General features: G+C 40.0%; 1 protein-coding gene across 2 annotated transcripts; it reads left to right on the top strand.

Annotated features, from left to right (window-relative positions):
- The first annotated feature begins 37,855 nt into the window (after nucleotides 1-37,855).
- olfm1b (olfactomedin 1b) lies at nucleotides 37,856-133,473 on the top strand. 2 transcript variants are annotated; one of them, XM_061908009.1, is made up of 7 exons: nucleotides 37,856-38,020; nucleotides 38,095-38,278; nucleotides 66,103-66,252; nucleotides 66,338-66,493; nucleotides 71,848-72,067; nucleotides 100,160-100,266; nucleotides 126,496-133,473. In XM_061908009.1, exons 2-7 carry the CDS (start codon nucleotides 38,213-38,215, stop codon nucleotides 127,168-127,170), a joined length of 1,374 nt encoding a protein of 457 aa, XP_061763993.1. In that variant the 5' UTR covers nucleotides 37,856-38,020; nucleotides 38,095-38,212; the 3' UTR covers nucleotides 127,171-133,473. The 2 variants fall into 2 exon arrangements, with proteins under 2 accessions (XP_061763993.1, XP_061763992.1); XM_061908008.1 differs by lacking the exons at nucleotides 37,856-38,020; nucleotides 38,095-38,278 and adding an exon at nucleotides 55,220-55,687.
- The last annotated feature ends 10,706 nt before the right edge of the window (nucleotides 133,474-144,179 follow it).

The raw sequence follows: 144,179 nt of genomic DNA, 5'->3' as shown, positions 1-144,179 counted from the left end.
ATTGTGATTAAAAGGTGCTTTCATGTTTAAATATGATTAAAAAAAAAGATTGCGAACTTAGTGTTAATATTTGTGTGTGCCCCAGACCACTCGGTAGTGACAATTAATATTTGTTTACATTTTATAGTATTGTTTACCAAACATAGGGCAATACATTTTTACACCACTTGTGGCAGTAATGAAAATATCTAACAAACAGAAGAAGTCTGGAGCTAAAGTCATGGAAAAGTACATTTTTTACAGTTTACTATTTAAAAAACATAAATAAACAATAATTTTTAACATTAATTTGGTTCAAATGTATTGACTTTAGCACAAATTTTATGTTAAATGTATTTTTTAACATTTTTTTGTAGTGCCTTCTTTGAAAGTATATTTGATTTGTCTTTATTTTTCAAATCAGCCTGACCCAAGCCTAAGGTTTATGTGTTAAATAAATATTTTTTTTAATAACAGGTGCTTTCAGGATTAAATATGATTAAAACAAAGATTGCAAACTTAGTGTTAATATTTGAGTGTGACCCAGACCACTCTGTAGTGACAATTAATATGTGTTTACCTTTTATAGTATTGTTTACCAAACATAGAGCCACAAAAAAAAATCAGTTTCTCAGTACTCTGGTGCAATACATTTTTACACCACTTGTGGCAGTAATGACAATATCCAGAAGAAGTCTGGAGCTAAAGTCATGGAAAAGTAAATTTTTTACAGTTTATTATTTAAAAAACATACATAAACAATTATTTTCAATATTAGTTTGGTTCAAATGTATTGACTTTAGCACAAATTTTATGTTAAATGTATTTTTTAACATTTTTTTTTGTAGTGCCTTATTTGACAGTATATTTGATTTGTCTTTATTTTTCTAATCAGCCTGACCTAAGCCTAAGGTTTATGTGTTAAATAAATAAAACATGTTGTGATTAATAGGTGCTTTCATGATTAAATATTATTTTAAAAAAGATTGCAAACTTAGTGTTAATATTTGAGTATGCCCCAGACCACTCTGTAGTGACAATTAATATCTGTTTACATTTTATAGTATTGTTTACCAAACATAGGGCAATACATTTTTACACCACTTGTGGCAGTAATGACAATATCCAACAAACAGAAGAAGTCTGGAGCCAAAGTCATGGAAAAGTAAATTTTTTTACAGTTTATTCTTTAAAAAACATACATAAACAATTATTTTTAATATCAATTTGGTTCAAATGTATTGACGTTAGCACAAATTTTATGTTAAATGTATTTTTTAACAGTTTTTTTTTGAGTGCCTTCTTTGACAGTATATTTGATTTTTCTTTATTTTTCTAATCAGCCTGACCTAAGCCTAAGGTTTATGTGTTAAATAAATAAAACATGTTGTGATTAATAGGTGCTTTCATGATTAAATATTATTTTAAAAAAGATTGCGAACTTAGTGTTAATATTTGAGTGTGCCCCAGACGACTCTGTAGTGACAATTAATATTTGTTTACATTTTATAGTATTGTTTACTAAACATAGGGCAATACATTTTTACACCACTTGTGGCAGTAATGACAATATCCAACAAACAGAAGAAGTCTGGAACTAAAGTCATGGAAAAGTAAATTTTTTACAGTTTATTCTTTAAAAAAGATACATAAACAATTATTTTTAATATTAATTTGGTTCAAACGTATTGACTTTAGCACAAATGTTATGATAAATGTGTTTTTTTACAGTTTTTTTTGTAGTGCCTTCTTTGACAGTATATTTGATTTGTCTTTATTTTTCTAATCAGCCTGACCAAAGCCTAAGGTTAATGTGTTAAATAAATAAAACATATTGTGATTAAAAGGTGCTTTCATGTTTAAATATGATAAAAAAAAAAGATTGCGAACTTAGTGTTAATATTTGTGTGTGCCCCAGACCACTCGGTAGTGACAATTAATATTTGTTTACATTTTATAGTATTGTTTACCAAACATAGGGCAATACATTTTTACACCACTTGTGGCAGTAATGAAAATATCTAACAAACAGAAGAAGTCTGGAGCTAAAGTCATGGAAAAGTACATTTTTTACAGTTTACTATTTAAAAAACATAAATAAACAATAATTTTTAACATTAATTTGGTTCAAATGTATTGACTTTAGCACAAATTTTATGTTAAATGTATTTTTTAAAATTTTTTTGTAGTGCCTTCTTTGAAAGTATATTTGATTTGTCTTTATTTTTCTAATCAGCCTGACCAAAGCCTAAGGTTAATGTGTTAAATAAATAAAACATGTTGTGATTAAAAGGTGCTTTCATGATTAAATATGATTAAAAAAAGATTGCGAACTTAGTGTTAACATTTGTGTGTGCCCCAGACCACTCTGTGGTGACAATTATTATTAGTTTACCTTTGATAGTAATGTTTCTCAAACAAAATCAGTTTCTCAGCATTTAGGTATAATACAATTTTACACAACTTGTGGCAGTAATGACAACATCCAACAAACAGAAGAAGTCTGGAGCTAAAGTCATGGAAAAGTACTTTTTTTACAGTTTATTATTTAAAAAAACATACATAAACAATTATTTTTAATATTAATTTGGTTCAAATGTATTGACTTTAGCACAAATCTTATGATAAATGTATTTTTTTACAGTTTTTTTTTGTAGTGCCTTCTTTGAAAGTATATTTGATTTGTCTTTATTTTTCTAATCAGCCTGACCAAAGCCAAAGGTTAATGTGTTAAATAAATAAAACATGTTGTGATTAAAAGGTGCTTACATGTTTAAATATGATTAAAAAAAAGATTGCGAACTTAGTGTTAACATTTGTGTGTGCCCCAGACCACTCTGTAGTGACAATTATTATTAGTTTACCTTTGATAGTAATGTTTCTCAAACAAAATCAGTTTCTCAGTATTTAGGTGTAATACAATTTTACACCACTTGTGGCAGTAATGACAACATCCAACAAACAGAAGAAGTCTGGAGCTAAAGTCATGGAAAAGTAAATTTTTTAGTTTATTATTTAAAAAAACATACATAAACAATTATTTTTATTATTAATTTGGTTCAAATGTATTGACTTTAGCACACATTTTATGTTAAATGTATTTTTTAACAGTTTTTTTTTTAAATTGCCTTCTTTGACCGTGTATTTGATTTGTCTTTTTTTTTCTAATCGGCCTGACCTAAGCCTAAGGTTTATGTGTTAAATAAATAAAACATGTTGTGATTAACAGGTGGTTTCATGATTAGATATGATTAAAAAAAAGATTCCGAACTTAGTGTTAATATTTGAGTGTGCCCCAGACCGCCTTGTCGTGACAATTATTATTTGTTTACCTTTTATAGTATTGTTTACCAAACATAGGGCCGCCCAAAAAAAAATCAGTTTCTCAGTACTCTGGTGCAATACATTTTTACACCACTTGTGGCAGTAGTGTCAATATCAAACAAACCGAAGAAGTCTGAACTAAAGCCATGGAGTTGTAAATTTTTTGACAGTTTATTTAAAAACATACATAAACAATTATTTTTAATATTAATTTAGTTCAAATTTTTACCTTTAGCACTAATTTTATGTTAAAATAATTTTTTAACAGTTTTTTCAAGTGCCTTCTTTGACAGTATATTTGATTTTTCTGTATTTTTCCAATCAGCTTGACCTAACTCTAAGGTTTATGTTAAATATTTTTTTGTGATTAACAGGTGCTTTTATGATTAAATATGATTAAAATAAAGATAACAAACTCAGTGTTAATATTTGAATGTGCCCCAGACCGCTCTGTAGTGACAATTGGCATGAACAGAAGTCCTGACAATATTTCCCGCCCTGACCACAAAGAAGTCTGATTGGCAATCACAAAACAGGTGTGCTCTGGTTGCCAATCAGGGACACCAGACAGGAAGTGAACGAAAACAGGAGCGCCGGACAGGAAACAATACAGGAAACACAAGACCAAGTCAGACCTGCACAACAGGTCCTGACAGTACCATTGTTTATTATCTGTTTACCTTTTATAGTATTGTTTACCAAACATAGGGCCACCCCAAGAAATGTTTGGTCCATATCAACCGCAGTGGTACTCAGTTGTAATACACTTTTCCACCACTTGTGGCAGTAATGACAACATTAAACAAACAGAAGAAGTCTAGAGCTAAAGTCTAGAAGTCTAGAGCTAAAGCCATGGAGAAGTTTCTTAAAGAAGCTTGTGGAAGTTGCTTCCTAGCAGTTCCACTGTAGACATGGCACCGGAGCCAAGAGTGCGATTTTTAACAAAGTTTTCAATGTACATAGGGTTTTTATCAAAATCTTTCTACCGCAGAACGTGACTTTGCAGTCACGTCCGTATCCTCTCTCTCCCCCAGCTCCCGGCCGACTCACGGTCAGCTGTGTCTCGCCGTCAGCACATGCCCCGCCCCCATCCAATGGTGCTCGTCCTCAGCGCCATGGACGGAGGCGGTGACCTTTGCTCCTGCTGGCGCGCTAGCAACAGACTTTCCTCCACAGCAGTGTTTTAAAGAATGTTGCCAGTTTATTCCAGAAACAATAAACAAATGTATTTACTTTAGCACTGCGTCATTTTATGTTAAATTTATTTTTTAACAGTTTTTTTTGAGTGCAGTATATTTGCTTCGTCTTTATTTTTCTAATCAGCCTGACCTAAGCCTTTATGTGTGAAATATAGTTGTCTGACAACCAATATTTTGGTACCAGTACCAATGTTTTTTTTCGATTACTTTTCGATTACTTTTCTAAACAACGGGGACCACAACAAATGGCATTATCTGCGTTATTTTAACAACAACAAAATCTTACAGTACATTAAGAATATGATTCTTATTGCAAGTTTGTCCTTCAATAAAATAGTGAACATACAAGACAACTTGTTTTTTAGTAGAAAGTAAAAAAAAGGCTCCTAATTTAGTCTAATGCAGCAACATATTGTGTCATTTTCCACTCGAATTTTGTCAAAATTATTAAGGACAAGCTGTAAAAATTTACTATTAATCTACTTGTTCATTTACTGTTAATATCTGCTTATTTTCCGTATCGACAGGTTCTATATACACTTCTGTTAAAATGTAATAATCACTTATTTTTCTTTTGTTTGGATGCTTTACATTAGTTTTGGATGATACCACGAATGTAGGTATCGATCCGATACCAAGCCGTTACAGGATCACACATTGGTCTTATTCAAAGACCTCATATGTCCAGGGACATATTTCCTGAGTTTATGAATATTGTATGAATTAAAACAAAATAGTATCAACTAGATACACTCTTGTACTTGGTATCATTACAGCGGATGTCAGGTGTAGATCCACCCATGGCGTTTGTTTACATTGTGACGCCGGTGAGCTACGGTGTGTGGTGAACATGTTTAGCTAATCCTCGTCCTCCAGTGATAATGCTACATGTAAGAAACAGATAACTTAGATGCAATTATTCTGACACTAAACAAATCTCTTATGTGCGACTGCCATCTACTGGTCACACTATCATTACACCATGTGCCTAATAAAATAGCTTCGAGGTCGATAAGCAAAACCTGAATTATTTTGTGCATTAGGCGCAGAGGGTTATTAGGCGCACTGTTGAGTTTTGAGGGGAAAAAGAAGGATTTTAGGTGCGCCTTATAGTCCGGAAAATACGGTACAAAAACAACAGAATCAACACACTTTTTAGACTTTTTCTCCCCTAAAAAAAAGTACCATATGCGTTCTTTAATTAAGAATCAACATATTGCATATTTCACGCCGAGACGTTTGTCGGCAGACTGTCGGCTCAAATCTGACGTTTCTGCGTCCGTTCGAGCGTGTCGATTCAACGGCAAGGACACAGGTGTGCTGTCGGCAAACCGGGAAACGGCTGACGTGATGCCTGCTGGATTGTCAGCTGGAAAAAGAGCAACAACGCCCCCATGAGAGGGACCTCAGTCCTCATTTGTCACCCACATCTGCGGTCCTCTCCAAGGTTTCTCATAGACATTCACATTGACATCCCACTAGAACAATCTGGATGGTTATTTTCCCCTTTGTTCCAGAAGACACGACGTCCACAGTTTCCAAAAACAACTTGAAATGTGGACTGGTCGGACCACGGAACACTTTTCCACGTTGCATCAGTCCATCTTAGATGAGCTCGGGCGCAGCGAATCTTGCGGCATTTCTGGGTGTTGTTGATAAATGGCTTCGGCTTTGCATGGTAGAGTTTTAACTTTCACTTACAGATGTAGCGACCAACTGTAGTTACTGACAGTGGTTTTCTGAAGTGTTCCTGAGCCCGTGTGGTGATATCCTTGACACACTGATGTCGGTTGTTGATGCAGTACTGCCTGAGGGATCCAAGGTCCATAGTATCATCGATTCTCTGAACCTTTTGATGATATTACTGACCGTAGATGGTGAAATGCCTAAATTCCTTGCAATAGATCGTTGAGAAATGTTGTTCTTAAACAATTTGCTCACACATTTGTTCACAAGGTGGTGACCCTCGCCCCCGTCCTTGTTTGTGAATGACCGAGCATCTCATGGAAGCTTTACACCCAATCATGTCACCCACCTGTACCCAATTATCCTGTTCACCTGTAGGATGTTCCAAATAAGTACACTCCTCGACTTTCTCAGTATTTTTTGCCACTCGTGCCAGCTTTTTTGAAACATGTTGCAGGCATCAAATTCCAATACTTGCAAAAAATAACCAAGTTTATCAGTTAGAACGTTAAATATGTGGTCTTTGCAGTCTATTTAATTGAATATAAGTTGAAAAGGATTTGCAAATCATTGTATTCTGTTTTTATTTACCATTTACACTCCGTGACAACTTCACTGGTTTTGGGGTTTTGTACTAAGAAGTTTTTACTATAGTAGAGCAGCTCTTTATTTCCCTCACCTGATTTCATCCGGAATGGCGAACGTGGGCGGCATGACGTGCACGCAGTTCACACACTCCGGGAGGGGAGGGAAATGGAGAGTAAATTGGGTTCTGGAGTGGAAGGAGGGGGTGTGTTGCTCATCATCATCCTCATCATCATCATGGCAGCAGATGATTAAGCGAGGGAGAGATGAAGGATGTGTCATCAGCGTTGCAATCGGAGGTGTCAGAGACCGATCACTGAGTAATTCCACTTCAGGCTCGGAAGGATGAGCATCACTTTCTTCGGCCTTCATAAGTTTAGGGAATTATGAACCTGACGTAGCTTATTGGTGGCAGGACTGTAAACAGGAAGTAGGTATGGTCCTGAACGCAACACGGTTGACAGTCTGTCAGAATAAAGGATGGGTTGACCAGATCACGCGCTTTTTTTGACGTAAAAAATCCGACACGGCCATGTTACGATACCTGGGTGGCGCGTGACGTCACGCCTAGTTGCCGATCAGCCGGCTCTTCGCACTCCGGGGGAGGACTTGGCCAAACAACCTCGAGCTCATGTCGGCATTTTATTTATTTATTTATTTACATTTTATTTTATCATCCATCCATCCATCTTCTTCCGTTTATCCGAGGTCAGGTCGCGGGGGCAACAGCCTAAGCAGGGAAACCCAGACTTCCCTCTCCCCAGCCACTTCGTCTAGCTCTTCCCGGGGGATCTGTTGTGGTGAAGAAAGAGCTGAGCCGGAAGGCAAAGCTCTCAATTTACCGGTCGATCTACGTTCCCATCCTCACCTATGGTCATGAGCTTTGGGTCATGACCGAAAGGATAATTATTTATTTTTATTTTTATTTATTTTTTTTGTTTTTGTTTTTATTTTTGTTTTTAATTTTACTTTAGTTTTTAGTTTTTATTTTATTTAAAAAAACATTTAAAACACTGTAGCACTTTGAAGTTGTTTTGCTCCATGTAAAGTGCTTTTTACAAATAAAATATATTGTTATTATTATTATTATTATTATTACTATTAACAAAGCAAGTGACTCAAAAAAGTAAGCCTCCGCTTTTCCAAAATGTCCCTTTTTATTTATTATTTATTATTTTTATTTCAATTTTAATTTTAACAAAAAAAAAGGTTTTTATTTGTATTTATTTTATTATTATTATTATTATTATTATTATTATTATTATTATTATTTAATACACTGTAGCTCTTTGAGGTTGTTTTGCTCCATGTAAAGTGCTTTTATCAAATAAAAATAAATCATTATCATTATTATTATTATTATTATTAACAAAGCAAGTGACTCAAAAAAGTAAGGCTCCACTTTTCCAAAATGTCCCATTTTATTTATTCATTTATTATTTTTATTGTATTATTATTAATATTATAATTATTATTATTATTATTATCATTATTATTATTACTTTTAATACACTGTAGCACTTCGAGGTTGTTTTGCTCCATGTAAAATGCTTTTTACAAATAAAATATATCATTGTTTTTATTTTTATTATTATTATTATTATTATTGTTATTATTATTATTAACAAATCAACTGACTCAGAAAAGTAAAGCTCCACTTTTCCAAAATGTCCCATTTTATTTATTTATTTATTATTTTCATTTTAGTTTTTATTTTATTATTATTATTATCATTATTATTATCATTATTATTATTATCATTATTATTATTATAATTATCATTATTATCATTATTATTATTAATAATACATGTAAAGTGTTTTTTACAAATAAAATATATAATTATTCCATCCATCCATCCATCCATCCATTTTCTACCGCTTATTCCCTTTCGGGGTCGCGGGGGGCGCTGGCGCCTATCTCAGCTACAATTATTATTAATATTATTATTAACAAAGCAAGTGACTCAAAAAAGTAAGGTTCCACTTTTCCAAAATGTCCCATTTTATTTATGTATTTATTATGTCTTATTTAGTATGTATTGTTTATTATTTTTTATTTTTATGTTTATTTTTATTTTTATTTTTTAATACAGCGTAGCACTTTGAGGTTGTTTTGCTCAATGTAAAGTGCTTTTTAAAAATAAAATAAGATGTATTATAATTATTATTATTATTATTATTATTATTATTATTATTATTATTAACAAAGCAAGTGACTCAAAAAAGTAAGGCTCCACTTTTCCAAAATGTCCCATTTTATTTATTTATTTATTATTTTCATTTTATTTGTATTTATATTTATTTCATTATTATTATTATCATTATTATTATTAATACACTGTAGCACTTCGAGGTTGTTTTGCTCCATGAAAAGTGCTTTTTGCAAATAAAATATATCATTGTTATTATTATTATTATTAACAAAGCAAGTGACTCAAAAAAGTAAGGCTCCACTTTTCCAAAATGTCCCATTTTATTTATTAATTTATTATTTATTATTTTATATATATATATATATATATATATATATATATATATATATATATATATATATATATATATATATATATGTATGATATATATTTTATTTGTATTTGATTTTTTTTAGATTTTTTTTTTAATACAGTGTAGCACTTTAAGGTTTTTTTGCTTAATGTAAAGTGCTTTTTTACAAAAAAATATATATTCTTCTTCTTCTTATTATTAATATTAACAAAGCAAGTGACTCAAAAGAGTGAGGCTCCACTTTTCCAAAATGTCCGAGCTTGATGCTAATATTCTCGAATTAAAACAAAACAAAAAGTCTAATTGTCTCTCATAATAATTGTGAACGATAGGCTACATTCCGAAAAAAGTGCAGTTCCCCTTTAAAACTTGTTGAACCCTGTTAGCTCACGATCCAGAGACAGTGTTGCAGCCCACACACACACACACACACACACACACACACACACACACACACACACACACAGTGCATTATTAATGATGTTGATGCGCTGCGATGATGAAAGCTAGATGCAAATGAGCAACGTAGAAACGTGTCGGGCTCGGATCAACTCCTGCAGGAGACTCTGGTCCTCACTAGACCGCCTGCTAAAACGGGGAGCGCCTTCTTCCTCAAGTGGCTAACGGCACTCAAAATAAATCTGGGTTTTTGTTTTTTGTGCCGACGCGGCCAAAAAGTTGCACGAGTGTCGTTATAAAAAGGTTGCAAGGCACAAATAGTTTGGCCATTTATTCAGTCATTTTACGTAAGCCAAAGTTGTGTAAATGGTAAATAAAAACAGAATACAATGATTTGCAAACCATTTTTAACTTATATTCAATTGAAAAGACTGCAAAGACAAGATATTTAACAATAGAACTGAGCAACTTTTGTTATTTTTTACAAGTATTAGCTCGTTTGGAATTGGATGCCTGCAGCAAGTTTCAAAAAAGCTGGCACGAGTGGCAAAAACGACTGAGAAAGTCGAGGAATGCTCGTCCAACACTTATTTGGAACATCCCACAGGTGAACGGGCTAATTGGGAACAGGTGGGTGCCATGATTGGGTGTAAAAAAGCAGCTTCACAAACAAGAACGGGGCGGGGGTCACCATTTTGTCAACGAATGCGTGAGCAAATTGTCCAACAGTTTAAGAACAACATTTCTCAATCAGCTATTGCAAAGAATTTAGGGATTTTATCATCTACGGTCCGTAAAATCATCAAAAAGTTCAGAGAATCTGGAGAAATCACTGCACGTAAGCGATGATATTAAGGACCTTGGATCCCTCAGGTGATACTGCATCATAAAGAGACACCAGTGTGTAAAGGATATCACCACATGGGCTCAGGAACACTTCAGAAAACCACTGTCAGTAACTAAAGTTCGCCGCTACATATGTAAATGCAAGTTAAAACTCTACCATGCCAAGAAAAAGCCATTTATCAACAACACCCGGAAACGCCGCCGGCTTCGCTGGGCCCATCCTCATCTAGGATGGACTGATGCAAAGTGGAAAAGTGTTCTGTGGTCTGACGAGTCCACGTTTTTGGAAACTGTGGATGTCATGTCGTCCGGAACATAGAGGAAAAGAACCATCTGGATTGTTCCAGGCGCAAAGTTGAAAAGTCAGCATCTGTGATGGTATGGGGGTGTATTAGTGCCCAACGCATGGGTATCATACACTTCTGTGAAGGCACCTGTGGAAGTCACTTCCTAGCAATTCCGCTGATCACAGGAAACCGGCGTCCAGAGTTGAACAAAGTTTTAACATACATCAATATTTTCGCGCTATTTGACTTTTCAGTCTTTCAAAAGTCTCTCAAACTCTCTACCCCTCACTGTTAAAGACAACAGATGACCAACTGTGAAATCTAATCACCCGCCAGCTGTGTCTCGCCGTCAGCACATGCCCCGCCCCTACCCGATGGTGCTCGTCCTCGGCACCATGGACAGCGGCGGTGACCTTTGCTCCTGCAAGCGCGCTGGCCACATCTCCCTCCACGGCACCATTAATGCTGAAAGGGTACATACAGGTTTTGGAGCAACATGTGTTGCCATCCAAGCAACGTTATCATGGACGCCCCTGCTTATTTCAGCCATGTGTCACAACAGCGTGGCTTCGTAGCAAACAATTACTATTAAACATTGAACATTATCACATAATTTATTCAGAAAGTATAAATAACGACAAAAAAAGACAGAATACTATTAACCGCAACATGTAAGTGTAAAAAAACCAACAACAACGTTATGATTTGTACATTTTCAGAATGTGCTTCTTCTATTTTTAAGCAAAGAAAACAATCTGAAGTTATATATATATATATATATATATATATATATATATATATATATATATATATATCTGCAACATTTAACCAATTAATTTGATTAGAAATAACTTCTGTGGGTTCGATTGATCCTTTATTGTGTGTCGCTAGGAAAAAAACAATTGGAATGAAGGTAAGCAGAAACAGTTTTGTTTATTTCCCCTAAAACAAAAATTGGAGACCACGAAGTGCGTTTTATCCGACTGAAGAACCGAACCCGCTGATGTGGAATTAGTCCGAGTGTCTTCTGGATGGACGCTGGCCTCGGAGGGAACGTGGAATTAGCTGCGAGCCAACACCGCAAAGCACTCGGCAATTCCCAGCGAGGACAGATGGCGAGATGGCGGCTCGATGTGCAGAACGATGGAAAGGAGGAGGCGGCAGCGCAAACACAGTCACAGCTTGACAGGGTTCCCTCCAGGCCGATCCAGTCAATGTTTCTCCAGGATTAAAGTTCCTGCGCCGACTCGATGCCTATTTTGCCCAATCGCCCACCCGGAGTCACGTCCGACTGTGCGCGCCAGTATAAGTCGTCCCCTCGCTTCTCCGGAGCAGCGCTAATCCGTCCGTAATAAAACAAAATCTGTCTAATAAAAGCGGGACAGACGGCGAATCGGATCTAATCTCTCCTCTCGTTGAAGCAAACATGTAAACAAGCAGGACGAGGCGCGTGTTTGTAGAGCATGGAAGGGGACCTACGGTCAGGACTTTTCGGATTTTGCAGTAAATTGCTATATTGACAACATCTTGGAGATGCCGTCTGCTCTGCATAGCGAGGCGCAGTGAGATTAATGACAACAAACGGATAAGCCTGCCAGGCTTGCCCCTGGCCGTTTGTTTGTGTTTTGGTTTTTCCTGTGTGTGTGTGTGTGTGGGGCGGTATAGCTCGGTTGGTAGAGTGGCCGTGCCAGCAACTCCAGGGTTGCAGGTTTGATTCCCGCTTCTGCCATCCTAGTCACTGCCGTTGTGTCCTTGGGCAAGCCACTTTACCCACCTGCTCCCAGTGCCACCCACACTGGTTTAAATGTAACTTAGATATTGGGTTTCACTATGTAAAGCGCTTTGAGTCACTAGAGAAAAGCGCTATATAAATATAATTCACTTCACTTCTTATTTTGTCTGTTTCCTGTCTTTCTACCTGAGTGCTGTGTCCTCTCAGCTGATTGGCACCTGGCCACACCTGGTGTCAATCAGCCCACTCTTATTTAGACCTGTTTTCCCATCCAGTCAGTGCTGGATTATTGTCGATGTCACTTCCGTATTGTGGCTCCTGTCGTGTCGTGTCATTACAGAGTAGCGGTAAACTATATTTCAATATCTGTTTGTAGCTTACTGTCTTTTGTTCCCGGCTTCCGTTTTGTTTTCATTCTACAAGTAACGACTTCTGTTTTCCTGCTCGCTACCCGCTAGCTTCCACGCTAGGTCCTTTTGTTTTCTAGCTCTCATGCTATCTCTTTTAGTTTTGTTATCCGCCTCGTGCGCGCTTTTTGTTGTACCCCTTCTGTTCTTCTTCTAGTATTTTAATTAAATCATGTTTCCTTACTCAATGCCTGCCTCCTTCTCTGCATCTTGGGGTTCGTCACAAACTAACTCTGACAAAGCCAAGTGGAAAGTTCAGATTTATTTTCACTCGCTCAAACGCAGACTTTTTTAATCCGGATTATTTCGCTGGCTGCAAACGACCCAGAAAAGTTGACATTCCCCTGAAGGCCAGTGCAGCGAAAGCGCAAAAAACTGCTTCCCGGTCTCTCGTGTTGTTTGTTGACTTTTGTTGGACTGAGTTGTTTATCTCCCTGCTTGGCACTCAGCATCAAGGTTTGGAATTGGGGGTTAAACCACCAAAAAATTATTCCCGGGCGCGGCTACCGCTGCTGCCCACTGCTCCCCTCGCCTCCCAGGGGGTAAACAATGGGATGGGTCAAATGCAGAGGACAAATTTCACCACAACTTGTGTGTGTGTGACAATCATTGGTACTTTAACTTTTTAACTTTAAGCAGAAATATTTTGTAAGTGTATATATATTTACATACTTAAATGGTTTCCAAACAGTTCCTGTAACAGGGCAGTAAAACGGCAGATCAGACAAAACAGAAGTCATCGTCATGGACCCGCTGCTAGTGTGTGTGTGTGTGTGTGTGTGTGACAATCATTTGTACTTTAACTTTTTAACTTTAAGCAGAAATATTTAGTAAGTGTATATATTTAGATACTTTAATGTTTTCCAAACAGTTCCTGTAACAGGGTAGTAAAACGGCGGATCAAACAAAACAGGAGTCATCGTCATGGACCCGCCGCTAGTGTGTGTGTGACAATCATTGGTACTTTAACTTTTTAACTTAAAGCAGAAATATTTTGTAAGTGTATATTTACATACCCTAATGGTTTCCAAACGGTTCCTGTAACAGGGCAGTAAAAAGGCGGATCAAACAAAACAGAAGTCATCATCCTGGACCTGCGAATTGTGGAAGCTAGCTCCCCGATCGGTGAAATAGCCTCGATAACTCCAAGAGGACGTTTTGGCGGATTTACAAACCTGAAACAATACGAAAATAATGCCATTGTGAGTTGAAGTGAGTTATATTTACATAGCATTTTTCTCTAGTGACTCAAATTGCTTTTACATAGTGAAACCCAATATCTAAGTTACATTTAAACCAATGTGGGTGGCACTGGGAGAATGTGGGTAAAGTGTCTTGCCCAAGGACACAACGGCAGAAGCTGGGATCGAACCTTCCATCCATCCATTTTTTACCGCTTATTCCCTTTTGGGGTTGTGGGAGGCGCTGGTGCCTACCTTAGCTACAATCAGCTACACCCTGGACAAGTCGCCTGGAACCCTCAAGTTGCTGGCACGGCCATTCTACCAACCGAGCTATACCGCCCCCATTATACTAATACTAACACTGAGACTTGTAAACCTGTTAGCATATTAGCTAATGCGGCTAGCTTCATTACGTTACGATAGCATGTAAAAATATGCATGAAAACACTCCGACAGACATCACACACGGGATGGTTCAGTAAGTAAGAATTGTTTTAGTTATATTGTAAAACTTAAAATTGTTGTTTGGAGCGATGAATGAGGTATCCTTTCGAGCAGGAACGCTATGGATGGCGGGAAGACGAACACTCGGGATGAAAAAGAACACCAAAAAAAAGCGCTACACACAAATACTGAAGGAGCCAGTGAGCGAAGTCGTCCACACGATGGCACCAGAGCACAAAAAATACACACTTTCTCGATAAATTAGAAGCACTGTCTTATAAGCCGCAGGGTTCAAAGCGTAGGAAAAAGTAGCGGCTACATTTATTTATTATCTAAGGCAAAATGCAAGATGTTTTTTAGAGGGAAGACTCCACCCAGATGATTTTATTTTAATTAAAGCTGGCAGTTGATCAATTTATTCCACAAAAAGGTGTAAGTACAAACAATAACAATAACAGATACCGAAAGTTAACTTGCCGTGTGAGTTGAGCACACCCACGCTCTTGTCCACTCTCACCATTAAACAGGAGGGAATGATTCGTGTGTGTGTGTGTGTGTGTGTGTGTGTGTGTGTGTGTGTGTGTGTGTGTGTGTGTGTGTGTGTGTGTGTGTGTGTGTGTGTGTGTGTGTGTGTGTGTGTGTGTGTAGAGACAGGAAACAAAGGGGAGATCGTTGTTTTTATCGACTTGGAGCAAAAACAAGGAAAAGCCAGTAAAATCTAAGGCGATCCATAAAACTCCTCCAACAACTTTCGTGCGTGGCAACCGTCCGACTTCGGCGTTTTGATGCGCTTTTAAACGATTTCATTTGGAGCCGTTTGCAAATTGCGAGGCTCCGCTGCGTCGTGAGGATGTCGATGTTAAGTTTTGGTTTTTCGTTTATTTCGACCATGCGTACGATACGATATAGCACGTCCGAAAAGAAGTAGGAAGAAGCAGAGCTTATTTGATCCTAACCCCTTTTCATACCCTAGCCTGTAACAAAATAGTGAATAAATAAATAAATAATATATAATGAATATAAAGCCTCTTAAATTGGTGCTTTGTTTGATTTCTTTGGTTAATTCGAGGGTCCATAAACTTTCTGACTCAGGGGCCGCATTGGGTTAAAAGATTTTGGCCAGGGGCCGGGCTGTGTGTATATATATATGTATATATATGTATATATATATATATATATATATATATATATATATATATATATATATATATATATATATATATATATATATATATATATATATATATATACATACATATATATATATACATATATGTATATATACATATATGTATACATACACATATATATATATACATATATATATACACAGTACATACATATATATATATATATATATATATATATATACTATATATATATATATATATATATATATATATATACTATATATATACATACATGTGCACATACATATAAATACATATTTATAAATATATATACATGCATATATATAAATAATATACTGTATATATATATATATACACACACGCATATGTGTATTTATGTATATACACATATATATGTATATAGATACATACAGACGCATATATATACACACAAATATACATAGAAATATATATTCATATATGTGTATATACGTATATATACATATATATACACATATATATGTATTTGCATATATATATATATATATATATATATATATATAAATATATATATATATATATTTATATATATATATATATATATATATATATATATATATATATATATACACACATTTATATATATGTATTTGCATACATATACACACATATGCATATATGTATGTATCCATCAATCCATTTTCTACCGCTTATTCCCTTTGAGGTCGCGGGGGGCACTGGTGCCTATCTCAGCTACAATCGGGAGGAAGGCGGGGTATACCCAGGACAAGTCGCCACCTCATCGCGCGGTATATATATGTATGCAAATACATATGTGTGTATATATTATATGCATATATACATATATACATATACATATATATACACACACATACACAAATATATATATATATATATATATATATATATATATATATATATATATATATATATATATATATATATATATATATATATATACATATATATGTATATATTTACACATGTACACACGTACATATATATGTACTATATATGTACTTATACATATATACATATACATACACCTATACATATATACATACACACACACACACACACACACACACACACACACACACACACATATATATATATATATATATATATTCCTCGCGCACTAATTGACTGAAAGAGTAACAAGCCGTAGAGAACGGATTAGAAAGACAGATTTAAAAAAATTATGATTTAAAAACAAAAAACTAAATAAAACAAAAACGTGGGCCGTAATTTGGGAATCTCCTGGGTTATCCATTCCATGCTAAAGCTTCTAAGTGCTGTACACGCATACAAATGTTTTAAATGAGATTGCTGAAAAAAAAAATCGTGTTACACTCTCTAGGATGGCAGGGAAAAGACAAGGGCGGGATTTAAAGCCGCCATTGTTTTGTGACTCGACTGCTGTACTTAAGACGTCGTTACAAACTAAGAGCTGGGGAAGAACTACAAGCGGCTGTTTAAAAAGCCGTGACATTCATTTGGCGCCGATGTAATAAGAACCCGTCCGACCGCAAAGGCCGGGAGCGACCGGCTTTGACGACCTCATTACCTTCCGCGTTGTCTCCTTTCATTTGCTATGCACGCCTGCTTGCCGCTGCGCCGCTGGGTCGCCCAGACCATCAACAACCCGGGGCCATTTTCTGAGTTCCGCTCGGACACACGGGATGAAGCGCCAACATTCACGCTAAAACACATACTTAAAAGCGCGCGTGCCATACATAACGTGCATACATCTACGGTAGGGGCTCGTTAGAGACGGGCGAGCGCAGCTCATCACTGCAGTAATAACCATCGCTCTTCATTCTGGAGACTCCTCCCGTTGTCTCGGGAAGAACTTTTTAATAATCCACCCTGACCTGACTCGTAGAAGCTGCCCGGAGGAGACTTGGCACAACCATGAATATGGAAATTTGAAGAAGGAATTTGCCTTTTTAAGAAAATGGCCTCCGACGACTATATGGCCTCCAGTCACACACACATTTGTGTATTTCAAACCTTCTGGGGACCTCTGAAAAATGCCTACCTCTTTAGAACTACCCTTTTTATATATATAAAAATATTTGTATTTACAACATTGATAATATATGCATACTATGCAAGTACAAACCCTGTTTCCATATGAGTTGGGAAATTGTGTTAGATGTAAATATAAACGGAATACAATGATTTGCAAATTTTCAACCCATATTCAGTTGAATATGCTACAAAGACAACATATTTGATGTTCAAACTGAAAACATTTTTTTGTTGTTGCAAATAATCATTAACTTTAGAATTTGATGCCAGCAACACGTGACAAAGAAGTTGGGAAAGGTGGCAATAAATACTGATAAAGTTGAGGAATGCTTATCAAACACTTATTTGGAACATCCCACAGGTGTGCAGGTTAATTGGGAACAGGTGGGTGCCATGATTGGGTATAAAAACAGCTTCCCAAAAAAGGCTCAGTCTTTCACAAGAAAGGATGGGGCGAGGTACACCCCTTTGTCCACAACTGCGTGAGCAAATAGTCAAACAGTTTAAGAACAACGTTTCTCAAAGTGCAATTGCAAGAAATTTAGGGATTTCAACATCTACGGTCCACAATGTCATCAAAAGGTTGAGAGAATCTGGAGAAATCACTCCACGTAAGCGGCATGGCCGGAAACCAACATTGAATGACCGTGACTTTCGATCCCTCAGACGGCACTGTATCAAAAACCGACATCAATCTCTAAAGGATATCACCACATGGGCTCAGGAACACTTCGGAAAACCATTGTCACTAAATAGAGTTTGTCGCTACATCTGTAAGTGCAAGTTAAAGCTCTACAATGCAAAACAAAAGCCATTTATCAACAACATCCAGAAACGCCGCAGGCTTCTCTTGGCCTGAGATCATCTGAAATGGACTGATGCAAAGTGGAAAAGTGTTCTGTGGTCTGACGAGTCCACATTTCAAACTGTTTTTGGAAATATTCGAAATCGCGTCATCCGGACCAAAGAGGAAGCGAACCATCCAGACTGTCGTCGACGCAAAGTTCAAAAGCCAGCATCTGTGACGTTACAGGGGTGCATTATTGCCCAAGGCATGGGTAACTTACACATCTGTGAAGGCACCATTAATGCTGAAATGTACATACAGGTTTTGGAACAACATATGCTGCCATATAAGCAATGTCTTTGTCATGGACGCCCCTGCTTATTTCAGCAAGACAATGTCAAGCCACATTCAGCACGTGTTACAACAGCGTGGCTTTGTAAAAAAAGAGTGCGGGTACTTTCCTGGCCCGCCTGCAGTCCAGACCTGTCTCCCATCGAAAATGTGTGGGGCATTGCTTTCGGTCTCCCCTAGAGGGCGGGAATTGGCCACATATGCAGTCCTTCCCCAGGTTTCTCATAGTCATTGTCACCGACGACCCACTGGGGTGAATTTTTCCTTGCCTTTATGTGGGCTCTGTACCGCGGATGTCGTTGTGGCTTGTGCAGCCCTTGGAGACACTTGTGATTTAGGGCTATATGAATAAACATTGATTGATTGATTGATTGATTGATTGATAGATAGAAAAAAACCCAATGAAAGTGTCAACTGTACGTGGCTTGTGTATATGCATTTTCATGAAAGGAATAAAAATAAATGATGAATGATAAATGTCATGTACTGGTGATCATGTTTAGTTCAGCTATGTTCTGTTTGTTTTTTGAATTTTGTCAGTTCCTGTTTTTTTCACTCCCTGCTTTGTTTCCATGACAACCCATTAGTTTTCACCCGTCCTCATGTCACGCACCTGATTCATTTGGACTCATGCACCAGTTGTCAATCACCACATCACTGCTTAAGCCTGCAGTTGCCAGGCAGTCAGCTGGCGACATCACCGTCTATACACCATGCTGCTCTTTTTCATGCTCTTTTCTTTTGCCACACTAAATTGGCCCTAGTGTGTGAATGTGAGTGTGAATGTTGTCTGTCTATCTGTGTTGGCCTTGCGATGAGGTGGCGACTGTCCAGGGTGTACTCCACCTTCCACCCGATTGTAGTTGAGATAGGCGCCAGCGCTCCCCGCAACCCCAAAAGGGAATAAGCGGTAGAAATGGATGGATGGATGCCCCCAAATAAAACCCAACTAGAGCCGCAAACTCTGTTCGATTCCTAAATTGACGATAACACCACTTATAGTTTAGTTACACGTATGCTATAGGATTTATGAAATCAAACACTTGACAATGATCGTGGGTATAAGCAAATCACCATTTTTTTTTTAACATTTAAAAAAAAAATACACCGGTCCTTCCCTTATTAATGAATTTGGAAACAACCAAGTCGCGCCAATATTCTGAAGGCATACAACTGCGGCATAATTAATTTTACTAAAAAAGGGAAAGGAACTACCTCGTCATCAACTAAAGCAAATTAATCCATCCATTAAGCATTGAAGCATTAAATGTTGTATTTTCATCAGAAATATTTCTGATGAAATATGGGGGGGGGGGGTGTTGATCACTAAAAATAATACAATTACTTGGCAGCAAGAGATGACGCACAGGGGCGGTGACATACGCGAATCCCTTAGCACCAGAGGAGCTGCAGCCAGCCACCGTAGCCCCGCACTCCCTTCCCTCTGTCGGAAGTCTTGAGATGTATGTTGCAATATGTACATGTGCTTTGCTATGGAGGTTTTGTCCCACTCCAGACTGGGCCCCTCTTGGGAGCCCAGTCTGGATTGTATTTTTTTACTCATCTCCACCCCAGCGCTTACCTTTTCCCCATCTTTTACGGGGGCGCCTTGTGGCGACCCATCAGCGTTCCTGTTCGGTCACTCTGTACGCTGTTTGTCTAATATTTGTTGACATTTTGTTTCAAAGCCAAAGTTAGCCACGGCAGTGGCATGAAAGAGCCGCATGTTGCAGACCCCTGATCTACGTCATGTGACGTCGATGCAAACAATGACGTAATTGGTCAGTAGGAAGGACTTAAAGGCCTACTGAAATGAGATGTTCTTATTTAAACGGGGATAACAGGTCCATTCTATGTGTCATGCTTGATCATTTCGCGATATTGCCATATTTTTGCTGAAAGGATTTAGTAGAGAACATCCACGATAAAGTTCTCAACTTTTGGTCGCTAATAAAAAAGCCTTGCCTGTACCGGAAGTAGCAGACGATGTGCGCGTGACGTCACGGGTTGTGGAGCTCCTCACATCTAAACATTGTTTACAATCATGGCCACCAGCAGCGAGAGCGATTCGATAAGAGAAAGTGACGATTTCCCCATTTATTTGAGCGAGGATGAAAGATTCCTGGATGAGGATAGTAACAGTGAAGGACTAGAAAAAAAAAGAGAGGGTAGTGGGAGTGATTCAGATGTTATTAGACACATTTACTAGGATAATTCTGGAAAATCCCTTATCTGCTTATTGTGTTACTACTGTTTTAGTGAGATTATATAGTCTAACCTGAAAGTCGGAGGGGTTTGGCCACGGGTGTGGTGACCGCCAGTGTCTCTGAGGGAAGCCACGTTTCGCGACGAGGCGAAACTAAGGTAGCCGTTGGGGCCAGGCTGTGCTTCTTTTCCCCCTCCTCGACGGTGGAAACATCCCATGTTGGCAGGTCGGATGAGGCAAGAGAGTCGCAGCTGCCCCTTTGATAGGTGCACGAGGAACGACGCAAGCTCCGCTCATGTCTACGGTAAGAGCCGACTTATTGCCACAATTTTCTCACCCAAACCTGCCGGTTGACATGTGGTAGGGAACCTTGTTCGCTTGACCGCTCTGTTCCATAGTAAAGCTTCACCGTCATCTTTAGGGAATGTAAACAAAGAAACACCGGCTGTGTTTGTGTTGCAACACACTGCTTTCCACTAACAGCTTTCTTCTTTGACGTCTCCATTATTAATTGAAGAAATTGCAAAAGATTCAGCAACACAGATGTCCAGAATACAATTTAGTAAACTAAACCGGCTGTGTTGGCATGTGTTGCAATGTTGATATTTCATCATTGATATATAAACTGCGTGGTGGGTAGTAGTGATTTTCAGTAGGCCTTTAAAGAAAATGAGAGGCTTTTTGGACACAGAACGACTTCTTGTCAACAAAGGTTTCTATTTGGCAGCTCAGTCCATCGCTGTAACCCGAGTACTTCCTGTCGGAAGCCTTGAAACACTACGGGGGCTGCGCTTACGGAAAAAAAAAAGAGAACCCGGTGTGCCATCCTTTGAACCAAAAGAATCGATGACACAACCTTGACGATAATCAAATAAGCTCGGCCACGGAGAGAGCGAGGCACCACCAACGCCTTTTTTGGACGGGTAATTAAGACATCCGCAGATCCGCACGGCGGGGATGCAGCTGTGACCTCCAACGAGCGATCTGGCGACTCCACGTGAATACGAGAACGGGGTCGGTCAAACAAATGATGACAGCGGGTGACAGAAGGGGACCAGCGCCGTCAATCCGTCTGTCAGCGCGGGGATGAATATTTCTTCTTTTTTCTCTTTAGCCTGCTAATTATAGTTCTTTCCGCGGCCTGGGAGCCTGAAGCACTCACAAGCTCATTAAAGGTTGGGGTTTTTTTTCAAAATAAAACATCTGGGTTGGTGTTTGCCTCATCTCTTACTTAGAGCGTGAGCAAAGAATGCTCTACCGGCCTGATACGGTGTTACCTGCTCACAGGTGCGACCTGGTGGTTGTTTGAGCACACTGCAGTTAGTCCTGGATAGTCCTACTCCTTAATGCTTCGGTTACACGCAGGATTCTCACAGGAATGAGGCAAAAAATACAAAGTTAGTGGTACCTCGATTTAAAAACTTCATGATTCTTAAACAGGGTTCGCAAACAGGGTTCACGGTTAGCATCAGGCTGCCTAGATGGGCTACTGTCACAACTCGTGATCTGATTGGCTATTGCAACTGTCTATCCGGCAAAATTCACACAGCGCTGGCAACAAGCTTGCTGGATTCTTATTGGCTAAAAGCTCTAACGTAAAAAATCTAATCCCAGTCACGTTTAGCGTTAGGCTACCTAGTTGGGCTACTGTCCACAACTCGTGATCTGATTGGCTATCGCAACTGTCTATCCGGCAGAATTCACACAGCGCTGGCAACAAGCTAGCTGAATTCTGATTGGATAAAAGCTCTAAGGTAAAATCCAATCCCAGTCGCGTTTAGCGTCAGGTTACCTAAATGAGCTACTGTCAACAACTCGTGATCTGATGGGCTATCGCAACCGTCTATCCGGCAGAATTCACACATCACTGGCAAAAAATTTGCTGAATTGTGATTGGACAATATCTCTAACGTAAAATCTAATCCCAGACACGTTTTGCGTCAGGTTACCTAGATGGGCTACTGTCACAAATCGTGATCTGATTGGCTATCGCAACTGTCTATCCGGCAGAATTCACACATCACTGGCAAAAAGCTTGCTGAATTCTGATTGGATAAAAATCTCAAACGTAAAATCCAATATCAGTCAGGTTTCGCGTCAAGCTGCCTAGATGGGCTACTGTCAACAACTCGTGATCTGATTGGCTATCGCAACTGTCTATCTGGCAGAATTCACACATCACTGGCAAAAAGCTTGCTGAATTCTGATTGGATAAAAATCTCGAACGTAAAATCCAATATCAGTCAGGTTTCGCGTCAAGCTGCCTAGTTGGGCTACTTTCAACAACTCGTGATCTGATTGGCTATCGCAACTGTCTATCCAGCATAATTTAAACAGCGCTGGCAACAATCTAGCTGAATTCTGATTGGATAAATGCTCTAACGTAAAATCCAATCCCAGTCACGTTTAGCGCCAGGCTACCTAGATGGGCTACTGTCACAACTCGTGATCTGATTGGCTATCGCAACTGTCTATTCGGCAAAATTCACACAGCGCTGGCAACAAGCTTGCTGGATTCTGATTGGCTAAAAGCTCTAACGTAAAAAATCCAATCCCAGTCACGTTTAGCGTTAGGCTACCTAGTTGGGCTACTGTCCACAATTTATGATCGGATTGGCTATCGCAACTGTCTATTCGGCAGAATTCACACAGCGCTGGCAACAAGTTAGCTGAATTCTGATTGGATAAAAGCTCTAAGGTAAAATCCAATCCCAGTCGCGTTTAGCGTCAGGTTACCTAAATGAGCTACTGTCAACAACTCGTGATCTGATGGGCTATCGCAACCGTCTATCCGGCAGAATTCACACATCGCTGGCAACAAACTTGCTGAATTGTGATTGGACAATATCTCTAACGTAAAATCTAATCCCAGACACGTTTTGCGTCAGGTTACCTAGAATGGCTACTGTCACAAATCGTGATCTGATTAGCTATCACAACTGTCTATCCGGCAGAATTCACACAACGCTGGCAACAAGTTAGCTGAATTCTGATTGGATAAAAGCTCTAACGTAAAATCTAATCCCAGACACGTTTTGCGTCAGGTTACCTAGATGGGCTACTGTCACAAATTGTGATCTGATTGGCTATCGCAACTGTCTATCCCGCAGAACTCATACAACGCTGGCAACAAGCTTGCTGAATTCTGATTGGATGAAAATCTCGAACGTAATATCCAATATCAGTCACGTTTAGCGTCAAGCTGCCTAGATGGGCTACTGTCAACAACTCGTGATCTGGTTGGCTATCGCAACTGTCTATCCGGCAAAATTCACACAGCGCTGGCAACAAGCTTGCTGGATTCTGATTGGATAAAAGCTCTAAGGTAAAATCCAATCCCAGTCGCATTTAGCGTCAAGTTACCTAGATGGGCTACAGTCAACAACTCGTGATCTGATTGGCTATCGCAACTGTCTATCCGGCAGAATTCACACAGCACTGGCAAAAAGCTTGCTGAATTCTGATTGGATAAAAATCTCGAACGTAAAATCCAAAATCAGTCACGTTTGGCGTCAAGCTGCCTAGATGTGCTACTGTCAACAACTCGTGATCTGATTGGCTATCGCAACTGTCTATCCGGCAGGATTGACACAACGCTGGCAACAAGCTAGCTGAATTCGGATTGGACAAAAGTTCTTAACATAAAATCCAATTCCAGTCATGTTTAGCATCAGGCTACCTAGTTGGGCTACTGTCAACAACTTGTGATCTGATTGGCTATCGCAACTGTCTATCCGGCAGAATTCACACAGCGTTGGCAACAAGCTTGCTGAATCATGATTGGCTAAAAGCTCTAACAAAAAATCCAATCCCAGTCAGGTTTTACGTCAGGCTACCTTGATGGGCTACTGTACACAACTCGTGATCCGATTGGCTATTACAAGTGTCTATCCGGCAGAATTCACACAGCGCTGGCAACAAGCCTGCTGAATTCTGATTGGATAAAAGCTCTAAGGTAGAATCCAATACCAGTCATGTTTAGCGTTAGGCTACCTAGATGGGCTACTGTCAACAACTCGTGATCTGAATGGCTATCGCCACTGTCTATCCAGCAGAATTCACACAGCACTGGCAAAAAGCTTGCTGAATTCTGATTGGATAAAAATCTCGAACGTGAAATCCAATATCAGTCACGTTTAGCGTCAAGCTGCCTAGTTGGGCTACTGTCAACAATTTGTGATCTGATTGGCTATCGCCACTGTCTATCCGGCAGAATTCACACAACGCTGCCAACAAACTTGCTGAATTCTGATTGGATAAAAGTTCTAACGAAAAATCCAAATTCCAGTCACGTTTAGCGTCAGGCTACCTAGTTGGGCTACTCTCCACAACTTGTGATCTGATTGGCTATCACAACTGTCTATCCGGCAGAATTCACACAGCGCTGGCAACATGCTTGCTGAATTCTGATTGGATAAAAGCTCTGACGAAAAATCTAATCCCAGTCACGTTTAGCGTCAGGCTACCTAGATGGGCTACTGTCAACAACTCGTGATCTGAATGGCTATCGCCACTGTCTATCCAGCAGAATTCACACAGCACTGGCAAAAAGCTTGCTGAATTCTGATTGGATAAAAATCTCGAACGTAAAATCCAATATCAGTCACGTTTAGCGTCAAGCTGCCTAGTTGGGCTACTGTCAACAATTTGTGATCTGATTGGCTATCGCCACTGTCTATCCGGCAGAATTCACACAACGCTGCCAACAAACTTGCTGAATTCTGATTGGATAAAAGTTCTAACGAAAAATCCAAATTCCAGTCACGTTTAGCATCAGGCTACCTAGTTGGGCTACTGTCCACAACTTGTGATCTGATTGGCTATCACAACTGTCTATCCGGCAGAATTCACACAGCGCTGGCAACATGCTTGCTGAATTCTGATTGGATAAAAGCTCTAACGAAAAATCTAATCCCAGTCACGTTTAGCGTCAGGCTACCTAGTTGGGCTACTGTCAACAACTCGTGATCTGATTGGCTATCACAACTGTCTATCAGGCAAAATTTACACAACGCTGGCAACAAGCTCGCTGAGTTCTGATTGGATAAAAGCTCTAAGGTAAAATCCAATACCAGTAATATTTAGCGTTAGGCTACCTAGTTGGGCTACTGTCAACAACATGTGATCTGATTGGCCATCGCAACTGTCTATCCGGCAGATTTCACACAGGGCTGGCAACATGCTTGCTGAATTCTGATTGGATAAAAGCTCTAACGGAAAATCTAATCCCAGTCACGTTTAGCGTCAGGCTACCTAGTTGGGCTACTGTCAACAACTCGTCATCTGATTGGCTATCGAAACTGTCTATCCGGCAGAATTCATACACCGCTGGCAACAAGCTTGCTGAATTCTGATTGAATAAAAGTTCTAACGTAAAATCTAATCCCAGACACGTTTTGCGTCAGGTTACCTAGATGGGCTACCGTCACAAATCGTGATCTGATTGGCTATCGCAACTGTCTATCCCGCAGAATTCATACAACGCTGGCAACAAGCTTGCTGAATTCTGATTGGATGAAAATCTCGAACGTAATATCCAATATCAGTCACATTTAGCGTCAAGCTGCCTAGATGGGCTACTGTCAACAACTCGTGAACTGATTGGCTATCACAACTGTCTATCCGGCAAAATTCACACAGCGCTGGCAACAAGCTTGCTGGATTCTGATTGGATAAAAGCTCTAAGGTAAAATCCAATCCCAGTCGCATTTAGCGTCAGGTTACCTAGATGTGCTACTGTCAACAACTCGTGATCTGATTGGCTATCGCAACTGTCCATCCGGCAGGATTCACACAACGCTGGCAACAAGCTAGCTGAATTCGGATTGGACAAAAGCTCTTAACATAAAATCCAATTCCAGTCATGTTTAGCATCAGGCTACCTAGTTGGGCTACTGTCAACAACTTGTGATCTGATTGGCTATCGCAACTGTGTATCCGGCAGAATTCACACAGCGTTGGCAACAAGCTTGCTGAATCATGATTGGCTAAAAGCTCTAACGAAAAATCCAATCCCAGTCAGGTTTTACGTCAGGCTACCTAGATGGGCTACTGTACACAACTCGTGATCCGATTGGCTATTACAAGTGTCTATCCGGCAGAATTCACACAGCGCTGGCAACAAGCCTGCTGAATTCTGATTGGATAAAAGCTCTAAGGTAAAATCCAATACCAGTCATGTTTAGCGTTAGGCTACCTAGATGGGCTACTGTAAACAACTCGTGATCTGATTGGCTATCGCCACTGTCTATCCAGCAGAATTCACACAGCACTGGCAAAAAGCTTGCTGAATTCTGATTGGATAAAAATCTCGAACGTAAAATCCAATATCAGTCACGTTTAGCGTCAAGCTGCCTAGTTGGGCTACTGTCAACAATTTGTGATCTGATTGGCTATCGCAACTGTCTATCCGGCAGAATTCACACAACGCTGCCAACAAACTTGCTGAATTCTGATTGGATAAAAGTTCTAACGAAAAATCCAAATTCCAGTCACGTTTAGCGTCAGGCTACCTAGTTGGGCTACTGTCAACAACTTGTGATCTGATTGGCTATCACAACTGTCTATCCCGCAGAATTCACACAGCGCTGGCAACATGCTTGCTGAATTCTGATTGGATAAAAGCTCTAACGAAAAATCTAATCCCAGTCACGTTTAGCGTCAGTCTACCTAGTTGGGCTACTGTCAACAACTCGTGATCTGATTGGCTATCACAACTGTCTATCAGGCAGAATTCACACAGCGCTGGCAATATGCTTGCTGAATTCTGATTGGATAAAAGCTCTAACGAAAAATCCAATACCAGTAATATTTAGCGTCAGGCTGCCTAGTTGGGCTACTGTCAACAACTCGTGATCTGATTGGCTATCACAACTGTCTATCAGGCAAAATTTACACAACGCTGGCAACAAGCTCGCTGAGTTCTGATTGGATAAAAGCTCTAAGGTAAAATCCAATACCAGTAATATTTAGCGTTAGGCTACCTAGTTGGGCTACTGTCAACAACTTGTGATCTGATTGGCTATCGCAACTGTCTATCCGGCAGAGTTCATACACCACTGGCAACAAGCTTGCTGAATTCTGATTGGATGAAAGCTGTAACGTAAAAAAATACTATCCCAGTCACGTTTTGCGTCAAGCTACCAAGATGAGCTACTGTCAACCACTTTTGATGTGTTCTGATTGGCTATCGCAACCGTCTATCCGGCAAAATTCATACAGCGCTGGCAACAAGCTAGCTGAATTCTGATTGGATAAAAGCTCTAATGTAAAATCCAATACTAGTCACTTTTAAAATCAGGCTACCTAGATGTTCCCGTTGCGATAGCCAATCAGATCACAATTCGTGATCTGATTGGCTATCGCAACTGTCCATCCGGCAGAATTCACACAGCGCTGGCAAAAAGCTTGCTGAATATTGATTGGATAAAAATCTCGTACGTAAAATCCAATATCAGTCACATTTAGCGTCAAGCTGCCTAGTTGGGCTACTGTCAACAACTCGTGATCTGATTGGCTATCGCAACTGTCTATCCGGCAGAATTCACACAGCACTGGCAACAAGCTAGCTGAATTCTGATTGGATAAAAGCTCTAAGTTAAAATCCAATCCCAGTCGCGTTTAGCGTCAGGTTACCTAGATGAGCTACTGTCAACAACTCGTGATCTGATTGGCTATCGCAACGGGAACGGCACACTCACTGATCAGTGATCACTTCCTGCGAGTGCCTCAGTAGTTGCCGGCGTGACCTCGACTCATTTCGGGCGAGCTGGCACAAGATGGCGGGTGGGAGGGGCCGCAGTCCAACTCTCGATGAATTCATCATATACTTCGAGGGACATGTTTGTTCCGTGACATTTGGAAGGTGATCGAGAGTAAACAAGCAGTCGTGTTCGCAGGATGGATGGACGAATGTGACAATAATCGCCGCCGCCCTTAGAGTCCTAATAAATCATTTGATGGCGCGCCGCCCGTTAACGCCGTATTAATCAAGGCCGCTCCGGTCTGCGGCGCCGTAAAGGAACACGGCACTGCGGCGGCGGCGGCGGGCCGAAGGGGGGCGAGGGGCGGCAGGGAAGTGATGAAAGGGGTAAGTAATGGCAGCACGCCTGAGCGGCGAGGAGAGAAATCTGTCAAGGACCTAAATTTAAACCAGAGCTCGATTTCTGTCCGCCGCTTTTCTTCGCTCCCCGCCGTTCGCCAGAAATACTATTTTTGTGCCAGGAGAGAAAGTGAAAGTGCAAGCTTTGTGATTGCCTGCAGAAAAATGAGGCGTCTTCAGAAGACTTTTTTAAAATAGTGTCCGTTTTTTTTGGGTTTTTTTTGGTGAACTGCAGAATATCAGGTTCTTTTGGGTGGAAAAACACTTCTTGGGGGTAAGGATTCGATTCTCGGTCTAAAATTAATACTTTTTTTTAATAACGTTGGGTGCAGGTTCTATTATTATTATTATTAAAAACCCTTTCCCCGCCCCCATGCAATTTTACCCAGACTAATTACTAAGGATGCTGGACATGAAATATGTTTTTCAAAGAAAAAAATAAAATAAATAAATAAATATATAAATAGATAAATATATTATACATATATATATATATATATATATATATATATATATATATATATATATACAAATACATATATACATATGTACATGCATGTACACATATATATAAATATATACATATTTATATATAAATATATACATATTTATATATATACATATATACAGAATATATACAGTATAAATACATATATACGGTATATATACACACACACACATATATATATATATACACACACACACACACATATATATATTCATATATATACACACATATATATATATATATATACATATATATATATATATATACATATACATATATATACATATACATATATACACACACATATATATATATAAATACACACATAATATATATACACATATATATATGTATATATATACAAACAGACATATATACACATATACACATATATATGCACACATAATATATATACACATATATATATATGTATATATATATACAAACAGACATATATACACATATACACATATATATGCACAGTATATATACATATGTATATACAGTATATATACATGTATGTATACATATACATGTATGTGTATATATACATATATACATACATGTATATATGTACGTGTCTATGTATATATATGTATTTATGTATACATATATACATACATGTATATATATACGTGTCTATGTATATATGTATATATATGTATATATATATATATACATACATGTATATATGTACGTGTCTATGTATATATATGTATTTATGCATACATATATACATACATGTATATATACGTGTCTATTTATATATATATATATATATATATATTCGGATCTTCTTTTAAATATTTTCTGTTACAGACTAAAAATAATGTTAAAGAACTTTATCTTTGTTGTAGGTTATAAGAAGCTAACCGCAAGCATGGTAACATGAGCATATGCAAATTTTTTCAGCAAGTGTTTGTTTTCTTCGTTAAATTCACCGTTAAAATGACTCCCTGTCTTCGTAATTTAGCCATAAAACTCGTCTTTCCCCACATCACCATTTTTTTATTTTTTTTATTTTTTTTATTTTGTGGCTTAATAAAGAATTTTTAAGCATAACCAAAATGTCTAAATGAACTAAAAAACAACAACTATTAAAAGCACAGTAAATGTAATGTGGGTGTACGGCTCTCACAGGGTAAAAAAAAAGCCTATTTAGACGGTCATAAACAGGTTTAATATGTTGCAGCTATTAAAATATTCATTTTTTTTAATTAAAGGAAAGTTGCAACCCTCAGCAACTTCAGCGCAAATTACTTCTTCAAGCGGTCGAGTGAAGTCTCCCAAATGATCTGCTCGTGTGCAGCCAGGAACCCCAGCTCATGCAGGTAACCATCCCTGTGAAGTCCAACACCCGTCACATATTTCATCCTCTAACCCGGGTGCCTCTCAAAGAGAGCTATCACTATCAGTCATTTAACCGGATACGTTAAACATTGTCATGGACGCCCCTGCTTATTTCTGCAAGACGATGCCGAGCCAAGTGTTACAACAGCGTGGCTTCGTAGTAAAAAAATGCGGGTACTAGACTGGCCTGCCTGTAGTCCATACGACAGGTTAACGTTGGCAATTTCAGGCAAATCTTTTCTGTTACAGACTAAAAACAATGTCGATAAAGTCATTATTTGTTGGTAAGTTGGAAAAAGCTAACCACAAGCATGCAAATGTAAGCATGCAAAAATTATCCGTCTAATTTTTTCTGGCCAGTTTTACATCTGTACTACTCAGTCATATAATTTGGTACTTGAGGCATTTTAATTGCTAACTGGTAACTTTTTGCAGCCTGTTCACTTTAGAGTCATATGACTTGGTACTGGGCACATGCTCGCTGTTAGCGTGCTAATATTAGCAATTTCAGGGAAATGTATGTTTTTTTAAATATTTTCTGTTACAGACTAACGTTAAAGATGATAACATATTATTTGTTGTAGGTTGGAAAAAGCTAACCCAAACCATGCTAATGTAAGCATGCTAGCATGCTAAAATTACCTTGCCATTTTTTTAAGTCAACTTCACAGCCGTACAACGCAGAGTCATATAATTTGGTACTTGACACATGTTAACTGCTAACGTTAACATGCAAAATGTTTTGCAGCTGGTTCACTTTGGACTCATATGACTTAGTACTTGGCACATGGTAGCGTGGTCAGCGTGCTAACATTAGCATTTTCAGGTAAATTGATGCATTTTAAATATTTTCTGTTACATACTAAAAACAATGTTCATTAAGTTTTCTTTGTTGTAAATTGGAAAAATTAACTGTAAGCATGCTAAAATGATCATGCTAATTTATTTATCCAACTTCACCGTCGTATAACTTGGAGTCATATAATTTGGTACTTGGCTAATGTTAGCATGCTAAATTTTTGCAGCCTGTACCTTTTAGAGTCACATGACTCGGTACTTGGCACATGCTAGCGGTTAGCGTGCTAACATTAGCATTTTCAAGCAAATTGATGCATATAAAAAAAAATATGTTACAGAAAATGATGAAGTTATTCTTTGTTGTAAGTTGGTCCTGTTGCGTTTTGGTCCAGATGTTCTGCTGGTCGCCCCCAAGTTCTTTCGATGACACATAAGCTGATTTTAAATGAATCCCAGACAGAATAGTTATTTTGACATTTTATTCCAAAGCTTTAGGAGACCAATCTATGAACAACATTTTCAAATCACATCGCCCAAGTTGATCTGACAATACTACGGAAGTCTTGCCTTTTTCCCCACGCCACTAGCCCTCCTCTCTCCCCTACAGAGCGAATACACATATCTATTGTCTTACTCAGCTGGAACCAACCTGCATTCCGAGCACAAGGTCGTCTACAGTGTACCATCGGTCAGGAATTAGGGAAAAGATCAACAGAGTACAAGATAGACCACTAACTATTTAAAATATCACTATGGAACAAAAGAAATAACTTTTAAATATGGATATATGTAGATATCTATCTCCGTCAGTCCGTATTTCTTTTTTGTTTTCCATCCATCCATCCATTTTCTACCGCTTGTCCCTTTTCATTAATATTAAAGCTGGGGTACCCAAGTGATATTCTTGAAAATAAATAAATAAATAAATAAAAATCATACAGTATATTGCAACAGTAATAATTTCTGAAAAGAATCCGATTTCTTTGTGCTGTCTGTGCTTTATAATTAAGCATTTTAGTAAATGAAACCCCTGAAGACAACATCATTTGTCTTCATCCGACCACGGGATTTAGAGAAGGGGAGGGAGGGGGGGGGGGGGGGGGGTGAGCAGAGCCCAAGAAGTGACACACATGCCGATATATAAAAATACATTTTTCAAAAATGTAATATTATGTACCCTAGAGCAGTGGTTCTCAACCTTTTTTCAGTGATGTACCCCCTGTGAACATTTTTTTGATTCAAGTACCCTCTAATCAGAGCAAAGCATTTTTGGTTGAAAAAAGGAGATAAAGAAGTAAAATACAGCACTAGGTCATCAATTTGTAATTTATTAAATTGTATAACAAAAATATTGCTCATTTGTAGTGGTCTTTCTTGAATTATTTGGAAAAAAAGATATACACCCATCCATCCATCCATCCATCCATCATCTTCCGCCTATCCGAGGTCGGGTCGCGGGGGCAGCAGCCTAAGCAGGGAAGCCCAGACTTCCCTATCCCCAGCCACTTCGTCTAGCTCTTCCCGGGGGATCCCGAGGCGTTCCCAGGCCAGCCGGGAGACATAGTCTTTCCAACGTGTCCTGGGTCTTCCCCGTGGCCTCCTACCGGTTGGACGTGCCCTAAACACCTCCCTAGGGAGGCGTTCGGGTGGCATCCTGACCAGATGCCCGAACCACCTCATCTGGCTCCTCTCGATGTGGAGGAGCAGCGGCTTTACGTTGAGCTCCTCCCGGATGGCAGAGCTTCTCACCCTATCTCTAAGGGAGAGCCCCGCCACCCGGCGTAGGAAACTCATTTCGGCCGCTTGTACCCGTGATCTTATCCTTTCGGTCATGACCCAAAGCTCATGACCATAGGTGAGGATGGGAACGTAGATCGACCGGTAAATTGAGAGCTTTGCCTTCCGGCTCAGCTCCTTCTTCACCACAACGGATCGATACAACGTCCGCATTACTGAAGACGCCGCACCGATCCGCCTGTCGATCTCACGATCCACTCTTCCCCCACTCGTGAACAAGACTCCTAGGTACTTGAACTCCTCCACTTGGGGCAGGGTCTCCTCCCCAACCCGGAGATGGCACTCCACCCTTTTCCGGGCGAGAACCATGGACTCGGACTTGGAGGTGCTGATTCTCATTCCGGTCGCTTCACACTCGGCTGCGAACCGATCCAGTGAGAGCTGAAGATCCCGGCCAGATGAAGCCATCAGGACTACATCATCTGCAAAAAGCAGAGACCTAATCCCGTGGCCACCAAACCGGAACCCCTCAACGCCTTGACTGCGCCTAGAAATTCTGTCCATAAAAGTTATGAACAGAATCGGTGACAAAGGACAGCCTTGGCGGAGTCCAACCTTCACTGGAAAAGTGTGCGACTTACTGCCAGCAATGCGGACCAAGCTCTGACACTGATCATACAGGGAGCGGACCGCCACAATCAGACAGTCCGATACCCCATACTCTCTGAGCACTCCCCACAGGACTTCCCGAGGGACACGGTCGAATGCCTTCTCCAAGTCCACAAAGCACATGTAGACTGGTTGGGCAAACTCCCATGCACCCTCAAGAACCCTGCCGAGAGTATAGAGCTGGTCCACAGTTCCACGACCAGGACGAAAACCACACTGTTCCTCCTGAATCCGAGGTTCGACTATCCGGCGAAGCCTCCTCTCCAGTACACCTGAATAAACCTTACCGGGAAGGCTGAGGAGTGTGATCCCACGATAGTTGGAACACACCCTCCGGTCCCCCTTCTTAAAGAGAGGGACCACCACCCCGGTCTGCCAATCCAGAGGTACCGCCCCCGATGTCCACGCGATGCTGCAGAGTCTTGTCAACCAAGACAGCCCCACAGCATCCAGAGCCTTAAGGAACTCCGGGCGGATCTCATCCACCCCCGGGGCCTTGCCGCCGAGGAGCTTTTTAACTACCTCAGCGACCTCAGCCCCAGAAATAGGAGAGTCCACTACAGATTCCCCAGGCACCGCTTCCTCAAAGAAAGACGTGTTGGTGGGATTGAGGAGGTCTTCGAAGTATTCCCTCCACTGATCCACAACATCCGCAGTCGAAGTCAGCAGAACACCATCCGCACCATACACGGTGTTGATAGTGCACTGCTTCCCCTTCCTGAGGCGCCGTATGGTGGTCCAGAATCGCTTCGAAGCCGTCCGGAAGTCGTTTTCCATGGCTTCCCCGAACTCTTCCCATGTCCGAGTTTTTGCCTCCGCGACCGCTAAAGCTGCACACCGCTTGGCCCGTCGGTACCCGTCCACTGCCTCCGGAGTCCTATGAGCCAAAAGAACCCGATAGGACTCCTTCTTCAGCTTGACGGCATCCCTCACTGCTGGTGTCCACCAACGGGTTCTGGGATTACCGCCACGACAGGCACCAACAACCTTGCGGCCACAGCTCCAATCAGCCGCCTCGACAATAGAGGTGCGGAACATGGTCCACTCGGACTCAATGTCCCGCACCTCCCTCGTGACATGTTCAAAGTTCTCCCGGAGGTGTGAATTGAAACTCTCTCTGACAGGAGACTCTGCCAAACGTTCCCAGCAGACCCTCACAATGCGCTTGGGCCTGCCAGGTCTGTCCGGCATCCTCCCCCACCATCGCAGCCAACTCACCACCAGGTGGTGATCGGTAGAAAGCTCCGCCCCTCTCTTCACCCGAGTGTCCAAAACATAAGGCCGCAAATCCGATGACACAACTACAAAGTCGATCATGGAACTGCGGCCTAGGGTGTCCTGGTGCCAAGTGCACATATGGACACCCTTATGTTTGAACATGGTGTTTGCTATCGACAAACTGTGACGAGCACAAAAGTCCAATAACAAAACACCACTCGGGTTTAGATCCGGGCGACCATTCTTCCCAATCACGCCTCTCCAGGTTTCACTGTCGTTGCCAACATGAGCGTTGAAGTCTCCCAGTAGGACAAGGGAATCACCCGGAGGAGCACTTTCCAGTACTCCCTCGAGTGTACCCAAAAAGGGTGGGTATTCTGAACTGCTGTTTGGTGCGTAAGCACAAACAACAGTCAGGACCCGTCCCCCCACCCGAAGGCGAAGGGAAGCTACCCTCTCGTCCACTGGGTTGAACTCAAACGTACAGGCTTTGAGCCGGGGGGCAACCAGAATTGCCACCCCAGCCCGTCGCCTCTCACTGCCGGCAACGCCAGAGTGGAAGAGGGTCCAGTCCCTCTCGAGAGAACTGGTTCCAGAGCCCTTGCTGTGCGTCGAGGTGAGTCCGACTATATCCAGCCGGAACTTCTCTACCTCGCGCACTAGCTCAGGCTCCTTCCCCCCCAGTGAGGTGACGTTCCACGTCCCAAGAGCTAGCTTCTGTAGCCGAGGATCGGACCGCCAAGTGCCCTGCCTTCGGCTGCCGCCCAGCTCACAATGCACCCGACCTCTATGGCCCCTCCTATGAGTGGTGAGCCCATTGGAGGGATGACCCACGTTGCCTCTTCGGGCTGTGCCCGGCCGGGCCCCATGGGAACTGGCCCGACCACCAGGCGCTCGCCATCGTGCCCCAACTCCGGGCCTGGCTCCAGAGCGGGGCCCCGGTGACCCACGTCCGGGCGAGGGAAATCTGGGTTCATTTCGTTGTAATTCCATAGAAGTCTTTGAGCTGCTCTTTGTCTGATCACTCACCTAGGACCTGTTTGTCTTGGGAGACCCTACCAGGGGGCATGAAAACCCCCAGACAACATAGCTCCTAGGATCATTGGGACACGCAAACTCCTCTACCACGGTAAGGTAGCAGCTCAGAGAGGAGAAAAAAAAAAAAAAAAAAAAAAAAGATATACAAATAACTAAAAACTTGTTGTAAAATAAACAAGTGATTAAATTATAAATAAAGATTTCCACACATAGAAGTAATCATCAACTTAAAGCAGTGGTCCCCAACCATTAGAATAATTTTTTATTAATTTTGAATTTTTTTAATTTACATTTTTGTTTTGTTTTGTATTTGTATTAAATCAACATAAAAAACACAACACTTACAATTAGTGCACCAACCCCCTCAAAAATTCTCTTTCATGACAAAAACCTCCCTTTTTCATGACAAAGAAAAAAAATAAAGAATAAAAAAAATACATAAAAAAAGTATCGCCCATAATATTGCTCATTTGTTGTGGTCTTTCTTGAATTATTTGGAAAAAAATATATAAAAATAACTAAAAACTTGTTGTAAAATAAATAACAATAAAGATTTCAACACATAGAAGTAATCATCCACGTCTTAAAGTGCCCTCTTTGGGGATTGTAATAGAGATCCATCTGGATTCATCAACTTAATTCTAATCTTTTCTTCACAAAAAAAAATGACATCTTCAACATCAATATTTATGGAACATGTCCACAAACAAATCCAACTGTCAACACTGAATATTGCACTGTTGCAATATTCAATACTCAAATTTTTACTGCATACCTTTGGTGAGTGCCGGAGTGAGAAGAGGTTTTAGAATAATTAGCGCATGCTTACTTTTACCGCATGCCTTTGGTAAGCGCAGGAGTGAGAAGAGGTTTTAAATCAATTAGCGCCCCGGCGGCAATTCAAGGAAATACGTTTTTTTTTTTTGTTTGTTAAATCAACATAAAAACAATTAGTGCACCCACCTTCAAAAAAACTCTTTTTCATGACAAAGAAAAAATATTTAAAAAAAAAAAGTATTTCTTGAACTATTTGAAAAAAAAGATATAAAAATAACAAAAAAACTTGTTCAAAAATGAACAAGTGAGTCAATTATAAATAAAGATTTCAATAAATACATTTATAAAGGATTTTTGAATTGTTGCTATTTTTCGAATATTTTCAAAAAAATCTCACTTTACCCTTGGCATACCTTCAAGTACCCCCAGGGGTACGCGTACCCCCATTTGAGACCCCCTGCCCTAGAGGGGGCGTGACCGAAAAAAAATGAAGGGAGAAGCACCGTTTTGGCCCCTCCCACCCTGACGTCAGGATGCGACTTCCGCTTTCAGAACCGCGGCCAGCGCCTGACGCGCAGTCTCTCCCCCGGCGGCGGCATCGGCAGCTCGGCGTGGGAATGTGAACTTTCTCGGGCCTACACCGGAGAGAGAAGGTTCCACCTGCCTGTGTGTGTGTGTGTCGGGAGACTGACGAGCGCGGGAAAAGCGACAAGGAGGTGGGGTGGGGGGTTGCTTTTAGAAAAAAAAAGGGGTTGAGGCGCCCACGGACTATTCAATGTTTCTCTTTTAGTGCTGCCTGGCCGACATTGACACGACAACAACAACAACACGTCAAGACCCGCAAAAAAAAAAAACACGAGTGGGGGGGGGGGAGACTCGACCTCGACACTCCGGAAGAAGGCAGAGACATGCAGCCCACCAGCAGGCTCCTCACACTGGTCCTCCTCGTCTTCGTGGGCACGGAACTCACCCAAGTAGGTCCCTTTCACGCCATTTTTCACTCCAAAAATTATTTAATTATCTAAAAAAAAACAAAAATAAAAAGCCACGCTATGGTTAGGATATGCTCTTAATGTTGCACCATTGACTGTACCTGAACGTTACACGTATATCGTTTGGCGCAAAAAAAAAAAAAAAAAAAAAACACGAGGCAGGCGTGGACCGTGGGGTCCATTAACGCCGGGTTGGTAAACCCCATTAGTGCGCGGCAAAGTGGCGGCATTAAACTCCCCCACTTCCTGTCCACGCAAAGGTAAACACTTCACATCGTGGGGGTGTCAGTGAACGCACCGTTTGCCTCCATTGATGCCCTGCATTAGTCCGTAGGCCGGTCCAGGATCGGTTTCGTAACCCGGGTGACTGCGTGTTGAAACGGTTCTTAAAAGGGAGAAGCTGACGCGGCGCTGATGGGAGGAAGCCATCAGTCACGGGGGTGTGGGTGGAGGTGGGGGGGTCCGCAGGTTCCACTCGTGGGGTTTGTGACGTGACGGCACGTATACAGGATGTCGATACGTGGGAAGAGTTACTGTTGCGTCAGCACTTTTTACCCACGGTGTCAATTGGTGTCCCCATCTGAAGCTTTTAAGGCTGGGGTCCACAAACTAGGGACCGCGGGCCAGATACGGACCGCCAGCGTCCAAAATCCGGCCCGCGGGTAGTCCTGAGTAAAATATATATATATTTTTTGTACTGTTTTATTTATTTAATTTTAGTTATATTTTTTAATTTTTGATTTCTTATTTGATTTTTTTTTTAAATTACAAAACAAAAATTTTTTTTGGGTGGGCAAAAAAAAATAATTTTCTCAGTACCTGTATTATAATTTCCCTATCAAATGAATACATAAATATCATATATATGTATATATATATATATATATATATATATATATATATATATATATATATATATATGTATATATGTATGTATATATATATATATTTAAAATAAAACATAATATATATATATATATATATATATATTTATGTTTTATAAAATATATATATATAATATTTATGTATTCATTTGATAGGGAAATCATAATACAGATAATGAGAAAACTCCCTTTTTTGACCCCCCCCCAAAAAAATGTTTTTCAAAAAAAAAAAAAAAAAACGAATTAAAAAAAAAAAATTAAAACAAAAGAATAAATAAAAACATTAACAACTCTTATGGAATGAAGAACTAATTCTAGATAAAGCACCTTAAAATGGGAAATTTATTTTCCTACATTGTGTGTCCAATGTAGATTATGTCAACATTATATCTTTTTTTTAATGATTAAAAATAAATCATAAATACAAAAATTGGGAACATTTCAACCAGTAACTGTAAAAATGGGTTTTGAGTGTAAAAAATTGCCCAGAAAATTCAAAAATTGTTTGAAAAACAAACTTTCTCCAGAAATACACACTTATTAATGTCAGGCTGGCCCCTGACAGTTTGTTTGTGTCCTAGTTTTTTCCTGTGTGTGTAGTATTTCCTGTCAGGGCTCTTATTTGGTTAGTTTCCAGTCTTTTTCCCTGAGCACTGTTTCCTATCAGCTGCAACTGATTGGCACCTGGCCACACCTGGTGTCAATCAGCCAGCTCCTATTTGAACCTGTTTTGTCCTCCAGTCGAGTGCTGGATTATTGTCATGTATTGTCGCTTCTGTATTGTCGCTCCTGTCTTATCGTGCCGTGTCGTGTCTTTGCAGCGCAGCGGTAAGCTATGTTCGTTAGATGTTTGTAGCTTACTGTTTTTTGTTCCCTGCTTCCAGTTTGTTTTCATATTACAAGTACAACTTCTGTTTTCCTGCTCGCTACCCGCTAGCTTCCACGCCAGGCCCTTTTTGTTTTTGCTTGCTTCCATGCTAAGTTCCTTTTGTTTTCTAGCTCCCATGCTAGCTCTCTTAATTTGTTATCCGACACGTGTGCGCTTTTGGTTGTACCCCTTTGGTTTATTCTTGTTTTAGTATTTTTATTAAATCATGTTTTCCTATACAATGCCTGCCTCCATCTCCGCATCTTGGGGTTCGTCACAAAATAACTTTGGCAAATAAAGCTGATTCTGATTTGTAAAAGAAAAAAATCGATTCACAATAAAGAATAAAATAGTTTTAGTCTGTAACAAAAAAAATGTGCAACATTTTGCTCAAAATAATTTTTTTTTTTTAAAATACACATTTTTGGACCGATTTGAGCCCTGTGATGAGATGGCGACTTGTCCAAGGTGTATGCCGCCTTCCGCCCAAATGCAGCTGAGATGGGCTGCATTTGTTAGAAAATGAATGGATGGATTACAAAAAAATATGTATGGAAATGTGTAAATAAAGTTGTACTTTATATAAGAAAAAAAATGGGCATACAAAACGGTACAAAACGATCCTTTTATCTTGTCATCTGTCGTTCCTTCATTGACCCGCAGGCTCGTGATGCTCAATCCCAACAACCACAGTGCACCTGCGCCACAATGAATTGTGGAACATGCAGCATTTTAGTTAACCCTTTGTTAGGCTATGAAGTAGCAAACAACTCCATTCAGAATCAGTGTTTCTCAAGTAATCAATAGCAAATACATTTATAAATCAAATGTATCCCTTTTGGACACTTTAACTGTAAATAATGCTAGATTAAATTATCAGCAATTAAATCAAGTATGCAAATTATGAATGATCATCACACATGAACTATATAACCCATAAATTACAAGACCCCTCCTACATTTCAGTCACAGTGGGTAGCAATGTACTGCCTTCCTCTTCACCACAAGCAGATAGAGAATCACACGAACAGACTAAAAAAAAAATAGTTACAAAAAAGAAGTGTCGCTGAATAAAAACTAATAAAACGCATTGTTGAGGTAAGTGTTATTTTTTTTTTTTAAACTGTCCTTTCTAGCCCATGCATCGATCCATTTTGTCTACCGCTTGTTACTCGCCTAGTTGCTCTGGCAGATCACACGGTCTAAAAAAATGCCATTTTCCTGTCGATAACGTGGCGCAAGTGCGCGCTCTTTCAGTCAATTAGTGCACGAGGGGGGAAAAAAATGGCAAAATTGTTGGGAAAACGTAAAATAGATTCCGAGTGTTTTTAGACATCAGTGGACATAAGACTTTTTTTGGTCAGTGTAAGGTAAGGAAAAGGCAGTTTGTCTAATCTGCAATGAGACAGATTTTTATATATATATATATATATATATATATATATATATATATATATATATATATATATATATATGTATATATGTATGTATGTATGTGTGTATATATATATATATATATATATATATATATATATATATATATATATATATATATATATATATATATATATATACTTATATTTGTGGCCCACAGCTGTTTTAAAGGCCCACGGCACATTCTAAAAATACTATTAAAATAAACAAAAACATAAACAAAAGTGAAATAAAAAAGCTTAAAGGCTAAATGTAATTTAGAAAAAGTTGCAACGTTGACTAATAAAACAAAGCTGTTTTTTTTTCTTTCAACTGTCATTGCTCAAAACATAATATTGAATCAAAATCAATGTTATTATGAATTATTGACCTATCCAAGTTTCCGATTACTTCACACCAAATATTCCACTAAGAAAACTATTTTTGGTGGAAGATTTAGCAAATTTCTTAAATAAATAATCAAAAAAGGTATATTCTGTTGTTTTCTTACTGTACCGAAAATTAACCGAACCGAACCAAAATTTGGTGTACTGTTGCACCCTTAATACATATATATATATATATATATATATATATATATATATATATATATATATACATATATATACATATATATATATATATATATATATACACACACATGTATATGTGTGTATATGTATAAGTTTATAGATTATATCAATGTTTCCCCCAGAAAATTGGTTAGTTAGGTGGTGGCTCTCCAGGGGAAAGGCGGGACAGGCGGGACAGGCGGGACAGGCGGACGGACGTGGAAGGGGCTGGGTGGGTGTAAGGAACAGTGTAATTTGGCCTGTCGTCTCCAGCCACCATCACGTCTCCATCTCGCCACAGCCTGGGGGGGGGGCAATAGACTAACTACAGACTGTGGTGAAGTAGGCAGGCTTCGTCGCGTGAAGAAGCCTACAATTTTTGATTTTTTTTCGGCCCTGTATGGTGAATGGCAATATACAATATATATCTTGATATTTTTTCCGTAAACGAATAAGAAAACACTCCTTGACTGCACTTAAATGTAGAATAAATAATAAATGATAAATGGGTTGTACTTGTATAGCGCTTTTCTACCTTCAAGGTACTCAAAGCGCTTTGACACAACTTCCACATTCACCCATTCACACACACATTCACACACTGATGGAGGGAGCTGCCATGCAAGGCCCTAACCAGCACCCATCAGGAGCAAGGATGAAGTGTCTTGCTCAGGACACAACGGACGTGACGAGGTTGGTACTAGGTGGGGATTGAACCCTGAACAAGTCGCCACCTCATCGCAGGGCCAAAAATATATATTATTTATTAATATTTACTATGCTAACATTAAAATGCTAACTTTTTTATTTTTTCTTAAATTGGACTTTTTTATTTTTTACCCATATTCCCTAGCCATACACCTTATATATGCTGAATATATTTATATTATTAATATATCATACATATAATATATGTCATATATTATTTATTATTATTATTGTTTATTGTGAGCGAACTGTGGTGCTGAATTTCCCCCAGGGATCAATAAAGTACTTTCTATTCTATTCTATTCTATTCTAAAACAGTCCCAGTTACCTGAGATACTAAGTATGTCATTATTTTGACTTAGTAAATATTGACTAACTCAGAAAAAATAATGACTAAGTCAAATTAATGACTTACTGTAAATAATCGTTTGCAATAAGCGTTTGAAAAAAATAGTTAAATGTGGGGCCACATGCTGACATATGCTAAAACTCATCTTGCTTAATTTACAGGAACAAAAAAAAAAAAGTTTTTTAAGACTTTAGTTTAGGCGGTGAATGACTGAGCTACGTCATTTCCTGTGACATGGGATTCGTTCCCAGGGATATCGATTGAAGAACCAAATATTTTTCTTTACCATAGTGGCTTCGATAACGGGAACCGAATGAGTTTCGAATCCATGGAAGCGGTTCTTTTCTGATCGAACAATCGGGAGAACTGGTTTCGAACATCATCCCTCCTGGAAAGTCAATATTGTCTCCAAAATAACGTTCTTTGCTTAATGTAAAACAAGATTATCTTTAATATTTACAAAAATAAAATTGTTAGGTCAGTCATGTGATTGGTATATGGCTGAAAATTGTAGTATAATATAATATATATAGAAGAAAAATATATGAAACATTTTCATTTCAAATTTAATCTTTTTTCTGATTATAATCCCCTCAGATATCAAGGCAGAAAGGAAAGGAAATGTCAATACAATGTAAACAAAATAGTAAAATTACCTTGAACACTTAGCAATACGCTCTTAAAACAAAGGTGCAAAGATCAGGAATATGTAAGAAATGCTTAATGAAGTGTAAGAAAATTGTACAAAGTGGGAAAATGTAAACACAGAGAAACTTGAGAGCAACAATTTTCTGCAGCTTTACTGCGGTGCTCTGAAGGGTGAGGTGGTGTGGTTTTAATGATTACAAATGCCTTGGTTCAAAAAAATTCAAAGGACTGCCATACTCTCCTGACTTTTCCTGTTTATTCCACAATTTCTTCATTTTTACTTTCTCTTCTCAATCAACCGCCAGAGAACTAGATGGCACAACCAAATGTTCGTTACTTTTGTGTGTGTTAATAAATATTAATTGCTTTTAATAATAACATCTTTTTTTTTTGCAAAATTTAAAAGAGAGCTGATTATGGTAACTGCTGTCCGGTTGTTATAACTTAATTTATTTTCACATTTTTGAATCTCATTTAGAGTTACAAGTCCAAAACGTTAGAGGGCAGTAGTGTATAGTATATGGTGTGTTGTTTTGTCTTTTGGTGCGCCATAAAAAAATGTTTGTACAATAAGTATTGTAAGCTGTTTGATTGTGGAGTGTATCTTAGTTATAGTTTTCATGAACAAATTTGGAGGTGTTGAAATCGCCATGTAAAAAGTGATAATGATAATCAGTATCATGTCAATCGCAAAGCCATTGTATATAAGCGTCGAGCTAGCACATTTTGGAAAAAGCGGAGCCTCACTTTTTTGCAACATTTAAACGAGCTGATTATGATAACTGCTCCCCAGTTGTTTTATTATCACATTTCTGAGTCTCATTTACAGTTTCAAGTCCAAAACGTTAGAGGGCAGTAGTGTATAGTTTATGGTTTGTTCTTTTAGTTTGTGTTGCGCCCTAAAAAATGTTAATACTGTAAGTTTTGTACCTGTTACTAAGCAGCTGTTTGATTCTAACGTGCATTTTAGTTGTAGGTTTCAAGAACAAATTTGGAGGTGTTGAAATCAGTAGCATTTCAATAGCAAAGCCAATGTACAATAGCATCAAGCTAGCGCATTTTGGAAAAAGTGGAGCCTCACTTTACTTATATTGGAGTGTTTTTTGATAATAAAATCTCTTTTACATTTATTTTTGCAACATTTAAACGAGCTGATTACGATAAGTGCTGTCCAGTTTTATTATCACATTTCTGAGTCTCATTTACAGTTGCTAGCCCAAAAAGTTAGAGGGCAGCAGTGTATAGTTTATGGTGTGTTGTTTTAGTTTTTGTTGCGCCCTAAAAAATGTTAATACTGTAAGTGTTGTACCTGTTACTAAGCAGCTGTTTGATTCTAACGTGCATTTTAGTTGTAGGTTTCAAGAACAAATTTGGAGGTGTTGAAATTGCCATGTAAAATTACTAATGCAAATCAGTAGCATTTCAATAGCAAAGCCAATGTATATTAGCATCAAGCTAGCGCATTTTGGAAAAAGTGGAGCCTCACCTTACTTATATTGGAGTGTTTTTTGATAATAAAATCTCTTTTACATTTATTTTTGCAACATTTAAACGAGCTGATTACAATAACTGCTGTCCAGTTTTCTTATCACATTTCTGAATCTCATTTACAGTTGCTAGCCCAAAAAGTTAGAGGGCAGCAGTGTATAGTTTATGGTGTGTTGTTTTGGTTTTTGTTGCGCCCTAAAAAATGTTAATACTGTAAGTATTGCAAGCTGTTTGATAGTAGAGTGTATTGTAGTTGTAGTTTTCATTAACAAATTTGGAGGTGTTGAAATCGCCATGTAAAATTACTAATGCTAATCAGTAGCATGTCAATGGCAAAGCCAATGTACAATAGCATCAAGCTAGCACATTTTTGAAAAAGTGGAGCCTCACTTTACTAACGTTGGAGCGTTTTTTAATAATAAAATCTCTTTTTAATTTTTTTTTTTTGCAACATTTTAACAAGCTGATTACGATAACTGCTGTTCAGTTTTATTATCACATTTCTGAGTCTCATTTACAGTTGCTAGCCCAAAAAGTTAGAGGGCAGTAGTGTATAGTTTATGGTGTGTTGTTTTGGTTTTTGTTGCGCCCTAAAAAATGTTAACACTATAAGTATTGCAAGCTGTTTGATAGTAGAGTGTATTGTAGTTGTAGTTTTCCATTAACAAATTTGGAGGTGTTGAAATCGCCATGTAAAATTACTAATGCTAATCAGTAGCATGTCAATGGCAAAGCCAATGTATATTAGCATCAATGTAGCACATTTTTGAAAAAGTGGAGCCTCACTTTACTTAAGCTGGAGCGTTTTTTGATGATAAAATCTCTTTTAAATTATTTTTGCAACATTTAAACAAGCTGATTACGATAACTGCTGTCCAGTTTTATCATCACATTTATGAGTCTCATTTACAGTTTCAAGTCCAAAACGTTAGAGGGCAGTAGTGTATAGTTTTTGGTGTGTTGTTTTGGTTTTTGTTGCGCCCTAGAAAATGTTAATACTGTACGTATTGTACCTGTTACTAAGCAGCTGTTTGATTGTAACGTGCATTTTAGTGGTAGTTTTCAAGAACAAATTTGGAGGTGTTGAAATCCATCCATCCATCCATCTTCTTCCGCTTATCCGAGGTCGGGTCGCGGGGGCAGCAGCCTAAGCAGGGAAACCCAGACTTCCCTCTCCCCAGCCACTTCGTCTAGCTCTTCCCGGGGGATCCCGAGGCGTTCCCAGGCCAGCCGGGAGACATAGTCTTCCCAACGTGTCCTGGGTCTTCCCCGAGGCCTCCTACCGGTTGGACATGCCCTAAACACCTCCCTCGGGAGGCGTTCGGGTGGCATCCTGACCAGATGCCCGAACCACCTCATCTGGCTCCTCTCGATGTGGAGGAGCAGCGGCTTTGCTTTGAGTTCCTCCCGGATGACAGAGCTTCTCACCCTATCTCTAAGGGAGAGCCCCGCCACCCGGCGGAGGAAACTCATTTCGGCCGCTTGTACCCGTGATCTTATCCTTTCGGTCATGACCCAAAGCTCATGACCATAGGTGAGGATGGGAACGTAGATCGACAGGTAAATTGAGAGCTTTGCCTTCCGGCCCAGCTCCTTCTTCACCACAACGGATCGGTACAACGTCCGCATTACTGAAGACGCCGCACCGATCCGCCTGTCGATCTCACGATCCACTCTTCCCCCACTCGTGAACAAGACTCCTAGGTACTTGAACTCCTCCACAAATTTGGAGGTGTTGAAATCGCCATGTAAAATTACTAATGCTAATCAGTAGCATGTCAATGGCAAAGCCAATGTAAATTAGCATCAAGTTAGAACATTTTGGAAAAAGTGGAGCCTCACTTTTTTTTGATAATAAAATGTATTTCTTATTTTTTTTTTTGCAACATTTAAACATCAGCTGATTATGTCAGTGTACTTGCAGTAAGGTCTGAAAATGTTCTCCGTTAGTGTTGTTATGGCAACTGCTCACTCTAGCACAGTATCAGCGGGAATACTTTTGAAAAGGCCTACTTGACACACCTCGGTACGTCTTCATTTTTTTCCAGCTGATTTTCTGCACTCGTGCATTTTGCACTTCATTAAAGAGCGCTTCGGGTGCCATCAGGCGATCACGTCTGCATGCAAAAGGTCAGGAGGACGCGGCAAACAGTGCAAACTTTCCCTGCGGTTTACCAGCAAAATGCATTACGGCGCTCCTGCTTTTCAGGGGACCTTATGCAAGATGCATGGCTGCCATTTTCTGGCAAGGGACTATAAGTGGAAATGCGATTGAATTATTTCTCCCGTCGCAACATAAATATTGAAATATGCCATATAACTATAAATAAAATCTTAAATTTTACATACAAAACCATGGATGTCAAACCTAAAGCCAAAAGGGGTGGCCTGCAAAAGCCTTGAAATACTATGCGTTATTTTTATATTTTTTACCACCCCCAGACTTTTTTCCTGCGCTTTGAACCTTGTGGCTTATTAAGCGGGGCTGTTAATTTATTTGATTTTTCTTCGCTGACAGCCATAAGGCTAAATGTTAAAAAAACAAGCAAATACACTGGCTAGATGTGCTATTATTTAGGCTATGGCGCTATCTTCTGGACAAGTTTGCGCATTGCAGATACCACAGTGCTGCTTTGCCCTTCTGTTTAGACTGAGCTTCGAACCGGAAGTAAATGTGTCGTTCCGTCCACCAGTCGTCCATAGCATTTCTACTCGCATAGCTTCTTCCTTCATCAATTTGTAAGTTGTACAATATAACTAAAACAGTTCTTACCTACTGATTGTAGGAATATCTTCATAGATATTTGTTGGTGCTATCGTAATGTAATAAATAGATGGATAGTGCTTTATTGATTTCTTCAAGAGAGTTCCCTCTGGGGAATTAAAACCGCAGGAAAATTAAAGCTAGCATTGTTAGCATTAGCTACGTACAATGGCATTATTTTTTGTATTGTTTCAGTTTCGTAAATTTCCCAAATCATCACTGTGGAGTTATTGAGTCTGTTAAGATGATTAAATAGGTGTGTTATTTGGGCTATGGCACTATCTTCTGGACAAGTTTGCGCATTGCAGATACCACAGTGGTACATTGCCCTTCTGTTTAGACTGAGCTTCGAACCGGAAGTAAAAGTGCCGTTCCGTCCACCAGTCGTCCATAGTATTTCTACTCGTATGGCTTCTTCCTTCATCAATTTGTAAGTTTTACAATATAACTAAAACAATTCTTACTTACTGATCGTACGAATGTCTTCATGGCTATTTGTTGGTGCTGTCGTAATGTAATAAATAGATGGATAGTACTTTATTGATTCCGTCAGGAGAGTTCCCTCAGGAAAATTAAAACTGCAGGAAAATTAAAGCTAGCGTTGTTAGCATTAGCTACGTACAATGGCATTATTTTTTGTATTGTTTCAGTTTCGTAAATTTCCCAAATCATCACTGTGGAGTTATTGAGTCTGTTAAGATGATTAAATAGGTGTGTTATTTGGGCTATGGCGTTATCTTCTGGACAAGTTTGCGCATTGCAGATACCACAGTGGTACATTGCCATTCTGTTTAGACTGAGCTTCGAAACGGAAGTAAAAGTGCCGTTCCGTCCACCAGTCGTCCATAGTATTTCTACTCGTATGGCTTCTTCCTTCATCAATTTGTAAGTTTTACAATATAACTAAAACAATTCTTACTTACTGATTGTACGAATGTCTTCATGGATATTTGTTGGTGCTGTCGTAATGTAATAAATAGATGGATAGTACTTTATTGATTCCTTCAGGAGAGTTCCCTCAGGAAAATTAAAACTGCAGGAAAATTAAAGCTAGCATTGTTAGCATTAGCTATGTACAATAGCATTATTTTTTGTATCGTTTCAGTTTTGTAAATTTCCCAAATCATCACTGTGGAGTTATTGAGTCTGTTAAGATGACTGGATAGGTGTGTTATTTGGGCTATGACGCTATCTTCTGGACAAGTTTGCACATTGCAGGTACACAGTGCTGCTTAGCCTTTCTGTTTAGATTGAGCTTTGAACCGGAAGTAAAAGAGCCATTAAGTCCACCAGTTCGCTATAGCATTTCTAGTCGTATGGCTTTTTCATTCATCACTTTTTAAGTTTTACTATATAACTAAAACAATTCCTACTTACTGTATGTAGGAATGTCTTCATGGATATTTGTACGTGCTATCGTAATGTGATAAAGCTAGTATCGTTTGCATTAGCTACGTACAGTGGCATTATTTTTTGGATTGTTTCAGTTTCGTAAATTCCCCAAAACTTCACCGTGGAGTTATAGAGTCTGTTAAGATGATTGGATATGTGTGTTATTATCTGGGCTATAGCGCTATCTTCTGGAAAAGTTTGCGCATTGCCGGTACTACAGTGCTACATTGCCCTTCTGTTTAGACTGAGCTTCGAAACGGAAGTAAAAGTGCCGTTCCGTCCATAGCCTTTCTACTTGTGTAGCTTCTTCATTCATCACTTTTTAAGTTTTACAATATAACGAAAACAATTCTTACTTACTGTTTGTAGGAATGTCTTCATGGATATTTAATATGTTGGTGCTATCATAATATAATAAATAAATATATAGTATTTTATTGATTCCTTCAGAAGAGTTGCCTCAGGGAAATTAAAACCGCAGGAAAATTAAAGCTAGCATTGTTAGCATTAGCTACATACAATGGTATTATTCTTTGTATTGTTTCAGTTTTGTAAATTCCCCAAAATATCACCGTGGAGTTATTGAGTCTGTTAAGATGATTGTATAGGTGTGTTATTTGGGCTATGACGCTATCTTCTTGACAAGTTTGCGCATTGGAGGTACTACAGTGCTGCTTAGCCCTTCTGTTTAGATTGAGCTTTGAACCGAAAGTAAAAGTGCCATTAAGTCCACCAGTCGTCCGTAGCATTTGTACTCGAATGGCTTCTTCATTCGTCACTTTGTAAATATAATTAAAGCAATTCTTACTTACTGTTTGTAGGAATGTCTTAATGGATATTTGTTTGTGCTAACATAATGTAATAAAGCTAGCCTTGTTAGCATTAGCTACTTATACAATGACATTATTTTGTGTATTGTTTCAGTTTCCGAAATTCCCCAAAACGTCCCCGTGGAGTTATTGAGTCTGTTAAGATGATTGGAGAGCTAGCTTCTGCAGCTAGTGGGCCCATAATGATGACTTTTGTTTTGTTTGATAAGCCGTTTTACTGCCTTGTTACCGAAAACAATTAAGATATGTAAATATACATTTACAAAATATATAGGTGTAAATATATATATATATCTACAACTTGTAGTCCAGTGCGGCTAATATGTGGGAGGTTTTGATTTTAATTAAAAACATTTTTTTTAGTGGGTGCTGTTTATATACCGGTGTACTCAATTGTCCGGAAAATACGGTAAATGTGTCTGTTATTCTAATATTGTTAGCTATTCTGTTATTTTATATTCTTACAAGTAAAAAATACATGTACTGCATGCAATTGCATGTCTTTTAAACTTCAATACTATATATTATATTATCATACATTCCAAAATAATGTTTTTGTTGAAATAAACACATATCTGCTTGAGTAATGATTTAAAAGCAAGTTATCCATAAACCTATACACTATAAAAATGACAATAGATTTAACGATAAAATTCTAGTGACATAGCTGGCGGTTTTTTAACCATAAAAACAACAATGGTAGCGTTTTTCCATTTACAATAATACACTATAAAAACAACCACTGTAGATATTACAGTAAAAACTCAGATGCATGAATTTTACCGAGGAAAAAAACGGTGGTATTATTTTTTACAGTAATATGTTGTAAAAAAAAAAAAAAAGAAGTCTGGTGACTGAGCTGCCAGTTTTTTTAACAGTAAAATCTAAATAACTTATTTTTCAGAGTATGTAAGAAAAATATGTCTAACTAGATGAAGCAATTCCTGAAGGAATTGCGTGTGAATGCTCCAATGCTGAAGTTGAACTGAAATCCTGGATTTTTTTTTTAGCATTGTTGAACTAGAGCACACAATTCCCAAACATGCTAAATATTTTGTAGTTAGAACATTTTGAATCAGATGAAAAATGTGGGTGTTGTGGAACTTTGAAGAATGTCCCGTTGATTTAAATGGGAATTTCCAAAAAGTTTGGGAATTTCAGGAAGGGCGGGAATTTATTTGAAAATGGTAAAAAAAAAACAACAACAAAAAAACATAAATGGTTTGAATGAGTTGAAATAGTTGGTGTTGGAATTTTTCAAATCGATCGAGAAATGTTGAAATAGTAACATGTTGATTTGAGAAATGGTACAGTGTTTCCCACAGGTCAGGCATCTATTTGTGGTGGTGTGGTCGAGCGGCGGGTGTGAGGGTAGGGTGGGGGTGGGGTGGGGTGGTGGGTGGAGGGGGAGGGTATGGGGGGTGGCAGTGGCGGCTGTGGCGATGACTAAGAAGAACGCGGAGTTGGAATATAATAACATCACTTTATATACATATTTATATAATATTTACATATTTAAATAATATATAACTACAAGCTCCATTCACAGACAGTCCCATTGCTTTTATGAGCGGTCGAGCGAGTCAAAAGCCGAAAAAAAAAAAATAGTAAATATATATATATATTTTTTTTGTGGCGGCCGTAATTCTTTCGTGGCGGGTCGCCACAAATAAATGAATGTGTGGGAAACCCTGTGGTATTACAGAATTCCTGGAATTTCGGGAAAACCAGGAATTTTTCCAGTTAAAAAAAAAATGTGTTTTTTGTCCTGATTAAGAGGAATGTTTTGACAGTGGAACGGTTGAAGTGGGTTGAAAAATGTTGAAAGAGTAGTCGCCGGAAATAGGGTGGAAATAGGGCTGAGGAAAACCAGGAATTATGGAAAATCCTAGAATTTTTTTGAACTTGGAAAAAATGGTAGTTTGAATTTCCAGGACGGTGGAATGCGTTGAAGGTTGAATGGTTTGAATAGGTTGAAAAATGTGAAAATGGTGAAAGTTTGAAAAATCGCCAATTCATTTTGAATAGGAAAAAAATGGGAGTTGTGGAACTTTGAAGAATGTCCCATTGGTTTTATTGGGAATTTCATGGAAATTTGGAAATTTCGGGAAAAGCAGGAATTTTTTTGCAAAATGCTAAACATTTTGAATATTGTGAATGACTTTTAATGGTTGGTGTTGGAGTTTAACATTTTTAATTGAGAAATGGTATAACGGAATTCCTGGATTTTCGGGAAAACCTTGGAATTTTTCCAGTTGAAAAACAACTTTGTTTTTTGTCCTGATTAAGAGGAATTTTTTGACGGTGGGTTGAAAAATGTGGGAGCAGTAATCGGCAGAAAAAAGGGTTGCAAAAAAACGGGAATTCGTGCTATTTTGAACTTGGAAAAAATTGTGTTTGAATTTCCAGGATGAGTGAAATATGTTGAAGGTGGAATGGTTTGAATATGTTGAAAAATGTGAAAATGGTGGAAGTTTGAAGAACGGCCAATTCATTTTGAATTGGAAAAATTGTGGAACTGCGAAGAATGTCCCATTGGGAATTTCAGGAAAAGCGGAATTTTTTTTTGCCTAATGCTATACATTTTGAATGTTGTAAATGAGTTTTAATGGTTGGTGTTGGAATTTAACATTTTTAATTGAGAAATGGTATTACGGAATTCCTGGAATTTCGGGAAAACCGGGATTTTTTTTTTCCAGTTCAAAAAACAACTTTGTTTTTTTCCCCCCGTTAAGAGGAAGGATTTGACGGTGGAGTGGGTTGAAAAATGTGGGGGGAGTAGTCGACAGAATAAAGGGTGAAAATAGGGTTGGAAAAAACGGGAATTATGGGAATTCCTGGAATTTTTTTGAACTTGGAACATTTTTTTTAAAATTTCCAGTATGAGTGGAATTTGTTGAAGGCAGAATGATTTGAATAGGTTAAAACATGTGGAAATGGTGGATGTTTGAAAAACGGCCAAGTCATTTTGGATGGAAAAAACGGGAGTTGCGGAACTTTGAAAAAGGTCCCATTGGGAATTTCAGGAAAAGCGGGAATTTTTTTTGCCAAATACTTAACATTTTGAATGTTGTGAATGAGTTTTAAATGTCGGTGTTGGAATTTAACATTTTAATTGAGAAATGGAATTCCTGGAATTTCGGGAAAACCGGGAATTTTTGCAGTCGAAAAACAACTTTGTTTTTTGTTCCGAATAAGAAGAAGGATTTGACGGCGGAGTGGGTTGAAAAATTTGGGAGGAGTAGTCGACAGAATAAAGGGTGAAAATAGGGTTGGAAAAAACGGGAATTATGGAAATTCCTGGAATTTTTTTGAAGTTGGAACATTTTTTTTTTTCAGTATGAGTGGAATTTGTTGAAAGTGAAATGATTTGAATAGGTTAAAAAAATGTGGAAATGCTGGATGTTTGAAAAACGGCCAATTCATTTTGGATGGGGAAAACGGGAGTTGCGGAACTTTGAAAAATGTCCCATTTGGAATTTCGGGAAAAGCTGGAATTTTTTTGCAAAATGCTTTTTTGCAAAAAAAGAACTCATTCACAACATTTTGAATGTTGTGAATGAGTTTTAATGGTTGGTGTTGGAATTTCACATTTTTAATTGAGAAATGGAATTCCTGGAATTTCGGGAAAACCGGGAATTTTTGCAGTTGAAAAACAACTTAGTTTTTTGTTCCGAATAAGAAGAAGGATTTGACGGCGGAGTGGGTTGAAAATTTGGGAGGAGTAGTCGACAGAAAAAAGGGTGAATAAGGATTGGAAAAAACGAATTCTGTGAATTCCTGGAATTTTTTTGAACTTGGAACATTTGTTTATCATTTCCAGTATGAGTGGAATTTGTTGAAGGTGGAATTATTTGAATAGGTTAAAACATTTGGAAATGTGGATGTTTGATTCACTTTGGATGGGAAAAACGGGAGTAGCGGAACGTTGAAAAATGTCCCTTTGGGAATTTCAGGAAAAGCGGATTTTTTTTTTTGCCAAATGCTTAACATTTTGAATGTTGTGACTGAGTTTTAATGGTTGGTGTTGGAATTTAAAATTTTTAATTGAGAAATGGTATTAAGGAATTCCTGGAATTTCGGGAAAAGCGGGAATTTTTTCCAAGTTGAAAAACAACTTTGTTTTTTGTCCTGATTAAGAGGAAGGATTTGACGGCGGAGTGGGTTGAAAAATTTGGGAGGAGTAGTCGACAGAAAAAAGGGTGAATAAAGGGTTGGAAAAAACAGAAATTCTGTGAATTGAACTTGGGAAAAAAAGTTTTGAATTTGAAGGATGAGTGGAATGTGTTAAAGGAATCGGTTTAAAAATGTGGAAGTTTGAAAAACGGCCAATTCAGTTTGAATGGGAAAAATGTCCCGGAAAACGGGAATATCTGGGAATTTTTGCAATCTGTCCAGGGAAATCCCACGATTCCCGAATAAGATGAACAGTTTGAAGGTGGAACGGTTTGAATCGGGGGGGAAATGTGGCATGTAGAGCGTGCCAAAATTGAATAAATAGATGAATTTTGGTGTAGAAAACCATGTATATGAATGTTTTGGAGCATTCACACAATAATCAAAATGATAATATTATGAATCCAATCCTTATGGATTTATATTTAAATTTGTTTCACTGTTACAATTGCCCTCTTGAGACTAAATTGTTGAAGAGGTGCAGCACCAAACTTGGCCACAAGATAGCGCCAGAGTACTGCAAATTAGAAATCCCATCTCATTAAAAGGATGAAAGCATCTCAGCACCCTTCAAGTGTGGGCCACTTTGCAACTGGAGAAGGCGGATGAGAGGTTGCCATGGGTTACCGGGAGCATCCTTTCTCGTTTGAGACAAAAAACAAGACGGTTGAGATTAATCCCCCATTGTCATCCTCACTGGGCGGATCAAGCTCCAATGCCGGATTTTTCCATGAGCCTCGCTGACATCACTGCGTCTGGAGATGGAGATTTGTAGCTCCTCCCCTTCTACGCCTGCCTCCGAGTGGATGGGGGCGGGAGGCGCGGCGCAAATAGTGAGCGGTGCAACCGAGAGGCGCCAGTGTGCGGGAGAAAGCGGAGCCACGCACATCAGCCCAGGTCCCATCCTGTCATTTGTTTTTTTTCACCCCCCCCCCCCCACCACCCAAAGACCCCGTACTGGACCAAGCGCTCGCTTTCCACCCCGCGTCAGAGATGTGCAAGAAAAGGAGAGCCCAGCCGGGGTCCCGGCGAGAAACCGTCGACCAGTCCAGGCGCCAAGATCAAAGAGAAGCGATTGTCTCCGGAGTCCCGAGGACGAAGACGGCTTGAGCGGGTGGGCGGAAGGGGTGCGCTTCAGGAGCCGCGGAGATGTCGGTGCCGCTGCTGAAGATCGGCGTGGTGCTCAGCACCATGGCCATGATCACCAACTGGATGTCGCAGACCCTGCCCTCGCTGGTGGGGCTCAACACCACCAAGCTGACGGCGGCGCAGGGGGGCTACCTGGACCGCAGCACCGGAGTAAGTCGGAAACTTTTGCTCGATTCCCACCGTCGTCCTCCGTGGGTAAAATCAGGTGGAAAGTCAGCGCTCTCTAGTTGAAGAGAATTAACCTGAAATGAGTTGCCCGTGTAGTTTTAGTTCTGGGCTCTTGACTTTCCTGGTTAATCTTAAACAAAAAAAAGACTATTGTAAGGTTTCGCTTAGGACTCTGACGCTTTCCTTTGTCTGCTCGGCACAGGACCGGTGCGGCAACATTTTTCCAATTTGTTGCCGGCCGCCCACCCCCCGCCACCCCGCAGAGAGAATCAGCAGGTGCATGCAGGGATTTTAATTGCGGACACGGTGATGAACGTGTCCTAGAAACCGGCAAAAAAAAGCATCTATGAGTGAAAGTCTCAAGTTCTCATTTATTTTCTCTCACGCCCCCCCCCTTAAAGGACAGCATTTTTGTCAGGCCCCCCCCTAAACGTAAATGTTTATTTTTCATCTGTAGGTATCAAGATAGTTATTTACACCCCTATTTAAGAAGTACTGCATTAAATGGGCTGATTAGAACTTGAGTGAATGTTTATTTACAGTATTTTCCGGACTATGTATTACAATAATAATAATAATGGATTAGATTTTATATAGCGCTTTTCTATTATTAGATACTCAAAGTATGTATTTCATGACTATGGTGCGGTATCTTAGCCGCACCCACCAAATTTTAGGTGAGTTTTTTTTTCCCCCATATATTCACCGCAGATATGAAATTAGTTTTTTTTTCCACAGAAAGATTTGGTAAATGTGTATATACATGGTGTTTGTAACAAGGCAGTAAAACGGCTGATCAAACAAAACAGAAGTCATCGTCATCGCCGCAGTGGCTCTCCCAATGGGCTAAACAGACTCAATAACTCCCCAGTGACGTCTTGTTGAAGTTACGAAACTGAAACAAGACAAAAAAATAATGCCATTGCAAGTAGCTAATGTTAACGATTTATCACGTTACGATAGCACGTACAAATATCCATGAAGACATTTCTACAAACTGTAAAGAAGGAATGTTTTAGTTGGATTGTAAAACTTACGCCCTGCAATGAGGTGGCGACTTGTCCAGGGTGACTTGTCCAGCTGAGATAGGCCCCAGCGACCCCAAAAAGGGACAAGCGGTAGAAAATGGATTGATGGATGTAAAACTTACAAAGTGATGAGAGAAGAAGCCGTACGAGTAGAAATGCTTTTACACGTAATCAAAGATTCCGTAAATGTTATTTACACGGCAGTAAAACGGCCAATCAAACAAAACAGAAATCATAGTCATGGACGCAGTAGCTCTCCAATCAGCTAAACAGACTCAATAAGTCCAAGGTGACGTCTTGGTGACTTACCGAACCTGAAACAATACAAAAAATAATGCTATTGTAAGTATCTAATGTTAACAATGCTAGTAGCTTTATTACATTGCGATGGCACGTACAAATATCCCTGAAAACATTCCTACATACAGTGAGAATTGTTACAGTTATATTATAAAACTCAAAAATTGATGAATGAAGTTGAGTAGAAATATTATTGAGGACTAGTGGACTTAATGGCAATTTTACTTCCGGTTCAAAGCTCAGTATAAACAAAAGGGCAGTACAGCACTGTAGTAACTGCAATGCGCAAACTTGTACAGAAGATAGCGATGCCAGTTGTATTACATTACGATAGCATGTACAAATATCAGTGAAAACATTCTTACAAACAGTAAGGAAGAATTGTTTTAGTTGTATTGTAAAACTTACAAAGTGATGAATGTTGATTGGCAACACTAAATTGGCCCTAGTGTGTGAATGTGAGTGTGAATGTTGTCTGTCTATCTGTGTTGGCCCTGCGATGAGGTGGCGACTTGTCCAGGGTGTACCCAGCCTTCCGCCCGATTTGTAGCTGAGATAGGCTCCAGCGCCCTCCGCGACCCCAAAGGGAATAAGCGGTAGAAAATGGATGGATGGATGGATGAATGAAGAAGCCATAAGTGTAGAAATGCCACACGTTTGGCACTTTTACTTCCGGTTCAAAGCTCATTCTAAACAGGAGAGCAACGCAGCACTGCAGTAACTGCAATGCTCAAACTTGTCCAGAAGATAGCGCCAAATCCCAAATAATAACACACCGATCTTATCATTCTAACAGACTCAATAACTCCACGCTAACGTCTTGGTGAATTTAAGAAACTGAAACAATACCAAAAATAATGCCATTGTACGTAGCTAATGCTAACGATGCTAGCATTATTACTTAACAATAACACATACAAATATCCGTAACAAACATCCCTACAAACAGTAAGTGAGAATTGTTTTAGTTATATTGTAAAACTCACAAATTTATGAATGACGTAGAGTAGGAACGCTATGGACGGAATAGCACTTTTACTTCCGGTTCGAAGCTCAGTCTAAACAGAAGGACAATGCAGCACTGTAGTACCTGCAACGTGCGAACTTGTCCAGAGGATTGCACCATAGCCTGCCATCTAAGTTAATATGATGCTAACGTCATTACATCACGATAGCACGTGCAAATATGCATGAAAACGCTCTTACAGACATCACACACGGGACGGTTTAGTAAGTCTGAATAGTTTTAGTTATATTGTAACGCCTACAAACGTCGCTTGGAGCGATGAATGAAGACTCCAAGCGGGGAGAAACGCTACAGACGGCTAAAATAAAATATAAACACCACCCATAAACGGAGCGAACTTGTCCAAAAGATGGCGCCACAGCACAAGCAATAAACAACTTTCTCAGCGTATTTACCTCGCTCACAAACAATTGTATAGACGCCAGCTGGAAACATCGATAAATCAGCTGCACGGTTCAAAGTGTAGGGAAAAAAGTAGCATATACACTATCACACACATATCATGGTACCCCACCCTTTAAAAGATGTTATTTTACCAGGTTGCTGTTCCGGAAACAGTAGTGATGGAGAATTGAGGGGGTAGGCTGTTGTGTTGGAAGTAATTGCACCAGATTTTGACGACACACCTGCATCCTGGATGCATTACAGGAAAAAAAAAAAAAAAAAAAATAGCATTTTCGGTTTTGGCAAATGTGTCAATGAAAGTGTTATTGAACAACTTCCCCACTAGGTGGAGCAGATGCACTCTTAACTGTGCTTCCATCGGGATACAGCCTGGTAGAGGTGGGCGGCTAAAACGATATCAATATATATCGCGATAGACACGGAGTTGATTTAAGAAAAAGTGCGTCCGATTCAAACGTTGGATCATTTTTTTTCTTCGTCGTCGGAAAAAAGTATGGAAGCAAGGTTGGTTGCATGAACAAAGGCCAACCACTCTCTGGTAAACGAGCAAGGCAGGAAGTGATGACTGATTAGTGGGAGTGACACACTAACAGCCAATCAGGTGACAGTATCAACTATCACGGTTGATATTATGCATGGAGTGAGAAGAGAAAGTCGATGAAGAAATTGTGGATAAAACAGGAAAAGTCAAGAGAGGCGTGGCTTTTTTTAGTTTTTAGATTTTTTTTTTAATGAACCAAGGCGTTTGTAATCAGAGAAACCACACCACCTTTGCCGTGCTCACCCTTTAGAGCACGGCTGTAATTTCCCGGCACTAAAACCATCAAGTTTGGTGGTTGATTCTTTGCAGGGAGCGAGAAGAGAAAGTACACAAATGAAGAAATGTTGGATAAAACAGGAAAAGTCAAGAGAGCCGTGGCAGTTTTTCGATATTTTTTAAAGGCCTACTGAAGCCCACTACTATCGAGAACGCAGTCCGATAGTTTATATCAGGGACGTGCACATGATTATAGTGGGGCAGGGGCTCAAGTCAGAAAAGGGCAGGGCATTTTTTTTGGTCCTTTACACAATATGGAAATCAATGTAAAATTAAATTTGCTAATAGGAAGCTAACTACTTAGCTGTGTGTCCTTTGCAGGTAAAAGCGATTGCCAATTCTTTTGTGTCAACAAATTATTGTCATAATGAGTTAATTCCCATTATCATAGGCTTGGAAGACAGGAAAAGCAAAAAAAACACTGGTTTATTATTAGGCTATTTATTGTTAAAGATAAACACTTTAATATTGAACATTGAACAGTGCAACATGAACTTTGAAAAAAAAAATACAAAAATAAATACCCAGATGGAAAAAACTTCAATGTGAAAATCTGTCCTTCGTCCCTTAACTCGATGAAAACACCATCAAGTTGTAAGTGAATTATATTTTTGAAGTGAATTATATTTATATAGCGCTTTTTCTCTAGTGACTCAGAGCGCTTTACATAGTGAAACCCAATATCTAAGTTACATTCAAACCAGTGTGGGTGACACTGGGAGCAGGTGGGTAAAGTGTCTTGCCCAAGGACACAATGGCAGTGACTAGGATGGCGGAAGCGGGAATCGAACTCGCAACCCTCAAGTTGCTGGCACGGCCACTCTACCAACCGAGCTAAACCGCCCTAACTTATGGTCTTTCTCACTTAACGCTCAGACTAAACAACTGAAACGCAATACAACTTTATATCTAAACCTCTACTGTGAGAGAAATGTGAACCGCCGTAAACACTGTGCATTTTATTTTGAAAATCAACCCGGTGTTTTATTTTGTATTTTGTACACTACTTCCTGTCCCGCACGATCCACTCTGCTCTGTGCCGTGCTCAATTGATGCGCTGTGCTCCGACGTCCGGCAAAAACAGAAGCTGACACATTGAATAATAGAATAATACAGCGTTTTTCTGAAATATTACCCATAATAGATGCTGAATAAGTGGACGGCGACTAGACCATAACTCACAGGTTCAAGTTGGCTCTTTCTCCTCTCACTTACTTTCTCTCTCTCTCTCTCTCTCTCTCTCTCTCTCTCTCTCTCTCTCTCTCTCTCTCTTTGGCGGAAGCGGCAGGCTCAAACAACCCGGTATTACAAGAAAACGTGGAGTTTTTGTACTGTTTTTTTTTCACATCCCTAACAGGAATTTATGAATGTTGTTTAAAGAAAAAAAACAACAACACAAAAACACACACAGGCAGAGGGCACTTTTTAAGACGAGACAAAAAAGGGCAGGAGCTCAAGCACCCGTAGGGCCCTGTGTGTGCACGTGCCAGATTTATATATCAATGATGAAATATTAACATTGCAACACATGCCAATACGGCCGGTTTAGTTTACTAAATTGCAATTTTAAATTTCGCGCAAAGTATCCTGTTGAAGACGTCGCGGAATGATGACACGTGCGCGTGGCGTCACGGATTGTAGCGGACATGTTGTTCCAGCCCCGATCCCAGCTTTAAGTCGTTTGCTTTAATCGCATAATTACACAGTATTCTGGACATCTGTGTTGCTGAATCTTTTGCAATTTGTTCAATTAATAATGGAGACGTCAAAGAAGAAAGATGCTGGTGTATTGCGGCTGCCTTTAGCAACACAAACACAGCCGGTGTTTCTCTGTTTACATTCCTGAAGGTGAGGCTTTACTATGGAACAGAGCGGTCAAGCGAACATGGTTCCCTACCACATGTCAAACGGCAGGTTTCGGTGAGAAAATTGTAGTAATAAGTCGGCTCTTACCGGAGACATGAGCAGATAGCTTGGGTCGTTCCTCGTGCACCTGTCAAAGAGGCAGCTGCCTCCTTTGACCGGCTTCCCCCGAACGTGTATGAGGGGGAAAAAAAGCTCAGCCTGGCCCCAACGGCTGCCTTCGCTTTACCTCGTCGAGAAACGTGGCTTCCCTTAGAGACACTGGCGGTCACCACACCCGTGGTCACACTCCTCCGACTTTCAAGTACCATATAATCTCACTAAAACACTAGTAACACAATAAGCAGATAAGGGATTTTCCAGAATTATCCTAGTAAATGTGTCTTTTTTTTTTTTTTGTCCTGTCCAGCTTTTCAGGCAAATCATATAGTTTATGTTGATGCCCATATCGGCTGTTCAGATTTACTTTACAAAAGAGAAGTGTAGGATACTTCTCTTGTTGCCTTATTTGAATTTGACTTTATTAAATGTATTTATATTATCATTTGGTGCAGCTGGGCCGGAGCAAGAGGGGATAGAGAGAAAAGAAAAGGAAGACAGGGGGGGAAATTGTGGGGATAAGTGGGGGATTAGACAGAGAGACAAAAACAACAACAGCAAACACAACAACAGCGATCATTTCAAAAGATCGTGTTTCGAAGAGGGTCCCTTGCGAAGGGCAGAGATGGGCATCGCCACCACCCGTCGACTGGTGCTGAAAAAAGGTGCGGGGCCGAGCATCAGGTTGTACTAAAACACTAATAACACAATAAGCAGATAAGGGATTTTCCAGAATTATCCTAGTAAATGTGTCTAATAACATCTGAATCGCTCCCACTGCCCTCGCCTTTTTTTCTTTTTCCTTCACTCTAACTTTCCTCATCCACGGATATTTCATCCTTGCTCCAATTTATGGGGAAATCGTCGCTTTCTCGGTCCGAATCGCTCTCGCTGCTGGTGGCTATGATTATAAACAATGTGAAGATGTGAGGATCCATACAACCCGTGACGTCACGCGCACATCGTCTGCTACTTCCGGTACAGGCAAGGCTTTTTTATTAGCGACCAAAAGTTGCGATCTTTTTCGTCGATGTTCTCTACTAAATCCTTTCAGCAAAAATATGGCAATATCGCGAAATGATCAAGTATGACACATAGAATGGACCGGCTATCCCCGTTTAGATAAGAACATCTCATTTCAGTAGGCCTTTAAAACGGACCAAGGCATTTGTAATCATTGAAACCACACGGCTGTAACTTCCTGGCCCTAAAACCATGGCGGTTGATTCTTCGCATGGAACGAGAAGAGAAAGTAAAAAAATGGGGAAAAAAATGTTGGATAAAAGAGGAAAAGTCACCTGGACAGTATGGCAGTTTTTTTTTTCCATTTACAGACCAATGTGGTCTGTAAATGATGCAAGGCCGGTAATATCACAAGTTAGCTCGGGCTTACCCTTTAGAGCACAGCCCTAACTCACAGTTTTTCACTTACATTTTCACACTATTTTCTTACACTTTATCAAGCATTTCTTACATTGTTAAAGGCCTATTGAGATTAGATTTTCTTATTTAAACGGGGATAGCAGGTCCATTCTATGTGTCATACTTGATCATTTCGCGATATTGCCATATTTTTGCTGAAAGGATTAATTAGAGAACATCCACGATAAAGTTCGCAACTTTCGGTGCTAAGAGAAAAGCCCTGCCTCTACCGGAAGTCGCAGACGATGATGTCACAAGTGTGGGGGCTCATCACATATTCACATTGATTTTAATGGGAGCCTCCAGCAAAAAGTGCTATTCGGACCGAGAAAACGACAATTTCCCCATTAATTTGAGCGAGGATGAAAGATTCGTGTTTGAGGATATTGATAGAGACGGACTAGAAAAAGAAAAATGATAGAAAAAAAAACGCAATTTCATTAGGACGGATTCCGATGTTTTTAGACGCATTTACTGGGATAATTCTGGGAAATCCCTTATCCTTCTATTGTGTTGCTAGCGTTTTAGTGAGTTTAATAGTACCTGATAGTCGGAAGGGTGTCTCCACGGGTGTCTTGACGCCAATGTCTCAGGGGAGTCGACGGCAGCTATGGACGGCACAAGCTCCGCTTTTCTCCGGTAAGGACTGACTTTTTAACCACAATTTTCTCACCGGAACCTGCTGGTTGATATTTGGTAGGGATCCATGTTTGCTCTGATCCATAGGAAAGTTTCACCTTCAGGAAATTTAAACAAGGAATCACCATGTGTTTGTGTGGCTAAAGGCTAAAGCTTCCCAACTCCATCTTTCTATTGTGACTTCTCCAATATTAATTGAAAAAACCTGCAAAAGATTCAGAAACACAGATGTCCAAAATACTGTGTAATTATGCCGTTAAAGCAGACGACTTTTAGCTGTGTGTGTGTGCAGCGCTCATATTTCCTTAAAACCCGTGACGTCTTGCGTAGACGTCATCATTACACGACGTTTTCAAGACGAAACTCCCGGGAAATGTAAAATTGTAATTTAGTAAACTAAAAAGGCCGTATTGGCATGTGTTGCAATGTTAATATTTCATCATTGATATATAAACTATCAGACTGTGTGGTCGGTAGTAGTGGCTTTCAGTAGGCCTTTAAATGTTTTCCATGCTTGTGTGGACGTGTTTCCTTTCTGCCTTGACGGCTGAGTGGATTATAATCGGAGGAAAAGCTACATTTGAAATAGGGCTGGGCGATATTGCCTTTTATTAATATCGTGATATTTTTAGGCCATGCCACGATACACAAAATATATCTCCATATTTTGCCTTAGCCTCAAATGAACACTTGATGCATATAATCACAGCAGTATGATGATTCTATGTGTCTACTTTAAAACATTCTTCTTCATACTGCATTAATACAGTATATACTCATTTTAAACTTTCATGCAGAGTGGGAAATCACAACTAAAAGTGTATTTATTAAACAGTTATTAAGCAGTGGCACAAACATTCATGTCATTTCCCCCCAAAAAAGTGCAAGATTGTCAGAGATATTTTAAAACAAGCTATGAGAGCACTTTTGTGCATGATGTCACTAAGATGACATATCAAAACAACACAAAATTAAAGTGCACTTTTTGTACTGAACCCCTGTATGATAGTTGAAAACAAATAAAGTGCACTTTTGTGCATGATGTCACACAAGATATTACAATAACTGTCAAATAAAAATGAGCTGCATAATAGGAAATCAAATAGTGTATGTCCTTCGCTTTGTGGTAGGTTCCTGCAGACGTTATCTCCTTTTGTTGACTATTTTTTTCATACGGTGTTGATGTGGAAATGGTTGCATTGACATTTTGTTGGTGTGGCACCGAACGGAGATGTTGACATGCGGGAGTTTCAAGCACTCTTCATTCTCTAGCGCAGTGGTTCTTAACCTGGGTTCGATTGAACCCTAGGGGTTCGGTGAGTCGGCCTCCGCCTCGGAGGTCAAGACACACCCGACTCATCTTGTAAATAAAAACTTCCCCCTATCGGCGTATGAGGATACCCCCGAACAATGTTCCTTCTAATTTTCCATCTGATTTGCAGGTGTGTTATTTGTTGAGATTTCATGCACTGTGTTGGTTTTGTTCTTTGAACAAGGTGATGTTCATGCATGGTTCATTTTGTGCACCAGTAAAAAAACAAAAAAACAACGTATAACTTTAAATATTTCACTCAAGAAGGGTTCGGTTAATGCACATTAGAAACTGGTGGGGTTTGGTACCTCCAACAAGGTACCAAACTTTTCAAATGATGCTACATTAGCAGTGCTGCTACTTTTTGTAGCAACGCTTTTGCTGCATACCTGACATATTACGGTTGTCTGTTCAACATCTTCCCGCTTGAAGCCAAACCACCGCCTGGGAGTTAATTCTTCCTTCATTTGTTACCAGATTCGCACCTTCATTCTCTCGTATTACCACTCGCACCGCTCCGTTAGCACCACAGCTAATATTAGCATGCCACTACCTCTCTGTGTTGCGAGGGCATGTACATATGTAAGAAGGTGCGCTTGTTTTATGTCTCTGTGAGAAGGAGAGACAAGAAAGAGTGAGGAATGTCAAGCTTGGACATGGATTGTGTGTGCTCCTTCGACGCAGCGGGATTACAGGACGAGCCAGGCGTGAATTAAGGTACATGTTTGTCTTTATTAATACTCAAAATACAAAAAAAAAGGCAAACCAAGGACGCGCTCTGTGGCGGATAAAAATCTATACTATACTTAAAACAAAAACAGCACAATGGCAATACTATCTACAAACAAACAAAAGATACTATCAAAGACATAAATACAAACAAAAACTTACTTGGCGTGGATGAATCGAAAAGCATGGCATGAGGAATGTAAGGCAATGAAAGTTAGAACGGCATGGGTAATGAAAGTTGATGTTCCCAGACTGATAGACAGAAAGAAATGGACTTAAATAGTGGCTGTGAATAATTAGGAACAGGTGCGGGACTGAGGACATGGGCGTGACTAGGAGGGCAAGGTGAAAAGCAATGAGTTGTCATGGTAACAAAAACAACATGAAATCAGATTTACAAACGTGACAAGGAACACCTGTAGTGTATACTCGAATATCTCGATAGTCATTTTCTATATCGCACAGAGACAAACCCGCGATGTATCGAGTACATCGATGTATCGCCCAGCCCTAATTTGAAAGATAAAAATATACTTTTAATATGTTTTCCTCCTGGATTGTAGCTGAGATAGGCGCCAGCGCCCCCCGCGACTCCGAAAGGGTTTAAGCGGTAGAAAATGGATGGATGGATGGATGTTTTCCTCCTGGTCCTTGGTCCCAAAAAAAAAAGACGGATAAAAAACACGGGGTTTCGTTAAAACCGCGGTCGTCTGTTAGTTGCCCGACTAACTCATCCCCGCCTTTCTGCGCCCTCAGGTGCTGCCGGCAAACCCGGAAGAGTCGTGGCAGGTGTACAGTTCTGGCCAGGATGGCGAGGGCAGGTGCGTGTGCACCGTGGTGGCGCCCCAGCAGTCCATGTGCTCCAGGGACGCCCGCACCAAACAACTGAGGCAGCTGCTGGAGAAGGTACTCAAAACCTTTTTAAATAAAAAAAAAAAAAGATAGGTAGGCTGTATTTAAACATGTCTATATGCCTGTCCCAAACCGGAAGGTCCAGAACATGACCCAGTCCATCCAGGTGCTGGACCAGCGAACCCAGAGAGAGCTCCAGTATGTGGAGAAGATGGAGGTCCAGCTCCGTGGCCTGCAGACCAAGTTCAGGCAGGTGGAGGAAAACCACATGCAGAACACCGCCAAGCAATACAAGGTAAAACAAAAACCCCATGCCCATGTGACACCCTCATACCCATCTAGTCACTTCCATCCACTCCAATTCGGTCTTTGTCAGACATTAAAAGTGCAATCTGATCATGCCAGCACTTTGGGGTCCACAGTCTAAACCAGCAGATCGACATAACTGATCATTTTGTAACACATACACGTTTTTTCTCCCACTGAACACAGCATACCCTTGTTTACTCGATCAATCCATCCACACAGTTAGTTTTTGCCTCATACCTCACTTAAAGTGAGAATGTGTGAAGACCTGATGAGTCCGTAAGAAAAATAGATGATACAGTATTATTCGGTGACTGTTTGAGCACACTGCAGCTTGTCCTAGATAAATGAACCCGCTCCTTAATGCTTCAGTCACATGCAGGGTTCTCACAGGAAGGAGGCAAAAATGCAACCACACCCACTGTAAATATGCCCTTCCCAGAAAGAGGGAAATTACTGCCAAAATTCCCCGCACACCAAAAGGTTTTTACTCACTCAAGTGTAAGAACAATTTTCTTCAATTAACAAAAAAATTGGCAAGATAAACTTTAATTTTTTTTGCAAATAAAAAATATTTTGCAAGTATAAAATCTATTTTTTTAATTAAAAAATAATTTGCAAGTTAAAAAACAATGTTATGCATATAAATACATTTTGCAAGTATAAAAACTATTTATTTCAATTTTTAAAAAATCATTCGCAAATATAAAAGCAACTTCATGCAAATAAAAAATATTTTGCAAGTATAAAAAATGTTTTTTTTAATTAAAAAAATCATTCACAAGTATAAAAACAATGTTATGCGTATAAAAGAACGTTTTGAAAGTATAAGAACAGTTTACTTCAATTAAAAAAAGATTTGCAAGTATAAAACCATTTTTTTGCACATTAAAATATATTGCAAATATAAAAACTTTTTTTTTAATTAAAAAATCATTCGCAACTATAAAAACAATTTTATGCATATAAATACATTTTGCAAGTAAAAAAACTATTTATTTCAATTTTTAAAAAATCATTCGCAAATATAAAAGCAACTTCATGCAAATGAAAAATATTTTGCAGGTATAAAAAATGTTTTTTTAATTAAAAAAATCATTCACAAGTATAAAAACAATGTTATGCGTATAAAAAAACGTTTTGAAAGTATAAGAACAGTTTACTTCAATTAAAAAAAGATTTGCAAGTATAAAAGCATTTTCTTGCACATCAAAATATATTGCAAATATAAAAACAGTTTTTTTTAATTAAAAAATCATTCGCAACTATAAAAACAATTTTATGCATATAAATAAATTTTGCAAGTATAAAAACTATTTACTTCAATTAAAAAAAATCAAACAAATATGTATATATATATATATATATATATATATATATATATAGTTTTTTTTTTTTCTTGGCCTGATGTGGTATCGTGGCTTGTGCAGCCCTTTGAGACACTCGTGATTTGGGGTTACATAAATATACTTTGATTGATTGACTTACGTTGAAAAACTATTTTGTGCAAGTAAAAAAAGATTCGCACACAAAAATATTATTCAATTAAAAGAACGATTAAAAATAATTTTCTTAAATTAAAAACAATTCGCAAATAGAAAATTGTTTTGATAAGAAAACGATTCGCAAGTATACAAACTATTTTGTGTAATTAAAAAAACGATTTGCAAGTATAAAAGCAATTTTATGCAAATACAAATACATTTCGCAAGTATAAAAACTATTTTCCACAAATAGAAAAAAAATGATTTGCAGATATAAAAATATTTTTCAATTAAAAGAAAGATTTGCAAGTTTAAACATTTTTTTTTCAACTCAAACATTTTGCAAGTATAAAAAACAATTTTGTGCAAGTAAAAAAATATTTAATTCCAAAAATAATCAAAAACTATTTTTTTTTAATTATAAATGATAAATAAATGGGTTGTACTTGTATAGCGCTTTTCTACCTTCAAGGTACTCAAAGCGCTTTGACACTACTTCCACATTTACCCATTCACACACACATTCACACACTGATGGAGGGAGCTGCCATGCAAGGCGCCAACCAGCACCCATCAGGAGCAAGGGTGAAGTGTCTTGCTCAGGACACAACGGACGTGACGAGGTTGGTACTAGGTGGGAATTGAACCAGGGACGCTCGGGTTGTGCACGGCCGCAAATACATACAAAAAATGGTATTAATTGAAAAACGATTTGCAAGTATAAAACCAATTTTGTTCAGTAAAAAAGCAATTTGCAAGTATAAAAATAATTTTATGCAAATACAAAAAAAATTGTAAATATAAAAACTATTTTTTTCAATTAAAGAATAATTTGCAAGTATAAAAACAATCTATAAGTAATGAAAGATTTGCACATATAAAATTTTTTTACTTAAAAGAACAATTAAAAAATATTTTCTTAAAAGAAAAACAATTCACAAATATAAAAAAAAAATTTCATTAAAAAACGATTTGCAAGTATAAAAATATTATTCAATTAAAAGAAAGATTTGCAAGTTTAAAAAAAATGTTTTTCATTATAAAAAACAATTCACCAGTATAAAAAATCTTTTCAATTAAATAAACATTGTGCAAGTATAAAAAATGTTTTGTGGAGTAAAAAAAGATTTACACTTTTAAAAATATTATTCAATTAAAAGAATGATCAAAAACAATTTTCCTAAATGGAAAAAAAAAAATCGCAAATGTACAATTTTTTTATTAACAATTCGCAAATATAAAAACAATTTTCTTAAAAAATAACCCGACTTGCCCATATAAAAAATATTATTCAATCAAAAAAATTATTCGCAAGTATAAAAACAACTTTTTCAATTTAATAAATATTTCTCAAGTTTGTAAACAATTTTTTGCAAGCAAAAAAATGTGCACTTATAAAAAGATTATTCAATTCAAAGAACAATTAAAAACAATTTTCTTAAATAAAAACAGTTCGCAAAAATGGATGGATGGATGAATAAAAAAATGTTGATTATAAAAACGATTTGCAAGTATAATTTTTTTTTTGTAATAAAAAAAAATATTCACAAGTACAAAAGCAAATTTATGCAAATACAAACATTTTTTGCAAATATACTTTTTTTTCCACAAGTAAAAAACAATTCACCCGTATAAAAAAATTAATTCAATTAAAAGAAAGATTTGCAAGTTTAAAAACATTTTTCTTTCATTAGAAAAAACGATTCGCAAGTATAACATTTTTTTCAATGAAATAAACATTTCCCTGGTATAAAAAAAATTTGGTGGAGTAAAAAAAGATTTACACATATAAAAATATTATTCAATTAAAAGAATGATCAGAAACTATTTTCCTAAATGAAAAAAAAATCGCAAATATACAATTTTTTTATTTAATTAATTGACAATTTGCAAATATAAAAACAATTTTCTTCAAAAATAACCCGACTTGCCCGCATAAAAAATATTATTCAATCAAAAAAATGATTCGCAAGTATAAAAACAACTTTATCAATTAAATAAACATTTTTCAAGTATGTAAACAATTTTGTGCAAGCAAAAAAAAATTGCTCTCATAAAATTATTATTCATTTCAAAGAACGATTAAAAACAATTCGCAAAAATGGATGGATGGATGAATAAAAAAATGTTGATTATAAAAACAATTTGCAAGTATATATATTTTTTCTTGAAATTAAAAATTTGTATTTACAAGCACAAAAGTAAATTTATGCAAATACATTTTTTTTTTGCAAATATATATATTTTTTTCCACAAGTAAAAACAATTCACCTGTATAAAAAAAATATTCAATTAAAAGAAAGATTTGCAAGTTTAAAATCATTTTTCTTTCATTAGAAAAAACGATTTGCAAGTATACATTTTTTTTCAATAAAATAAAAATTTCTCTAGTATAAAAATGAATGAATACAAATGTTTTTATTATAAAAACGATTTGCAAGTCTAATTTTTTTTTTCTTGAAATAAAAAAAAATATCTATGCAAATACAACATTTTTTGCAAATATACTTTTTTTTCCACAAGTAAAAAACATTTCACCCGTATAAAAACATTATTCAATTAAAAGGAAGATTTGGAAGTTTAAAAACTTTTTTTTCAATTCAATAAACGATTCGCAAGTGTAAAAGTACTTTTTTTATACTTTTTTTGCTTGTGAATTGTTCTTTTAATTGAAAAAAAAAAAGTTTTATACTTACAAATAATTTTTTTAATCGAATAACATTTTATAACTTTGCGAATCTCTTTACTCGCATGATTTTTGCGACCATTTTTGTCAGTTTGTGGAGTTTTTCGGGCGGTACGTTCACTCCATGGACTCGCCATCACCCCCAGGGGACCGGGGCGGTACTGCACGATTAGATTGGCCCGGTGCTAGCCTGTTCAGATGCTTCCAAACCATTTGTAACGTCGTCATTTCCCATTTTTGTGTCACCAAATAAGTTTCTCACACATGCATGGAAAAAAACAAAGTACCTCATGCTACAAATGGTGCATGCGTGTATATTACCTGCGCCGAATCCTGTGCGTTTTTTTTTGTTTGTTTGTCTGCAAGCCAGGTTAGCAAGCCAAAATCAACAGCCTGTCGTTTTTTTTTTGTTTGTTTGTTTTGCTTGCAGGGCTAACTTTAAGACATGTAAAGAAAGAGAGAGACAGAAAGAAAGATTCAGATTCCTCCCTTTCCCGCACCCGAACCCGACCGGGCCAGAGTGCTGGGAGCTTTTTGAGCGCCATACACGTCTTTTTTTTTTTTTTTTTTTAACCTTTAGCGCCATTAAGAGGGAGCCCACCACTGATCTCTTCCTGCATGTAACCTCACAAGTTTGATTTCCCAGTGTGAAAACCCCCGAATTATTGTTGTTATCAATTCTACTTTTTTGTTGGCTTCTGTCTATGCATCTTTGGATACTGGACAAAATCTACATGTTTTAAAAAATAAAAAAAAAGGAACTTTAAAAATAAATAAATAAAAAGTTACAGTGGTCCAATTCCAGCCAGGTTGTTGTGTGTGACATGTTCAAGCATGTAACCTTTACTACCATCTTGCATTTTAAAAAAAGACCATGACCAATAAAGAGCTTTCCCAATTCTTGCTTTTTTTGTCGTTTTTTTTTTTCTTGAAACGGACCAACCGGGACCTGCTCTTCGCGCGCCACCGGAGAGAGAAAAACGACCGGGTTTGTGCACACACACACACACATTAACACACACTAACACACACACAAGGGCTCGTAGTGGCAGGTCAGAGTGAGCGTAGTCAGGATCAGACAGGTTTATTTATTTATTTTTTTGGTTTACTTTCCTTTTCTTTTGCGCACAACCGTCACCTGACACTCAACCGGGCTTATTCTAATCCTTTCAGGCCATAAAGGCGAAAATGGAGGAGATTAGACCGTTGATACCGGTGTTGGTGGAGTACAAGGCCGATGCCAAATTGGTATTGCAGTTTAAGGAGGAGGTCCAGAATCTGACGTCGGTTCTAAGCGAACTCCAGGAGGAGATGGGCGCCTATGACTACGAGGAGCTCCACAGCCGAGTGTCAAATCTCGAGGAGAGGCTGCGAGCGTGCATGCAAAAATTAGGTAGGCACAGACGACGCAGACACGCCCATGCACGGGACTGAGAGGGGGGGGGTTCAGGCACAGGCGGGCTTTGATGGTGCGTTCAGGGGCACGACACGTACTTCATGCTAGAGCAGGGGTCACCAAGCTTTTTGAAAGCAAGAGCCACTTCTTGGGTACTGATTAATGCAAAGGGCTACCAGTTTGATACACACTTCAATAAATTGCCAGAAATAGCCAATTTGCTCAATTTACCTTTAATAAATAGATCTATAAGTATATATATAAAAAATGGGTATTTCCGTCTGTCATTCCGTCGTACATTTTTTTTCCTTTTACGGAAGGTTTTTTGTAGAGAATATATGATGAAAAAAACACTTAATTGGATGGTTTAAAGGAGGAGAAAACATGAAAAAAATGAAAATACAATTTTGAAACATATTTTATCTTCAATTTCGACTATTTAAAATTCAAAATGCAACCGAAAAAAGAAGGGAAAAATGAGCTAATTAGAATCTTTTTGGAAAAATTTAAAAAAGTCATTACTAATTTTTCCTGATTAAGATTAATTTTAGAATAGGTTAAAATTCAATCTGCATTTTGTTAGAGTATATAACAAATTGGACCTAGCTATATTTCTAACAAAGACAAATCATTATTTCTTCCAGATCTTCCAGAATAAATTTTTTTAAAGAAATTCAAAAGACTTTGAAATAGGATTTAAATTTGATTCTAAAGATTTTCTAGATTTGCCAGAATATTTTTTATTTTTATTTTAATCATAATAAGTTTGAAGAAATATTTCACAAATATTCTTCGCCGAAAAAACACAAGCTAAAATAAAGAATTATATTAAAATGTATTTATTATTCTTTACAATAAAAAAGTAAAAATTTACTTGAACATTGATTTAAATTGTCAGGAAAGAAGAGGAAGGAATTTAAAAGGTATATGTGTTTAAAAATCCTAAAATCATTCTTAAGGTGGTATTTTTTCTCTAAAATTGTCTTTCTGAAAGTTATAAGAAGCAAAGTAAAAAAATAAATTAATTTATTTAAAAAAGGGAAGAAGAAGTCTTTAAAATATTTTCTTGGATTTTCAAATTCTGTTTGAGTTTTGTCTCTCTTAGAATTAAAAATGTCGAGCAAAGCGAGACCAGCTTGCTAGTAAATACATGAAATAAAAAAAAATAGAGGCAGCTCACTGGTAAGTGCTGATATTTGAGCTATTTTTAGAACAGGCCTGCGGGCGACTCATTTGGTCCTTACGGGCTACCTGGTGCCCGCGGGCACCGCGTTGGTGACCCCTGTTCTAGACTATATAGTCCACTGATAAAGACACCTATGAAGAGCGCACACAGTCACATTTATAGGAAATATACTTTTCTTTGACAAAACATTAAAAAAATTCAACTTAAAGTAAAAAAAACATACCTATTTTTTACATTTTTATGAGAATTTTTGTGGTATTTTTTCACACTGACTTTGCTACAAAAAAATAAATGAATTCACACTAAACTACAACATTTTGATAGGCCTGCTATCTGTGCCCAGGACTAGATGGTGCCGAGTGTCTGAATCCGTAATTTGAAGGTGTAACTGTGCAAAACCAGCCATAGAGCTAGGCTAAAACAGTAGCATGTTTACAAAAAAGATGTTAACACTTAGCACGTGTGCTAACAGTAGCATGCTAACAGTCGGCATGTTTCATATACTAAGTTATATGACTTCATGGTGTATGGCTGGTGAATTACAGTAAAAACGCAGTAAAAAAACGCGGCGGAAATAGAAAAAAAAGTGAGAAAATAGACGAAAAAGTTAGCAAGCCCAAGTTAGCTTGCTAGCAGGCTATTGTTTGCATGCTAACCGTTAACGAGGGCCAGAAACCAAGTTATATGAGTCTGGGCTAAACGGTTGCGAAAGTTAGCATGCTAATGTTAGCACGCTAAGGTTACCATGCTAACAGTGTGTTTGTTTCACATACCAAGTTATATGACTCTATGGTGTTTGGCTGGGTAATTACAGCAAAAAGAGTAAAGTTAGCACACAAAAAAAGTTAGCACTTTAATGTTAGCATGCTAATATTTACATGCTAAAAGTTAAGAAGTGTCACATGCCATGTTATATGACTGTAGTGTAAACGGTTGCAAAGTTTGCCCAAAAAGCTTACATCTTAATGTTAGCATGCTAATGTAATTATGCATACAGTTAGCATGTTTTAAATAACAGGATATAGGGCTGCGTAATTAGACAAAAAAGCGTAACTTTTCCAAAAAAAAAAGTTAGCACTGTGATGTAAGCGTCCTAGCACGCTAACAGTTAACGTGTCACATTTCAAGTTATATGACTCTATGGTGTTTGGCTGGGGAATTACAGTAAAAAGAGTAAAATTAGCACACCAAAAAAGTGAGCACTTTAATGTTAGCATGCTAACATTAACACGCTGAAAGTTAACAAGTGTCACATACCATGTTATATGACTGTAGTGTAAACGGTTGCAAAGTTTGCTCAAAAAGCTAACACGTTAATATTAGCATGCTAATGTAATTATGTGTACAGTTAGCATGTTTTAAGTAATAAATATGACTGTAAGGTATATGCTGATGTAATTAGACAAAAAAACATAAAATAGGCAAACAAAGTTAGTATTTTATTGTTAGCGTGCTAGCATGCGAAAGTTAGCACACTAACAGTTAATAGCTCTCACATACCAAGGTATATAACTAGGGTAAAAGTAGCAAAATTATCTCATGAATCTAGCACTGTCATACTAGCATGCTAAAGTAAACATAGATACAGTTAGCATGTTTTAAATACCAAGTTATATGACTGTAATGTGCATGGCTAGGGAATTAAACAAAAAAGAGCGTAACATTTACAAAAAAAGTTAGCATTGTGATGTAAGCGTCCTAGCACGCTAACAGTTAACATCCGACACATTTAGAGTGACTGCGGAATGACACAAAAAACTGTAATGTCAGCTTAAAAGGTAGCCATGCTAGGGTTAACATACTAGCACACTATCGTTAAGAAGGGCTGAATGGTTGCAAAATTAGCTGAAAAAGTTAGCGTGTTAATGTCATTATGTTAGCTAGCTAAGGTTAGCATGCTAACAGTTATATGACTTTAAGGTGTATGGCTGGGGAATCAAAGTAAGAAGAGTAAAATTAGCACGAAAAAAGTTATCACTTTATTTACCATTAACACACTAAAAGTTAACAAGTGTCACATACCACAAACGGTTGCAAAATTTGCTCAAAAAGCTAAAACATTAATGTTAGCATGCTAGCATGCTAACGTAATTATGCATACAGTTAGCATGTTTTTATTAATATATATGACTGTAAGCTATACGCCTATGTAATTAGACAAAAAAAGCATAAAATAGGCAAAAAAAAATTTTATTTTATTGTTAGCGTGGTAGTATGCTAAAGTTAGCACACTAACAGTTAACAGCTGTCACGTACAAAGTTATTTGATTTTCGGGTAAACGGTACCAAAATTATCTCATAAAGCTAGCATTGTAATTTTAGCATGCTAACCTAAACCTAGATACATTTATCATGTTTTAAATACCAAGTTATATGACTGTAATGTGTATGGCTGGGGAGTTAGCCAAAAAAAGAGTAACATTTACAAAAAAAGTTAACACTGTGATGTTAGCATCCGAGCATGCTAAAATTAGCACGCTAACAGTTAACATGTGTCACATTCCCAGTTACATGACTCTAAGGTGTATGGCTGCAGAATGACACACAAAAGTATATTAGCTGGAAATGTAGCCATGCTAATCTTAGCAGGCTAGCACGCTATTGTTAAGAGGGGCTAAACGATTGCAAAAGTAGCTGAAAAAGTTAGTGTGCTAATGTTAGCATGTTAGCAAGCTATGGTTACCATGCTAACACTTCCTTTGTGTCACATACCAAGTTATATGACTCTATGGTGTATGGCTGGGAAATTACAGTAAAAATAGTAAAATTAGCACACAAAAAAGTTAGCACTTTAATGTTAGCATGCTAACATTAACACGCTGAAAGTTAACTAGTGTCACATTTCAGTTTTATGACTGTAGTGTTTAACGTTGGCATGCTAACATTAACTGAAGAACCCCTTACCAGCACAAACACTATAGATGATTATACTTCCGGTTCAAGACACAAAATAGGAAGTACATTTTCAACCGGCAGCCCCTGCAGGGCGCCACTGCACACCTTTTCAGTCTCTCTGTCGGTGTTCCATGACAACTATTTGTTTAGTGCAAAACACTATGGCCGTTCGCAAAGATAAATCTATAAACTAGCCACACCGTTTTATAAGCCACAAGGTTCAAAGCGTAGCTGGAAACTACAGTAAATTCAAACTATAAGCTGCTTTGTATTAGAAATGGAAACAGCGGAGCATACATGTGCATGTACGAGCCAGTCTGCCCCGCAGCAAAAGGATAGTAAAAAAGGCTAAAAAACTGCTACCACCGATAGGTAAGGAAAGTTGAGACTACCACTCTCATGTTTACCATTTGATTTGGAATTTTTGGGACTTGTGCAGATCGCAAAAACACTAAAACGGGTACCACCGATAGGTAAGGAAAGTTGAGACTACCACTCTCATGTTTACCATTTGGTTTGGAATTTTTAGGACTTGGGCAGACCGCAAAAACACTAAAACGGGTACCACCGATAGGTAAGGAAAGTTGAGACTACCACTCTTATGTTTACCATTTGGTATGGAATTTTTTTGGGACTTGTGCAGATCGTAAAAACACAAAAACGGGTACCACCGATAGGTAAGGAAAGTTGAGACTACCACTCTCATGTTTACCATTTGGTTTGGAATTTTTAGGTTTTGGGCAGATCGCAAAAACACTAAAACGGGTACCACCGATAGGTAAGGAAAGTTGAGACAACCACTCTCATGTTTACCATTTGATTTGGAATTTTTAGGACTTGGGCAGATCACAAAAACACCAAAACGGGTACCACCGATAGGTAAGGAAAGTTGAGACTACCACTCTCATGTTTGACTTGTGCAGATCCCAAAAACACTAAAACGGGTACAACCAATAGGTAAGGAAAGTTGAGACTACCACTCTCATGTTTACCATTTGATTTGGAATTTTTGGGACTTGTGCAGGTCGCAAAAACACTAAAACTGGTACCACCGATATTTAAGGAAAGTTGAGACTACCACTCTCATGTTTACCATTTGATTTGGAATTTTTGGGACTTAGGCTGATCGCAAAAACATAAAAAAGGGTACCACCGATAAGTAAGGAAAGTTGACACTACCACTCTCATGCTTACCATTTGGTTTGGAATTTTTGGGACTTGGGCAGATCGCAAAAACACAAAGACGGCTCCCACCGATAGGGAAGGAAAGTTGAGACTACCACTCTCATGTTTACCATTTGATTTGGAATTTTTGGGACTTGGACAAATCGCAAAAACACAAAAACGGGTACCACCGATAGGTAAGGAAAGTTGAGATTACCACTCTCTTGTTTACCATTTGGTATGTAATTTTTGTGGACTTGTGCAGAGCGCAAAAACGGGTACCACCGATAGGTAAGGAAAGTTGAGACTATCACTCTCATGTTTACCATTTGATTTGGAATTTTTGGGACTTGTGCAGATCGGAAAAACACAAAAACGGGTACCACCGATAGGTAAGGAAAGTTGAGACTAACACTCTCACGTTCACCATTTAGTTTGTAATTTTTAGGACTTGTGCAGACCGCAAAAACACTAAAACTGGTACCACCGATATTTAAGGAAAGTTGAGACTACCACTCTCATGTTTACCATTTGATTTGGAATTTTTGGGACTTAGGCTGATCGCAAAAACATAAAAAAGGGTACCACCGATAAGTAAGGAAAGTTGACACTACCACTCTCATGCTTACCATTTGGTTTGGAATTTTTGGGACTTGGGCAGATCGCAAAAACACAAAGACGGCTCCCACCGATAGGGAAGGAAAGTTGAGACTACCACTCTCATGTTTACCATTTGATTTGGAATTTTTGGGACTTGGACAAATCGCAAAAACACAAAAACGGGTACCACCGATAGGTAAGGAAAGTTGAGATTACCACTCTCTTGTTTACCATTTGGTATGTAATTTTTGTGGACTTGTGCAGAGCGCAAAAACGGGTACCACCGATAGGTAAGGAAAGTTGAGACTATCACTCTCATGTTTACCATTTGATTTGGAATTTTTGGGACTTGTGCAGATCGGAAAAACACAAAAACGGGTACCACCGATAGGTAAGGAAAGTTGAGACTAACACTCTCACGTTCACCATTTAGTTTGTAATTTTTAGGACTTGTGCAGACCGCAAAAACACTAAAACGGGTACCACCGATAGGTAAGGAAAGTTGAGACTACCACTCTCATGTTTACCATATGATTTGGAATTTTTTGGACTTGGGCAGATCGCAAAATCACAAAAACGGGTACCACCGATAGGTAAGGAAAGTTGAGACTACCACTCTCATGTTTACCAATTGATTTGGAATTTTTGGGCCTTGTGTAGATCGCAAAAACACAAAGACGGCTCCCACCGATAGGTAAGGAAAGTTGAGATTACCACTCTCATGTTTACCATTTGATTTAAAATTTTTGGGACTTGGGCAGATCGCAAAAACACTAAAACGGGTACCACCGATAGGTAAGGAAAGTTGAGACTACCACTCTTATGTTTACCATTTGGTTTGAAATTTTTGGGACTCGTGCAGATCACAAAAACTGGTACCACCGATAGGTAAGGAGAGTTGAGACTACCACTCTCATGTTTGACTTGTGCAGATCTCAAAAACACTAAAACGGATACCATCGATAGGTAAGGAAAGTTGAGACTACCACTCTCATGTTTACCATTATGTTTGGAATTTTTGGGACTCGTGCAGATCGCAAAAACACAAAAACTGGTACCACCGATAGGTAAGGGAAGTTGAGACTACCACTCCCATGTTTACCATTTGGTATGGAATTTTTGGGACTTGGGCAGATTGCAAAAACATAAAAACGGGTACCACCGATAGGTAAGGAAAGTTGAGACTACCACTCTTATGTTTACAAGATCAATGTTGGAATGCTCGGATTGAAATTTAATCAATCCGATTAAACGAATGCCACCCATGGAGACCAAGACGATTGGGGGCCCATCTTTGCTGCAGCCTTCCACCGCCTTTGTGACCGTTGTGCAGGCCACTCGGGGCCGTATTTGAGCACGTTGCCAGACGCGCTCCCCATCTCAGCGAAAAACCCTTTCTCTCGCCACAATACAGCGTCCGTGAGCAAACAAAAACCGCGGCAGAGATAATGCGTTCTCATCTCGCAAAGTTCTCTCCTCTTGCCCACGGCCCGCCGACGTTCTCTTCACACCACCGTCGCAACTCCCCGCGCTAATGGATGCACACCCACACTCGATTGAATAAGACACGACTTACGAGAGCAGACGCGTCCATGCTGCAAATCACGGGTTTATTGTGTCCCCGTCTCCGATTACTCACATTGAGGGATGCTTTTCGGGAGACCATCTGAGTGCATTTCGGCGGAAACTAATGCTCTGACCCTCTTACGCTTGCTTAATCTGCAATCATATGCAGTTAGGTTTGGGTTTTGTATGACCTTTGACTGGCGAGTGTCGCCATGATCACCAAATCTAGGGTTTATTGTGTCCCCGTCTCCGATTACTCACATTGAGGGATGCTTTTCGGGAGACCATCTGAGTGCATTTCGGCGGAAACTAATACTCTGACTCTCTTCCGCTTGCTTAATCTGCAATCATATGCAGTTAGGTTTGGGTTTTATATGACCCTTGACTGGCGCGTGTTGGCGTGATCACCAAATTTAGGGTTTATTTTGTCCCCGTCTCCGATTACTCACATTGAGGGATGCTTTTCGGGAGACCATCTGAGTGCATTTCGGCGGAAACTAATGCTCTGACCCTCTCCCGCCTGCTTAATCTGCAATCATATGCAGTTCGGTTTGGGTTTTGTACAACCTTTTACTGGCGCCTGTCGGCGTGATCACCAAATCTAGGGTTTATTGTGTCCCCGTCTCCGGGTACTCAACTTGAGGGATGCTTTTCGGGAGACCATCTGAGTGCATTTTGGCAGAAACTAATGCTCTGACCCTCTCCCGCTTGCTTAATCTGCAATCCTATGAAGTTAGGTTTGGGTTTTGTACAACCATTGACTGGCGCGTGTCGGCGTGATCACCAAATCTAGGGTTTATTGTGTCCCCGTCTCCGATTACTCACATTGAGGGATGCTTTTTGGGAGACCATCTGAGTGCATTTCGGCGGAAACTAATGCTCTGACCCTCTTCCGCTTGCTTAATCTGCAATCATATGCAGTTAGGTTTGGGTTTTGTACAACCTTTGACTGGCGCGTGTCGGCGTGATCACCAAATTTAGGGTTTATTTTGCCCCGTCTCCGATAACTCACATCGAGGGATACTTTTCGGGAGACCATCTGAGTGCATTTCGGCGGAAACTAATACTCTGACTCTCTCCCGCTTGCTTAATCTGCAATCATATGCAGTTAGGTTTGGGTTTTTGTATGACCTTTGACTGGCGCGTGTCGGCGTGATCACCAAATCTAGGGTTTATTGTGTCCCCATCCCCGATTACTCACATTGATGGATGCTTTTCGGGAGACCATCTGAGTGCATTTTGGCGGAAACTAATGCTGTGACCCTCTTCCGCTTGTTTGATCTGCAATCATATGCAGTTAGGTTTGGGTTTTGTATGACCTTTGACTGGCGCGTGTCGGCGTGATCACCAAATTTAGGGTTTATTTTGTCCCTGTCTTCGATTACTCGCATTGAGGGATGCTTTTCGGGAGACCATCTGAGTGCATTTTGGCGGAAAATAATGCTCTGACCCTCTCCCGCTTGCTTAATCTGCAATCCTATGAAGTTAGGTTTGGGTTTTGTATGACCTTTGACTGGCGCGTGTCGGCGTCATCATCAAATCTAGAGTGTGCGTGTGTGTATACTGACAGATCAGAAGGGATAAAAGATGAGGTCACCCAGGCGAGGGCCCCGGCGCAGGCAGAAGCGAGTCTGGCTGTTCCTTTCATGTGCGCACAAAGATGCAGCACTCCTGTTGCCGAGATTTCACTAGTGAAGGTCAATAAGCCGCATTAGCATCAGCAGAACAACAGGGGGATTGATGTGGGGGAGGGTGGGGGGTGGGTGGTCAGAGGGTGTAGGAAAAAGTCAAAAGAAAGAAAGCCAGGGAGAGATTTTCTAGAGCCGGATGCAACAGGAGACGGCGAACGTTGAAGGGGAGACTCGGCGGCGCTGTCCTTCAAGTCCTGCGGCGGAGGCGGGGGTTGGTGGTGGGCGGGAACAATGACCATTCATCAAGGAGGGTGGCGGCTCGCTGGGCAATAATCAAATCGATAAATCACCCCGCCATGGCGTCCCAACAACGCTGGAGGGCTTCGGGGCCCGATCCTAAATGCTGACGAATGGAGCAGAAAGTCCATACCGGCGCACACCCTGCCATTATTCTCCTCGCTTGCCCACGGAAGCACATCAGAGTGCAGCCCTTTCACTACAGGTTAGAACGCCAATAGACATGATCCGTTCCAGGGTTAAACCGTCAACGTTATTGGCAGATTATTTTATTCCAAGACCCTATCTTCATTAAGCCGGATAACTCATTAAATAGTTATTTAGCCTAAGCCCCGTTTCGGGGTAATTGGGTAATTTTGTACACGGGTAAGTGCGCCGTCTATTCCTTGAATCTCCGGCTCTTAGCTTTGTATGGACTCATCGATCGTTTACAAACTTGAGTTCGGAGAGGGAGTGACGTCAGAAAGAACGCGCCAAGGCCAGCTTCATAATAAAGCGGTTTGGTAACTCGGAGCTAACCGCTGGAAATATGGAGGCGAGTCATCCAGACATGCCCGTGTTCCTCCTTCCGTCGGTATAGACACTTGTGGAAATCGCACATGAATACCTCAAGAGAAAGCGATTGCTGCTACTTGGGATACAACACTTCCCAGTCGGCAAGAGAACTTTCCAATTCCCAGGTCAGCTGGGATTCTGCTTACCCAAAAAGTTTGTCCATTTGTCGAAGGAGAGACAACAAGAATGCTGGCTCCCGTGGTAGCGCGTGCTTCGTAACTACCTGGCCGTCGAGGGAAGACTACGCAAAACGGCGAAAGCTTTTGGACTGGCAAAGCAGACTGTGTCATGATCCACGACTTGGATCATGTCATATTCTGGTTTTGGTTATGTTTTGTATTTTGTCTTGTTATGTGACTCCCTTAGTTAACGGTGGCACTTTCTGTTTTATTCCGTTTCTATAGTTACCCATTCGTGTCACCTAACTTGTCTTTCACACGCACCTGATTCTTGATTATCCTTTCTATTCAAACCCGCCTTTGTTTGCCTTTCGTTCTCGGACTCTAGTTTGCTTTACCCGCAACAGGTGACGTGGCATTCCCGCATTGTGGTAAATACTATTTTTGTACTTATTAGCTTCCACGCTATTCCTTTGTTTATTTCCCTAGCTCACATGCTAGCGTTCTTAGTTCCTTCTAGCTCCTATGCTAGTTGTTTGTTTTGTTTGTTAGTGCCTTCGTGCAAGTGTTTTGGTTCCTAGTCTGTTTTATAGTGGGTTAAATAAATCATCATTCCTACCTTCACGCTGTGTTCCATCTACGCTGCACCCACGAGAGAACGCAACCACGTCACGATGCCAGCAAAGCGTCACAGACTGTCAGTTATTGTCCGCCATATATGTCGTGGACTCAACGTCTAGGTCCAGAGTATATAAAGTCACCAAAAAGGAATGGCCAATGAAGGTGAAGGCAAAATAGTGAGAAGTGTCAAGATCCTTGGATGTATTGTAGTAAAATGTTCTTTATTACATTGTTTACTTTCTCATGTCCATTAAATATTTGATCAATTTATGACTGCTCAGGTGTGATTCCCTACTATAGGGCCCCACAACACACTGGATTCCGGTTAACCGGAATACCACAACACTGAATATTGTTTAGATAAGTTAAAATTAATTGAAGAACTTGCACACAAAGCGCTTGCGTACTAGGTCGCGTTAAGCCGGTGGACGGAGGAGGGGAGTGGACAAGGATAAGGTTAGGTGGGATTTACCCTGGATAACCCTAGTGTAGAAGGAGCGTTAATGCGGTCTGAATAAAGAGAGGTGGCTATTTTCCGGACTATGGAGCGCACCGGTATATAAGAGATAGGCACTAAAGTTTAGAAGAAAAAAATAATATTTTATATGTTAGCCACAGAGACATTGTGAAATGAGCTATCTACACTGAAAGATTTTCTAAATGTTTATTGACATACCTTAATTGTTTCGATACGGTGTCTGTAACACAGCAGTAAAACGGCTGATCAAACAAAACAGAAGTCATCACCATGGACCCACGAGCTGCGGAAGCTGGCTCTGCAATCAGCTAAACAGACTCAGTGATTCCACGGTGATGTTTTGGTGAATTTACAAAGTTTATCCAGGGTCATCGGCGATTACTCGAAACGAGTAGGATTGTCCTCCTGTTGGTGGGACTGCCTTCAGGAGAGCGCCTGTGCGCAGAATCTTTTAAAGTGGGGAGACTGGTGCACAGACAGCCACCACACTGTCCTTGGCAAAGAGAAAGCTAGGGTCCAATGGCATGGAGGACGAGACAATTGGGGAACCATCTTTGCTGCAGCCTTCTACTGCCTTTGTGACCATCGTAGAGCTTCTGTGCAACTATCATTCGGCCGTTGAGGTCTTTTACGACGAGGGAAACAAAACAGAAGTCACCGTCATGGAACCACGAGCTGCGGAAGCTGGTTCTGCCATCAGCTAAACAGACTCAGTGACTCCACGGTGATGTTTTGGTGAATTTACGAGACTAAGTTTATCCAGTGTCATCGGCAATTACTCGAAACGAGTAGGATTGTCCTCCTGTTGGTGGGACTGCCAACAGGAGAGCGCCTGTGCGCGGAATCTTTTAAAGTGGGGAGACTGGTGCAGACAGCCACAACACTGTCCTTGGCAAAGAGAAGGCCCAGGGTCCAATGGCATGGAGACCGAGACAATTGGGGGGGACCATCTTTGCTGCAGCCTTCTCCTGCCTTTGTGACCGTCGTGGAGCTTCTATGCAACCATCTTCCGCCCACTCCGCTATTGAGATCTTTTACGACGAGGGAAACAAAACAGAAGTCACCGTCTTGGACCCACGAGCTGCGGAAGCTTGCTCTGCAATCAGCTAAACAGACTCAGTGACTCCACAGTGATGTTTTGGTGAATTTACGAGACTAAGCCGGCTTAGTTTATCCAGGGTCGTCGGCCCGTGCGGCCTGTGCCGTTGAGGTCTTTTACGACGAGGGAAACAAAACCGAATTCACCCTCATGGACCCACGAGCTGCGGAAGCTGCCTCTGCAATCAGCTAAACAGACTCAGTGACTCCACGGTGAAGTTTCGGTGAATTTACGAGACCAGGGTCGTCGGCGATCACTCGAAACGAGTAGGATTGTCCTCCTGTTGGTGGGACTGCCTTCAGGAGAGCACCTGTGCGCAGAATCTTTTAAAGTGGGGAGACTCGGGCACAGACAGCCACAACACTGGCCTTAGGTCCAATGGCATGGAAACCGAGACAATTGGGGGGAACATCTTTGCTGCAGCCTTCTACTGCCTTTTTGACCGTCGTGGAGCTTCTATGCAACCATCGTCCGCCCACTCCGCCGTTGAGGTCTTTTACAACGAGGGAGACGCACAGACTCCAATGTCCGATACAGGGTATATCCCACCTAACCTCACCCTTGTCCACACACACACACACAATGCCACCGTTTAAGACCGACTCACCCTCTCAACTCGACCTAGTACGCATGCGCGCGAAAAAAATGCGCGTTATAATCAGAAAATAAACATTGTGATAAAGAACATTTTACGACAACTGATCTAGGGATCTAGATAACTGATCAGGACACCTCACTCTTTTGCCTTCACCTTCGTTGTCCATTCTGCCTTCGTTTTTGGTGACTTTATATACTCTGGACCTAGACGTTGAGTCCGCCACATACATGGCGGACAATAACTGATACAGTTTTCTTTGCCAGTCCTACTGCGTTCCCCGTCAAAACACCTTCGTCTCATATAAAAACAATCACTGTAAAAGAGCACAGCTTGTTGGTTGAATGTGCACGATTGAATATCTTAATTACTCAGAGAGTAATGTGTTTATATAAGTTTAGATTGGGGTATGTCGTTTCTTAAGAAATACCTTAATGTCTCATGTTTTCATGTTAGCATTACAACCTGTGAGCTGGCACCCGTTAGTCATTGAGTTTGTCAAAAGTGTGGTTATCATTTGCGGTTTTCCGATCATTTTACAGTAAAAGGGTAATACGCACCGTTGGGAGTGTTACCGCGGTTACCAATGCAATTCACTTCAACTCAGAATTCAACCGATTCTGACAGTTTGTATGGTAGGTTCACACAAAGTGAAAAATATGTAATGCAGCAAAAGACATAAAAAAAGTGGAGGAATTTGAGGATATTTTAAATTTGAGGTTCCTTGGTTGTGATCCTGATCCTCAGGACTAACTCCAGGGTGCCATTCCTGATACTCGTGAACTCGTTGAAAAGATTTTGACTGCATGATAGCCTTAAGCTAAGGTTTCACAACATGGAGCTATAATTATAGCTGTAAAAAATGTTATTTTCAAATGTCTTTATTGGGAAGAAGGAAAACTTACTTTTAGGTCAAACAGTCATTTTAAAACAGCGTAACAGAACATGATGCAAGTGAAACATGTATATAAAATTAATAAAAAAAATAACGTAATTATTTCAAACTATATATCAATAAATGTAATGCAGTTTTTAATGTAGTGATGGTGTGGAAAAAAATGATCACAATTATTTTTTTCATATCATCTAATTCGATTAATTATACAGTATACATATATACACAAATATATATACATACATATATACATACGTACGTACGTACGTACATACATTCATACATACGTATATACATATATGAACACATATATAAGTATACATATATATACACATATATACATACACACACGCACACACATATACATATATATATATATATATATATATATATACACACACACATATATATATAAACTGTATGTATACATATACACATATATACATACATACATATATATGCACACATACATATATATAAACTGTATACATACATATACACATATATATATACATACATACATATACATGTATACATACAGTACATATATACATACACATATGTACATAAATGTATATACATACAGCACATACATATACATATATATATATACATACACACATGTACATAAATGTATATACATACAGAACATACATATACATATATATATATACATACACACATACACACACACATATATACATATATATACACATACATATACATATATATATATATGTATATGTATGTGTATATATATGTATATATGTGTGTGTATGTGTGTATATATATATATATATATATGTATATGTATCTGTATATATATGTATATATGTGTGTGTGTATGTGTGTATATATATATATATGTATGTATATGTATGTGCTGTATGTATATACATTTATGTACATATGTGTATGTATATATGTATGTATACATACAGCACATACATATACATATATATATATATATATATACACACATACACACACACATATATACATATATATATACACATACATATACATATATATATATAACATACATATACATATATATATATGTACACATACACACACACATATATACATATATATACACATACATATACATATATATATATATGTATGTGTGCATATATATATGTATGTATGTATATATGTGTATATGTATGTATATACGTATGTATATATACATACATATATATATACATATATACATATATACATATATATATATATATATATATATATATATGTATATATATATATAATATATATATATATATATATATATATATATGTATATATATATATATATATATATATATATATATATATATATATATATATATATATATATATATATATATCAATCAATCAGTGTTTACTCATATAGCCCTAAATCACTAGTGTCTCAAAGGGCTGCACAAACCACTACGACATCCTCGGTAGGCCCACATAAGGGCAAGGAAAACTCACACCCAGTGGGACATCGGTGACAATAATGACCCAGTGGGACGTCGGTGACAATGATGACTATGAGAACATGATACTGTGAAAGATCAATCCATAATGGATCCAACACAGTCGCGAGAGTCCAGTCCAAAGCGGATCCAACACACCAGCGAGAGTCCCGTTCACAGCGGAGCCAGCAGGAAACCATCCCAAGCGGAGGCTGATCAGCAGCGCAGAGATGTCCCCAGCCGATACACATGCGAGCAGTACATGGCCACCGGATCGGACCGGACTCCCTCCACAAAGGAGAGTGGGACATAGAAGAAAAAGAAAAGAAACGGCAGATCAACTGGTCTAAAAAGGGAGTCTATTTAAAGGCTAGAGTATACAAATGAGTTTTAAGGTGAGACTTAAATGCTTCTACTGAGGTAGCATCTCGAACTGTTACCGGGAGGGCATTCCAGAGTACTGGAGCCCGAAATGAAAAAGCTCTACAGCCCGCAGACTTTTTTTGGGCTTTGGGGATCACTAATAAGCCGGAGTCCTTTGAACGCAGATTTCTTGCCGGGACATATGGTACAATACAATCGGCAAGATAGGATGGAGCTAGACCGTGCAGTATTTTATACGTAAGTAGTAAAACCTTAAAGTCACATCTTAAGTGCACAGGAAGCCAGTGCAGGTGAGCCAGTACAGGCGTAATGTGATCAAACTTTCTTGTTCTTGTCAAAAGTCTAGCAGCCGCATTTTGTACCAACTGTAATCTTTTAATGCTAGACATGGGGAGACCCGAAAATAATACGTTACAGTAATCGAGGCGAGACGTAACAAACGCATGGATAATGATCTCAGCGTCTTTAGTGGACAGAATGGAGCGAATTTTAGCGATATTGCGGGGATGAAAGAAGGCCGTTTTAGTAACGCTTTTAATGTGTGCTTCAAAGGAGAGAGTTGGGTCGAAGATAATACCCAGATTCTTCACCGTGTCGCCTTGTTTAATTGTTTGGTTGTCAAATGTTAGAGTTGTATTATTAAATAGAGTTCGGTGTCTAGCAGGACCGATAATCAGCATTTCCGTTTTTTTGGCGTTGAGTTGCAAAAAGTTAGCGGACATCCATAGTTTAATTTCATCAAGACACGCCTCCAGCTGACTACAATCCGGCGTGTTGGTCAGCTTTAGGGGCATGTAGAGTTGGGTGTCATCAGCATAACAGTGAAAGCTAACACCGTATTTGTGTATGATGTCACCTAGCGGCAGCATGTAGATGCTGAAGAGTGCAGGGCCAAGGACCGAACCCTGGGGAACTCCACACGTTACCTTAACGTAGTCCGAGGTCACATTGTTATGGGAGACACACTGCATCCTATCAGTAAGATAAGAGTTAAACCAAGACAGGGCTAAGTCTGACATACCAATTCGTGTTTTGATACGTTCTAATAAAATATTATGATCGACGGTATCGAAAGCAGCGCTAAGATCGAGGAGCAGCAACATAGATGACGCATCAGAATCCATCGTTAGCAATAGATCATTAGTCACTTTTGCGAGGGCTGTCTCCGTGAAGTGATTTGCCCTGAAACCGGATTGAAAGGTTTCACATAGATTGTTAGACGCTAAGTGTTCATTTAACTGCTCCGCAACAATTTTTTCGAGGATTTTTGAAATAAAGGGAAGGTGAGACACCGGTCGGTAGTTTACCATGAGGTCAGGATCGAGGTTAGGTCTTTTAAGAAGAGGATGAATAACCGCTTTTTTGAATGCTAGGGGAACAGTGCCCGAGGAAAGTGATAAGTTTATAATATTTAGCACTGATGGACCTAATAATACAAAGAGCTCCTTGATCAGTTTCCCAGGAAGAGGGTCAAGTAAACATGTTGTTTGTTTTATTCCATTTACACGTTATAACAATTCCTCTAATGTTATTTCCTCAAAACGAGAGAAACTATTTTGGAGGGCAGTATCCGCCGTATATACAATCGTGTCAGTGTTAATAGAACCCCGTTATAGCTGGGACGCATTGTCTTTAATCTCCTTTCTAATGACTTCAATTTTCCTACTAAAGAATTGCATAAAGTCATCAGCTGAGTGGTTTGAGCTACTGGAAGGAGTCCCTTGTTGGGTTAGCGATGCTACCGTACTAAACAAAAATTTAGGATCGTTTTTATTACGGTGGATGAGATTTGAGTAATAATTAGCTTTAGCTAAGGTAAGCATGCTTTTATAAGTTATTAAACCATCACTCCATGCTTGATGGTGCATCTCAAGTTTAGTCGTGCGCCATTTGCGTTCCAGCTTTCTGCATAATAATTTCTGAGCTCTAGTTTCTTCTGTAAACCACGGGGTGCGCTTTTTTGGAGCCTTTTTTAACTTTAGCGGTGCTATGTTATCAATGGTTTCGCGCAGGGCGTCGTTAAAGTTGTTAGTGAGGTTATCAATAGAGCCCACATATTTTGGGAATGGTGCCATTACCGAGGGCAGTAGGTCAGCAAGAGTTGTCGTTGTGGCCGTTTTAATGTTGCGGCTGCTATAGCAGTTATTATTATTATTAGTTTGACGAACATGCGTCTGAACCTCGAATTTTATAAGGTAATGATCGGACAATACTTTAGTATACGGGAGTATCGTAACTTTGGAAACGGTGATACACCTGACAAGCACTAGGTCTATCGTATTACCGTTGCGATGCGTGGGTTCATTTATTATTTGTGTGAGACCACAGCTATCAATTATAGTCTGGAGCGCTACGCACGGTGGGTCCGATGGGGTATTCATATGGATATTAAAGTCCCCCATTATGATTATATTATCGGCGTGTGTCACTAGATCAGCAACGAACTCTGAGAATTCATTGATAAAGTCCGAATAGGGCCCTATATATATATATATACATATACCGTATTTCCTTGAATTGCTGCCGGGGCGCTAATTAATTTAAAACCTCTTCTCACTCCTACGCTTACCAAAGGCATGCGATAAAAGTTAGCATGTGCTAATTATTTTAAAACCTCTTCTCACTCCGGCACTTACCAAAGGCATGCAATAAACATTTGAGTGTGATGTAAGCTTGGACCTCAAATCCTACTGAATAGCTCTTAATCTTCTTCCCTTCATGCGATTTCAAATTACCGGTATTGAAATCAGCCTCCTCCATTTTGAAAATGATGACAGGGGAAGTGTCACTCGTATATATACACACACACATACATATATAAATGTATATATACATATATACATACATACATACACACACACATATATGTATCATATATATTATATATGATATATATATGTATATATATATATATATACATATATATATATATATGTATATGTATATATATATATATATATATATATATATATATATATATATATATATATATATATATATATATATATGGATTTGATATATTAAAGTGTCAAAAAATGGATTTCCATCAATTCTTATACATAACGATTATAGTAGAAAATATATATATTTTTTTTTTCAATCCGTCCTATCCAGCCAATCTTATGGTAGCAAAATGATTATATATTTTTTTTATATAAAATGATAACAAATTATAGATAATATAAATAGAAAAATAAATTACTATACGAAATAATACACTGGGACAGTCAGTTCAGAATCGGGTTGAATCGAGAATCGATTCTGAATCGTCACTGCAGAAATCGGAATCAAATCAAATCGTCAGGTGCCTAACGATTCACACCCCTGGTTTACGGTAGGAAGGGGATTCATATGGCCCCATTCATCACGGTTTACCTGACACGTGAATCGTGACAAATTTGGGGCGCGCACCATCCACTTCAACCGGCAGAGGGCAGGAGTGTGTTGAATGTATATTTACATTTGTTTTGTGGCAATTGCAAGTTTTACCACAATGCCAGTTGCCATGTGAGTGCTGCTTTCTATCGTTTTCATCAGACTGCATGGCAAAAGGATTACACCCCACCTCCAGCCTTTCCTCTTCCTCTTACACGAGATCTACCCAGGAAAGAGGACACCCCTTCTGTACTCATTTGTATGTCTGTTCTTGGACCAAGTAGGAGAAATATACTTCTTCTGCCAGTTTTGTAGCGACCTAAAGGTTACAGACTGCTCCCTCGCACTATTTGCAAACACGATATATAAACAGACCGCTTGTTGTCCGAATTTCCTGTTTGTTCGCCTTTGACCTGTAAATTCAGGCCAAAGGGGGATTAGACCTTCCAGACCACCTTGCGTCCTCCTTCCATCAGCCAATAACGGTTTCTACTTGAGATAGACGGTTCGACGAGTATGTGCAAAATACATGGTGGGGCTGTGTGTTGCATGCATAAAAATGGAAGCGTTATTATGAAACAGAAATATATATAAATATTAAAAAAAAATAGATTTCCCATGTATTACTTTTTTTTAATCCTACAGGGGATTATGTAAGGGACACAGACCCTCCCCCCTTTCCCCAGATAGTAAATGCAGGACACACAACATGTCACATATCACACACGTACATTAATGCTACACTATACAGAGCACCGCCCTATGGGGAGCCGTCAGTTCTTGGACAATGACGATAAAGTTCCATTTAATTAAAGGGAAAATGCACTTTTTTGTGGGGGATAATCGTCTATCATTCACAATTCTTATTTAAAACAAGAACACATATGTTGTTTTTTTTTAATGCATTCTAACTCATAAAGAAACCCTAGCAAAAGTCAGCTAAAACAGTCACTCACGCACACACACACACATACAATGGCAATGCTTTTGCTACTACTGGGGAGGGAGCGCATATTTCACGAGTATGTACACCTATTTGCCATCAGTCACGAATATTTATTCCAACGCTTTAGGCTACTGAGAGCGGTCCCCCCTTTCTTAAACTTTCGTTTTGACATTATGTATTTCCCCCGTGGGATAATACGAATTTCTGTTCCGTAATCTGTCTGTGTTTTCTCAGTGTGTCTGATGTTCGGCTTTTCCCACCGGAACTGTGCCCTTATATGGGTAACTAAGGGCGTTTATCTATGCAAATTACAGACTTATGGGTGTTTACGTATGCATATTGTGGGAAATAAGGGCGTGTTTATGTGCAAATGATGATAGACACACACGCGCTAACCTTTTGGCATTCAGCAACTTAAGAACAGCAGGTGGGAACAATTTGGCCGTTTAAGAACAGGTCATTTATTTGAATAGACTCAATGGAAATCACTTAGCAAGAAGGATAAGAGAAAACGTTAGAAACTTATTGCTGAATGAGGCCCAATGTGTTCTTTATGGTGTTTTTTTCCCTCAGAGTTTTCAACTTACGTCAAGTGTTTTGTCAAGAGGAATATTTGTAGTATGTTCATTTTCAGAATCTACTTGTTCTATTTTTGGCCAGAGTAAGACAAAGAAAATACTCTGAAGTTGTCTCTATTTTTAAGTTATTATGCCATGATTGTACCAGTCCCTGGGGAGGGAGCGCATATTTCACGAGCATGTAGACCTATTTGCCCGAAGTGACGAAAATTTATTTGAAGGCTTTAGGCTACTGAGAGCAGTCCACCATTTCTTGAACTTACATTTTGATATTATGTATCCCCCCGCGGGATAATGCCAATTTCTGTTCCGTAATCTGTCTGTGTTTTCTCCCTGTGTCTGATGTTCGGCTTTTCCGCCGGAACTGTGCCCTTATATGGGGAATTAAGGGCGTTTACCTATGCAAATTACAGAATTATGGGTGTTTACAGATGCACATTGTGGGAAATAAGGGTGTATTTATGTGCAAATGATGATGGACACACACGTGCTAACCATTTGGCATTCAGCAACTTAAGAACCGCAGGTGGGAACAATTTGGCCGTTTAAGAACACGTCATGAATTTGAATGGACTCAATGGAAATCACTTAGCAAGAAAGATAAGAGGAAAAGTTAGGAACTTATTGCCAAGAGAAATATTTGTAGTATGTACATTGTCAGAATCTACTTGTTCTATTTTTGGCCAGAGTAAGACAAAGAAAATAACCTGAAGTTGTATTTATTTTTAAGTTATTATGCCATGATTTTACCAGTCCGGTGAGGGAGGGAGCGCATATTTCACGACCATGTCGACCTATTTGCCCAAAGTGACGAATATTTATTTGAACGCTTTAGGCTACTGAGAGCAGTCCCCCATTTCTTAAAATTACGTTTTGAAATTATGTATTTCCCTCCGTGGGATAATACAAATTTATCTTCTGTAATCTGTTTGTGTTTTCTCTGTTTGTTTGATGTTCGGCTTTTTTGCCGCAATTGTGCCTTTGTATGGGGAATTGAGGGCGTCTACCTATGCAAATTACGGAATTAAGGGTGTTTACATATGCATATTGTGGGAAATAAGGGCGTGTTTATGTGCAAATAATGATAGACACGAACGCGCTAACCATTTGGCATTCAGCAACTTAAGAACAGCAGGTGGGAACAATTTGGCCGTTAAATAACTTGTTATGAATTTGAATGGACTCACTTAACAAGAAAGATAAGAGGAAAAGTTAGGAATTTATTGCTGAATGGCGCTGAATGTGTTCCTTGTGACTATCATTGGTACTTTAACTTAACTTAAAAATGTTCAGTTCCCCTTTAAAGGCCTACTGAAATGAGATGTTCTTATTTAAACGGGGATAGCATGTCCATTCTATGTGTCATACTTGATCATTTCGCGATATTGCCATATTTTTGTTGAAAGAATTTAGTAGAGATCCTCGACGATAAAGTTTGCAACTTTTGGTGCTGATAGAAAAGTTTTGCCTGTACCGGAAGTAGCAGACGATATGCGCGTGGTGTCACACATTCTCACATTGTTTACAATCATGGCCACCAGCAGCGAGAGCGATTCGGAGCGAGAAAGCGATGATTTCCCCATTAAATTGAGCGAGGATGAAAGATTCGTGGATGAGGAAAGTGAGAGTGAAGGACTAGAGAAAAAAAAAAGACGAGGTCAGTGGAAGCGATTCAGATGTTATTAGACACATTTACTAGGATAATTCTGGAAAATTCCTTATCTGCTCATTGTGCTACTAGTGTTTTAGTGAGATTATATGGTCGTACCTGTACAACCTTAAGGTCGGCCCCGCACCTTTCTTCAGCACCAGTCGACGGGTGGTGGCGATGCCCATCTTTGCCCTTCGCAAGGGACCCTCTTCGAAACATGATCTTTCGAAATGATCTCTGCAGAATACACTGTACTTTGTGTGTGTGGTCCAATCCAACCCTTATCGCTTGAAATCTCTGTTCCATAGTGAAGCTTGACTGTCATCTTTCGGGAATGTAAACAATGAAACACCGGCTGTGTTTGTGTTGCTAAAGGCGGCCGCAATACACTGTTTCCCACCTACAGCTTTCTTCTTTGATGTCTCTATTATTCATTGAACAAATTGCAAAAGATTCAGCAACACAGATGTCCATAATACTGTGAAATTATGTGATCAAAACAGACGACTTATAGCTGGGAACGGTGCTGGAACAAAATTTCCTCTACAATGCGTGACGTCACGCGCACGCGTCATCATACCGCGACGTTTTAGCATGATACTTCCGCACAAAATTTAAAATCGCAATTTAGTAAACTAAACAGGCCGTATTGGCATGTTTTTCAATGTTAATATTTCATCATTGATATATAAACTATCAGACTGCGTGGTCGCTAGTAGTTGGTTTCAGTAGGTCTCTAAAGGCCTACTGAAATTAGATTTTCTTTTTTAAACGGGGATAGCAGGTCCATTCTATGTGTTACACTTGATCATTTTGCGATATTGCCATATTTTTGCTGAAAGGATTTAGTAGAGAACATCGACAATAAAGTTCACAACTTTTGGTGCTGATAAAAAAGTTTCGCCTGTACCGGAAGTAGCAGACGATATGCGCGTGATGTCACACATCTGAATATTGTTTACAATCATGGCCACCAGCAGCGAGAGCGATTCGGAGCGAGAAAGCAACAATTTCCCCATTAAATTGAGCGAGGATGAAAGATTTGTGGATGAGGAAAGTGAGAGTGAAGGACTACAGAAAAAATAAAAAGACGAGGGCAGTGGAAGCGATTCTGATGTTATTAGACACATTTATTAGGATAATTCTGGAAAGTTCCTTATCTGCTTATTGTGTTACTAGTGTTTTAGTGAGATTATATGGTCGTACCTGTACAACCTTAAGGTCGGCACCGCACCTTTCTTCAGCACCAGTCGACGGGTGGTGGTGATGCCCATCTCTGCCCTTCGCAAAGGTCCCTCTTCGAAACACAATCTTTCGAAATGATCGCTGCATAATACACTGTACTTTGTGTGTGTGGTCCAATCCAACCGTGTTTGCTTGACCGCTCTGTTCCATAGTAAAGCTTGACTGTCATCTTTCGGGCATATAAACAATGAAACACCGGCTGTGTTTGTGTTGCTAAAGGCGGTCGCAATACACCGCTTCCCACCAACAGCTTTCTTCTTTGACGTCTCCATTATTTATTGAACAAATAGCAGAAAATTCACCAACAAAGATGTCCATAATACTGTGTAATTATGCGATCAAAACAGACGACTTATAGCTGGGATTGTTGCTGGAACAAAATGTCCTCTACAATGCGTGACGTCACGCGCACGCGTCATCATACCGCGACGTTTTAGCATGATACTTCCGCACAAAATTTAAAATTGAAATTTAATAAACTAAACCGGCCGTATTGGCATGTGTTGCAATGTTAATATTTCATCATTGATATATAAACTATCAGACTGCGTGGTCGGTAGTAGTGGCTTTCAGTAGGCCTTTAAAGGCCTACTGAAATGAGATGTTCTTATTCAAACGGGGATAGCAGGTCCATTCTATGTGTCATACTTGATTATTTCACGATATTGAAATATTTTAGTAGAGAAAATCCACGATAAAGTTCGCAACTTTCGGTCCTAAGAGAAAAGCCCTGCCTCTACCGGAAGTCGCAGACAATGACGTCACATGTGTGATGGCTCCTCACATATTTACATTGTTTTTAATGGGAGCCTCCAACAAAAAGTGCTATTCGGACCGAGAAAACGACAATTTCCCCATTAATTTGAGCGAGGATGAAAGATTTGTGGATGATGGTGATATTGATAACGAAGGACTAGAAAAAAAAAAAAAAAAAATTAAAAGCGACGGCTCCTGGCGGCGGCAGTGTGAGCGTTTGAGATTTAATTAGACACATTTACTAGGATAATTCTGTAAGATCGCTTATCTGCTTATTGTTTAAATAGTGTTTTAGTGAGATTGTAAAGACATACCTCGAAGTCGGATGGCTGAGGTAAACATGCAGTGTCTCAGAGAGAAGCCGAGGAGCCAAGCTCACAGCTGCCTTTCAAACAGCTACTGCAGGACGACGAATAATCCAATGATGTCTCCGGTAAGATACATATCACTATTTTCCCATCCAAAAACATGCTGATTGACGTAGAGAAACAGGTTTGCTTGACCGCTCTGTGTTACAAACAAAGAAACACCGGCTGTGTCTCGGTGCTAAAGACAGCTGCAATGCACCGCTTTCCACCAACAGCATTGTTGTTTATAGTCTCCATTATTAATTGAAGAAATTGAAAAAGATTCAGCAACACAGATGTCCAAAATACTGTGTAATTATGCGATGAAAAGAGACGACTTTTAGCCGTAAGTGGTTTTGAGCTAATATTTCCCGACAGTCCGTGACGTCACGCGCACACGTCATCATTCCGCGACAATTTCAACAAGAAACTACGCGGGAAATTTAAAATTGCAATTTAGTCAACTAAACCGGTTGCAATGTGTTGCAATGTTAATATTTCATCATTGATATATAAACTATCAGACTGTGTGGTCGGTAGTAGTGGCTTTCAGTAGGCCTTTGAGGTTTGCTCGAGTGAGCTTAAAGGGGAACATTATCACAATTTCAAAAGGGTTAAAAACAATAAAAATCAATTCCCAGTGGCTTGTTGTATTTTTTGAAGTTTTTTTCAAAATTTTACCGGTCCCAGAATATACCTAAATAAAGCTTTAAAGTGCCTTATTTTCGCCATCTTCGAAACCACTATCCATTTCCCTGTGACGTCATACAGGGCTGCCAATACAAACAAATGGCGGTTACCACAGCAAGATATAGCGACATTAGCTCGGATTCAGACTCGGATTTCAGCGGCTTAAGCGATTCAACAGAATACGCATGTATTGAAACAAATGGTCGGAGTATGGAGGCAGATAGCGAAAAACGAAATTGAAGAAGAAACTGAAGCTATTGACGCTATTCGGCCATAGTTTGGGTGTACCTAATGAAGTGGCCCATAGCATGGCCTGCTTATTAGCATCGCCGGTAAAATGTGCGGACCAAACGATCAGGACTTTCGCATCTTGTGACACTGGAGCAACTTAAATCCCTTGATTGGTAAGTGTTTGTTTCGCATTAAATGTGGGTATCTAGTTTCAAATGTACATACAGGTAGCGTAAATAGCATGTTAGCATCGATTAGCGTAGCATGTTAGCATCGATTAGCTGGCAGTCATGCCACGACCAAATATGTCTGATTAGCACATAAGTCAACAACATCAACAAAACTCACCTTTGTGATTTTGTTGACTTAATCGTTGCAAATGCATCTGCAGATTATCCATACATCTCTGTGCCATGTCTGTGCAGACACTCTGGTACATTCAATGGGGGTCTGGCGGCAGATTTCTTGCCAGTGGTGCAACTTGAATCCCTCCCTGTTAGTGTTGTTACACCCTCCGACAACACACTGACGAGGCATGATGTCTCCAAGGTTCCAAAAAATAGTCGAAAAAACGGAAAATAACAGAGCTGAGACCCGGTGTTTGTAATGTGGGAATGAACCTCGGTGACGTCACGTTCTGACATCATCGCTAAAAGACCGATAAACAGAAAGGCGTTTAATTTGCCAAAATTCACCCATTTAGAGTTCGGAAATCGGTTAAAAAAAATACATGGTCTTTTTTCTGCAACATCAAGGTATATATTGACGCTTACATAAGTTTGGTGATAATGTTCCCCTTTAACAAAACAAAACATTTTAAAAGTCGATCTGGCCAAGTCAAACCTTGACACTTAACAGCGGCGGAGGTTTTTCGCCGCCCCTAAAAGCGGTCAAATGACTGGCTAATGACTGCAAATGTGCCTGAAAGGGGCTAATGACCACCCCAAATAGACCACGGTGGTGACTTACTCTCTAAATTGCCACTGTGGAATGACTCATTACCGCCTCAAATTAGCTCGTCCGAAGCGTCTAATTGACATTTGCCTCGGCGAGAAAACAAAAAGGTGTCCAAAGGAATCGACGGGAGCTTATTTAAGGAGGTTTCTCCGCTACCCGTATGTGCTCATTAAAGGGGAACATTATCACCAGACCTATGTAAGCGTCAATTTATACATTGATGGTGCAGAAAAAAGACCATCTATTTTTTTAACCGATTTCCGAACTCTAAATGGGTGAATTTTGGCGAATTAAACGCCTTTCTGTTTATCGCGCTGGAGGCGATGACGTCAGAATGTGACGTCGCCGAGGTAATACACCCACCATTTTCATTTTCAACACATCACAAACACCGGGTCTCAGCTCTGTTATTTTCCGTATTTTTGACAATTTTTTGGAACCTTGGAGACATCATGCCTCGACGGTGTGTTGTCGGAGGGTGTAACAACACTAACAGGGAGGGATTCAAGTTGCACCACTGGCAAGAAATCAGCCGCCAGACCCCCATTGAATGTGCCGGAGTGTCTTGCACATTTTACCGGCGATGCTAAGGCAGACATGGCACAGAGATGTATGGATAACCTGCAGATGCATTTGCAACGATTAAGTCAACGCAATCACAAAGGTGAGTTTTGTTGATGTTGTTGACTTATGTGCTAATCAGACATATTTGGTCGCGGCGTGACTGCCAGCTAAAATGCTACGCTAATCGATGCTAACATACTATTTACTGGCGGTGCTAAAGCAGACATGGCACAGAGATGTATGGATAACCTGCAGATGCATTTGCAACGATAGTCAACGAAATCACAAAGGTGAGTTTTGTTGATTTTGACTGCCAGCTAATCGATGCTAACATGCTACGCTAATCGATGCTAACATGCTATTTACCGGCGGTGCTAAAGCAGACATGGAACAGAGATGTATGGATAACCTGTAGATGCATTTGCAACTATATTACGTTTCCTTCCACCCACATTTAATGCGAAAAAAACACTTACCAACCGACGGATTTAAGTTGCTCGTGTCAAAAGATGCGAAAGTCCTGATCGTTCGGTCCGCACATTTTACCGGCGATGCTAACGCAGCTATTCGGCCATGCTACGGCCATGAATAGCGTCAATAGCTATTCGCTCAATAGCTTCAGTTTCTTCTTCAATATTTTCATACTCCAACCACCATTTCAATACATGCGTAATCTGTTGAATCGCTTAAATCGCTGTAATCCAAGTTTGAATCCGAGCTAATGTCACTATATCTTGCTGTGGTATTCCCATTGTTTGTTTACATTGGCAGCACTGTGTGACGTCACAGGGAAATGGCCAGTGTCTTCGCAGAGAGCCGAAAATAAGGCACTTTAAAGCTTTATTTAGGGATATTCCGAGACCGGTAAAATTTTGAAAAAAACTTCCAAAAATACAACAAGCCGCTGGGAACTGATTTTTTATTGTTTTTAACCCTTTTGAAATTGTGATAATATTCCACTTTAAGAGTCGGGCCCCGCTCTTAACGTACGGGGTCGGGCGTTTGGTGGAGTGCACGTAAAGTCATAGGTCAACACTAATTAAAAGCACGCAAAAAAATTGTTGAACATCACACAGAGAGCTCTCTCGATATTCAGGCAGACTTGTTTGGATGTCAAATGAATTATATTTCTGCTAATAAATCCAACACGACATAAAAAAAACTCAAATGTTGTGCTTGGTCCTACCTTTGTTCGTTGCAGCCTGCGGCAAACTGACGGGCATCAGTGACCCCATCACCATCAAGACGTCGGGGTCCAGGTTCGGGTCCTGGATGACCGATCCTCTGGCGCCTGAAGGGGACACACGGGTATGTGATTGTTTTGCTGTGGTGGGCTTGTTTCTTTCATGGTGAGTCCTCCTGAAACTGACACAATTGTACAAATACACGACCAACGGTCAACCAAAAAGCCACGGCCCTGGAGCATTTTTAGGATTGAAAACGGAAAAAGATGGGGACATTTTTTGTTTTAGTATGTTTTTTGTTTGAAGACAAACATGACACAAACCTTCCCAATTGTTAGAAAGCCCACTGTTTAATATGTTGGTGTGTAGGCTACACTGATGAGAGTATTTGGTGAAGGTCGATTTGCCCTACTAATTTCGGCGGTTCTTGAACTCACCATAGTGTGTAAAATCTTCCACTCCTTCTTTGTCTCATTTTGTCCACCAAACGTTTTATGCTGTGCGTGAATGCACAAAGTTGGTGTTATTGACTTGTTGGAGGGCTAATCAGGCATATTTGGTCAAGATAATCAATGCTAACTTGCTGAGGTGGGGGGGGGGGGGGGGGGGGGGGCGTGGCCTGCGGATCCACAGCAAAGCAGGAGTGTGCCAGGATCGGCTACGGGATCAGCGACAGGTGAGTGGATGGCCCACCTGGGCCTGGTTATCTAATCACCTCTCGCCCTGTTAAAAGGCAGCAGCCGGGTGGAGAGAGTTGTTGGAGCTGGAGCAAGAGCGCAAGCGAGAGACCAACAACTCTCTCCTCTCCTTTTGGCACCAAGCATCATGTAGCAGAATAGCTAAGTGTTAAACAAAAACAAAAACAACTACGAACATAATAAAAACAATCACGTACTGTACGATGTCTGCCCTCACTGGGATGCCCCGTTTAAATGAAGAGTTACTCACAATCCTTACAAAGGTGCCATCTGGTATATAATTTCAAGGTCAAAGTTGACCAACATAGACTACTTTGGAACAAATAATGAGGCCAGAACTTTATATTTTTGAGCATGATTATATGGAGGATGATCTACAAGTTTTAGAAGCTGAGTAATAAACAGGTCTAGCTTCAATTTGTTTGTTTGTATTTGTTTATTCGAAGGACAATGCGCAGTTACATTAAGAAGATGGCTGCACCAGATTTAGCATCATGCTAATTTCCATCTGTAGTCCTTTTATGGCACATAACATCCACAATTAAAATTACACAGAATTAAAAAATAGACAGCAAAAATAAAATTCCATAATGACACGCAATTTAAAATACAAGTACAATACATGAGCTACATGAAGAACTAAGCATCATGTAGCATAACTGCTAAGTGCTAAACAAGAAATATAAACTACCAACATAATACAAACAATCACTTACTGTACAATGTCTGCCCTCACTGGGATGCCCCGTTTAAATGAAGAGTTACTCACAATCCTTACAAAGAATTAAAAAAAAAGGTGCCATCTGGTGTATAATTTAAATGTCAAAGTTGACCAACATAGGCTACTTTGGAACAAATGATAAGCCAGAACTTTATATTTTTGAGCCTGAGTATATGGAGGTTGATCTACAAGTTTTAGAAGCTGAGTGATAAACAGGCCTAGCTTCAATTTGTTTGTTTGTATTTGTTTATTTGAAGGACAATGCGCAAACACATTAAAAAGATGACTTCACCCCATTTAGCACCATGTTAAATTCCATCTGCAGTCCTTTTATGCCAATCACAATCAAAACAATATATATAACAATAATGCGCAGTTTAAGTGAATAATTAATGATGATCCAGAACTTTATATTTTCTGAGCCTGAGTATATGGAGGATGATCTACAAGTTTTAGAAGCTGGGTGATAAACAGGTCTAGCTTTAGTTTGTTTGTTTGTATTTGTTTATTTGAAGGACAATGCGCAATTACATTAAGAAGATGACTGCACCACATTTAGCACCATGTTAAATTCCATCTGCAGTCCTTTTATGGCAATCACAATCAAAACAATCACTTACTGTAAAATGTCTGCCATCACTGGGATGCCCAGTTTAAATGAAGAATTAATCACTATCCTTTTAAAGGATAAAAACAAGTGCCATCTAGTTTATAATTTCAATGTCAAAGTTGACCAAAAAAGACTACGTTGGAGCAAACGATGAGCCAGAACTTTATATTTTTGAGCCTGAGTATACAGAGGATGATCTACAAGTTTTAGAAGCTGAGTGATAAACAGGTCTAGCTTTAGTTTATGAGCGTACTCTCATTAGCTGCATTGTTGTATTTGCTGCATTTTACAACTTACTGCAGAATGCATTAAAGAGAAAAATATGTGTGTGGACAACCAGACCACAAACCAGTTGGGTTGCCATGGTCTTTGTCCAGTCTGAAAACGAGGACTGGCTCTGGAAGCAGCTCGCTGGCTTTATCTGCAAATCACCTTTATCCAGCAGCTTGTTAGCACGGAGTAAGCATAAAGACTGAAAGCAGTCGCTGGCTCCCATCTGACGAGAACAAAGTCAGTACAGCCCCCGAAACACACCAGCCGACGAGCGTCTGCGGTCCCAGTCTTTGGGTTGGCACTTGTCGGCCTTTGGTTGGCCGGCGTTTCGGGTCCGCCGAGAGAGCCAAGGGTAGGAACGAGCAAAACAGATTTTTCGTCATTTCTATTCATCATTTGCAAATGAGGCGGAGGGGAAAAAAAAGGCCAACTGTTGTGTCATTTAGTGTTAGTCTCCCTCCGAGGTTTGGTACCAAGTCTCAAGAAACAAACCCTAAATAGGGGTTCCAAATGCAGGATAGACCAGGGGCCTCATGTATTAGGGAGTTGCGGGGAATTTTCTACGAAATACTGTTTTTTTGTTAATTTTTGTACATGTGGACAACCAGACCACGCCCCCTTATGAATATGCAATCATATTGAAATTAGAGCTCCGCACAATCTGCCTAATCAGAATTCAGTAGGGATCAGTAGACGGTATCTTCTTTCTCACATTTCGAGCGAATGAAAGAGGGTTGAGTAGGATAGCGTGCGAGCCTGTCAATGCCGTGGGTTACGAGAACCGCACATGGGGCCAGACTGAAGCCGAGGAAATAAAAACCTCATAGCCATAGCACACATAAGCATGTGTGTAAGAGGGGGAAACATAAACATCAAAGAACAAAGGACATTAAATACATTAGACTGAAGCAGAGGAAATAAAAACCTCATAGCCATAGCACACATAAGCATGTGTGTAAGAGGGGGAAACATAAACATCAAAGAACAAAGGACATTAAATACATTAGAAGAACAGAGTGGATGCAACCAGCCATTTCTACATGCAGCTACAAAAAATAATAATACAATTTGAAAAATGTAAAAATAAACACTGTGGTGACCTACATATACACTGTGGTGGCCTCTGCGGCATACTTGCCAACCCTACTAATTTTTCCAGGAGACTCTCGGATTTCAGTGCCCCTCCCGAAAATCTCCCGGGGCAACCATTGCCCCGAATTTTCTCCCGTTTTCCAACCGGACAACAATATTGGGGGCGTGCCTTTAAGGCACTACCTTTAGCTTCCTCCACAACCTGTCGTCACGTCCGCTTTTCCTTCATACCAGGGGTCGGCAACCCGCAGCTCTGGTATTTGATCACTCTGATGTGGCTCAGCTGCATACTTGCCGACACCCCCCCCAATTTTTCCGGATTTCAGTGCCTCTCCCAGGAATCGCCCGGGATTAACATTCTCCGATTTTCACCCGGACAACAAAATTGGGGGCGTGCCTTAAAGGCCCTATCTTTAGCATCCTCTACAACCTGTCGTCACGTCCGCTTTTCTGCCTTACCAGAGGTCGGCAACCCGCGGCTCCGGTCTTTGATCACTCTGATGCGGCTCAGCTGCATACTTGCCGAACCCCCCCAAATTGTTCCCGATTTCAGTGCCTCTCCCAGGAATTGCCCGGGGTTAACATTCTCCGATTTTCACCCGGACAACAAAATTGGGGGCGTGCCTTAAAGGCCCTATTTTTAGCATCCCCTACAACCTGTCGTCACGTCCGCTTTTCCGCCATACCAGGGGTCAGCAACCCGCGGCGCCGGTCTTTGATCACTCTGATGTGGCTCAGCTGCATACTTGCCGAACCCCCCCAAATTTTTCCCGATTTCAGTGCCTCTCCCAGGAATTGCCCGGGGTTAACATTCTCCGATTTTCACCCGGACAACAAAATTGGGGGCGTGCCTTAAAGGCCCTATTTTTAGCATCCCCTACAACCTGTCGTCACGTCCGCTTTTCCGCCATACCAGAGGTCGGCAACCCGCGGCTCCGGTCTTTGATCACTCTGATGTGGCTCGGCTGCATACTTGCCGAACCCCCCCAAATTTTTCCCGATTTCAGTGCCTCTCCCAGGAATCGCCCGGGGTTAACATTTTCCAATTTTCCCCCGGACAACAATATTGGGGGCGTGCCTTAAAGGCACTATCTTTAGCATCCACCACAACCTGTCGTCACGTCCGCTTTTCCGCCATACCAGGGGTCGGCAACCCGCGGCTCCGGAGATGCGGCTCTTTGATCACTCTGATGTGGCTCAGCTGCATACTTGCCGACCCCCCCCCAATTTTTCCGGATTTCAGTACCTCTCCCAGGAATCGCCCGGGGTTAACATTCTCCGATTTTTACCCGGACAACAATATTGGGGGCGTGCCTTAAAGGCACTATCTTTAGCATCTTCTACAACCTGTCGTCACGTCCGCTTTTCCGCCATATCAGGGGTCGGCAACCCGCGGCTCTTTGATCACTCTGATGTGGCTCAGCTGCATACTTGCCGACCCCCCCCAATTTTTCCGGATTTCAGTGCCTCTCCCAGGAATCGCCCGGGGTTAACATTCTCCGATTTTCACCCGGACAACAATAATGAGGGCGTGCCGTGTTGGCAATGCCTTTAACATCCTCTAAAACATGTCTTCGCGCCCGCTTCGCCCGCCCGCTTTTACACTATGCCGTCTTCGTTCCGCTGGACACGTGTAGTATGCGACGTCTGTTAACACACTTAAATGACTGCATGGCATACTTGCTCAACAGCCATACAGTTACACTGAGGGTTGGGATACAAACAACTTTAACACTCTTACTAATATGCACCACACTGTGAACCCAAACCAAACAAGAATGACAGACACTGTAACACAACATAAACACAACAGAACAAATACCCAGAATCCCATGCATCCTTAACGCTCTGGGCTACATTATACATCACCGCTACAACAAACTCTGCCTCCCCCAACCCCGCACACCTTAACCGACGCAAGGAGGGGGGATGGGGTTTTGGTGGTAGCGGGGGTGTATAATGTAGCCCTTAAGAGTTAGGGATACATGGGATTTTGGGTATTTGTTCTGTTGTGTTACGGTGCGGATGTTCTCCCGAAATGTGTTTGATGCCCTGATTATTGTTATTTAAGTGAATATAAGCAGACATTTGAGAGAATAGATGCTCTGAGAGTCGGGAGTCTCTTGGATAATTTGGGAGAGTTGGCAAGTGTGATGTTGTGAAGTGGCATTCATATAAAACTGACGGGTAGCACTAACATTAAATTTTCATATTGAGGTGCGGGCCGCGTGTCTGAGACCCCTGGTTTCTACAAAGCAAAAAAAAAAAACTCTGTATGCAGTGTTATTTCATTATGAATTTCAAAAGATTTTTGAGGCTTCCATTGTTTTCTTTATTTTGTGAAACGTGTCAAAATGGCTCTTTGAGTGGTAAAGGTTGCCGACCCCTGCTCCATACAAACAGCGTGTCGGCCCAGGCACATAATATATGCGGCTTTTAAACACACACGCACAAGTGAATGCCAAACATACTTGGTCAACAGCCATACAGGTCACACTGAGGATGGGCGTATAAACAGCTTTAAGACTGTTACAAATATGTGCCACACTGAACAAGAATGACAAACACATTTCGGGAGAACATCCGCACCGTAACACAACGTAAACACAACAGAACAAATACGCAGAACCCCTTGCAGCACTAACTCTTCCGGGACGCTACAATACACCCCCCCCGCTACCTTCAACCATCTATATTATAGCTAATATAGACACTTATATCATGTGTTGCCTTCATTATAAGACTTGTACAAGACTTTTAAAGTGATTTTGATTGTAGGCTATTATAGACACTTACATCATGTGTTGTCTTCATTATAAAACTTATATAAGACTTTTAAAGTAATTTTGATAGTAGGCTAATATAGCTAATATAGACACTTACAACATGTGTTGTCTTCATTATAAAACGTATACAAGACTTTTAAAGTCATTTTGATAGTAGGCTATGATAGCTAATATAGACACTTACATTATGTGTTGCCTTCATTATGTAACTTGTATAAGACTTGAAGTCATTTTGAAAGTAGACTATTATAGACACTTACATCATGTGTTGTCTTCATTATAAGACTTATATAAGACTTTTAAAGTTATTTTGATAGTAGGCTAATATAGACACTTAAACATGTGTTGTCTTCATTATAAAACTTATATAAGACTTTTAAAGTAATTTTGATAGTAGGCTAATATAGCTAATATAGACACTTACAACATGTGTTGTCTTCATTATAAAACTTATACAAGACTTTTAAAGTAATTTTGATAGTAGGCTAATATAGGTAATATAGACACTTACATCATGTGTTGTCTTCATTATAAGACTTATATAAGGCTTTTAAAGTCATTTTGATAGTAGGCTATTATAGCTAATATAGACACTTACATCATGTGTTGCCTTCTTTATAAGACATATGTAGGACATTTAAAGTCATTTTGACAGTGGGCTAATATAGCTAATATTGACACTTACGTTATGTGTTGCCTTCATTATAACACTTCGATAAGACTTTTGAAGTCATTTTAATAGTAGGCTATATTTTAGCTAATATTGACACTTACATTATGTGTTGCCTTCATTATAACACTTCGATAAGACTTTTAAAGTCATTTTAATAGTAGGCTATATTTTAGCTAATATTGACACTTACATTATGTGTTGCCTTCATTATAACACTTCGATAAGACTTTTAAATTCATTTTAATAGTCAGCTATTCTAACTAATATAGACACTTACGTTATGTGTTGCCTTCATTATAAAACTTGTATAACACTTGAAGTCATTTTGATAGTAGACTATTATAGACACATCATGTGTTGTCTTCATTATAACACTTATACACGACTTTTAAAGTAGTTGTGATAGTAGGCTGATATAGCTTATATAGACACTTACATCATGTTGCCTTCATTATAAGACTTATATAAGGCTTTTAAAGTCATTTTGACAGTAGGCTAATAGAGCTAATATAGACACTTACATAATGTGTTGCCTTCTTTATAAGACTTATGTAGGACTTTTAAAGTAATTTTGACAGTAGGCTAATATAGCTAATATTGACACTTACATTATGTGTTGTCTTCATTATAACACTTCGATAAGACTTTTAAAGTAATTTTAATTGTAGGCTATTATAGCTAATATAGACACTTCATGTGTTGCCTTCATTATAAGACTTTTAAAGTCATTTTGATAGTAGGCTATTATAGCTTATATAGACACTTGCGTCATGTGTTGCCTTCATTATAACACTTACACAAGACTTTTAAAGTCATTTTGATAGGAAGCTAATACAGACACTTACATCATGTTGCCTTCATTATAAGACTTTTATAAGGCTTTTACATTCATTTTGATAGTAGGCTAATAGAGTTAATACAGACACATCATGTGTTGCCTTCATTATAACACTTTTATAAGACTTTTAAAGTCATTTTGATAGGCTATTATAGCTAACACAGACACTTACATCATGTGTTGCCTTCATTATAACACTTTTATAAGGCTTTTACAGTCATTTTGATAGTAGGCTAATAGAGCTAATATAGACACTTACATCATGTGTTGCCTTCAGCTTTTACATTCATTTTGATAGTAGGCTAATAGAGCTAATATAGACACTTACATCATGTGTTGCCTTCATTATAACACTTTTATAAGACTTTTAAAGTCATTTTGATAGTAGGCTATTATAGCTAATATAGACACTTACATCATGTGTTGCCTCCATTATAACACTTTTATAAGGCTTTTACAGTCATTTTGATAGTAGGCTAATAGAGCTAATATAGACACTTACATCATGTGTTGCCTTCATTATAACACTTCGATAAGACTTTTAAAGTCATTTTGATAGTAGGCTATTATAGCTAATATAGACACTTACATCATGTGTTGCCTCCATTATAACACTTTTATAAGGCTTTTACAGTCATTTTGATAGTAGGCTAATAGAGCTAATATAGACACTTACATCATGTGTTGCCTTCATTATAACACGTTTATAAGACTTTTAAAGTCATTTTGACAGTAGGCTAATATAGCTAATATTAACACTTACATTATGTGTTGCTTTCATTATAACACTTCGATAAGACTTTTAAAGTCATTTTAATAGTAAGCTATTATAGCTAATATAGGCACTTGCATTATGTGTTGTGCATCATTATAACACTTACATTATGTGTTGCTTTCATTATAACACTTCGATAAGACTTTTAAAGTCATTTTAATAGTAAGCTATTATAGCTAATATAGACACTTGCATTATGTGTTGTGCATCATTATAACACTTATACAAGACTTTTAAAGTAATTGTGATAGTAGGCTAATACGGACACTTACATCATGTGTTGCCTTCATTATAACACTTTTATAAGGCTTTTACAGTCATTTTGATAGTAGGCTAATAGAGCTAAAATAGACGCTTACATCATGTGTTGCTTTCATTATAACGCTTTTATAAGGCGCTACACTCTGGACAAGTAAACATTAAATTATCCTGCCAGCTAACAGGTGGAAACCCATTATCTGTAACCTTGGTACTTTCACGTTTGGTGGACATAATGAAATGCAAATATCATGTGCACATCTTGTGGATCTAACCGGCGGCGGCATAGCGGACAAACAAAGGTGAATGCCGGGGAAATATAGACTTTTCATTTGGCCAATTATTGGGCCCTGAGATCAGTGACACAACGTTCAATGTCAGAGGATGAAGAGCATCGGCTGCGCCGTAAATGTGCTTGATGTACAGCTTAAGTTGTTCAACAGTCCGGGGTCTCTGTTGTGGTATTTTAGGCTTCATATATTCAATGGGAGACAGGTCTGGACTACAGGCAGGCCAGTCTAGTACCTGCACTCTTTTACTATGAATCCACGCTGTTGTAACACATAGCTTGGCATTGTCTTGCTGAAATAAGCAGGGGCGTCCATGATAACAATGCTTGGATGGCAACATGTGATTCTCCAAGACCTGTATGCACCTTTCAGCATTAATGGTGCCTTCACAGATGTGTAAGTTACCCATGCCTTGGGCACTAATACACCCTCATACCATCACTGATGCTGGCTTTTCAACTTTGCGCCTGTAACAATCCAGATGGTTCTTTTCTTCTTTGTTCCGGAAGACACAACGTCCACAGTTTCCAAAAACAATTTGAAATGTGGACTCGTCAGACCACAGAACACTTTTCCACTTTGGATCAGTCCATCTTAGACGAGCTCGGGTCCAGCGTTTCTGGGTGTTGTTGATAAAAGGTTTTGCATAGTAGAGTTTTAATTTGCACTTAAAGATGTAGTGACAAACTGTAGTTACGGACAGTGGTTTCTGAAGTGTTCCTGGGCCCATGTGGTGATATCCTTTAAACACTGATGTCGGTTTTTAACGCAGTACCGCCTGAGGGATCAAAGGTCCGTAGTATCATCGCTTACGTGCAGTGATTTCTCCACATTCTCTGAACCTTTTGATGATATTACGGACCGCAGATGGTGCAAATCCTAAATTCCTTGCAATAGCTCATTTAGAAATGTTGTTCTTGAACTGTTGGACAATTTGCTCAAGCATTTGTTCACAAACTGGTGACCCTCGCCCTGTCCTTTAATGGAAGCTGCCTGTATAACCAATCATGGTACCCACCTGTTCCCAATTAGCCTGTTCACCTGTGGGATGTTCCAAATAAGTGTTTGATGAGCATTCCTTGAAGTTCTCAGTCTTTTTTGCCACTGGTGCCAGTTTTTTTGAAACCTGTTGCAGGCATCCAATTCCAAATGAGCTATGTTTTGTAAAAAATAACAAACTTTTCCAGTTCCAACGTTAAGTATCTTGTATTTGCAGTCCATTCAATTGAATATTAGTTGAACAGGATTTGCAAACTATTGTATTCTGGGTTTTTCTAGCATTAACTAGGGGTGTAGTGGTACGTGTTTTCGTATTGAGCCATTTCGGTACGGGGGTTTCGGTTCGGTTCGGAGGTGTACCCAACGAGTACCCATGTTAGCAGCGACCGGGCTAGGACAACATGTAAAAGCCAGAGCTGGAAGACCCTCCTGCCTCGTTAAGATCTCCCGTTTGGGAACCCTTTGGCTGCGCGATACAACAATGGAGGACGGAGGTTTGCCGATATTGTTCAGCAGCTGCTCTTGACTACACGCGCAGGGAAGCAGTCCTTCAGGGCTGATGTATACTCGGGGGCAACACCCTTCACTCTACGCGGGAGTGGCTCTCCACAGCTCCAGGGTAAATGAAGATTTCGGCGATTAGATGCAAATCGTGGCTTTATTGAGGTCTTGCACACAGCCAGTCCCCGCACTCACCTACCACTCCCTCACCTCTTTCGCCCACACACTAATTGACGTCACATATTAAAGGGCCACAGACACACTTACGCTACTCTCATAACACATCCTAACCCATTTTAAGCGTCACCACCGCATTCAAGCAGCCTCTGCTCTGCGAGTCAGGAAGGGCTAAAGCGATAACAGATGTTTTTATAGCAACAGATTTAAGTCCATATTGCATTAAAAACTCGATTTTGACCCACTTCTATGGTGGAACATGCCAAGATAGCCAGGCTGGGGGGGGGAAAGAAAAGTTAATTCTGAGGCTGAGTTGACTTGAAACTGTTTAATGTTGCACTTTTTATGTGTGGAAGAAACGTTTTGTTATTTTCTTTACAACTTGAGGCAGTTTAATGTTGATTAACGTGGACCCCGACTTAAACAAGTTGAACAATTCAATTGTACAGAATATGTACTGTACTGTGCAATCTACTAATAAAAGTTTCAATCAATTGATCAAAAAAAGCACTTTATATGTAGAAAGGTTTTGTTAAGAAACCATTCTGAGCCTTATCTTATTTAGTTCTTATTTTTTATACGTTGACCACATTAACCCTGGCAATGGACCCTGTGTGTATATATGTATGTTATGCCATTGTTTACAAATTTGGTAAATAAATAACCCAAAAATGTATATTTTGTTGTTTTCTTACTCTACCGAAAATGAACCAAACTGTGACCTCTAAACCGAGGTACGTACCGAACCGACATTTTTGTGTACCGTTACACCCCTACCATTTACTCTACGTGTCAACTTCACTGGTTTTGGGGTTTTGTGTATATATAGATGCAGTTTCACATTTCTTTTCGTTTCACTAAATAATCGTTTCTTACTGGCAACTTTTCAAATGCAATAAGAAACCGTTGAATTAATTCCCACATATATTAAAATAATGGGAATGTGTGTGAAACTGGAGCCCAAGTGCCCTAAAATAAAGGCACCAAATTTATAGAACTGTGTGTATTACTTTATTAATGATAAATAAATGATTGACCTGAGGAAACGTGGATGCCGTAAGGTAAACCAGGGGCAGATTTTTCTAGGGAATGATGGGCTTGGCACCCGTGGAGCCCAACCCGGACAACCCCGGCAGCCGTCATCCCGACTTTTTGCAGTTGCCAGCCGCCGACAGATCTTAGCGTGGCCCACTCCTCGAGGGAGCCTTGGCGCCGACTTAATTGGGATGCCTGTTGATTCCTTTGCGGCTCGTGTGATCGGACTACAAAAAACAGATATTCACCGAGGAATGTCTGAAGAATGCTTTCAACTTCGACTGGATTTTCAATTTCGGCCGGCCGACGTCATTTACACATCCATCCATCCATCCATCCATTTTCTACCGCTTATTCCCTTTCGGGGTCGCGGGGGGCGCTGGCGCCTATCTCAGCTACAATCGGGCGGAAGGCGGGGTACACCCTGGACAAGTCGCCACCTCATCGCAGGGCCAACACAGATAGACAGACAACATTCACACTCACATTCAAACACTAGGGGCCAATTTAGTGTTGCCAATCAACCTATCCCCAGGTGCATGTCTTTGGAAGTGGGAGGAAGCCGGAGTACCCGGAGGGAACCCACGCATTCACGGGGAGGACATGCAAACTCCACACAGAAAGATCCCGAGCCTGGATTTGAACCCAGGACTGCAGGACCTTCGTATTGTGAGGCAGACGCACTAACCCTCATTTACACAGTATATGGTTTTTTTTTTTAATACAATTATTGCTATGAAAAAGGTTTCGTTAAACCAGCAAGATTACGCAAAAAAAAAAATCAAGCCAACGCCGCAGATTGGCATCAGTTCAAGGGAGAACCAAATGAATCTTAGGTTGGATTTGAAAAAGACCCACAGTTCAATATGATGTGGATCCACCTTTTGCAGCTATTACAGCTTCAACTTTTCTGGGAAGGCTAGGCTGTCCACAAGGTGTGTTTATTGGAATGTTCCACCTTTCTTCCAAAAGGAACACACAATGATGTTGGTGACCTATTACTGATTCTAATTCATCCCAAAAGGTGTTTTATTAGGGTCAGGTCAAGACTCTGTGCAGGCCAGTCAAGTTCATCCACACTAGACTCTGTCATCCATGTATTTATGGACCTTGATTTGTGCACTGGTGCACAGTCATGTTGGAAGAGGAAGGGGCCCCGCTCCAAACTGTTCCCAACAAAGTTGGGAGCAAGGAATTGTCTAAAATGTTTTGGTAGCCTGGAGCATTCAAAGATCCTTTCACTGGAACAAAGGGGCCAAGCCCATTGTTCCATAATTCCTCCTCCGCCAAACTTCACACTCGGCACAATGCAGTCCGAAATGTACCGTTCTCCTGGCAACCTCCAAACCCAGACTGGTCCATCAGATTACCAGATGGAAAAGCGTGATTCATCAGTCCATAGAACGTGTCTCCACTGCTCTAGAGTCCAGTGGCGACGTGCTTTACACGACGGCATCCGACGCTTTGCATTGGACTTAATGATGTATGTCTTAGATGCAGCTTCCGGCCATTGAAAACCATTCCGTGAAGCTCTCTGCGTACTGTACGTGGGCTAATTTGAAGGTGACGTGAAGTTTGGAGCTGTGTAGCAACTGACTGTGCAGAAAGTTTCTGCACTATGCGCTTCAGCATCCGCTGACTGCTCTCTGTCGGTTTGCGTGGCTTACCACTTGGTGGCTGAGTTGCTGTTGTTCCCCAAACTCTTCACTTTTCTTATAATAAAGCCGACAGTTGACCGTGGAATACTTATTGTGTTTCCATTGTAAATGCTTCTCTCATTTAGGGATTTCACCATCTGCGGTCTGTAATATCATCAAAAGGTTCAGAGAATGTGGAGAAATCACTGCACGTAAGCGATGATATTACGAACCTTTGATCCCTCAGGCGGTACTGCGTTAAAAACCGACATCAGTGTGTAAAGGATATCACCACATCTTAACTAACCTGCCCCACTCTTTGTTACCCTTATTGCTACTTCACACTCAAATGCAAGTCTGATCTAGATCGACTTTGCAGCTGATCCAGGGACCGTAGTCCTAAAGATTGTTAGTGGAAAGAATTGCTTCTAAGAAAATTCTTAAAATCATAATATTTTCTTAGAATTTCCCTAAAAAGAAAAGAGAAGATCCTATTGCCGTATTTTCCGGACTATGAGGCGCACTTCAATTTTTTTTTTTTTTTCAAAACTCCACAGTGCTCTTTATAACCCGGTGCACTTAATGTAAGGAATAAGTTGGGTTGAACATACCCACCTCAAAGCTATTTTAATTGGTACATGTGAAATGATAAGTCCGACCGAAAACTATTATAATTAAAGTTCCTTGAGTGAATAATGTAAACTCACCACACCGGTTTGTTTTAGAGCTTTCATGGTGAGTTTATTGACAGATAGAAGTAAGAAATTTACACTACTTTATATTAAAAATGGCAACAGCGGAAGGTGAATGTCCCATAACAAGAAGATACAGAAAATGAAGAAGCTTATTGACCACGAAGGCGGATACGTGCAAATTTTCAGGACTTATGCAGATCCCAAATACAGATCAGCAGGTACCCGAAGGTAAGAAAAGTTGCTTTTGCATAATATTGCGAAACAAAACGCCAGATAATATGTCTTACCTTATACCCACACCATAATAATATTTGTATGTTTAATGCGCTGACAAGTAGAGAAAAAGAAGAAACTTATCTGTTGCGATCTGCTGCTCAGATCTTCACGTGTTTGTTTTTTCATTCTCAGTCTGACCCGTTTATTTCCTGTTTTTGTCCATCACTATGGTTACACATCAGTCCACCTGTTAGTCTCGCCCCGCACACCTGCTACTAATTTTCACCCTCCTATTTAAGCTCACCTTTTCTGTTTACTCATTCTCGGATCCTAATTTGCCCACGCGCATCAGTGACGACTCTCATCATTCGTATGTATTTTCTCGCTAGCTCTCACGCCAAGCCACTTTATTGTCTAGCTTTCATGCTAAATGTTTTGTTTACTCTTTTGTGTCCTCGTACCAAGTTTTAGTTTTCCTTGTTTTATCCTAGCTTTCACGCTAGCGTCTTTTGTTTACTTTTTCTCTTTACACCAGTATTTTTGTTCATAGACTTTTGTTATTAAATAAATACCTTATATCTTACCTATGCTGTGTTCTGCTTCGACGCATCCACGGGAAAACTACACCGGCATTACCATGCCGAAGAAGAGTCTTCACAGTAGGATCCGAGCATCAAGTTGTTTTTCCGCGTCGAAACCACGGGAGGAACCCTTCGACTTAGGGTTGTGGTTGGAGCTCATGGCTTGGGAGCAGGAAAGACTCGACTGTGGGCCTGAAGTCTCCTCCGAAGCCGTTTGCGCTGCCCCGAAGAAGCGGGGGGTCCAGTGGAGAGGTCCCCCGTGCGGCAGTAATGTTCCAGCACCACTTATTCCTCCCCATGGACACAAAAAGTTTCACCCCGTCCAGGATTCACCCGTCATTACCGGTAATCCTGCTTGTTTTTTTTCAAATCATTCCTTAAGCTGCCATGACACTTTTTCTGACACAAGCGATGACGTCATTTGGGGAACGCCCACCGGTGACGCAACACCGGCCTCTGTTGATGACATTTTTTCAGAAGATTTTTTTATTGTGGACGATATATCTCAGCCATTTTCCAAAAACTTGGACAGTAATAATACTTTCACACAGTATCAGGACATTTATATTAATTCTAGTCACCCTCAGTATATTGTTAATTGTCAAGATCAGCCTCCCATTACTTTGGCCCCGCCCACATCTCAGCCTATTTCACGTCCTACCCCCACGTCACCTGATTTTGAAACTGACCTAGAAAAATATAGTCCTGCCTGGATGGACGAGTGGTACAGGAGAGTTTTGATTGAACTGGAGCTGGAGGAGAAATTTCTTGCTGCTCAGAACAATCCTCTCCTCATACAGACTAATGGGGTGGAGTCTGCCCTCCTCCAAACCTCCCACCGCCCGCCCTTACGGTCAGCCTCTATCCAACGGGACCCCGTCTGGAATCCGGGTCTCGAGGGGAGGGCCAGTATTACTACTAAGCTTCCTAGACCTCCACCACCGGTGTTTACCCCTGTTATACGACTACGGCCTCCTAGACCTCCTCCACCGGTGTTCTCCCCGGTCAAGTCACGCCCTCTTAGACCTCCTCCACCTGTGTTCCGTCTGTGCCCTAGTTCTAGTTTTAGTCACAGTCTCTCTCAGAGTTCGAGTCCCAGCCTTCTTCGTAGCCCATGCTCTAGTCCTACTCGTAGACCGACTTGTAGACTTAGTCGTAGTCCAAGTCCTGGTCCGAGTTTCCGTTCTGATTCTAGTTGTAGTCCTAGTCTTTCTCGTAGTCGTCGTAGTCCTAGTTCCACTCGTAGACTGATCCGTAGTCCGAGTCCTGTTTCGAGTCCGGTCCCGAGTCTTGTTTCTTGCCTTTGTAATATTAGTACTGATTCCCCTCGTGGTCTTAGTCCGAACCCTAGTCCTTACCCAAGTTCTTGTCCGAGCCCCAGTGTTACTGTAAGTCCTAGTCTTTGTCCTAGTCCTTGCCCGAGCACCAGTTTGATTGTTAGTCCCAGTCCTTGCCCAAGCCCTAGTTTGACCGTTTGTCCTAGTTCTTGCCCAAGCCCTGGTATGACTGTAAGTCCTGGTCGTTGCCCAAGCCCTTCTCAAAGCACTAGTGTGATTGTAAGTCCTGGTCCTCTCTCAAGTCCTTGCCCGAGTCCTAGTGTTTGTCTTATCACTCATCATAGTCCTAGTCCTGCTCACAGCCAGTCCCCTAGTTCTCCTCGGCAGACCCCTGTGCCTGCTCCTCGGCTGAAGCCGACTCCTGCTCCTCGGCTGAAGCCGACTCCTGCTCCTCGGCTGAAGCCGACACCTGCTCCTCGGCTGAAGCCGACACCTGCTCCTCGGCTGAAGCCGACACCTGCTCCTCGGCTGAAGCCGACACCTGCTCCTCGGCTGAAGCCGACACCTGCTCCTCGGCTGAAGCCGACACCAGCACATGACTCTGACCTGGTTTTCACGCCAGAATTAGACTCTCGCCTGGTTTTCACACCAGAAAATGTTTCTAGCCTGGTTTTCACGCCAGTTTCAGACTCTAAACTGGTTCTCACGCCAGCACAAACTCCAGGGCTGGAGCCCACTCCAGCACCAGTTCGTAAGCTGGAGCCCACTCCGGTATCAGCACCACGACAGGTACCGGTGCCAGCTCCGCGCCGCCAAGCACCGGTGCCAGCTCCGCGCCGCCAAGCACCGGTGCCAGCTCCGCGCCGCCAAGCACCGGTGCCAGCTCCGCGCCGCCAAGCATCGGTACCAGCTCCGCGCCGCCAAGCACCGCCGACGACGGGGCTGGATCCCACACCAGCGTCGACGACGGGGCTGGATCCCACACCAGCGTCGACGACGGGGCTGGAGCCCACACCAGCGTCGACGACGGGGCTGGAGCCCACACCAGCGTCAACGACGGGGCTGGAACCCACACCAGCACCACCGACGACTACGCCTGCATTCACGTCGATGACGACTCCTGCGGCTCCCAGGCCGCCTCCGACGACTCCTGCGGCTCCCAGGCCGCCTCCGACGACTCCTGCGGCTCCCAGGCCGCCTCCGACGACTCCTGCGGCTCCCAGGCCGCCTCCGACGACTCCTGCGGCTCCCAGGCCGCCTCCGACGACTCCTGCGGCTCCCAGGCCGCCTCCGACGCCTTCTTCGGCTGCAGCACCCGCATCATCCTCGCCAGCTGCTTCCAAGTCTGCTGGGATTTCGGTGCTGAGGCGTCGTCCACCACGTCGACCACGGGCGTGGCCTCTGCGAGGTCATCCTCCTCGCCAGACACTCCCTCCTCCATGTCGGCCACGGATGTGGCCGTGCCCGGGTCGTCCGCCTCGCCGGGCACCTCATCCTGCGAGGCGGCCACTAATGTGGCCTTTTCGAGGTCGCCCGCCAAAACTTTTTCGGCAGCAGCGTTCCACCCGCCGCCGCCACATGATGTGTCCTCGGTGGATTCGGGGACATGCGATCTGGCGACCCTCCACCGTGGCCTCCCTCCGCCCTCCCTTCGTTTGTGAACTTTCTGGTTTTGGGGAGGGGGTTCAAGTTTTTGTTTGTTTTTTAAGACATCTGGTATCTGTCTTTTGTTGGGGGGGAATACTGTTGCGATCTGCTGCTCAGATCTTCACGTGTTTGTTTTTTCATTCTCAGTCTGACCCGTTTATTTCCTGTTTTTGTCCATCACTATGGTTACACATCAGTCCACCTGTTAGTCTCGCCCCGCACACCTGCTACTAATTTTCACCCTCCTATTTAAGCTCACCTTTTCTGTTTACTCATTCTCGGATCCTAATTTGCCCACGCGCATCAGTGACGACTCTCATCATTCGTATGTATTTTCTCGCTAGCTCTCACGCCAAGCCACTTTATTGTCTAGCTTTCATGCTAAATGTTTTGTTTACTCTTTTGTGTCCTCGTACCAAGTTTTAGTTTTCCTTGTTTTATCCTAGCTTTCACGCTAGCGTCTTTTGTTTACTTTTTCTCTTTACACCAGTATTTTTGTTCATAGACTTTTGTTATTAAATAAATACCTTATATCTTACCTATGCTGTGTTCTGCTTCGACGCATCCACGGGAAAACTACACCGGCATTACCATGCCGAAGAAGAGTCTTCACATTATCGACAACAAAGGCGGATTTGTGCAAATTTTCCGTACTTATGCAGATTCCAAATACAGATCAGCAGCTACCAGAAGGTCAGAAAAGTTGCTTTTGCATAATATTGCGAAACAAAACGCCAGATAATACTGTATGTCTTACCTTATACACACACCATAATAATACTATTATATTTAAGTTAAAGTACCAATGATAGTCACACACACACACTAGGTGTGGTGAAATGTGTCCTCTGCATTTGACCCATCCCCTTGTTCACCCCTTGGGAGGTGAGGGGAGCAGTGAGCAGCATCGGTGCCGTGCCCGGGAATCATTTTTGGTGATTTAACCCCCAATTCCAACTCGATGCTGATTGCCAAGCAGGGAGGTAACGGGTCCCATTTTTATAGTCTTTGCTATGACTCGGCTGGGATTTGAACTCACAACTTATCCATCTCAGGGCGGACACTCTAAACACGAGGCCACTGAGTAGGTGGTATGTTTAATGCGCCGTCAAGAAGATAGAGATTAGATTTAGATTTTGGATTAGATTTACATTTATTGATCTCCGTGGGGAAATTCATTTTCACTGCCGTACATTTAAACATATAGACATTGTACATCACAAAACAAAAATAACAAAAAGACATCATACATGACGGTAGTGGGATTATGTATTTGTGTAGCGGGTGACTGATATCCTGGACTATTGTGTTTGCCAGTCGAGTGATGGACCTGTGGTTTAAATCGGAAAAGAAGAAACTTATCAACTACAAAGGCGGATTTGTGCACATTTTCCGGACTTATGCAGATCCCAAATACAGATCAGCAGATACCAGAAGGTCTGAAAAGTTGCTTTTGCATAATATTGTGAAACAAAATGCCAGATAATATATCTTACCTTATACACACACCATAATAATAATACTTTGTATGTTTAATCCGACAATCCATCAAGCGGTGTGGCTTCGTAGCTTACCAAAGTCGTACTAAAACATTTTGATGGATTTCTGAGCGCTGTGTAATGTTCTGTATTTTCAATTAATATATAAAATGTTGGTGTTGTTTACTTGACTCATATTGCGGTCTTATGTGTGACTGCTGTCTACACATATCTCTTATGTTTGACTGCCATTTACTGGTACCACTTATCATTTCACCATGTACCAAATAAAATAGCTTTGAGGTGGGTAAGCACAACCAAAAGTATTCCGTACATTTGGTGCAAGGAAAGGATTTTAAATGCACCGTATAGTCCGGAAAATAACGTATGTTTATCCGACTAACATTCGAATGTTACTATTGGCGGTTTTGGACCTTACGGTATGTCCGACATACGTCCGACTAGCCCGGCGGAAACCCGCTGCTAAGTAAAAATTGCGCTTGGTCCGTATTGCCGCTTGCCGACGGATGACATTGAGCTGTCTCTACAAATTAGCACCCAAGAGTGCGCACAACTGCCAAGATCTCAATTCACCCGTATGCTCCGTTTGGTCCCCGTGGAGAAATTCATTTTCACTGCCGTACATTTAAACATATAGACATTGCACATCACAAAACAAAAATAACAAAAAGACATCATACATGACCAACACATTTACAGGCTTTATCAGACCTGCTGTTTAGGGCGGCTATAGCTGCAGGGATAAGGCTTTTCCTGAGGCGGACCCTCCGGAATTTAATTGTTCTGTACCTGCGCCCTGATGGTAGTGGGATTATGTATTTGTGTAGCGGGTGACTGATATCCTGGACTATTGTGTTTGCCAGTCGAGTGATGGACCTGTGGTTTAAATCGGGAAAGAAGAAACTTATCAATTACCAAAGACGGATTCGTGCACATTTTCCGGACTTATGCAGATCCCAAATACAGATCAGCAGATACCAGAAGGTCAGAAAAGTTGCTTTTGCATAATATTGTGAAACAAAATGCCAGATAATATATCTTACCTTATACACACACCATAATAATAATACTTTGTATGTTTAATCCGACAATCCATCAAGCGGTGTGGCTTTGTAGCTTACCAAAGTCGTACTAAAACATTTTGATGGATTTCTGAGCGCTGTGTAATGTTCTGTATTTTCAATTAATATATAAAATGTTGGTGTTGTTTACTTGACTCATATTGCGGTCTTATGTGTGACTGCTGTCTACACATATCTCTTATGTTTGACTGCCATTTACTGGTACCACTTATCATTTCACCATGTACCAAATAAAATAGCTTTGAGGTGGGTAAGCACAACCAAAAGTATTCCGTACATTTGGCCCAAGGAAAGGATTTTAAGTGCACCGTATAGTCCGGAAAATACCGTATGTTTATCCGACTAACATCCGAATGTTACTATTGGCGGTTTTGGACCTTACGGTATGTCCGACATACGTCCAACTGACCCGCTGCTACGTAAAAATTGCGCTTGGTCCGTTTTGCCGCTTGCCGACGGATGACATTGAGCTGTCTCTTCAAATTAGCACCCAAGAGTGCGCACAACTGCCAAGGTCTCAATTCACCCGTATGCTCCGTTTGCTCCCCGTGGGGAAATTCATTTTCACTGCCGTCCATTTAAACATATAGACATTGTACATCACAAAACAAAAATAACAAAAAGACATCATACATGACCAACACATTTACAGGCTTTATCAGACCTGCTGTTTAGGGCGGCTATAGCTGCAGGGATAAGGCTTTTCCTGAGGCGGACCTTCCGGAATTTAATTGTTCTGTACCTGCGCCCTGATGGTAGTGGGATTATGTATTTGTGTAGCGGGTGACTGATATCTTGGACTATTGTGTTTTCCAGTCGAGTGATGGACCTGTGGTTTAAATCGGGAAAGAAGAAACTTATCAATTACAAAAGACGGATTCGTGCACATTTTCCGGACTTATGCAGATCCCAAATACAGATCAGCAGATACCAGAAGGTCAGAAAAGTTGCTTTTGCATAATATTGCGAAACAAAATGCCAGATAATATATCTTACCTTATACACACACCATAATAATAATACTTTGTATGTTTAATCCGACAATCCATCAAGCGGTGTGGCTTCGTAGCTTACCAAAGTCGTACTAAAACATTTTGATGGATTTCTGAGCGCTGTGTAATGTTTTGTATTTTCAATTAATATATAAAATGTTGGTGTCGTTTACTTGACTCATATTGCGGTCTTATGTGTGACTGCTGTCTACACATATCTCTTATGTTTGACTGCCATCTACTGGTCACACTTATTTCACCATGTATCAAATTAAATAGCTTTGAGGTGGGTAAGCACAACCAAAATTATTACGTACATTTGGCGCAAGGAAAGGATTTTAGGTGCACCATATAGTCCGAAAAATACGGTATGTTTATCCGACTAATATCCGAATGTTACTATTGGCGGTTTTGGACCTTACGGTATGTCCGACTGACCGTAAAGATTGCATTTGGTCCGTTTTGCAGCTTGCTGACGTATGACATTGAGCTGTCTCTTCAAATTAGCACCCAAGAGTGCGCACAACTGCCAAGATCTTAATTCGCCCGTATGCTCCGTTGGCGGTGTCGAGAAAGGTCAATGTTTGGCGGGCTCGAACCCCAAGCGGTGTTCAGAGGGTACAACCACCCGGGCTGCCGTGCCACCACCGATGCCACTCTTATCCGCTCTTAAGTTTTTATTTAGCCGCCATCAATCCCTCGCCACGCACTGAGAGGCATCCGCAGGATTCATGGGCTCCATTTTACTGATCAATAAACGGATACCAGCGAGCGTGACGGATGGAAATGCCACTTTGATGTATTTTTGTGCGGTGGTGGCGGTGGTTAGCGCTGTTTCCCCGCCTCCTCCTGATGTTCAGTCAACTCACTCACCTTTTCCAAAGTCAGAATTCGCGACTAAGGACGATCAACAGCAGGGTTGGGATTCATATGGCCCCGTAGCAATGCGGTCTGCTGAAAATGTTGGGAAGTGCCACTCTCCATGGCAACTGATGCTTTGGTCAAAGTTGGAATTGCCACAAAAGGTTAGTCAACACTTTACTGCCATCTGGTGGATAAAGTGGAAAGCGGGATCTCGCCTGAGGGATGGAAGGTCACGGGCATTCATATTGGTTTTCAGCCTTGCCGCTTACATGCAGCGATTTCTACAGATTCTCTGAACCTTTTCAATCATCAATAAATGTTTATTTTTATATAGCCCTAAATTACAAGTGTTTTAAAGGTCTGCACAAACCACAACGACATCCTCGGTACAGAGCCCACATAAGGGCAAGGAAAAACTCACACCCAGTGGGACGTTGGTGTGATTTTGATGATATTACGGACCGTAGATGGTGAAATCCCTAAATTCTTTGCAATAGCTCGTTGACAAATGTTGTTCTTAAGCTGTTCGACTATTTGCTCACGCATTTGTTCACAAAGTGGTGACCCCCGCCCCATCCTTGTTTGTTATGGAAGCTGCTTTTATACCCAATCATCAATCAATCAATCAATGTTTACTTATATAGCCCTAAATCACTAGTGTCTCAAAGGGCTGCACAAACCACCACGACATCCTCGGTAGGCCCACATAAGCGCAAGGAAAACTCACACCCAGTGGGACATCGGTGACAATAATGATCCAGTGGGACGTCTGTGACAATAATGACTATGAGAACCTTAGAGAGGAGGAAAGCAATGGATGTCGAGCGGGTCTAACATGATACTGTGAAAGTTCAATCCACAATGGATCCAACACAGTCGCGAGAGTCCAGTCCAAAGCGGATCCAACACAGCAGCGAGAGTCCCGTTCACAGCGGAGCCAGCAGGAAACCATCCCAAGCGGAGGCGGATCAGCAGCGCAGAGATGTCCCCAGCCGATACACAGGCAAGCAGTACATGGCCACCGGATCGGACTGGACCCCCTCCACAGGGGAGAGTGGGACATAGAAGAAAAAGAAAAGAAACAGCAGATCAACTGGTCTAAAAAGGGAGTCTATTTAAAGGCTACAGTATACAAATGAGTTTTAAGGTGAGACTTAAATGCTAATCATGGCACCCACCTGTTCCCAGTTAGCCCGTTCACCTGCGGGATGTTCCAAATAAGTGTTTGATGAGCATTCCTTAACTTTCTCAGTCTTTTTTGCCACTCGTGCTAGCTTTTTTGAATCATGTTGCAAGTACCAAATTCCAAATGAGCTAATATTTGCAAAAAAATGAAAAAGTTAACCAGTTTGAACGTTGAGTATCTTGTCTTTGCAGTCTATTCAATTGAATACAGGTTGAAAAGGATTTGCAAATCTTTGTGTTAGATGTAAATATAAACGGAATACAATGATTTGCAAATCATTTTCAACCCATATTCAGTTGAATATGCTACAAAGACAACATATTTGATGTTAAAACTGATAAACATTTTTTCTGGTGCAAACTTTAGAATTTGATGCCAGCGACATTTGACAAAGAAGTTGGGAAGGGTGGCAATAAATACTGATAAAGTTGAGGAATGCTCATCAAACACTTATTTGGAACATCCCATAGGCTAATTGGGAACAGGTGGTTGCCATGATTGGGTATAAAAGCAGCTTCCATGAAATGCTAAGTAATTCACAATCAAGGATGGGGTGAGGGTCACCAATTTGTAAGCAAATTGTCGAACAGTTTTAGAACAAAATTTCTCAACAAGCTATTGCAAGGAATTTAGGGATTTCACCATCTACAGTCCGTAAAATCATCAAAAGGTACAGAAAATCTGGAGAAATCACTGCACGTAAACGATGATATTACGGACCTTTGATCCCTCAGGCGGTACTACATCAAAAACCGACATCAGTGTGTAAAAGATATCACCATATGGGCTCAGGAACACTTCATAAAACCACTGTCAGTAACTACAGTTGGTCGCCAAATTGTCTAAGTGCAGGTTAAAACTATGCAAAGCGAAATCCATTTATCAACCACACCCAGGAACGCCCGAGCTCATCTAAGATGGACTGATGCAAAGTGGAAAAGTGTTCTGTGGTCTGACGAGTCCACATTTCAAATTATATTCGGAAACTGTGGACGTGGTGTCCTCCGAAACAAAGAGGAAAAAAAACATCCGGATTGTTCTAGGCGCAAAGTTCAAAAGCCAGCATCTGTGATGGTATGGGGGTGTATTAGTGCCCAAGGCACGGGTAACTTACAGATCTGTGAAGGCACCATTAATGCTGAAAGATACATACAGGTTTTGGAGCAACATATGTTGTCATCCAAGCAATGTTATTATGGACGCCCCTGCTTATTTCAGCAAGGCAATGCCAAGCCACGTGTTACAACAGCGTGGTTTTGTAGTAAAAAAGTGCGGGCACTTTCCTGGCCCGCCTGCAGTCCAGACCTGTCTCCCATCGAAAATGTGTGGCGCATTATGAAGCGTAAAATACGACAACAAGACTCCTGACTGTTGAACGACTGAAGCTCTACATCAAGCAAGAATGGGAAAGAATTCCACTTTCAAAGCTTCAGCAATTAGTTTCCTCAGTTCCCAAACGTTTATTGAGTGTTGCTAAAACAAAATGTGATGTAACACAGTGGTGAACATGCCCTTTCCCAACTACTTTGGCACGTTTTGCAGCCATGAAGTTAATTATTATTTGCAAAAAGAAAAATCAAGTTTATCAGTTTGAACATCAGATATCTTGTCTTTGTAGCGCACTCAACTGAATATGGGTTGAAAAGGATTTGCAAGTCATTGTATTCCGTTTATATTTACATCTAACACAATTTCCCAACTCATATGGAAACGGGGTTTGTACATACATATATATATATATATATATATATATATATATATATATATATATATATATACACATTAGAGATGCGCGGTTTGCGGTGTCATCCGTGGATAAACCGCCGGTCGGGCGGTTGACATGACGAAAAAATAGATTTTAATCAGATTCGGGCGGGTGGCGGTTGAACCATCCGGAAATATTTGATATACATGGTTCTGTGATCGGTATCCTCTGCCGTTCAAAGAGCCATTTAAGACCCGTGTCATAAAGCAAAGAAGACAATAGGAGACGCTAATATTCTCCTGAATGACTGCCGGCAGTCACCCAGATAATAAGTATTAGGGCGTGCTATGAAGCCATTGGCTTTGTCGCCTTCTACAACATGTATGATCTGCTTGTCAGTCCAGCATCATGTTGTGTGTGGCTTCCGCATAAACACGCACACGACTGCAAGGCATACTGGGTGACAGAGGGTACACTAATGGTTGTGATATAAACAATTTTAACACTCTTAGTAATATGCGCCACGCTGTGAAGCCACACCAATTAAGAACGACAAACACACAGGAAGTGTCATGGATAAAAAGGATTGTGGGTATTTGTTGTGTTGCTTTTATGTTGTGTTACTGTGTGGATGTTCTCCCGAAATGTGTTTGTCAATCTTGTATTGTGTTGCTTCACAGCGTGGCGCATATTAGTAAGTGTTAAAGTTGTTTATATCACAACCATCAGTGTGATACTGTGTCACCCAGTATGCCTTTCAATCTTGTACGTGTGATTGCGGAAGCTGCACACAACATGTTGCCGGACCAGTAATCGGTTCGTAAATGTTGTTGAAGATGTCAAAGGCAATGACTTCACAGCACACCCATATTCTTGTCATCAGGATGAACGCTATTGGATAGTCGCGAGAACGTTGGCGGCTCCAATTGACTTCCTTACTATGTGAAACAGTTTCAAATAGCTCTGTGAGTGGTAAAGGCGGCCGACCTCTGATGTATTTCAGCGGGCGGGCGGCGGGCGGGTACGGTCCTGATAAAATGTTGGTTCGGGTGGACGGCGGGTGGATGACGACTTTGGTGATGCGGTTGCGGATGATTTACTTGCCTATCCGCGCATCTCTAATACAGATACATACATATATATACATAAACCCATACATATGTATATATGTATATATACATATATACATACACACACATATAAGTTTGGACACCCCTGTCCTAATTCATTTGTGTGTGTCCTTTAGGTCTGGTACATGGACGGCTACCACAACAACCGCTTTGTGCGGGAGTACAAGTCCATGCAGGACTTCATGACGTCGGACAACTTCACCTCCCACCGGCTGCCCCACCCGTGGTCCGGAACGGGTCAAGTGGTCTACAACGGCTCCATCTACTTCAACAAGTTCCAGAGCCACGTCATCATCAAGTTTGACTTCCGCACCTCCTCCATCAGCAAGTCCCGGCAGCTGGACTACGCCGGCTTCAACAACGCCTACCACTACGCCTGGGGCGGCCACTCCGACATCGACCTGATGGTGGACGAGGGGGGCCTGTGGGCCGTCTACGCCACCAACCAGAACGCGGGCAACATCGTGGTCAGCAAGCTGAACCCCAACACGCTGCAGATCCTCAAGAGCTGGAGCACCAATCACCCCAAGAGGAGTGCCGGTGAGTCCTTTATGATCTGCGGCACGCTCTATGTCACCAACGGGTACTCCGGCGGTACCAAGGTCTACTACGCCTACTCCACCAACTCCTCCACGTACGAGTACATAGACATCGCCTTTCAGAATAAGTACTCGCACATTTCCATGTTGGACTACAACCCGCGGGACCGCGCCCTGTACGCCTGGAACAACGGGCACCAGGTGCTCTACAACGTCACGCTGTTCCACGTCATCCGCTCCGAGGAACTGTAACCTTCCGGCATCCATCGGATCGATATGTCTTCGGCAGAAAAAAAAAAATATCCTGCTAATAAAACCAAGACACGGAATGTGCACATACGGGACTTTATGAAAAAGATGTCTGAAAAAGATCTCTGTATCGAACAGGGGTGTCAAACTCATTTTCCTAAAAATCACGGCACGATAACTTAAAAATAAAGACAACTCCGGATTGTTTTCTTTGTTTAAAAATAGAACGGGCGCATTCTGAAAATGTACAGATTCTAACGTTTTTACATAGTATTCCACCTTAATTTCTCGTTATTTATACTTTCTAAATAAATTATGTGTTCATTTTAATTCTATAAAACATTTTTTTTTTTAATTGTTAACACTTTAGTACGGGGAACATATTCACTAGAGATGTCCGATTTCAAAAACCCCAGTATGTTTTGACTACTACTAAGCAATTATATAAACGCAACACCCAAGCTGGCTAGCTTGTGAAGCCCCCTGCGCACCTGCAGGTGGCGCTACGCGTCCACACCGTCACGTCTAGCGGGATTACATAAACAACGCGACGGAACGGCGATGCTAAAGAACGCACAGTTGCATGAGGGGCCGTTAGGGACATTATTCAGAATGACCTCTCACACACACTACTGAAATACTCTCACACACCCTACAGAAATGCTCTCACACACACTACTGAAGTACTCTCACAGACACTACTGAAATACTCTCACACACACTACAGAAATGCTCTCTCACACACACACTACTGAAATACTCTCACACACCCTACAGAAATGCTCTCACACACACTACTGAAGTACTCTCACACACACTACAGAAATGCTCTCACACACACACACTACTGAAATACTCTCACACACACTACTGAAATGCTCTCACACACACTACTAAAATGCTCTCAAACACACTACTGAAATGCTCTCAAACAAACTACTGAAATACTCTCACACACACTACTGAAATGCTCTCAAACACACTACTGAAATGCTCTCACACACACACTACTAAAATACTCTCACACACACACACTACTGAAATACTCTCACACACACTACTGAAATGCTCTCACACACACACTACTAAAATGCTCCCACAAACACTACTGAAATGCTTTCACTCACACTACTGAAATGCTTTCACACACACTACTGAAATATTCTCACACACACTACTGAAAAACTCTCACACACACTACTGAAATGCTCTCACACACACTACTGAAATGCTCTCACACACATGACTGAAATGCTCTCACACACATTACTGAAATGCTCTCACACACACTACTGAAATGCTCTCACACACACTACTGAAATACTCTCACACACACTACTGAAATGTTCTCACACACACTTCTGAAATGCTCTCACACACTACTGAAATACTCTCACTCACACTACTGAAATGCTTTCACACACACACGACTAAAATGCTCTCACACACATTACCGAAATGCTCTCACACACATTACTGAAATGCTCTCACACACTACTGAAATACTCACACACACTACTGAAATGCTCTTACACACACTACTGAAATGCACTCACACACACACACACACACTACTGACACACTCTCACTCACACTACTGAAATGCTCTCACACACTACTGAAATGCTCTCACACACACTACTGAAATTCTTTCACACACACTACTGAAATGCTCTCACACACACTACTGAAATCGGACCGCCGATATTATTGGCCGATAAATGCTTTTAAAATTTGACATCGGAAATTATCGGTATTGGTTTCATAAAGTAAAATGTATGACTTTTTAAAACGCCCGCTGCACTGAGTGGTACGCAGACGTAGGGAAGGGTATGGCGCGCCAGTAAACCTTAAAGGCACATAATAATCACATAATATCTACGGCTTTTCACACACACACACACACACACACACACACGCACGCACACACACACACACACACGCACACACGAGTGAATGCAACGCATACTTGGTCAACTGCCACACAGGTCACACTGAGGGCGGCCGTATAAACAACGTTAACACTGTTACAAATATGCGCCGCACTGTGAACGCACACCAAACAAGAAATAACAAAACGAATTTCAGGAGAACATAACACAACGGAACAAATACCTGGAATCCCTTGCAGCACTAACTGATATAATAGGCATAATAATGTGTTAATTCCACGATTGTATATACCGGTATCGTTTAAATCGGTAATTAGGAGTTGGACAATATCAGATTTGGTCAAAAAAGCCATTACCTGACATCTTTGACATTCACCATTAATTAGTGGCTTACTAACATGCAAATTAGTCACATATTGCCTCTTAATTAGTCATTATTAAGTACTTATTTATGCCTTATTCTGCACAGCCTTATTATAGAACAACCCTAACCCTCTAACTCTAACCTTAACCATGAAACGATTTACGTGGACCCAGACTTAAACAAGTTGAAAAACTTATTGGGGTGTTACCATTTAGTGGTCAATTGTATGGAATATGTACTGTTCTGTGCAATCTACTAATAAAAGGTTCAATCAATCAATCAAATACCTAACCAAATAACTCTTAATTAAGTCTTTGTTACTTAAAATACATTCCCTTAGTGTCGAAATAACTCTTAATTAAGTCTTTGTTACTTACAATATGTTCCCCTTGTGTCCAAATAACATTTAAGTCTTTGCTACTTACAATATGTTCTCCTTATGTCCAAATAACTCTTAATTAAGTCTTTGTTACTCACACAATGTTCCCCTAGTGTCAAAATAACTCTTAATTAAGTCTTTGTTACTTACAATATGTTCCCCTAGTGTCCAAATAACTCTTAATTAAGTCTTTTTTACTTACAATATGTTCCCCTTGTGTCCAAATAACTATTAATTAAGTTTTGGTTACTTACAATATGTTCGCCTATTGTCCAAATAACTCTTAATTAAGTCTTTGTTACTCACACAATGTTCCCCGAGTGTCAAAGTAACTCTTAATTAAGTCTTTCTTACTTACAACATGTTCCCCTTGTGTCCAAATAACTATTAATTAAGTTCTGGTTACTTACAATATGTTCGCCTATTGTCCAAATAACTCTTAATTAAGTCTTTGTTACTCACGCAATGTTCCCCTAGTGTCCAAATAACTCTTAATTAAGTCTTTGTTACTCACACAGTGTTCTCCTAGTGTCCAAATAACTCTTAATTAAGTCTTTGTTAATCACACAATGTTCTCCTAGTGTCCAAATAACTCTTAATTAAGTATGTGTTACTCACACAATGTTCCCCTAGTGTCCAAATAACTCTTAAGTATTTCTTACTTACAATATGTTCCTCTATTGTCCAAATAACTCTTAATTAATCTAAATTAAGTCTTTGTTACTTACAATATGTTCCCCCAGTGTCCAAATAACTCTTAATGAAGTCTTTGTTACTCACACAATGTTCCCCTAGTGTCCAAATAACTCTTAATTAATCTAAATTAAGTTTGTGTTACTTAGAATATGTTCCCCTAGTGTCCAAATAACTCTTAATTAAGTATTTTTACTTACAATATGTTCCCCTTGTGTCCAAATAACTATTAATTACTTACAATATGTTCGCATCGTGTCCAAATAACACTTAATTAAGTCTTTGTTACTTACAATATGTTCCCCCAGTGTCCAAATAACAGTTAATTAATCTAAATTAAGTCTTTGTTACTTACAATATGTTCCCCTCGTGTCCAAATAACTCTTCATTAAGTCTTTGTTACTTACAATATGTTCCCCTAGTGTCCAAATAACAGTTAATTAATCTAAATTAAGTCTTTGTTACTTACAATATGTTCCCCTCGTGTCCAAATAACTCTTAATTAAGTCTTTGTTACTTACAATATGTTCCCCTCGTGTCCAAATAACTCTTAATTAAGTCTTTGTTACTTACACAATGTTCCCCTAGTGTCCAAATAACTCCTAATTAATCTAAATTAAGTCTTTGTTACTTAAAATATGTTCCCCTAGTGTCCAACTAACTCTTAAGTCTTTGTTACTTACAATATGTTCTCCTAGTGTCCAAATAACTCTTAATTAAGTCTTTTTTTACTTACAATATGTTCCCCTTGTGTCCAAATAACTATTAATTAAGTCTTTCTTACTTAAAATATGTTCCCCTCGTGTCCAAATAACAGTTAATTAATCTGAATTAAGTCTCTGTTACTTACAATATGTTCCCCTTTTGTCCAAATAACTCTTAATTAAGTCTTTGTTACTTACAATATGTTCTCCTAGTGTCCAAATAACTCTTAAGTCTTTGTTACTCACACAATGTTCTCCTAGTGTCCAAATAACTCTTAAGTCTTTTTTTACTTACAATATGTTCCCCTTGTGTCCAAATAACTATTAATTAAGTCTTTCTTACTTAAAATATGTTCCCCTCGTGTCCAAATAACAGTTAATTAATCTGAATTAAGTCTCTGTTACTTACAATATGTTCCCCTTGTGTCCAAATAACTCTTAATTAAGTCTTTGTTACTTACAATATGTTCTCCTAGTGTCCAAATAACTCTTAAGTCTTTGTTACTCACACAATGTTCCCTTAGTGTCCAAATAACTCTTAAGTCTTTGTTACTCACACAATGTTCCCCTAGTGTCCAAATAACTCTTAATTAAGTCTTTGTTACTTACAATATGTTCCCCTCGTGTCCAAATAACAGTTAATTAATCTAAATTGTCTTTGTTACTGACAATATGTTCCCCTCGTGTCCAAATAACTCTTAAGTCTTTCTTACTTACAATATGTTCCCCTCGTGTCCAAATAACAGTTAATTAATCTAAATTAAGTCTTTGTTACTTACAATATGTTCCCCTTGTGTCCAAATAACTCTTAATTAAGTATTTGTTACTCACACAATGTTCCCCTAGTGTCCAAATAACTCTTAATTAAGTCTTTGTTACTCACACAATGTTCCCCTAGTGTCCAAATAACTCCTAATTAATCAAAATTAAGTCTTTGTTACTCACACAATGTTCCCCTAGTGTCCAAATAACTCTTAATTAAGTCTTTGTTACTTACACAATGTTCCCCTAGTGTCCAAATAACTCCTAATTAATCTAAATTAAGTCTTTGTTACTTACAATATGTTCGCCTATTATCCAAATAACTCTTAATTAATCTAAATTAAGTCTTTGTTACTAAGAATATGTTCCCCTAGTGTCCAACTAACTCTTAAGTCTTTGTTACTTACAATATGTTCTCCTAGTGTCCAAATAACTCTTAATTAAGTCTTTTTTACTTACAATATGTTCCCTTTGTGTCCAAAAAACAGTTAACTAATCTAAATTGTCTTTGTTACTTACAATATGTTCCCCTCGTGTCCAAATAACGCTTCAGTAAGTCTTTGTTACTTACAATATGTTCCCCTAATGTCCAAATAACTCTTAATTAAGTCTTTCTTACTTACAATAGTTTCCCCTCGTGTACAAATAACAGTTAATTAATCTAAATTAAGTCTTTGTTCCTTACAATATGTTCCCCTCGTGTCCAAATAACTCTTCATTAAGTCTTTGTTACTTACAATATGTTCCCCAAATGTCCAAATAACTCTTAATTAAGTCTTTGTTACTTACAATATGTTCCCCTCGTGTCCAAATAACAGTTAATTAATCTAAATTAAGTCTTTGTTACTTACAATATGTTCCCCTATTGTCCAAATAACTCTTAATTAATCTAAATTAAGTCTTTGTTACTTACAATATGTTCCCCTCGTGTCCAAATAACTCTTATAATTAGGTCTTTCTTACTTAGAATATGTTCCCCATACTAAAGTATTACCAAAAAAGTATATCAAAATCAAATTATAAGATGTTATTTATGTGCTTTGGTCATTTTCCTCGACTTGTGCACTAACATAATGTGGCTTATTATTATTATTATAATAATTTTTTTATTTATTTTTTTTTACAAATAATTGCTATTGTCACATCTAGTGGACGCATTTAGAACAGCAGTTTCTTTCATTGAAAAAACGTCGCCTCATTTTTATACCTCGAAAACTCACCCCGCCGGCCGTTTGACACCCCTGGTATAGAACGTCATTATATGAGACTGTGGGATTTAAAGAAAAAAAGCAATTTTTGTACATTTAACAAAAAAATAAAATAAAAAAACTCTTAATATGAATACTAGTTACCTAATAGTCGACGTTTCTTTTGATAGCTCATTTTGTCGGAATGAAACACTTTGATTGTTTACCGCATAGAAAATGATTGTACAAGTAGGCTAAATATATATATATATATATATATATATATATATATATATATATATATATATATATATATATATATATATATATATATATATATATATATATATATATATATAATATATATATGTATCTAAAATTTAAAAAGAATACAAAAGAAGAGATGCCAAAAAAAACATGCCTTTTTTTTTTTATACACCGTAACGGTTTTGTCGACCCGCGCTCGCCCAATGGCTGTGATTTGAGGCAAAGACTATTTGTTGGAACTGGTCAGAGCATCGAACCTGGTGCGTTTTGTCATACCGTTTTCATCGGGCACCGTAGCAAATAAAGTCTGTGAAGAACAATGACAGCAACAATAACACAAAGACTCCCCCCCTCCGCCTCCAAAAAAAAACGACCCCGAGGGCCCATGACTGTTGAAGGAGATCACCTTCGTGCGGAAAAAGGATATTTTTCCTAAATGTATTTATTTATTTTTTGCATGAGTGTTTTTTTTTTTAGACCTTCGTGCGGAAAAAGGATTTTTTTCCTAAATGTATTTATTTATTTTTTGCATGAGTGTTTTTTTTTTAGCGCTACTGAATGTCTTTAGCTGTGCGGTACTATTTAAAAAAACAACAACAAAAAACATATTGGGACTTCACTTTGGGAATTGGGGGACTTTTCATTTTTATTCTATTTCTCAGCTTTTTTTTTTTATATTGAATTATCGGTTTGTTTGTTTTGTACTTCTCTCCAGTCCTTGTATCACTGTAATCTTTTTTTTTCTTCTTTATTTACGTCTGACTGCATGGGTGGAATCCAAAGGAAAAAAAAAAAAAAAAAACATGACAGAATGTACAAACCCCTGTTTCCTTATGAGTTGGGAAATTGTGTTAGATGTAAATATAAACGTAAAACAATGATTTGCAAATAATTTTCAACCCGTATTCAGTTGAATATGCTACAAAGACAACATATTTGATGTTCAAACTCATAAACTTTATTTTGTTTTCGCAAATAATAATTAACTTAGAATTTCATGGCTGCAAAACGTGCCAAAGTAGTTGGGAAAGGGCATGTTCACCACTGTGTTACATCACCTTTTCTTTTAACAACACTCAATAAACGTTTGGGAATTGAGAAAACTAATTGTTGAAGCTTTAAAAGTAGAATTCTTTCCCATTCTTGTTTTATGTAGAGCTTCAGTCGTTCAACAGTCCGGGGTCTCCGCTGTCGTATTTTACGCTTCATTATGCGCCACACATTTTTGTTGGGAGAAAAGTCTGGATTGTCTTTTACAAAGCCACGCTGTTGTAACAGATGCTGAATGTGGCTTGGCATTGTCTTGCTGAAATAAGCAGGGGCGTCCATGAAAAAGACACAATTTAACCCAATTTTCCCAACTCATTTGCAAATATTTGGTTATATTTTATTCAAAGGATGTTCCCATTTTATATCATATATATATATATATATAGCTGTGTTCAATACAATCCCTCGGACAAACGCCCTCATTTTTTTTCTCTCTCTCTCTTCCTTTTGAGTTGTATTGGACGTGTGTTGTACCTGAAATGAGATAGTTACCTGATTTGTGTCAATAAAAAAAGGAGAAATAGCTTTCCAAATATTTACAAGCTTCTAATGAGATTTTATGATGAAAACGCAGCAATTTACATGTAATTGAAAATGCTAATTTGTACAGAAATGGCCAATTATTTTGACTCAGGGGGGGAAAATTTAATGAAAAAAAATTATCTGGGGGCCGGTATATCTACTTTTAGTAACACGAATACAAAACCTCACAATAATGTCTGATTGAATGCTAAAAAATTTTATGACGGACCGCCTTAAAGAACATAATGGAATTTTCCATTTTTCTACGATGGATAAAACACTGAATATTGACAAAATATGAACGTCACACCCCCTTTCAATCGACATATTTTACAATCAAGTGAAACGCACTTTACATTTCAAAGATCTAAAATAATTATTTGGGAATGTCCGGCGGGCCAGATTGAAAAACTTAACGGGGCGCATGTGGACCCCGGGCCTTAATTTGCCTCCACCTGGAGGTAGTAAATATACAACTTTAGCAGGATTTTCGCGACACTTTTAGTAGATAATTTCTATGACATTTACGTTTCAGTGTGTTAGGTCTGTCAAACAATGAGAAAATTTAGCGTGATAAATTACCGTTCATGAAGAACTCAAAATTAATCGAGATTAATCTCATAGTTTTTTTGATAGAAATGTTTGAGTTTTTATTACCATTTAAACATTATGTTTATTTTTTTTAAACTGTTCAACATAAAATGGACACAAAAAACGCTTTTATAGGCAATAGAAATTTGACCTGAACTAAGTTTTTGTCTTGCCATATTTTGTAGGAATACTGAATTTTTATTCTTGCTGTAGGAGCACTGGCATTTTGAGGAGGAGCTACACTTCCAAGTTTCCATGCCAGTTTTTATGATCCGCTGCCCGGATTGTTGAGTCTTTTTGTGTTTTCTGTTGGTTTTGGACTCCCACGGTTCCTGTTTGTGCAACTCCCAGTTGGTTTCCATAGTTAGTCATTATTTTCACCTGCTGCCTGTTCCGGACGTGCAGCTGTTTTGTGATTACCGTCATTATTTAAGCCTGCCTTTTCCAGTCAGTCAGTCTTTCTTCCTAGTTTGTTTTTATACAACAAGTGTATTTACTACCTCCACCTAGAGGTAGTAAATTTACGACATTAGCGGGATTTTCACAACACTTTTAGTAAAAAATTTCTACGACATTTACATTTCTGTGTGTTAGGTCTGAGAGTGCACGTCCGGAACAGGCGGCAGGTGAAAATAATGAGTAACTATGGAAACCAACTGAGAGGTTTTAAATTACTTAGCGTTCGCCGGCAATTCAAGGAAATAAGGTAGTAACAGTTTTTTCTTCATTGAATATTTGCACTTGCAAAGTATTTTTGAGATTTTTGAGTCTTTTTGTGTTTTCTGTTGGTTTTGGACTCCTATGGTTCCTGTTCGTGCACCTCTCAGTTGGTTTCCATAGTTACTCATGATTTTCACCTGCCGCCTGTTCCGGACGTGCACCTGTTTTGTGATTACCGTCATTATTTAAGCCTGCGTTTTCCAGTCAGTCAGTCTTTCTTCCTAGTTTGTTTTATACAACAATTGACAAATTCTGTTTTGCTTCTTGCTACCTGCTAGCTTCAACGCTAGGCTATTTGTTTTTGGTTTTGTCAAAGTCTGTTTTATTGCTTAAATAAATCATTTCCTACCTGCACGCTGTGTCCGAAACCCGTATGCATCCCTGGGAGAACGAAATCCGCACCACGATGCGACCAGGTCGTTACAGTAGGAAGCAAGCAAGACTGACTGACTGGAGAAGGCAGGCTTAAATAATGACGGTAAACACAAAACAGGTGCATGTCCGGAACAGGTGGCAGTTGAAAATAATGAGTAACTATGGAAACCAACTGAGAGGTTTTAAATTAATTAGCATTCGCCGGCAATTCAAGGAAATAAGGTAGTAACAGTTTTTTCTTCATTGAATATTTTCACTTGCAAAGTATTTCAAACAGCTTGAAAAAAACAAAACAAAAAAATACTCACATGCAGTACTCAACTCTTGGGGCGTACCAGAAAATGTCTTTGAAGGACTGCTGAATACTCATTGGCGTGTACTCTACACACTCGCAGTGGAAAGCCTAACCAAATCAGGATGTAGTACGAACAGGACTGCGCGGTTTTACGGGAGACTTTTGTTTGTTCTAGCGGAGGACGCACCGTACTATTGAGACCTGGCGTCAAATAGAGTGGAGGCTTATTCCAACCCAAGGAGTGTTCTCAGGGCATTCAATCGATCGCAACTGTACTGTTTGGTTTGTCTTAGAAGACGTGTCGCCTCTCATCCAAATAGGCTTCATCCGTTCATACTCACAGACTTAGGTTGGTCATTCAAGTCTTCAACTTGGGCTTTGACCAAAAACTAGATCCGAAAAAATCTAAGCTTGAGTCAATATGTCGGAGTACGAGGGACTGCATATAACAATCGAATGCCCCGACCTTCAGAGACTGAGGAAGCACCCCGCCGACACGCACATTCATGTAATTTTTTGGGGCACAAAAAAATGTAGACTCTGCCGAGTTACCCAAACGTTAACCCAGTTTGCTCTGTCTTCCAGGATTCTTTCTACAGAAAATAAACACGGTATTTTGAGGGCATTCAATCGATCGCAAATGGACTCTGTAGTTTGTCCAGGTAGGCTTCATCAGTTCATGCTTACAGGATTAGATTGGTCAGATCAAGTCTTAGGTCAGTGTCGACAAAATACTTAGATTGGTCTGTTCTTGTCTGGTCAAATCTGACGAGATCTCTCAAGACTACAGCTGACCAGTCTTTTGTCAGATCCGACCAAAGTCTAAGACTACAGCTGACCAATCTAAGTCTTTGGTCAGATCTGACCGAAGTCTAAAACGAGATTTGACCAATCTAAGTCTATGAGCATAAACTGATAAAGCCTACTTGTGTGAGAGGCAAACGTTTTTTCAGACAAACCAAACAGTCCATGTTATGATCTGTTAGTCTAGGTCAGTGGTTCTTAACCTTGTTGGACGTACCGAACCCCACCAGTTTCATAATCGCGTTCACCGAACCTTTCTAAAGTGAAAAATAAAATGTTTTTTTCTCAAATTCAAGACAAAGTTACCGGTATATGTTTTTTTTTACTAGTGCACAAAATGAACCGTGCATGAACATCATCTTCTTCAAAGAACAAAACCAACACAGTGCATGAACTCACAACAAATTACACACCTGCGAATCAGATGGAAAATTAGAGGGAACATTGTTTGGGGGTATTCATAATACGGTGATGGAGAGAAGTTTTTATTTACACGATGAGTCGGTTGTGTCTTGACCTCCGCAGCGGAGGCTCAGCCGAACCCTTGAGGCCGACTCACCAAACCCATTGGGTTCGATCGAACCCGGTTTAAGAATCACTGCTCTAGGTCATATTCTGTTTTGTATTTGTTATTATTCCCCTGAATCTAGTGTTCATTCCTGTCCAAGCGCTCCCTTTCTTGACATTTTCTGCACCTGCCTCTGGTTAGGAGTCTTGGTTGCCAGCTACACTGTAAGTCATACCTGTTTTCATGTTATGTTGCTAAGCTAAGTTAGCCTCGAGCTTTCCCAGCGCAACACTGGTTAAATTGTGTTTTGCATTTGGAGAATAAATCATCATCTCACCTGAAAACTGACTCTCAACACCAAAGTCAGATTCTTTAACTCCAACATCAAAGCAGTCCTCTTATAGACCTGGAGAACCACAGCTGACACCGTCCAAAAAGTGGCGGTCTTCACTAACAGCTGCCTGCGGAAGATTCTCTACATCCGACGGCCAGATACCATCAGCAATACTGAAGTCTGGCAATGAACGAATCAGCTTCCCGCGGAAGTGGAAATTAAGAAACGCATATGGCGGCGGATAGGCCACACTCTGCATCAGCCCACAAATACCATTACTCGACAAGCCCTAATATGGAACCCGCAGGGCAAGCGGAATAGGGGCCGTCCCAGAAACACCTGGCGCAGAGACCAGGAGGCAGACACAAAGAGCATGACGATGACCAACTGGAGAGAACGGCCCAAGACCGAAATGCCTGCCCGGAGATCACTTGTTGACGGCCTATGCCCCAGAAGGGGTAGTAGGCATAGGTAAGTACGTCACCTGCACGCATCCACGACCACCACAAACCATGCGACCAGAATGAGTCAGTCCTAGTTGCGATCGACTGAATGCCATTAGAATTCAACGACTTGGATGAAAGAGAACCTCTATAGACAACCTACCGAGTTCTTTGAAGGGTTTTTGACATGTTAATTGTCTTTGGCAAAGTATCCTGGAAGACGGGGCAAGCTGGTTTGAAGTTTGGATCTATGAGCAGAGTTCTAGAAATTTCAATTTTTGGTTCCAGAGGGTTTAATTGTTAGCGTTCTTGGATTATCCCCCTTATATGTTTTCTTCACCAGTATCGGACCTCGTCTATGATGTCCTTTGTTTTCTGAAAAGCTGTCCTTTTGGTTGATGCAACGTTTTCCCCTGATACACACTCCATTTCGCATTCCCCGCCCGCCGCTTCGTCCTCCATTCCCCCGGCTGTCAATCTCGCCCATTCTCTACGGCCTCACCCTCCCCTCCGGCCCCCCGGTCGCCTCTTAGTCCCTCTGATGTTTCAATCGATGAATAAATGATTGCTTCTATTTTCACTGGGAGTGCGTGGCCAACACAAGCGACTTTGCTCCCTGGAACGCGGTGGAGATATGATTCGGGGATTGGAAAAGAGAAAGAAAACGAGGCGGCGAGCGTTGTCAGTGGGAAGATCTCAAAGCTTGTGACTGAATGAGCTGTCAGTCAGGAAGCGGAATACATTAGCATTTGGTTTTCGCTGAGACTGGCAGGACCAACACTCCCTGACAGTTGAGTTTCGTTTCTCCCGTCACCGCGTCGTGTTTATTTGTCAGGCACACAGGTGCGGCAGGCTAATTAGCTCGTGTACACTCTGACCTCGGAGCAGTGCCACTGCGGCGGCAGCAGTTTGAGGAGTGAAAGGACGGAGACGGCGAGAGGTTTCACCTTGCTGGGACCAGCCAGAGGGAGCACAACAACAATTCCCCCGCCCCCAAGGACGACACCACTTATCAGTAATAGAAAGCTACAAGGCGACAAAGGGGTTGTGTGGCGTTGCAGCCAGTCTACGCTACCGCGGAAAAATGGATGTCACAGTGTCATTGCGAACATTTTGCTTTGACCCTTGGGGGGCGGCTTTAAAAGGGGAACAGCATTTATTTTTTCAACGGAGGCATTACTTGGCTGCAACCAGCAGGAGGGAAATTGATTCAGCTCATTTGTAGCAGACATGACGTCAGCTACCGTTGAGAAGTCAAAGGCCCGTCCTGAGTAGCTTCGAAAACCCATCCATCAATCCTTTCTTCTACCTATCTCAGCTGCATTCGGGCGGAAGGCGGTTTACACCCTGGATAAGTCCCCACCTCATCACCATACTTGCCAACCCTCCCGATTTTCCCTAAAGTTCCGTGGGTGAATTATGGACACCGACTAGAGTTTTTAGCGCTTTGATAGCTAGTCTACTGACAGGTATAAGTAAGAACGTTACGCTACTCCATCCATCCATCCATTTTCTACTGGTTGTCCCTTTGGGGTCGCTGGAGCCTATAACTTTACGCTACTATATATTAGAAATGGCAACAACAGAAGATTAATGTCCCATAACGAGAAGATAGAGAATAAGAAGAAGCCTATGACTATGGGGTCGGCACAAACTAGAATGGTGGACGTGCGCAAATTTTAAGGACTTATGCAGATCCCAAATACACATCAGCAGGTAAGAGAAGGTAAGAAAAGTTGGTTTTGTATAATATTGCGAAACAAAACACCAGATAATGTGTTACCTTATAAACCCACCCATCCATCCATTTTCTAGCGCTTGTCCCTTTCGGGGTAGCGGGGAATGTGCGGGAGCCTATCTCAGCTGTATTCGGGCAGAAGGCGGGGTACACCCTGGACAAATCGCCACCTCATCACCATACTTGCTAACCCTCCCGATTTTCCCTAAAGTTCCGTGGGTGAATTATGGAAACCGTCTCAAGTTTTTAGCGCTCTGATAGCTAGTCTACTGACAGGTATAAGTAAGAACTTTACGCTACTCCATCCATTTTCTACCGCTTGTCCCTTTGGGGTCGCTGGAGCCTATAACTTTACGCTACTATATATTAGAAATGGCAACAACAGAAGATTAATGTCCCATAACAAGAAGATAGAGAAAAAGAAGAAGCTTATGACTATGGGGGCGCCACAAACTACAATGGCGGACGTAAGCAAATTTTCAAGACTTATGCAGATCCCAAATATACATCAGCAGGTACTAGAAGGTAAGAAAAGTTGTTTTTGTATAATATTGCGAAACTAAACGCCAGATAATGTAATACCTTATAGACCCATCCATCCATCCATTTTCAAGCGTTTGTCCCTTTCTGGGTAGCGGGGGGTGCGGGAGCCAATCTCAGCTGCATTCGGGCGGAAGGCGGTGTACACCCTGGACAAGTCGCCACCTCATCACCATACTTGCCAACCCTCCCGATTTTCCCTAAAGTTCCGTGGGTGAATTATGGACACCGGCTAGAGTTTTTAGCGCTTTGATAGCTAGTCTACTGACAGGTATAATAAAGAACTTTACGCTACTCCATCCATCCATCCGTTTACTACCGCTTGTCCCTTTGGGGTCGCTGGAGCCTATAACTTTACGCTACTATATATTAGAAATGGCAACAACAGAAGATTAATGTCCCTTAACAAGAAGATAGAGAAAAAGAAGAAACTTATGACAATGGGGTCGGCACAAACAACAATGGTGGATGTGCGCAAATTTTCAGGACTTATGCAGATCCCAAATACACATCAGCGGGTACCAGAAGGTAAGAAAAGTTGGTTTTGTATAATAATGCAAAACAAAACGCCAGATAATGTACTACCTTATAGACCCATCCATCCATCCATTTTCTAGCGCTTGTCCCTTTCGAGGTAGCGGGGGGTGCGGGAGCCTACCTCAGCTGCATTCGGGCTGAAGGCAGTTTACACCCTGGACAAGTCGCCACCTCTTCACCATACTTGCCAACCCTCCCGATTTTCCCTAAAGTTCCATGGGTGAATTATGGAAACCAACTAGAGTTTTTAGCCCTTTGATAGTTAGTCTACTGACAGGTATAATAAAGAACTTTACGCTACTCCATCCATCCATCCGTTTACTACCGCTTGTCCCTTTGGGGTCGCTGGAGCCTATAACTTTACGCTACTATATATTAGAAATGGCAACAACAGAAGATTAATGTCCCATAACAAGAAGATAGAGAAAAAGAAGAAACTTATGACAATGGGGTCGGCACAAACAACAATGGTGGATGTGCGCAAATTTTCAGGACTTATGCAGATCCCAAATACACATCAGCGGGTACCAGAAGGTAAGAAAAGTTGGTTTTGTATAATAATGCAAAACAAAACGCCAGATAATGTACTACCTTATAGACCCATCCATCCATCCATTTTCTAGCGCTTGTCCCTTTCGAGGTAGCGGGGGGTGCGGGAGCCTACCTCAGCTGCATTCGGGCTGAAGGCAGTTTACACCCTGGACAAGTCGCCACCTCTTCACCATACTTGCCAACCCTCCCGATTTTCCCTAAAGTTCCATGGGTGAATTATGGAAACCAACTAGAGTTTTTAGCCCTTTGATAGCTAGTCTACTGACAGGTATAAGTAAGAACTTTACGCTACTCCATCCATCCATCCGTTTTCTACCGCTTGTCCCTATTGGGGTCGCTGGAGCCTATAACTTTACGCTACTATATATCAGAAATGGCATCAGCGGAAGATGAATGTCACATAAGAAGACAGAGAAAAAGAAGAAGCTTATGACTATGGGGTCTCCAAAAACTACAATGGCGGACGTAAGCAAATTTTTAAGACTTATGCAGATCCCAAATATACATCAGCAGGTATCAGAAGGTAAGAAAAGTTGGTTTTGTATAATGTAACGAAACGAAACGCCAGGTAATATGTCTGCTAATAGCTGTCACTTGGCGGTCTTTATACACACAATAACTACTGCCGTTACAGGCGTCATCTTGCAGTCTACATGTATCTCTTATGTGTGACTGCCATCTACTGGTGTTATAATAATCATGTATGTATATATTATCACACAACTTTAGTATGATTAAAGTCAGTTGCTATAGTTATTAGCTATTGTGCTCAAGCTGCATTGTTTCTATCTGTGTAGGGACAAAACTTCTTGTCTGAGGGGCGGCCTTAGCCGCGGACCTTTTCGTTGTTTTAGCCGGCTAACAGCCAAGGACTTCAAGGACCTCAACTCAACGAAGATAAGATGACAGCACACAGACGAAGCAGAAACAAGGAAATCACAAGGCCCAGCACATTCCGTCACATATTGTGCGTACTGGACCTGCTTTGCATAATATATATGACCACTCCTTTTAGAAGCAGCCACTTTAATGAGATGACGGACCCCTTTAAATGACATGGCAGGCCACTTTTAATGACGTGACAAACCACTTTAACTTATATGGCTGGGTACATTAAATGACAGACTGAATGACGTGACAGACCACCTTAAATAATTGGCAGGTCACATTAATGAGGTGACGGACCCCTTTAAATGACGTGGCGGGCCACTTTTAATGATGTGACAAACCACCTTATATTATATGGCTGGCTACATTAAATTACACACACTAAATGACGTGACAGACCACCTTAAATGACATGGGAGGCCACATTAATGAGGTGACAGACCACGTTGAATGACATGACATGCCACGTTAATGAGGTGACGGACCCCTTTAAATGACGTGGCGAGCCACTTTTAATGATGTGACAAACCACTTTATAATATATGGCTGGCTACATTAGACGACACGGACTGAATGACGTGACAGACCACCTTCGATGATATGGCAGGTCACTTTAATGAGGTGACAGCCCCTTTTAAATGATGTGGCGGGCCAAACTTAATGATGTGACTAACCACTATAAATTATATGGCTGGCTACATTAAACGACACACACTGAATGACGTGACAGATCACCTTAAATGACATAGCCGGCCACATTAATGAGGTGGCGGACCACATTAAATAATGTGGCAAGCCACATTAATGAGGTGACGGACCCCTTGAAATGATGTGGCGGGCCACTTTTAATGATATGGCAGGTCACTT

Source organism: Nerophis ophidion, linkage group LG08, assembly GCF_033978795.1.
Source record: "Nerophis ophidion isolate RoL-2023_Sa linkage group LG08, RoL_Noph_v1.0, whole genome shotgun sequence".
Classification (NCBI taxonomy): domain Eukaryota; kingdom Metazoa; phylum Chordata; class Actinopteri; order Syngnathiformes; family Syngnathidae; genus Nerophis; species Nerophis ophidion.
Note: the sequence above shows the minus strand (reverse complement) of the source record. Positions and strands in the feature narration are given on the sequence as shown.

Bases quoted from the DNA above. Each gene is read 5' to 3' on its own strand.
- olfm1b (XM_061908008.1), top strand. From the start codon at position 55,538: ATGTCGGTGCCGCTGCTGAAGATCGGCGTGGTGCTCAGCACCATGGCC. The intron at 66,253-66,337 runs GTACTCAAAACC...CCAAACCGGAAG, and splicing joins TGAGGCAGCTGCTGGAGAAG to GTCCAGAACATGACCCAGTC. The intron at 100,267-126,495 runs GTATGTGATTGT...TGTGTCCTTTAG, and splicing joins CGCCTGAAGGGGACACACGG to GTCTGGTACATGGACGGCTA.